Genomic DNA, 102,980 nt, shown 5'->3' with positions numbered 1-102,980 from the left:
CAGGTGGAGCAGTTATTTCTTCTTCACTAAAGGAATTAAAGTAGCACAGCGAAGGACTTCAGTTCTTTCCCGAGGGGAACCACAAGGGCAGGATTTGCAAGATCAAGCTGTGAAGGGGTTGGGCATGAGTCACAGCAGTGTCATGTCACTGAAGCTGCCCACTAGGCAACACTGGAAAACACGGAAAACTCAACAGCCTCTGATCTGACCAGAACAAGGTATTTTGGGAGGTCCAGAGATAAGCCTGAAGGAACCAAAATCTTCCTCCTAAGCCGTGGCTAGAAAAGTCACCCCCTTCCTTCTCTTCAAAGGAGGCTTCACTTGCATCAAAGGAAGCCATGACAATCAGCTGCTGTGAGGGTGGCCCAAATCAGCATGTCCTGGTCACACTTCTGTCTCAAGGGAGATGCACGTTGTACTTGCGTTACGTACTGCATCACACCGGTCATGAGCCTTTTGCTTCTCTCCACTCCTCACTTCTCAGTCAGTCAAGACCGGTTTCAGGGCGGGGAGGAGTTTTATTGGCAAGTTCATCACATGAGTCAGGCTGGTAATAAAGTATGTTCCCTTTGAGTCACTCTCTAGTCTTGTCTGCAAAACAAGAACAACGCAAGAGCCACTACTGAAGTTTTCAAGGATCTCTTCGATGCCTCATACCCTTTTATAACAGTCTCTTCGTTTATCCTTGGAGATACCAAGTTACAACAGTGCTCAGACTTCCAGCAGATGCAAGCGCCAAGGCCAGCACACTAACATTGGCTTAAGCATATATGTCAGATGCCAAAAATCCCTCGTTACCACTACTCATTGCAGTGTTGAAGACTGAACAGAGCACGCAAGCCAGTAAGAGCTATCTTTTTGTAGCTGTCTGTAAAAGCAGAAGTTAGTATTGAAGGAAGTTCATTCTAGCACAGTAACACCACGTCATGTTGGCTTCCTCTATTTATTTCAGTGCAGTCAGTACACATCTTCCAGGTTAAAACTTCAGTCCAACGAGAAGCCCCCAGCTGTAATGGCAGTGCTTTCTACTGAGGGATTTGTGTTACATTTGCTCAGTTTAAAATAGAGGTTAGTGGAAGAACACGTGTACTACACTAAGGTCATCACTGCAAGAAGAAGCCCAGTCAGGTATTTCTTAAAAATGTAAGAACATGAGGTACTCGTATATATACACACTTTGTATTTGCATAGCAGTAACTGGCATGCTCCTTGTGCACAAATATATCAGTTCAGGTAAGAGAACGCATAGGGAACAAGATGCGAGAGGAGGCTGCTGTTAACAGGCCAGATGTTCAAAGAAAGAGGTTAAGAGACTTTCACATGAAAAAGGGAAGAGAGAATGGGGTTTAGCTTGAAGGTACTTAAGGACACAGCTCTCTGCTGAGTATCTAAAAAAATCAATGCCTACTTGACACACCGCAAGGAAAAGATACTATCTGACCTTGAAATGCTTGTTCTAATTTCTACTGTTGCAAAGCAAGTGCTTGTTAAACACCAGGAAGAATCCCACAGGAAAGAATAATATGAATCAAACCTTGTCCCATCTGCTGATTAAGCACAGCTGATGTGCAGAATACTGGAGCCAAAGGGTGCAATAGCACCCTCACAACACTGCCTGAATACGAAACAGTGCTTTGGGGCAGGTAACAGGTTGCGTCTCCCCCTCAGAGGTGCCCTCACGCCACAAACAGGGCAGAGGTGTAGCTGCTTTCATAGGCACCTGTTACACAAATCTTATCCCAGCTCTTGTAGAAAGAACTCATGAGGTAAGAAAGGTCAAGACAGAAAAGCTTAGAGATGAACAGTTTTACAACTTGAAGTAGACAGGAAATACATGAAATTATACAAAAATAAAAGTATTTCAGGTTGGAGTCAGAATATGCAGTCACTGGATACAGCAGGAATAACCAGCAAACACCACTACTACTATACAGCAATATTTACAGTGCACCGTGACTGCACCATAACACAGTTACAAAATATTTTAACAAGTTCCACTATAAAATACTACAGGTATCACACAAAACACAGTTCATGGGTTGCAGATTATTCTAAACATCCTCTGTTTTTTTCCCTTATGCAACTTACACATTTCGAATTTCAAGTCACTCATTTTTCCCCAGGGGAAGGAAGAGGAGAAAATACAATAAGGTCACTGAACGTTTCAGCTGCTGCAAGCTTCTGGGCTTTGTTCTTGACCGGAGTGAAGGGCAGCTCACCATCCAGCATCGGCTGCGAGAGAAATCAGTGTGAAGTAAGCATTCAAGCCACAGTTATCTGCTTTACAAACCAGCACCGCAAGAACACATAAGATAAGCTAACAGCGAACTCCTCTCCCTAATGGCATCTGTGAAAACAGCAGACCAACAGTAACTACTGACAGGCAACTGCTTACTTCTGTCAGGTGCCTGCCTGCTTGGAAGGCCACACAACCATCAAAGTACAAAAACGAGCAGAAATTGCTTTTGATAAGACAGGAGAAGCACACAGTTCTCTTGCATCTCAGTCAATACTGCGGACACATCACAGGTTCAGAACACGCGAAGCACAGATCTGCCAGGAAGATCTGAAACCCTTCCTGAAAACTACAGCAACTCAGGAGATGTAAAAATACTGAAACGTGCTTGCTTTTAGGTGGTATTTTGAACTGCGGCTCTTGCTTTGAAAAAGTAATTTACCGCTGTGAGTACCAGTGTAAGAAGTAAGGAATTCTGCAAATTTATTTCCAGACATAACATAAATGAATAGGTGGTCCACATTTTGAAGACACTCATTACTTAAAGCAGTAAGCTATGTTTTAGAGAGGATTTTTTCCATGCAAAACCAAGGAAGCTGTACAGCCAAGTTCTTTTAAAAATTTGGAAGGTTTTGTACAAATGCTTTTCCCCCGTGAATATTACTTCTGGCTGTGTAAGATAAAGCTGTAGAAAAGGGATGGAATAAGTCTTGAAAGCAAGGAATTGGAAGGAAAAGGCCAGGCAGTTCATTTTATGTTAGTAAATATTTACATTTAAATATTTACAAGGAAATCCACAAGAAATGTAATTTAAACCATCGATCTAATGAGATCAGGCATTCTTTCTATGACAAGTATCTCAATTCATCCTACACTCAACATGTGTACTCAACAGCCAGTACAGGGATTCAGGAATTGTGGCCTGAATTTATCAGAATAAGTTGCGTGAACTGACTTGATAACATCATTTTCCAGGGTTTAATTTATTTCATGTAGTAACTGATTCAGCAGCAAAGGTTAACAGTACTGTAAGCAGCAGATTGTTGTAGTCAAACTTAAGGGTCAACTTACTGTATCAAAAGGATTTCTGTCAACGGACGTCAAATCACTACACAAAATATCTGAAAAAAATATTCTTAAGGTTAGTCTGATACTGCTGAAGCTGAAAAAAGTTTTGTTTTCTGTGTTTACCGAAGGAAAATCTAAATGGTCTGCACTTGCTTTTACTGCAAGCCTTTTATATCAGCTTTCTGCTTCACATACCACAGGGAAACTACGAAGAAAAACCAGGGGAACTGTTTGCTCACATGCAAAGCATGAATAAATCATACTAGCTAATGTAGGTTTTGCTACAAGCATGCCTAGATTAACCAAGCTACAACGACAGCGCTTTCCAAGCATAATATTTAGACCATCAAAACTTTAGATTAAACGTAACCACATTGACTACACTAAGCAGCATAAGGATACGCACCTGTTTGTTGTATTTTTGGTTCTCCATACTCAGATAAATTAGTCTCTGTGCAGGTGCGTTCCTTCTCTGGGCTGCCCATGACAATATCTTGTCCCTCTTGTTCTGGAGCCGATAGTTCCATCTCTTCCGTGCCATCCATTACTTTTAACTCACTGTTAGAATTTTCCAGCACCTGAAAAACATGAATTAACTGTTCCTAATCCTCCCTGAGACTAAGATGTCAGCTATATTTGCTTCCCAGAGAGCAGAAAAGAAAGCCTTAGTGAAATTAGTAGGACATAAGGCAGTTCCAATGACACAAGGAGGCCTTATTTTCTGTTTTGTCTGCTGTAAAAGACAGTTGGTCAGCTTTTGATGCAGAAAGCACAAAGGTAAAGAGGTAGCCAGGACATTCGAGGGATGTGAGCTTACAGAAACCCGCACATCTGTGTCATGTTAAGCCAAATCCATACATCTAATCTACAGATATTATAGACAAATCAGAAGAGAGTGGATTTGAACTCCAGTCTCTGTACAAAAGAGGCAGAACAATGCTGGTAGCTTAACACTGATTTATTTCACATGGACTATTTCCCAAACACCCTCGTAATCTCGGTATCGTCTTGAAGAGGGTATGAAGGGTATGAAGTTCTTCCACATGAGAAAAAAATTTGGAAGTTCAAGTGCCAAAAGCATTCTGAGGATGTTCCCTAACAAGACTTTACCTGAAGGAAAACCCTATCAGAAATACTGATTGTTAACGTTTCAGTTTCCCTACATGGTGGCATCACTAACAAGCAATTTCTCATGTGACATGGAAAGGATGAAGTAAAAGGAATAGGAGCAAATTTGTAACCAAGATTTTTAAAAAATGCAGATATGTATGCACATGCATGTGTGCATGCATATGTATGAATAAAGCCTGCTGTAGCCATGCACAGATCCAAGCAGTCAAATAAAAATTAAGATCCTACATTTCCAATGAGTGGTACTGAAGGATGACTAACTCCAAAGAACTGGCCTTCACTGAGTAGCGCAGTACTGCCTAAATTATGGAGGCCCCATTCCAGTTTAAGGATTTTTTATTTATTTATTTTTTTACTCAAAAAAGGAGTCTGCAGGCATCTCAGGTCATCCATTTCTGCACTGATACTTGTATTGCTAACAATGCTCTTGCTATACCTTTAAACAGTGGGACAGCCTAATGGTCTGTTATGGCAACATGAAGACCCAAAGCGCTAGATAATACTGTTACTTTTAGTCTGGGAACCCAAAGGCAAAAGCAGCAGCAGACCCTACTGATGCCTACACTGAGAAGGAAAAAGTAACAGCCTGAAGAATACAGAAGACTTCCTGATGAATATTGGATCTGACATCCAAGTGTCTAGAGCTAATAAAAAAAACTATTAAACCATCAAACCAGGTTGGGGCACCCTTATCCTGAGAGGAAGGATATTTCCTGACAGGAGTTCAGCTCAGGACAACAGAGCAACTAATGGACAAGCTTTGAACACAGAAAGCCAAGTGTCCTCAGAGAGGCTCCAGGGGGGTTTCCTCTCGGTAGGTCTTCTCAGGTAACTCAAGCTGGCACAACAGACAGACTTGAAGCATCATGTTATGCCTCCGCTGCTGACAGGAGGCAGTAATTTGCAGTACTGATTGCAACACGCAGCTCCTCACACACATGGATCATTAATAACTAATCCTACAACGTGAACAACTTTACACAGGAGTATTATTATTTTTTTGGCTAATAGTAGAAAACTATTTAAAGCACATACGTGAACGATGCATGACTTACCTTAGATCCCTCTACTGTGCCAGCAACAGGAATGGGTTCCTCTGCATCTAGGGAAACGCTGAAAGAAAAACAAAAATATTTTCATTTTTCCCAATCATTTTCAAAGATTTTTACTTACCCAAGTGATCTTAAAATTAGTTCTGCAATTATGCTTGCAGGTTTGGCACTAGCCAGCTCTATAAAATTTTCTAGGCAAAAAATAAAACTTGTACCCCAGCAATGAAATTACATTTGGACAAAAGCTCTTCACATTTGCTTGAGGGAAGGAAAAGACACAAGGACTTCACAACACCTTCAACCCTGCCAAATTGGAAGGTAACACTTAATGGGCATTAGTATTAATTTTTCCAATTAAAACTGGAAAATTACTTATACAAAGTTAAGTTAAAGCTGCCTTAACATGTCTACCTGTGTTCAAGACAACCACTAGGGAGAGTTTTTCCAGTGGTAAATTGGTGCATATTCAAATTTTGTGCTGGCTGGAAGCCTTTGAGTGCTGGTGTTGTTTGTTTTGCAGTTGTATCCTCAAGGGTTACAAAGAAGAGAAGAATTTCTCTGCAAAGTTCTGCTGGATGATCTTGGAGTCGCCAGATCTTCAGAAGTCTGCTGGGAAGATCGATGAGATTTCTTTGAAAGCAAGTCTGAAAAAGAGCATTTCGCGTTTCATTACACTACAGCACTTTCCAGAAGATGAAATTAACTGTTAGGATTCTAGCTAGGAGCACACTAGTTTTTACGCTTAATTGTTTTTATAAAATGTTATATTATGATCTTATATACGCTGCAAGTAGAAATTGAAAACAGTGACAAAAGCAGCTCTGTAAGTTAAAGCTACCTTCACTCCAACTAAGCCATTTGGTAATTACCATCCCTTCACAAAGCCTGGAATAACAAGATTTGCTGTTCTTATTAAGAAGTACATATGGTGAAAGGCTTTGTCATTAATTTCAATATTCCACATTAGGTAATTCTGAAAGAATTAAAGAGACAGATTCATAATTGTTTTTTATAGAATTCTGTAATTGTTCAGAGTTACTCAAAGCTTTTCAGGTCTCCTCTACTAACAGGAAGCATACTAAAAGATTACTGGTCTTGTGAAGAGAATCTACCTAAATTGGGAAATTCAGTCATCTTCTGAACTATAAATATGGGAGAAGCAGAACAGCTCTGAAAGAATCAAGGATTACTGAAGATACTAGCTTCACAGATTTAAGTAAGATAGATGCTGAAAATAAGGCTGTATTTGGATTGTCTGCTCAAGAAAAGCGTTAGACTGCTTTTATGGCAGACGGGAATACATTACAACTTTGTTGAACATGAATACTGATCACAGATATATTGTATTTCATCTCTGAAGACAGTAGTGAAAGATTTACTACACAAAAATTCCAATTCACATCTTACAAATAAAGGACATCAGCCTGCATTGACTTTGATGAATGGGTTGTCAGCTAAGTCTGAAGCTCAGATTAAAACTCCATTGCTAAACACATTCTAAAGAAAAAAACCGATCCACCTGCTTTTACCTCTGAGTCTAAGCAGGGATTCCATGTTGCCATAATTGCTTAAAACAGTACGATCATATAGAACAATTTACTTTGGTTTCCTGATGTAACTAACCATTAGTTGAAACATGAATTGTGCCCAGTGCAGGAACTGTATCCAATATAAATTGCATAATTCCTTCCCAGTGAGCTTGGTTCAAACCTTTTCATTTTTTTCAGGTCACAGAAATCATGATTAAGCTCCACTTACCTGGAAAGTTTTTCACAGGGCTTTCAATTCTGAAAAATCCTGCTTCAAAAACCACTTTTTCTACCTCTGGTAGCGTATTCTGATGTGTACAATCAGCAGCTCCATCATTCTTCATTTTGTCCCTCATAGCTGCTTTTACAGCAGCAAGTCTGTTTCGGGCAGCAGTTCTTCCAGCTGCTCCCAGCATTGGTTTGGACACCCCATTTGGAACAGTCTTTTTCTGAAATTGAAAGTCAAGGTCTCATTTGGAAGGTTCAGACAGAGGTAACTGCATATGAACATCTACACACACAGCTGCTGGCCACACAGACAGCAGCAGGCAAAAGCATTGCAGGAGACAAAATCTCTGTTCATCTCCAGAATACCACTGAGTGCTATTCAGTGGTTAAGGTCAGATTTTGATGACAATTTTAAGTATTTCTCATGCCAAGTCTGCAGTTCATTAATACTTGTAGCTTTCTTAAAACTTTTTTTTTTTTTTAGCATTTCTAGTTAATGCTTTTGAGAACAGTGGGATACAGGGACTCCTAGTGGCAGGGAAATAAAGTAACTGCAAGGCAGACACACTTAACCAGAGAAGTCTCTCCTGGCATTTAATTTTTCAAGTTCTGTGTCTTGCATCATCTGTATAGTTCTGACATTTATGGTCAGTTCACACAGACCACATTTCCTCCGGTTTCATGCATCTGCAGTTTCTTATCGACCACCATATCTTTTTTTATGATTAGTTGAGCAGTCTCAAGGAGCTGTACAGAGTTTAGGCAATGTGAATATGATTTTTGATCTTCGATCATTAGAAACAGTTACAGATTTTGAACCGAAGCCAATAAAATAGCTTACATTAAAGCTTATTTTGCAATAATCAATAACTTGTTTTGGATAGCATCAGATCCATTTATGCTTAGAGAATTAGTAGTTTAACACTACCCATGATCTTGTTTTAATGACACACAGATAAAATTCAGCACTCAGTGCTTAAAACTGTCAGGCACTGCCGAATTCCTCTGTAGCAGCTTTATCAGTTAAGTCAGTGCCAACACCAGTGGCTCAGAGGAAGTTTTACACCTGAAGGGTAATTTCTGTTCCAGATTCTTCCTAGTAAGACTAACTAGCAAAGACTCCAATGACTTCAAGAGTCCTTAATTCTTAGTTTTAATCTTACCATACAGAAGAGGCAAGTAATATCACAAACACCAACTGTAAGTGCACATGGGAGACACAAGGAAAAAGGGTGCACCTTGAGATTAATTTCACTGAATAGATGTTGATGATAATGTTCAAATAAAGATGACAGATGAATAAGGCTTTAGAAGTAACTTGCATTTAAGAAGAGTACTCATTACTGCAATAGCTTACAAATGATTTTAAATATGTCAACATGCTTGCATCTTGATGCTTTAGGAGACGCACTTCAGGCTTTATTCATACCTTGACAATGTCTTTGCTTGGGACATCAAGTGGTTGCCACTCATTGTCTTGAAGCATCTTCAGATTATCAAATTTTTTATTCACATCTTCAATCTATTGGAAATCCCAGAGAAGTCCAAGTTTAATTCACCAAACTTACCAGATTTACAGAAAAATGTTTTATGAAGTTAGATAACAATTTAAGCATTGTACATTCAGGTACTTTTGATTTAAATACAGAAGCAAACTAAACCTCCAACCAATAATAAGTATGGAATGTTCTCATGCAGTTGACAGAGTGGTTATGCTAACATACATGAGATACAGGTCTCATTTCTTTAGTTTAAAGTCAGTAGCAGAAGTATCGAATGATTCAGCAAGATCTAATACATATAGTGGGAATCCTGGGGTGTATATAATGGTATTGTGGGGCTGCATTAGGCAAGGCATCGCCAGCAGGCTGGGGGAGGCAATCCTTCCCCTCTACCGTGTGCTGGTGAGGCTGCACCTTGAGTACTGCATCTATCTTAGGGCTCCCCAGTACAAGAGACATGGACATACTGGAGAGAGTCCAGGTAAGGGCCACAAAGATGTGGAGTGTCTCCTATGAGGAGAGAAGAGAGCTGGGACTGTCCAGCCTGGAGAAGAGGAGGCTCGGGGAAATCTGTCTTTAAATACTTGACAAGGAGGGTGCAAAGAGGATGAAGCCAGGCTCTTTTCAGTGGTGCCCAGTGCCAGGACAAGAGGCAGTGGGCACAGTGTGGAACAAACAAGGTTCCCTCTGGACATCAGGAAAAACTTTTTTCACTGGGAGGGTGACCAAGCACTGGCACAGGTTACCCAGAACAGTTCTGGAGTTTCCCTCCTTGGAGATCTTCAAAAGCTGTCTGGACATGGGATCCAGGGCAGCCTGCTCTGGGTGTCCCTACTTAAGCAGGGAGGGTGGACCAGAGCGCCTCCAGAGGTCCCTCCCAACCTCAACCGTTCTGTGATTCTGGGGGATAATGAAAGAGCTGCTTTACAACCTGCGACAGTGCTCACATTTAAGGAATGCACAAGAGTACATTGCACAGGTAGTTACACTAAACCAGCTTGAGTCTTCCGTTGTTTAGGAGATGCCTCATGCAAGCTTGTTTGCCCTTTTAAGCTGCTGGCTTGAACAGCTTCCTGATGCAGTCTGCACTTGTGACATCCAGTGGCTACAAACTAGTTCTGCAGCATTACCTTCTCCCTTACTGGTGCTCAACGTAACAGCCTTGTTTTCCTTCAACTTTGCAATGGAGACACCTGCCTGATTTGCTAGGAAGGCCAACACAAGGCTTGTCTATAGCAGGTCTGTCACTGAAGGAACAAGTCCTTTACATCATCCCCAAAAATGCAAAAGACAAAAATTGAATGCAAGGTAGGGCAGAGTTAGCAGCTCTGTCACTCCATGTTTATCTATGGGAAAAGGCGGGGATGCACAGGAGAAAAACTGCCCCCAGAGACACAGTAAGCACAGGAAAACCCTCTTTTTCATATTACTGGTTCTAAAAATGTTCTCCTCAGTATCTTGGATGTTCAAGAAGCAAGTCAAACCCATATGCTTCCTTGAGGGAATTCAAGATCTATGACTAGGACCCTAGCATTAAATTAAATGCAAAGATGGATTTATTAGAAGTTCCTTTGGTGAATGCTGCTATACAAAAAAATGCTGAGACCTTTTGAACATTTAGAATATTATACTTCCTTCTGAAACCAGCAGAAAGAGAGATGGTTTTCTACCACCCAGCTCTCTAAAATGTTATTGTAGTTTCTGCATAATTGGCATACTGAAGAACAGAACCACTACTTTCAGGTGAGTTCCAGGAATAGCTCCCAGCTTGTGGTCCTGGCGGACACTGTGACCAACTCCTCACTCCAAACCAGAATGAGATCTGGCTACATGCCTTCATTCCAGAAAAAACAGGTCCACAGCCACAAGATGACAACAGGCAAACCAGTCCATGAATTATAAACCATAGTATAACATCAGATATTATTCACTATTAAAGAGTGTTAAACAAGGACCTGCCTTTTTTTTTTTTTATAAATATACTGGAAAAAAACAGATTTTGGATTTTCAAATGAATAGTTTCAATCCATTGCTTGTTAATTACCCCCATCTTATTTATTTATTCTAGTAGATTAACATGAAAGTACATACCTGAAAATAAATCATATCCCAAAATCCATCCAAGTCTGTGCATGTTGTTTCTTTTTCACCCCGTTTAAATTCACAGTTATCCACCAATCCTTCAAACTGTTTAAACCTTTCTGCTATCAGCAGTCTTGTCTGACCAACTGTTGTGCGAATGAGATCTTTAGCTGATGGTAACAGAAAACAAAAGAAAGTATAAGTTGGAGTAACCCATCATTTCACAATGGAGGTAAATAAATACTTGAAGAGTTTAGGATCTATTGCTTCAACTATTTTGAAGTGTTCACACCTGCAATACAATCAGTCTGGAGCATACCTATCCACTGAACTTCTCTAGGCTTGCTTCTTTCAAAGAAACTTTACCAACCCAAAGCCTTTAAGGCAAAAAAACTGACAAGTTAACCAGTTTCTTAAACTAAGTTTTAAAGTTCATGCATTTAAATATACTTACAGAAAAACTATTGTGATAGGCACTTCAGTATCAACTACTACCATGTCACATACTGAAGTTTTAATATTAGGAGGTGAAGCATGCCTTTTTGTCTTGAGACAGATACAACTCGGATGCAGCTTTCACTATGGGCTGCAGGCTACTTTGCAAATATACTCAGGTACATAAACTTTCTTCTGTTACCTTCGGCTACCGTAACACCCCTTTCAGTGCCTATTACAGTTCAGTCTTACCATCCTCTGGAATGTCCAGCTCAAGTTTTCCATCCCACTGAAGGCACTGAGACATCAGCCTCTCTGTCTCAGACTGAAGAATGTTTCTAAAAATAAATAGTGAAAAATATTTTTTGGAGAATATTTGGAGAATAACCGTTGATTATTGCTGTCCTTTCACTTTCAGTGAAGCTAGGCAGTCTTTGAGCAGAACCCATTAGATTGTTTTAATTTGCTGACTAGCTGAGATTCAATTTATGTTTTACTGCTTTCAAGTTTGTATTCCCTAGGACAAGGCATTAGCCTCCAGAATTTTATATTCTTTACTTACACTAACAATACAAGAGGGAAGACAGGAATAAGTATCTACTGAGGTTGCTGGTGACAGACACCAACCACTGTGAACTGTTTACAAGATGTATTACTCATGTTAAGGACCTCAGAAATGACAACAGTGAAGCAAAACAAAAAGACACAAACCTGAAGTAGGGCACGTCATGCTCTTGCTCTCTTATATCATCTGACTTTGTTTCAAGTGCTCTCTCATCTGTAGAAACAGGAATTGTTTCATTTGATCTCTGCATGGAAGTAGTCTCATCTGAGTCTCTTGCTGAAAAATGTTAAAGGCACTTATTCAGAATTTGGTGAAAACTAAAAAACATTCAAGTGATAAACTAAACGTGAACTTTGTACCTCGTTCTCCTTTCAGACTTGTAGTGATCTGCTGCTCTTGAAGGTCTTTAAAAAAAGGTGAAATTTGACTGTTTGAATCAGGCTCTTGTTCCCAGAAAAATCTAGTTTTACTGGATTTTTCAGCTATATTACTGGAAACAAACAAACAGAAAAAGAGGTATGCTTAGAGTTAAGAGACATTGAGAAATTGACCTCTAACATGGCCAAACACATAAAACTGAAAAATTTGGAAGACTACCTTCCATTCAACGATAGACAACACGAGCTGTTAGTATTAAAATAGACACATCTGTGCATAGATATCTACGGCACAGTCCCTCATATATGGAGCTGCTCTACTTCTAAAGCACAGGCAGGATTATGCATTATATAGCTCGCTTTGCTGGTATACTATGTCCACTTTTGATTAAGCAACAGTAGCGACCACGATCAGGTGTTTCAACATCAGAACAATTTGTTACATGTGGCATCTCCCTACAGAAAGATCATGTTTTCTGTAGCATCACGAAGTTTCACTTACATTTATAAGGCCACTTATATTTTAGGACATTTTAAGTAAGAATCTTACACTGGAGATTTTGAAAAATCCCAGAAGGCAGTAGGTGTCAAAAAGGCATTTGCTCTAGAAGGAGTCATGGGTTTAACTTTGTAGGTTGTTAATCCATCTAATGGCTGAAACACAAAGTTTTGAGGTGCAAAGGAGCGCGTTCTGGGTCTCCCTGGAGCAGAATTGTTCTTCTTTTCTTCAGACGTCTGTTCCTCTCTAAGTTCTGATGCTGAACACGTCACTGGATCCAGCTGAGCATTTTCGTTCACTTTATGTTCAAAAGGAATTACCTGCACAAATAGATAAAGCGAACACTCTATTATCAAATCAACGAGCGTGAGTATAGGAACGGGCTGAATTATAACATGACTGTTTGAAAGCCATCAGGAAGGGAACGATTTCAGGTAATTTGCTTTCTACAACAGCATGCATGTACAGAAGTCTTGATTTACCACAGGCCCAACTGGCTTTTGAAAACTGCAAATCATTTTTGCAGCAGGGGTAGTACTTGACCACGAGGAATGTAACAATCCACTGAAGGGGACAGAGTAGCAGAACACCTGGCCTACCAGAGCAGTAATTAAAATTAGCAAATGCTTGCTCCCACTGCTAAAAAAAAATGCTTTAGTGTGATAAGCTCCTCAAGAGCTGAGTTACTGGCTCCAACTGAGACTAGGTCTGTTGAATAATCACAGTTTATTCACATATCCAAAGACTGAAGAACAAGCTAAAAAAAGCTGATAGCTGAGGAATGCAGTCCAAGACGACGAGAATACAAGTGCAGTTAGGACTACAGAACGTTGTTCAAAGAGGAGAAAAAGTTAATCAATAAGTTGAGTCCACATTCCTATGAGATGAGTGACTAGACAATCATACAGAACACATTTCTGAGATACCTACACTGAGATATTGTTAGCTCAAACCAGCCAAAAGACTTCAGACTGTTTTTCAAGAAAATATGCATCTCCAATCTGTTGGAAATCTTGTTATACTTTAGATACCCTTGCTTGGAATGTAAGCTTTGAATTAAAATTTTAACAGATTTGTGACAAGATGACTGAGGTTACAGCAAGGGTTTGCAAACTGGCAGCACAAAGTAACTCCTGCTTGCAAAGAAGTACTTACTTGAACCAGGATGTAAGTGCCTTTTACCTCCTGTCAGTATTTGTACGTGATTGCACCAGCTTTAAGACAATCCTAGAGCACAGCTGCAGTTGCTGAAATAGGACTGGGGATAGGAGATGTGGGGGGGACATGAGTGAGAGGGGAATTACAGTGTAAGGAAGGACAAAACACGGATGATTCTTGCACAGGATTGTGAGGGCATGAATGCATAAGCAAATTGTTTAGCAACCTGGGTTGGAGGACTATGACGAATTCAGATACTGTGTTCTCTACACTGAGGCAAAAAAAAGTTCAGTTCCCTTTGCCAGGGCTATAACAAAAGCAACTACCTTTAATTATAATAAATCTTTTAAGGAAAAATATTCTCAGGTATGTTCTTGGTGGTTTAAAGCCTGAAAATGCATTTAATTCTCAGCTTCTAAAGTCTTGTATTATTACTTGAGCATCAAAAGGATACATTCAGAGTATGTTACAAAAAGGAATGAATTGCACAAAATTATGCACACTAGATAATATCAGCAAATGAGCAGGCCTTTTTTTCTTTAAGTAGTTGAAATATCACATCTCAGATGTTATGTAAGACCTCTAATTTAAATTAATTGTCCAAAACTTGAGGATTAGTAAACAAGGCATCCAAACAAGCAAATCAAATTTGGTCTTAAGTTTTAAAAATAAGACAACATAAATACTTACAGCTTCTTCCCAAAATGTAGTTTATTAGTGAACTTCCAATTACCTACATGCCTGAGTACAACCATATTTAAGCAACAGTTTCACTACCATTTGTTACTCTTAAATCAGTTTTACTGCTTTTCCATTTCAAATATTAAATGACCTACCTCCATGACACCAGGTTTGACCGCTTTCTTCTCCTTTGCTACATTTGCTGTCTTTCTCTGTGACTGGTTACCTAGAGAGAGACAAAATCTAGAAGGTCAAAAGGCATCTGATTAAGGCAACTGCTCACTGATCTTTCCAGAAGATTGACATAAAAGTCTGGTGGTTAAAGACAGGGAGAGATTGTTTTGCTTCTCAAGTAAGTGGCTAGAGGGCAGATGCCTAATTGCAAGAGTTCATTCAAAAGAAAACCTGAACTAGGATTGAACAGCCTATTAAGAGATGTATCACCAGGAGAGGAAAAGGAATTCATTAAGCCATTAGTCTTTAGATGTTTTCATATACTGAAAGAGTTCACTTCATTTCCCTAAAGGCTGAAGAAATACTGTTAAGTCAGTTTGAGTTCAGATTTGGAATTTAAGTTTGGTATACAACTTCCACAGGAAGATTGAAACCAACACTATTGCAGCTGTACTTTCAGCCTTCTGTCATATATAATACAAGGGACACTGCAAAACGTTTTGGAGAATATCCTGAGGACAAGACAATATTGCTAAAAGTTTCCCCTAGTTTAGTAAACAAACATGGATGAGGGAAAATTCCTGACTTGAAGAACACAGGATCTCATCTCTTCCAGAGGCATCTGTTCCTGATCTTATTAGTCACATGTCCTTAAACAGTGATACACCAAATTGGCAAACCTTTCCCAGTTCTGTTTTTGTTCTTTCAGTCTGTAATTACCATATGCATATTGATGCTCCACACTGATGGATTTTACAGGAAACTGTCCAATGTTAGCTTCAACATCTTGATTTCAATATTGCAATAAAGTTCCAGATGAGATTTGAAGTGATAGAGTATTTAATCCTTCTCTTACATGACAATTTGGCATGATTTACATACGGTCTGTCTTTTCCAAGGAGACAGCTACACACCAGGATAGTGAGCTAAGACAGTTCAGAGTATCTCTACAGCACAGAATACCATAGATAAGCAAGATCCTAAAGACAAAACTGTCTCTAGCATATCATTTGACAATACGTTTAGCAGCAGCACATACACATAAGCGTTGCTTCCAGCGTTCACTTACACAGCACTGGGCAGGACATCTCTTTACAGCACACACTGCCAGATACTTACATATCAGCTACACAAGACGACTGTATTTACTGCCTCACTTACCAGCAGTAGCAGTAGTTTTCAGCATCTGCCTAGCTGCAGAGGAGGCTGCTCTGGTGATTCTTACATTTGGGGCTGTCTGGACCACAGTCTGCAACACTAAGAAACATTAATTCCAGAGATAAGCTTTCTAAGGAGCTGCATTCAAGCAATATAAGTGAAAGCTTCAGTTTTGTAAAAATCGAAGTTGTACCAGCAATTATCAGTTGCATTAGTTTGCCAGAATTGTCAGGAGGGGTGTTTTTTTGGTCAGTTCCATGCAAGCAGAGCTAAACATGGACAGCCCAGCTTAGCCTTGGCATCAAGGATATTGACAGAAGATGGTTTTGTTGCACAATAGTACTGCCAGGATCCTGCTAAAAACAATGTACCAGTGTGCTAAATGCTACATACAAAGCTTAAGAATCCCTTCTCAGTGTTCACTGCTATCATAGACAAATTCAACGTTTCCATTACGATGCTCATTACATGAAAGTTTTCTAAGGTGTGAATTTAATAAAGTATTCCTTAATTTGAGTCATCCCCAAATTATTTTTATTAAATAGGACTCGGATTCATATACTATATTACACATCTTCGTAATTGTCATCTGTGTTTTAGCACTGTTTCTAACTTCCTTATTTCCTTCAAAAATGATATTCTCTTGCACAAAAACATTAACAAGCTCTTTATTTCATTCTCTGCCTTTCTATATCTGCCTGAAATCGAGTAGCCCCACTTGGTTGCTGTTAATGGTATTTCTTTTATTTTTATTTTTTAAATGTCATTCTACTTGCCACATAATTACTGCTTGACAAGTTGGGAAGAAATTACTAGATAAATAACTATAACATCTGATTTATCCAAATGTTCACTTCCCTAACATTTTCATACTAATGTTTAAATACATATAATGCATATTCTTGCTTCAACAAAAAGCATTATCGAGTCTGGTGGATAATTTTTGAAAAAAATAAATGTTTCAATTGTTATACCAAACACTGATAATGGATTTTCTCAATATTCTCTGAAGGTATGAATGAAATTTATTTAAGTAGACATCTGCTGCTTGCTGATTTAATTACTTTAGTGATATGAAATTCAGTTCACCCTGAATTATGGAATATCATGTGTTAACATAAGTATTCTACATGACTTAGCATTATCAACTTAAGGCACGGACATCACTGTGCAACCAGAAAGAATTTATAGTCAAAGGTATTCTATTTGCTTAAACAAACGTGGCATGTTTTTTCTCTTTTACACTGTTTTCTCCATAAAAGTATGAAATCATCACATAGAAAGTCCAACAACTAGACAGATACAGAAGAGGCTGTCGTAAAATATGAAAACATAAGATCGTACTTATCATTTACTGAAGCAGACAATCACACAGTCAGTTACATTAGTGTGTATCAAAAGTTTGGGCTCTTATCTCCTACATTATATGCTAATACGCTCTACCAGCAGGATATTCTTCTCCAGATTTTTTCCAACGTTAAATGAAACTTGCATGACTTAGAGAACAGAACCAATGGCATATCTGCTGTATAGATCCACACTTCACTCAAAATATTTACAGCTTATATAATCAACTATTTTTCAGGCTAGCCACAATAACGAAATAAAATCATATTTTAATTGTATCAACTATCCTTCACCTTTCCAGGTGAAGCCATTTGATCTTCTCTAACAGCAGCTACATGTGGTATTTTTCTTAGAGACAAACAGGAAGCTCTGCACAAGTCCAGCTGTGGAGGCAGCGAGCAGTCATACAATTCTACTTACTGATCTTTTTCTTGTCCCTTCGCTAGGCTGAATAATCAGTAACCAGAACTGCATTAAGTATCCCGCATTCCATTTCCCCTGGCCAACAGAGGCAACAAGTACATGCAATACCTAGAGCCACACGCACAACAGTTTATCAGCAGCTGTTCTTGTTGTAGCTGGTAGGAATGGTCATCCTAAAAACTGTCTTATTCCCTAAACCCAAAAATGAACTGTGGATCTCTCCCAAAGATGTTCTTCGCCTCACTCCCATAACATGACAACTGACTCAGAAGAATAAAACAGCAGCGCCCTTGCAGATTCAGATGTAAGGAGCATTCTACTTCCATACCTTTCCCTTTTTCAGCCATTTTGTCTGTACTCTTCTGTTTACATCCTGCTTGCGTAGGGCGCACACTATGCCCGTTGGCACAGACCTGCAAAAGAAGATTGCATTTTATGAAGCATCGGATTTCCAGAAATGAAATAGCCCAACTTCTATCCTCAGCTTTCTATCCTAGCCTCCAGTAAAACAAATGGCCAAGTAATTTGGCACAAAGAGCTTTAAAGAGTAAAGAGAAGTTAAAGATAACTAAAATAGCTCATTTTAGACATGTGTTAACATGTTATCCGTCTAATTAGGAATTTGCAAAAAGAATTAAGAAAATTGAAGAAACTGTTTAGTTTACTTTGAAAATAGGTGCTAATTACTGCCCCAAGTTAGTTTGTATTATGTGATTTATGTGATTTAAAAGCTGCTTTTCTGAAAGATTCAGCATTAACTCAGTTCTCCCTTCATACAGTTATGACTGGAAATCTTCCAAACACATTCAAGTTGCATAAGACAAGATTGCTAGATTCAAATTATAGCTTTTTACAGATTACTGCAGGTGAAATTCCTCAAACTACTTTTTTTGTGCAAGTAATATCAAAAGAGACTGCCAAGATTCACAGTAAAGAGTGCCAACACTGAAGTGCTTCCAAGTTTGAGCAGTAAAGATTAATCATGAGTAATGCCTACAGTAATTGCATCTCAACAATACGCACATATATATAAGGATTTTAGGCCTTAAAATTAAATGGAAATTTGCACAACTGCTATACGTTGTCTTTGAATGTTAGCCACTGGTTTTACTCATTTGTATTACTGACCATAGTATGGAAAACATAAAACAAAAACCATCTTACACATAAAATTATTCCCCTTAATAAAACAAACAGCTCCGTGTCCAGCTTGTTGAAAATAATGTATGCAAGACCACTATTGCTGAATTTGCTAATGTGAGATGAAATATTCTACAGATTTAAAAACTTGAATATCATTTCGTCTTTATGAAATTAAGATGCCAAATTAACAAAAATAAATAGGATTTAACAGTTTTGTGCACCAGATCTGTCACTGTAGTCCCCATGAAGTCAGACTAATAGGTCTGATCAGTAACTCGATCTCTCATCTTTAACAAGTAGATAAATAAGGTGACATTATAGGCAAGAATGTTTTTAGGTTGAATTTTAAAAACAAGTGTTCTTTCCTACTGGGCGGATAAAACACACAAAACTTGTAAAACGTTTTAACAATGTAGTCAATTTGCTGGGTTACCTTCAAGTTTTTGAAGCTAGAATGTGATGTAGGAAGAGAAATGACTTTTTATAATCTGCATTCATCACACATTTTCTGTATTCATGAGAGAGTCACTGGCTCTCCAAGCCAAAAAGTATTTAACTCATTACTGTCTCCATTCTTATTTGCATTCCTTGCTGACTATTTAAGTGCCTGTGCACTCAAGAGTCAAAATGGATCAAGTTTGTGATTTGAATAACAGTCAGGTGGACTAAACACCGATCAATATTTCATATGGAAAAAGGGATCCGGAAGATCAGTACACTTCCCTTTGGTTTGTACCGACCTAATCAAACTCTCTGTAGTTCAGTTCAACACAATGCTCAAACCAGCACAAAAAAAAAAGTCTACCAGCTCACTGAAACTTTTCTGACCTAATTTGTCATTCTCACTGGGAAAACCTGCTTGGAGACAGCACTCCATGTCAGAATACAATTCTGAGTTACGGCCTAAAGGATAATTACATCGTTTTCTCCAAGATTCGCTTAAGTTTATATAAGAGACAAACCGTAGAAGGCTTAGATGTTGTTGGTATCACAGCTTTTTCTGCTTGGTTCTTGGCCTTTGATCGAGTAATCCTCCCAGAGAAAGCAGGAGCTGCCTGGAAACATTCCCAAGGAAACAAAGAGTTAACTACTCCTTCCTCTCTCTGCCATCACTGCTAGAATGAGCAAGAAGCAACACGCCTGTACACTTAAAGAGTCAAAATGGATCAAGTCTGTGATTTGAAAAAACTTAGTCAGATGGACCAAATACCAGTTACCAGTTCTAAAATAACTTGGTTATTTCATTTGCAGATGAACTGCTGTAATTTCTGACCTGAGAACATAGACCAAACCAAAAAATCAACACATCATTTATATTACTTCCTGCTTAGTTTACAAAAAGAAGGCAATTACTCCCTTATTCTTCCTTATTATAAAATATTTATAAAGTATTTATATTATAAAAGGTTTAATTCACATAACTTGCATGGCTTTGTATATAAACAGAAATTGTAATATAGTACATCAACTTAATTTAGATATTTAATATTACTCTTATTACCTTCTCCCTTGGCTTCACTGTCACAGGATCTTCAGGTACAAGTGAAAGAAATCCAGGTGCAGTAGGTCTATACAACCCAACTTTAAACACACCCTTTTTTGCTTTCTCTCTTTGCTCTCTTAGTTTTCGAAGTTCCTTTTCTTCTTTATAGCGTTGAAGCATTTCCTTGCGATCATTAATCCTCTTGGTGGCTGCATCTGTAGGCTGTTCTGAAGCAAAGATGAAGGCACAGATATTACACAACATCATAGAAAGTTTTCAGCCAAGAAAAGTGAGAAAATATGTTGGAAAACTGCAAATTTCTTTTTTCCAAGTTACAAGAGGAACATACTAGGCCAGCAAGTAGAAGATTCTGAAGTACATGCCTACAATTTTCAGTTGAAGACTTATAAATACATGTGATCTATCACCTTGCTAAAAACAAATTACCTGCATTGTTTTAGCCATTCCCACAAAGAAACTAGCAACTTTAAAAATAAAATTATAATATGCATTATCCATTGCTAAGCATACTTTAAGCACATGACAGATACCAGTAATATGTAGATGAGATTATAGGTCAGGTTTATTCGCTTCTTGAACAAAGCAATCCTTAAGAGACTTCTCATTGAATATTAATAGTCAAATGCATTTCTTCTTTGTCCACTGCAGACAAATCACAGTAAAGGCTAATTCATACCACTGGAGCCATAATGGAAGGCAAAGCTGTATTAAGACCATTTGCTTGATTGTTAGAAGAACCGACAGTCATTTCTTTTTAAATCTTAAACCATTCCCTCAAATTAAGGTGTGGACCTCAGTTTGGTTCCTGGGATAACATTACTAAATTCACTTAAATACATTTTTTTTAACAATTTTTGAAAAGCTTAACAACTAGGCTTTACTTACTCTGTTTCACACTGCTGTTCTCTTGAGAGCACATCTCACTTGTCTCATTTCGTTGAGAGACTCCTCTGTCTTTCGATAACTGAACGTTGACATCTGCCAATCCAAACTGTCTGCCCTTCTCAAACAACTTGTGTCTGTTCTCCTTCTGAAGCACCGATTTTCTGCGAGCAACTTTTGTTCTGATGGTTTCTGTACTCAAATCCTTTTTGTATCGACTGGCGAACTGGGATGTAGCAGCCATCTTGGTTATCCTGGACAAAAAAAAATCATAATGATTAGGAAAAAAAGCTGTAATGGTTTGTTTGCCCTTTTTATTAGGGTTTACATGTTATGAACAAAGAAAGCCCTGGGTTCTTCATTTCTGTATGTGTACCAGAGAAAACACAAATAATGATTTCAGCATGACTCCTCATTATTTGCTTTATGTATTTGAGGCGCTAGTTTGTTTATCAAGCTGTCAACAAATCCGACAAAATTAGTAGGGAAGGCTTTGTCACTGCCAGGGACTGGCCGGCTAGCCTGTTTCCAGCACAGATGTTTTTCATGTTAAGGAGACAAGCAAGTAAATGACAAGGTTGCAGGACAATACTTGGAAGCAACATTGCCACTGAGCGTTTAGATTATACCCTATCTGATGGCAAGGCAGTTTTGTCATGCATCAGAGCACTTGGCTCTGGTTCCCAACCGAGTTTCCAGGATGCAACTGGAACACAATGGCGTTTATTTCAAGCAGGATTTCTCCCTACTTTTTTAACCTGAGGAAGACCTGATGAAAACATCAGTTGCTCTGTACATGCTGTGCTAATAGGGACACAACAAGCTCCATCGCCTGCCTCCCAACCGAAGCCTGTCTGGCTAAGGGTTGTCATGCTTCCTGGAGGGGTCAGGCTCAGTTCCTGCAATTGGTCTTACTCTGCCGGCCCCTTCAACCAGGGCGCTTTAGAAACCTCATCTTCCATTTGTTAAAGAAAATAGTTTTAGGGTAAGAAGGGTGATGCAGCTAAGCTAAATAACCAACAAAGGTCAGCACAGAGGCTGTCAATTTCATGACAGTGAGCTTTGTTCAAAAAAAAGGGATAGTTAGTGAACTGGACAGAAAAGATCAGCCTTGACCATGGCTATACAGGATTTCTTAGTCAAAAAATACTATTTGCTCACAGTATCTCAAGCCAAAAATGAACACCAGAGACCTAACTGAAAACCTAGTTGTCAGAAAAAACAGAATACCAAAATAAGCAGAAACAAAAACGATGTACTCTTAAATTAAATATACCTCTTGAAAAAGCATGGAGAGAATCTGAACTACCCTAAGAAGGAAAACAAAGGCTGTATTCTGGAGCTGGCAGCGGCAGCCCCTTGTGCCCAACTTCATGGCAGTATTCACGTACCGAGTAACTTGCACAGCACCAACAGCACTTCCACTGCCATCTGTAAGGGCTTGGAATAGATACTGGAGACTATGTATGAGTCAGAAATCTAAATGGGTATATTTTAGTTTTTTCTCCCAATAAGCTTGGCGGTGCAGGAGAGCAAAATGGTGAGGAAGAATAAATGATCAAGTGGGGAAAAAAAGCAAAACTCAGTTTAAAGTACTCAGATCAGAAGCTGAATCTCTTCCACACAATCTTGGAAGAGCTGGTGCATTTCAATGCCGCCTGATTTGTTAATATCACGCATCTTACATCTCATCTTTCATTCTGTGTTCCAACTTTCAGAGATTCATTAAAGATGTCAGATAATTAACAATGACTGCAAATGATCAGACTAACTCTGTAGCTCACGGGTCACATTTATCCCGCTTTACAGGTAAGTGGTTAAGGAAGGTTAAATGCTGAGCTTCTCCAATAATCATCTTTGGACTGATCTTGTTAGCCGTTCCCAGGGTGTTATGGAAAACCATTAAGAAATTTAGAGGCAGTATATTGCTATCTACTTCCTAGAAGAAGCAGATCTCTTATGCCTACTGAAAGGAAATCGTTCCTAAAAGTAGCAGCTAACATCAAGCCTCTACACTCATCCTCTGTGGTGTTAAAATTAAGAAGTTGAGAGATCTGGCTAAAAAGTTTATTCTAACTGAAAGAGCATTTCTTCCAAGTGAAAGTCCGCAATTGTTTCCAACTCCCCACTTCTGAGCTAAGACAATATTAGGTGTGTCACTCCTATAAGCTCCAAGAGCCATCTCTCCACCGTCACACTATTTACTGTTAGATTCCTTCTCAGAATTGTGACAACTAGCAAGCTTCTTAAGTTCATCTCTCCCAGGGATGGGCTTTGTTAAAATCAAAATGATTGTTTTTCCTCACCTCTTCCTTTAGTTTTTCTGAAGCAGTTTACAGGTCGGGTCTCTCCAATGACTAGGCAAAGAAAGGGGAGCAGAGGGGGGGATGTTGTCCAAATGTTCCACGATCAGCTGACAAAGCTTCTGCCTGACCTGTTCTAAATCCTGGAGTCCCCAGATCTCCAACAACTTGTGGGACAAGTTCCCTGTGCCTGGGGCTCCTTTACATGCTCTATACACAGCAACAGACCTAGATCGCGTGCACAAAGTTTAATTCAGTGCCTTGGTAAAAGTTAATATGCCTATAACCACAGAGCAGGTGGTGTTATGCATCAGGCAAGCTTACAGCAAGCTGCATTTGACTTATACTTCAATAAGCATGTTAACACTTTACCTTGTATTTTAAAGAGTATTTTTCTAGCTGTTGTAATACATTTCCACTTAATTCTTTCTGCCACGAATAAGCACCAAGAGCAAGTAATCTACTTTCGAGTAAGTAGCCCTACAGAAGAATTCATCAGAAAAGTGAGGCATAATGTAAGCAGATAGAGAAAAAAGCGCTTCCCCTTATTTGTAATGCAACGGTATCACGAATTCACAGGAGACAGAGACGGAAACCTCCTGGGAGAGGGGCCCCGGGCCTCACGGCAAGCCCCTCACAGCCCCCCCAGTGCCCCTCACAGCCCCCCCAGTGCCCCTCACAGCCCCCCCAGTGCCCCTCACAGCCCCCCCAGTGCCCCTCACAGCCCCCCCAGTGCCCCTCACAGCCCCCCGGCCACACAACCCCGTTGCCGGCCGCGGCCCCCCTCCCGCCCGTACCTGCCCGGCCTCAACGCCCCGCTCCCCGCCGCCTCCCCGCTCACTTTCAAATCTCACCTCCCGACGCTCATTGGCCAGCCCCGGCGCATCCGCGGGATCTCATTGGTCAGCCCCCAACGGTCAGTCGATGGGCGGAACCTAACTCGCGGAGCGAGATGTTTATTGGTGGCCGCCTGTGCTGTGCTTGATGCTCATTGGCCGGCAGGCGGCGCTGGGAGGGGAGGCGGTGAGGGGTTGCCGCGCTCCGCTCTAAGATGGCGGCGGCCTGAGGGGGCTGAGGGGGCGGTGGGTCCCGTCAGCGGGTCCCGCGCTGCCGGCACACGCCTTACTGCGGGAGGGGAGGGCCGCTGGGTGTCAGCGGGATGCGGCCGCCGTAAAAAATGAGGCCAAATCGTGGGTTGTGCTGAGTTTTGTCAGGGCAAGAATAAAGAACTGTGTGAGACTCCCAAGCACTGTAGGAATTTTCAGATGTTTCAAGGTTCACCTGACTAAGACACTTTATAAAAATGCATCCCTAGTCCATTACACATCCTCCACATTTATTGTAACCTAGTGCACACCAGCCCTCATCTCCCGTTTCCTCCTGTACTTCATGCCACAGCGACCCCAGGTTTGCTGGGGTGGCTTCTGTTCGAGGTCCTTCTCAGGTGCCAGGCAGCTTGCGAGGCGCTTGTTTATAAAAATCTGCAAAAATTAAGACGTAAAAGTGTTAATGAGGAAAGCAGCCGCTTGGTGGCGCTGCCAAAATGTAGGTTGGCAGTTGAGGAACGATGAGTGCCAGACAGGAAACTGCTGAGCGCTCGGTATGGTCAATGGTGGATGACAGCCATACCTTGCAAACAGCGTAAAAATGCGGCGTCTCCGGGCAGTGTTACAGTAAACAATGGGTATACTTTTATTTAAACACGACTACAATGAAAGAAGACAGCGATAAGTGGATTAAAGACCATTCAGTCAGAAGGCAGAGCTGCTTCCCGCAGCAGCACTCGGTCTTGCATCGCTCCAGGCTGGCTCTGCGCGTCACGAAACGCAGCTGTCAAAGAAACGCCACCACACATCTCCCTGTATGAACTGCCAAGGGATGGAGCAGAGGTTCAGAAACTTTGAAAATCCCGAAGAACCCTAAAATTACTGATTTACTATAAAATAATCACAGAATCACAGGCTGGTTTGGGTTGGCAGGGATCTCACAGCCCATCTAACTCCAGCCCCTGCCATGGGCAGGGCCCCCTGCCCCAGCCCCGGCTGCCCCCAGCCCCATCCAGCCTGGCCTTGGGCACTGCCAGGGATGGGGCAGCCACAGCTCCTCGGGGCAGCCTGGGCCTGGGCCTCACCGCCCTCTGAGGGAAGAATTTCTTATATCTAACCTAAATCTACCCTCTTTTAGTTGAAAGCCATTACCCCTTTCTGTAGGAGGTAATGGATTTACTTTATTATTTTTCCTATAGGCCCCTGTTAGGTATTGGATAAAAGATCAGTCTGGAGTTTATTGACTGCTGCCAGATTCCCCAATGGTATAAAAAAGATCTTATAAAACAACAGAGCAACAGGAGTTTGTATCTGTAGACTGCCAAAGAGTTCAGTCCAATGCAGTCCTGAGTGTTTGGTGCATTTTGTTACTCCCCTTTTTTTCCTGAATCATTGGAACTTGAGGGCATTCCACAGTTCTGCCTTATGGTATCATGACTGTAGCCATGTTGAACCACAGGTTTTAGGGAAAAAATTGGTTTGGGAGTGTCACCCTTCCAACTAAAAATCATTCTTTTGTACTGCGTACCAGAACCTGAAGAATATATGTTGAAACAATGGAACATCTAGACTGGCGCATTTGCAGAGTTAATTTCTACTCATGTGGGTGTTGATACTGAATTTAGGAAGTCTGACCGCACCACAGCCTGGACTTTAATCTCACTAGCTCAGATAACAACATCAATGATAACGTGGCAGTGCACACTTCAGTGCAGACTGGTAACCCAAGTACCTAACTCAGGTCCTTGGCAAGCTCAGACTCTGCCGTGCACCTTTGCTGGTTGTTACCTGAGCCGGCTAGGTTACAGCCAGAATGGGTTTCCTTCACATGCTGCAGTTACACCTTCCACTAACAATATCTAGGTCACTTTAATTGTCTATTTATATGAATAATGCCATGATTTTAAAGTATCGCAGTTGCACTTTAAGGTAAAACATGGTAATACTTTTTTTTCTCTTTTTTTTTTCCAGACAAATTCCTGATTGCTACTGATTTTATTGTGTTAAGGGAATAAACACATTACCATTTAATAGAGATAAACAAGCAATATGAATATATAAACTCATTATCCTGTACAGATATTATACATGCCTGAAAGAGTAAACGTGTCATTCTCACAGAGTCCTGATGATTTTGTGATAATATGCCTACATTTTATCCATTGAAGCTTTAAGAACCAATTTGGATTTCTCTGTTTCTTGACAATATAACTATCATTATCAGATACATTTTGTACCAAGATCATTACGTGGAAATCTGCTAACTTGTTCTTTCTACTCTTCTTGTCATTCTTTCATATGGGATATGGTGCTGTGTGAGGGTAATTCTTTCTACCCTTGCATAAATGCCCCTTATTGAAGAACTGTGTGGAGCATGTAGGAAAACCTATCCCCAAATTTAGACCAGAAATACTTAAAATTTCTGAATATATTTTTCGCGAAAGGTCAGGCAAATGCAGGTGTAAATCTCTAGTCCAAAACATCACATGCTTGCCATTCACCTGGTATCAAAGAGAAAAAGGTCACAGCAGGTGAACTCCTTTGCATGGACCATGGCACGTTGCTTCAGAGGGCACAGAGTAGTCCTCCAGCCAAATTATTTGTTAGTCTCTTGGTCAAGAGCTGTGCAGCAAAGCCATCACAGTGCACTGGCTGTTGTTCTCATTTCTGGAACATGTAAAGCGTTCGCTAGTTTAAAAACTGGAACAAATTCTAGCAGCAGAAAATAGAAGATTAATTCCGCCTTCTAACAACTAGGAAAGAGTTACGTCTTCCACTGCATTTTCTTGCTCTGTTCTTTGAGTTTCATTTTATGCAGTAGAACATTTTTAACAGGAGTGTGAAACAGTGATCCGCCAACGCCTTAATGTCTGGGGAGTGAATAAGCTATCCTACCTGCCTGGACCAGGAAGAAGATACGTGTTTGGATTCTCACCAGGATAAGGAGAGCTTGGAGAGCACCTTCCCTTCCCTTCCCTGGGTATTTGCTCTACCATCTAGATTAGTACATGCAACAAACCACATCAGATGCAACCCCTACAGCCCACAGTGTTAAAAACAAAATGGTAACCTTGCTCTGTTCTTTCAAAGAGGGCTTATAGACTTCTAAACCCCAGCTGTGTGCACCCTCCACCCCAATCGGGCAGGAACATGCTGGCTATGCAGAGCAAGCCTAATACGTCCCTCTTTTTGATGTCTTCTGCAAGCAGGTCTCAGGAGGTGGGAGTTTCCACTCGCCCTTAAGAGGTGTCTGACGCTCCCCAGGCTATAAATAGAGAGGCGAGGTACCCGACTCGAGGTATTTTGTTGCACTCTGGCAGCCCTATAGCCTAACAGTCAGATGTCGTGGCACATTTCTAAGCTCCAATCTTCCACTGGATCAAGTCTAAAATGCAAACTAGCAATCTTATAATGTGAAGTATGGTTGGAAACAAAGTCTGGGTAGTCTTTATCTCTGCATATCTTCACATCTTCTGTTATTTACATTGTGTTTACACAGAATGTTCCCTGCTGTTACAGATTTCAGTCAAAAACCTTACCCACTCTAGCACTACAGGTGAAAGCATCCCACAGCTGGTTTCAAGCTCCAAGGCCCAAAGCCACATTCTTAAGGAAATCACATTTGTTTCCAAACAGGCTCAGACCTTGGTTTTCCTCCATGAAAGAGGGAAGCGGGATTTAACCTAGGAACAAATGCAGGATCAACCTTAAGCCACTGCTGAGTTGAAACCAAACTTTGTGTTGTTTCCAGGGACATGTGTGGAGTGGGTTACCGTGGGTGAATTATACGTTTATCCCCTTTAGCAAAAGCAGATGAAGAAACCGCTTAGTGCAGTGGTAGATGATGTTTCAGCAGCATTAAGTACGTTTCTAATTGAGTTAGGCCATTGTGTTTTAATTTGAAAAGAGCATCCCTTTCCCAAGCTTAGACAAGACTCCAGTAATTTTTTAGCTTGGGTTAAAACCCATATGTGTTTTTTTCTCAGCATGTGTCTCCATCACCCAGAAGCATCTCATATGGAAGCTGGAAGTGACTGCTAGAGTTAAGTGTCTCACGGCTAAAACAAACACAAAGGAGATAAGGAAGAGCCTGATTTAGAGTGTACGACAATGAAAAGCTTTGTGGAATATGACCGCTAATTAAGATGGAAACTCTAGAAGAGCTGTAGAGACTTGGTTAATCCTATGTACTCTGACAGAGTTAAACTTCTCCAGGTCTCCGATAAGATAGGACTAGTTTTCTTTATCTATTGTTTTTTCGATGTTCAAGGCTACTGAAATGCAAAAGTGCCAGATGGCCATGTAAGCTAAACAATTTGCAAAATCTTTCTTATATTATCACTAAATGCCCAGGGGGGAGGCGGGTAGAGGGTGGGGGCAAGGTTATTTAACCATTAGAAGTCACTTAGCAGCAAATGGCATTCATCTGTCTTTATCAACTTACAACAAAAGATTGGGTCTGTACAGTCATGGGGCCTTTTTCTAATATGACAGGGCACATATTTCGTTCCCATTTAAGTCATCTGGAGATGTCTTGTCCTTGTATGTGTCTCTGAACTGTGGTGCTGTGCTAGTAAAAAGGCTCTTTTCCACATGTGCAAAAAAATCACCGTGGTCCTATACCAAAACACATAATTTTCCCCTGGAACACGTGAAGCTACTGTGTCACCAGCAGCTAAATCCCATTATTCTGGGGTTTTGTTATGGTCCAGAGGAAAAAGTACTGGAGAGATGAGGAACTGCAGGTTCTGTTTTCAGTCCTCTCACTGATCTGGTATTTGACTCTGAGTGAATCATTTTACCTGTATCTCCCCTCCTGTGATCTCTTCATCTGTGTGTATAGCGGCTGTGGTCAACAGGGACCTCAGAGATTTTGGGACCTCAGCCATCCGAGGTGCCGTGTTAATGTGATACTGTGTCTTGGCTCTGCCCCTCAGCAGGACTATTGGAGCAAAGTGTTGTGCTGACAGAGTTACACTGCTTTTTCGCTTGAGGCTGGTCTCGAGGATCTTCTTGTAGTATTGCGTTACACGGGATAAGCCGTTTCTCCATCGTTGCCCTCCTGCAGGTTGCAAGAGCCAGGCCTTTGTGGTTTGCTGGGAGCCTTGGTCCTGCTCTCACCCTGGATCATCTGTGGTCCCCCCGCAGGGACCTGCGTTGCTCCCTGTTTCTCTCTAAGCAGACATGAACTGCTGAAATCTTCTTTTGAGGAGGGGGGAGGCTTCTTATAGGAAACCCTTAGGCTCAGGCTACCATCTGGTGATACAACTTAATTCCCCTTTTCCCAATGCCTTCCCTTTGCATTTCACTGTTCTCATTGCCCTTGGTTCTGAGGATTTCTCCGGTTCCCGTCTCTTTCTCCCTGCAGGCTGAGGGTTTCGCTGGGCAGGACGGCACAGCAGAGACAGCTGGGATGACGGCTGCATGACGAACCACTGTCCAGGGTCCGTGCCACAGTGCCTCCTGGATACAGCCACACCAGGAAAAAGAGCTTGTTTTTCTCTGCCAAGGGCAGCAACCACACAAACGATGACGAAGTATATTTAGTTAGTGTGCTGGGGAGGAAACACCAGTGGAACAAGCCAGCTGACAAAGCTGGTGCTGTGCTGGGGAGGCGGGTGTTCCAGTATCGGTCCCAGAACACCTCCTGAAGGATGAACCCCTTAGAAATGCTTCCAGTAAACCCAGTAACATCCCAGCAACTCCTTTTGCCCGTCAGCTGGGACTTAAGTAGATTGTAAAGCCAGAAGGTCTACCAAACAAGATCCTTCGGTCGCCAGTGGAGGCCTGTGTATTTTTTAGTCGGTTATCACTGCAGTAGAGCTATGAATCTGTCAGTGCTACGAAGCAGCTGCTTTCAGTGCCATGTTGGCGGACATCTCACAGCACCCACCACAGCGGCGTTAAACCCCAAACCTCAGCACCCCAGGGCGAACGAGGGGGCCACCTTGAAACACCCCGGGCCTCAAACCTCGGGGCACGGCGCTGGGGAGAAGCCAGCCAGGACCCCTGGCCCTTGCTCTGAGGCGAAGCTCCGAGGCTCTGAGGAGGGCTCGGAGGCTCTGAGGAGGGCTCGGGGGCCCCGGGGAGGGTCCCCGGCGCCCTCCCGGCGCTGCCTGGCGCGGCGGGGCGGCCGGTGCCTGGCACGGCGCGGGGGGCGGGCGGCGCTTCCCCGTCCCTCCCCGGCGAACCGAGGCCCGTCCCCGCTCCCGGTCCCCGTCCCTCCCCGCTCCGCCCCGGGCAGGGATTGGAGCTGGGCCGGCCCGGCTCCTCCCGTCGCGGCTGCTCGGTGCAAGGAGGTTGGGGAGGCGGAGGAGGAGGAGGAGGAGGAGGAGAGGGGGGGGGGGATCCGGCCGCGCCGAGCCCGGGCTGGCGGCTCCGCGCAGCTCGCCGCCGGGACGCCCCCTCCTCGTCCCCGCCGGAGCTCGGCAGCCCCGCTCCGGGTAGGCTTCTCGGGCCGGGTGGGTGGGTTGGAGGCCGGCAGGGAGGCCCCGCACGCACCGCCCAGCTCTCCCGGCCGGCCATGGCGGCTGCGGGGGCCGCCGAGGGGCCGCTGGCTGCCCGCCGGGCCGGGGCTGCGCGGCGGAGGGCGCCTCCAGGGCCGGTTCCCTCCGGGTCGAGGCGCCCTCTCGGTTTCCTCGGGGTTATTTTCTCCCTCGGGAGCCTCGCTCCGCGGCCGGGGAGGGGGGTGCTGGGTGCGCTGCCCCCTTCCCCTGGCAGCGCTCCCCGTGGCCTTCCCGCCCGTCGGCTTTGACAGGGCGGCAGCCCCGGGGTAGGGCCGCCCGTGGGCTCCGCGGGGTCGCTGCCGTTCCCCGGCCGTTTCACGGGGCTGCCCCGGCCTGGGTGGCTGCTCCACGGGTGGCCGAGACCGGCTCCTGGCTCCTCAGCCCGTGGGCAGAGCGCTGCCGCCACCCCCGGTGCTCTCCTGCGCCCGCTGGCCCTGCGGAGAACGGGTCGTGTCGGTCTCTCCAAATGCAGAAGTGGCCCAAAAATACGGCTTTAAGCAGCGCTAGGTGCTGCGGGTGGTGCCTCCAACAACGCCTGCACGTGGGAGTGGTGCAAGGAGCGAAGGAAAGGTTAAAAGTACAGTCGCCGTGGAAGTGATTTCTTCTCAAAATTACTTCCTCCAAGGCCTCGCTTGAAGCAGCGAGCGTAGCTTTTGATTCCTTCGCTAAACCGAGGTGGCTGACCTGCTTCCAGTTGGAATAAAAAAAAATAAAAATCACCTTGCATCAGCACAAAATGCGGGGATAGCGCCTTGTCCTGCGAGGTGCACCAGCGTCCGTAGGCATCGCCGCTCGGGAATAACCGGCGTGGATGCGGCTGGCAGCACGGCCACGGGAGCTCCGGGTTCGGCGCGGGCTGTAAAACCCGCCCGTGAAGCTGCGTAAATACCCGAGTGGTTAACCCTGCCGTGCTGCATGCTATCGGGGTTAGGCTACTCTCGGTATCCAGTTTTGGTGGCTCTGGAGATAGGCGAGCCGGCTTTGAACTGGCGAGCTCGCGGGGGTAGGCTCGAGGAGTTGCGAGCCCTTAATGAGGGTTTGCGTAGGGCTTCGTGTTTGCTCGGATGAAAGGTTTTACATAATCGGCCTTTATGATTGTCTGTCACCCCTTAGAGAAGAGCCAAAAAAAAAACAGAAGTGGAGGTAGGCAGCTGTTTTGGAGGTCCAAAGTCGGAATCGTAAATGCCTGTAGGTTGTTAATGTTGTTAGTGCCTAATGCGGTGGCAGCAAAATGACTCACTTGGAAAAAAAAAAAATTAAATAAATCTATTTCTGTGCTCCTTTTGAGCGATGTGAACAGCACAGTCGGACAAATGACATCCTGCATACGTTTGAGCAACTTGTTCTTTGGTGAGCAGTAGAATTCCTCATGCGACTCCAGCTGCACCAGAGTTGCTTTTTGCACTTGAAATCTTAACTGGAAGCCTTTTTTTTTTTTTTTTTTTTACAGTGTTTTGATTCCTTTTTAATAAATGGCTAATCCCTTGCTGCAGGGGATGGGAGTGTTTTGAATGCAGCGTTTTTGGTCCTGAGGGGAGGGGAAAGGGAGTGCCCTGTATTGCTTTCCAGCAGCCGCCCGCCTTCCCTGCGCCTGAGTGAAAGAGCCTTATTGACTGGTTTTGAAGGTAATATGCCCAAATTCTCCTCTTACATGGTAAAACCATAAATTTGCTGTAGCACAGCGCCTTTGAGGGGAAGAGATGGAATGTCAGGGAGTCTGTGCTTCATCAAGAGCAGGCTGGTAACAAAGGCAGTGTCTGTTAATTGCATCGCGCTGATCAAAATCTCCCCTTTAAATGACAAGGTCCCGTTTTAATAGGTGTGAAAAGTTGTGGGATTTGATTTAATACCAGTGTCTTAAAATCATCTTGCACGCTCTGTGTGACTAAGTTGTCTCTTTCATATTTAATTGGAGAACAAGCAGAGGCTGAAGAGGAAGCTTTATATGTTTCCCTTGCTCTAAATGCTCTTCAAAATCGTCACTCCATTTAGATAAGGATCGTGAACGTGCGTGAGTGACTTGTCGAGCGCTGAGCTGCCACTAATTTTCTTACAGGCGCATAAAACACCTTTGCATGCCCCTTAAAGCTGGAAGCTCGTCCCACAGCGTGCTGCAGGTGCGTACCACGGTGCTGGACTGTGAGCTCTCCGGCCCGCTCGAGTACCAGCTCACAGCCAGAGCCTGCGTGCGCAGGGACTTGCCTGTAGCTCCCGTGCCAGGAAGGTTTTGGGCTACGGAGGTGCCTGGTTGACTTCTGGTGCTGTGAAGCTCGACACGGTGTAGTAGGCCCAGGATACTACCTGCCTGCTGACCGTCTCGTGAGGTTCCAGGAATCCACGTCTTCAGCGTAATGTGTTATTTTAGTTTCTTGACACCCTGTAGCTTAACAAAACAAGCGATTCAGTGTAATCCTCAAGCATCAGTTGCTTTACTACCCTCAGATATTGTGTGTTTCAGCATTTCTGTGGTGTCTTTTCGGCTCTTCCTTTTGCCCATCAGGGCAGTGCAGGTTTGATACCTGCTTGTAGTGAAAGGGGCAGTTTTTCTTTCACTCCTTATAGCTGAACCTAGAAGGAAAACACAGGACTGGTACTAAGGCTGTCGTTAAAGATGACGTAGCGTTGGAAGAACACATATCTCTTGACCCAATCTCTTGCTTTTTTGTCCCTTATGGATTGTTTGGATCTAATACTAGATGTACATTTAAGCTTTGAAGGAGGTTTTAGTCCAGCGAAAGTGGCTGGTTAGAGATCTGCTGCCTGGTTTTGTAAGCTCAGGGAAGGAGGCGCAGGAATGTTGCTTTGGTATATGTGGCTGCTGCGTTTTTATTTGTACCACGTTTTACTGGTCTTGTTTCCTAAGCTATATTGGCTCTATTAACTTAGTAAAGTTAGAATCTATTCAAGTCTGTGTGACAGACTTGAAAATTTGTGTTTAATGGGTGAATATTGTTCTCTTTAAAAATGTCTTTCCCCCCCCAAGTGAATTCCCACCTCCCACCCAAGTGAATCAGGATAACTGCCCATCGTGTAGATTCTGGATATAGTCGAGGAATTAGGATGTGTTTATTCCCCAAATAATGATCATGATGATATATTTTTTTCTCCCTTCTTGTAGAAAATCTGCTGTATCACTTGCTAATCCTGCTGTTGCAGTCTTACGCCTGTAGCGTAACTGGAGATGCACCACGTAGGAGTGGTGGTTGGTTTTTATCTCGCCGCTTTGGGCATCAAAAGCAGTGAAAGCACAGCAGGATTGGCGTTGTTGTAGGGTGGTCTCGTGCAGCTCGCATCTGTGGTAGTTAGTTAGCCAGTACACGGTGAAACCTGGGTTTCTGCAGTGTCAGTGCAATGGGTGTCGGAGGCAGATGGACTAAATATAGCTCAAGGATGCCGAGACTCGTTGCAATTGCACCTCCTGTTGCAGTACAGAGGCAAGGTGAGTGTTTACGTGGATCGCCTTCCTACACACCCGAGGTTCAACTACCTCTTTCATAAAGGGTTGCTGCTGGGCAGCTGCGTGACTGCCTAATAATGTTCCTGGGGTAAAAATAGACTACAGAGGGACATGTAAATGGCTGTTAAGAAAATTTAATTTTTTTTAATTATTCAGCAATGGCTGACTCTTACCTTGGGGTGCAGAAAATAGTGTTCTTTTCCATACGGTTAAAAAAAAACCTGCTTCAGAAGCTGCGACGTCTGCAGTTCACAGCAGAGCACTGGCATTTCGGTAGCAGGGAGGCTGAATTTCTGCCAGTTGAAATCTTGGTGTCCTAATGTGCCATTCTTTACAGTGCTTGGGAGCTAATATACAACGTTCTTCTGCCTCGCAGCAAAAACAACTAGTGATTAAAAATTCAGCAGATGTTGTGGTTCACTTAGCTACTTGTTCTTGCATCATTCAGGTCATATCACACAATTAATGTTGCTAATGTTCAATCTAGCTTTTTCAGTTTTAAGAATGGAAATTATCTGAACTACCATGGGATTTATGGAACTGTTTTGGCAGGAACTGGGCTATGCAAAGTAAATTATTCAGAAGTGTTTTTATCCTTTCCCCTAAAGTGGAGAATCTCCTCTTTATTTCTCAAATATTATTTGTTTGTGCCAGGTGCGGCTTTCACTTCTGCAGCTTTTCTCACTTTTAAAGTCGAAGTGTTTTCTTTTGATTGCTTTGAGATAAATGAGACTCCCTAGTTGAGAAGGGAGGGGGACACCCCAAAACCCACGGTAGGTGTGAGTGCTTGCTTTCTTACTTGCATGCAGTGTTGCATTTGGCCACCGAAGTGTGTTTGTGGGAGAATTCTCGCTTTGTTTCAGGCGGGGTCGCCTACTGCTTTCAGAACATAGACGTTGAACGTTGCACAATTATGGTTAATAGTATGTGTATCCAGTGTGTCGCACGTTTGCCTTGTAAATGACTTGGATTTAGGCTTTCCTTTCTCCCCTCTGTGTCCCTTTCAACATGTGGAGCTTTGGGGTTCTTCTGGCAGCACGCAAAGGTTCTGGAAACCTATTCTGGAGCTGCAAAGCAGCGTGAATGTATCGGGACTCGCGGCGTCCTTTAGCACCGTCCTTTCCGTTCGGAAGCTGGTGCCTCTGATGCAAAACAAGAGGCTTCCCCATCACTTCTTAGAACTGCGTTTAGGGTTGACCTCGAGATGTGTCCGCTCGTCCTGGGTGCTCCTGGGCGGGCGGCCCCCGCGCATCGCAGGGACTGCCCCCTATAAGCGCCAGGGCTCGTTCGGCCCAGCGCTGGGAAAAGTTGCTGGGTCTTTCGGTGTCTTTGAGAGGACTTGCTGTACTGGGGCAGCTGCGGGCTCGTGCGCTGGGAGAAATTAAATTGGGAATGTAGAACGCAGGTTGAGTATCTTGGTCAAGGGCACGCGCGGTTCAGCGTCCTTCGGCGCGCTGCTGCAGGGAGCTTGCGAATTGCCTGCTTAGGAGAAGGTTGTATTTAAGCTTGAAGGGACAAATCAGGAAGAACGGAAGGTCTGGATTTGTGCATTACTCTGTGTGATATGCACTGTATGACAGATATGCCTCAGAACCAGGTTTTGGAGAACTAATGGGCAAAAACTAGAGACTTTTCTGTTCAAGCACGTTCTTTGAGCTTGCAGTTCGGATACCTCTTCGTTTGGGCTCTGTCGATTAGCATATCAAGAGGATGCATTTTTAGTCAGAGCAGACATTTTTCTTCGGAGAAACCTGTTTGGACTGTTACCAGTGATGTATTTTGCCGAGACAGCTTGTTTCAGCTAAATTGTTGGTAGATAAACAGCTGGCTTGAAAAATGACGTCTTAAATCTGCGCTCCCCCGGCCTCTTTAGTTCCATGTCCAGAACGATGGAAAAGAAATACTCGGGTTGGTTTTTGCAGATTTCTGACACCAAGGTTTCCGATCCCATTATCGGGTGCTGTACTTGCAGCATTGATATGCAGGATAATATGTTTAATCTCCAATTGCAAAAATAACTTCACACGCAGCTAATTCCATCTGCTGGAGAGATAGGAGCGAGGCTGACTTCATCGCTTAGCTGGGACCTGCTTATTGCTGTGCTAATTACTATGTATGAACTTTGGAAATTTGCATATTTTTTTGGCAAACCGAAGTGGCAGCCATTTAACTTAGGATCTTATTAACTTTAAACATCCCTAGCAACTCCAAGCTACTTCGAGCTCATCTTGTGGTGGTTTTTTTTTTTGGTGTTTTACAAGCTTTGATTTAGTGAGCTCCAATATCTGTTTTTTTTTTTCCTCTTTGCGATGACTTACACATGTAACAGCAGCTTACTGCCATTCCCAGTAACTTTCAACCTGGGATCTAACGCAGAATTCCTGCTCTTGTTCGAGTAAAAAAAAAAAAAAAGCTGAAGTTGAATTGTCTTAAAACGAATGCTATAACAATAAAATTAAAAGGGAGGCTTCAGTCGCTGTTCTGCAGCGTGTGAAGAGCACTTGATGTGTTGTAGGTGTTGATAGGTTTTCAAAAAGTAACCTTGGGGGAATGAGGGCATCTCAGTTCTGGTCCTAAAAGCTGGTTTCCTGGTATGAATTTTGAAGCTACAAAGAGTTTGGATATAAAGCCATCGTTACAGATGGTTACTAAATGTCCTCTGTTACTAAAAGGCTGTTTTGGGCAAATCTTTCTTCTTCGCAAGGTGTTTGGCACCTTTTCTACTTGATTTGCTTTTGTTCCTGTGACTTCCTCTTTTGGTTGGTTTTGCTAGAAGCTAATCGGGGCTGCCTATAATCTGCAAAATATTAAAGTGATTGGATTTTACACTAGGAAATACTGTCAGCTTTAGTGGTCTGCTGTTACGGACTGGCTCATGTCCTCCTGGACGCACTGGACTGAATTCACTTTAAAATTCGAGTTATTCCCCCTGCACTATGGCGTTAGCCTGCTTTCTGTCCCAGGACCTCAGGAAGCTTCCCATTTCGCTACGTGAAGTTTCAGTGCCGGGTCTTTGTCCCTCTTTCCTCCTCCCTCCTGTTCTGTCGATCACTGAAGAATGCGGTTTCTTCCCTGGGATGAGCAGAGTTATATCGCTGGGCTCTTTAATTCCTCTCGAACTGGCAGAAAGCCAGAGTAAAATCTTGTTCATAAGTCGCTCTGGAGATTTCTTTGTACATGCTATTATTTTCTCTGCATGCTAACATCACTGAGAAGGTTTTTTCTTTTTCTTTTTTTTCAAGTTTAGACCCAGCATAATTTCGTTTGTGTGCGTTGTAGGCTGGGGTGTTGCTGCTGTCCAGCCCAGCAAGCGATTTGGAGGCCTTCTTGGGCGGCTTACCACTTCCAAAAGTTCTTGTAGCATCAAAGGCAAAGGAGGCAGCTATCCCTCTGCATCTGGGTAGGTGAAACAATTTTCTGTTGTAGCTAAACTTCAAAGAATAGCTTGTGGTTTGGCTTTCTGCAACGTGTCCTACTCGAGGCTATATTTTAAAAAGGGTCTGGATACTGGGTTGAACCAGGACTTGGTACGGATCGAGCGACGGTTGCTGGTGTTGAACCAGGGTTTGAGCTCCCCAGCTCGGTTGCTGCTGCTGTGTGGCCTTCTAGAGGCAACCCAGCTCCCTTTTGACTTATAAAGCTCTTAGTTCAGGCCTTTGTTCTGAGCTTTGCCTTAACTAAGTCCTTATTGCAAAGGGTAAAGATCCTTTCCATCGTGACGCTGGAAAACTCTTGCTGTGACTGCGGTCCTCGGGTGTTTACGTCTTCAAACAGGCACCTCTTGTGCTTCCTCCCCTCCTGGCTCTGAGGCTGAGAGAAGCTCCCTGGAAACACATGTACAAAGCTGCTCTTGCCCTCTTTAGCTGGCCTGTCCAGCTTTTGGTCTGCTCTCCTTCCGGTAGCTGGGATTTTCTCCTGCATTTGTCTTTGACCGCCAGCACGTGCCCCCTGCCTGGGGAAGCGCCCTGAGCTGCAGGTCCAGGCAATCCTCTGCTGACCACTGCATGTGAGCTAGTGGTAGCTCAAGGGAGACGTTAGGGAGTCAGTAAGTGAACCCTAAAAATCCTTTAAGGCAAGTCTCTACCTTGCAAGTGGATTTCTAGACCTCTCTTCAACCATCGGGGCATTGGAGCTTACTGTGAAACGTGGGACAGACCGTTGTTTTCTCATTTTTCCTTTTTTAAATTTAACTTCCTTCCTAAAGGAGGGTGGCACGCTCCTGTCATTTTTTTTAAAATGAGGTAGCTCCATCTTAGTATAACACGTGAATGAAGTAAAGCAAAGAGTGCTTGCTTATGCACCAGAGATCTAAGTAAATCTGCCGCCCCTTTGGAAATTCTGGCTTTTGGAGGATCACTGATAGCGCTCAATCCATCTTTGGCATTAAGGAAAAAACCAAACACGCGTGAGCATATTTCTCTTAGAGCGCTTACGCGTTTTTTTTAGCAGCAGTCGGGCTGCAGATGTAGTCATATTAAAACGTAGAATAACTCGCTTTAAATCGGTGTCTCAGCAGAAGAAGCTGGGGACGTGGCTTTGATGTCGGTTACGGGGAGTTCTCTTTTAACACACCACTGCAGGCCTGTGAATGGGAGCCCGGAGTGGTTCGAGCGATGAGACACGCTCCCTCGCTGATGATGCACGAGATGTCCCTGGCAGGAGACTCAACCAGTTCTCCTAATGACGGGTTTGCTGTGCCCGAACAGCTTACGCCATTGTTCAAGCGGTGTCCGGTGATACGTCAGCTGTAGGCTTCAGGGTGAGTTGTAAGATAAATAGGACTAGTTTACATACCTCTGTAACTCTGCTGAATTTTGCATGCTGTTCTTACCCTAAAAGTTTGTTTCCCCTACCTTTTTCTCTTTCGAATCAGTATGTGGCCGTAGAGGAAAGGTTTGGGTATTCATGTCGTGGAGTTAACTTAAATACAGCTTCATCCCCAGGCTGAATGCATCTGAAGAAGTGAAGGCACCGAACAGTGTCCTGTTGGGATGGTGCTTTCGTCTTCGGGGAACGTATTTCTAAGAAATTTGGAAGAACTTGTTATAAAAAAAAACGTCTAGGAACTTAATCTGGCTGCGAAATCGTTGCATCTGTAGAGGAGCCAGACAGAGAAAGTTCACAGATGTTGCTGCTTATGCTAATATTGGTTATAAGTTTGGTTTTCTAATTATCATTATTTTAATTTTTAGGGGCGGGGGAATTCCCCATCTCTTGAGCCTTTCCTTGTGTTACTGAGGTCTGAGCACACCAGAAAGGAGTTGCTTTGTAAAAAAAAAAAAAAAAACAAACAATAGGGTAGAAGTTGGTGGTCACAGATAGGAGAACTTTGCTGGGGAGTCAAAGCCAGCTGGGGGAGGTCAGATATTTAATTCGGCCAGCTGGTATCACTGGGGTGGGGGGGAGGAGGGATGAGCTTTAGAGCATGAATAAACTTTATCAGAATCGCGGAGTGGAAGCAGAGGGTTACTGGGAGTTGCAGTTTGGCTTTGGGATGTCTGGGGCCTCTGACGTTTCCCATACATAAGCCTCAGCTGTGGAAGGAACCGCCTGCAAAGGGCAGCTCTCTAAGGTAAGACAGGGTGCAAATCGTTTGGGTAAAACGAGCCAGCACTTTCAGGCTGGGCTCAGTAAAGCTTCAGCAGGTTTAGCTCACCCAGGAGGGTTGGTGAGGACGCTCCAGGTTAAAGGCCGGTAGGAACAGCAGTCCTTTTTCCTTTTACCGGTGCCTTTACTGGAGCAGCAGGCACGTTAACCTTAATAAGTGTGTGGGTGCTTGAGAACACATCCCGGGAAGCAGTGCTTACTTCTGGGGAGATGCTGAGTGTGCCTTCCTTGGTCTGCTGGGGCTAAGCCTGGCTTGTGACAGCTCTCCTTTGTAGGTATTTTAAGTGGCGAGGGTAGCAGAGCTGGAGGGAGATGCGATAACGTCTGCTTGCTTGCTTTCTAGGGGGAGGGAGGAGGAGGAGATGGACCTAATTGCATACCTTCCAACTGCAGTTACCTCATTACCGAATTACCATCGGAGCAGCCCTGCAGTCTGCTCTGATAGCAGATAAGTGGTGTGGCTCGCAGCACTCTAATCTAAACAAAACTTAAGTGCTCTTTCCTTTTTCCCTGGAGTGAAACTGTAATTTCGTTACGCGAATGTTAGCCAGGGCAAAGTTTTTTTTGCAGCTGTCGCGATGCTTCTCTGGGCTTTGCGCGTTTCAGAGGCGTCCCTGCAGCGTTTTGTAGCACAAATACCCTAAAACGCTGCTCTCCTTTACCTGGCAGCTTCAACTGAGCATTCTCCCAGAGCTTTGCCAGGTGAAGGTGTTTAGCACTGATGCTGGATGTCCCAAAGGGCTTAGATAGAGAACATTTGGTTTATATTTGCTTTCCAGAGAGATGCCTGTTAATTAGTTTCTCCCTCTGCATTAGGTCCTGAATATCCTAGGTCCTGAAGCAACAGTCTGCTGCTCCAGGGCCGGAGCCTGAGTGGGCAGCTTGTGCCTGCATCGCCTTGGGCCAGCTCCGGGAGCAGGAGTGCCCTGAGACGCAACCCAAGTGATGCAAAAAAATTACCGGGCAAAGCTTCAGAGGGGGGCTTCTTGTCTTTGAAGCAGGATAAAAGTGTGTGTGTGCGCATCAGCTTGAGTCCTGATAAAACACCTTGCCGGAACTGACGTTTCTGGAAGACGGTGATTTTGGAGAAGTTGCTTAAGGCCACGGGAGCACCGCAGACGAGCGCCTGGGTTTTGCACGGCGCAGGAGTGGGCAGTGCTTAAACTCTTGTCTGGGTAACGTTTTATTTTTGGGCTGCCGCGGAGCTGTTAAATCTGATCTGTTCCTAAAGAGACAGCTGACTGTGTGCAGCCTGAGCCGGGCGCAATTCTTGGTCTCTGATTTTTGACTCGACTGTCACTGCCCCAAAGGGGGGTCTGTGCTTGCACGCCGTGCCTGGACTCGAGGCGGAGCGCTCTTGGCTGCTCCTTGCTGTAAGCATGGGAACTCAGGGCAGGGTGATGGGAGGATGCTAACGCGCTAGGACGGATACCCGATGATGTTTGAAATGTCTCGGGAAAGGGAAATGTAATGTGCTTTTTCACGTTGATAGTTTTTGTAAGTTTGGGCTGCGTTGTGCTGGTTGTAGCTCGGCTGCTGGGCTGATCTTGTAGAACAGCTCCGCACGGATCCGGGTGCAGCTCCAAGCTCAGGAATAGCAGGAGGTGAAGCGGTGGGGGGTTTCAAAGGATTACAGTCCGAGGCCTGTCAGTCAAGCCTTGTGTTTATTGAGTGGCTTTCAGGGAGAAAGACCCCCACGTGCTTTGCGAACTGGCGTGTACGCAGCGGGCTGGAGTGGATCCGTGCTTTGCTAAGAACAATACGGGTCTCTTAGTGAGACCAACAGCATCACCTTTTTTAAGGAGGCATTTGTTTCTGTGGGGGTGAAAAAAAGAACGTATTCCTTTGGAAATCTGTAGCTGATCGCTTGTCTGCATTCACTTCGAGCCACTGGTCTTGCGGGGACACGAGTCTGGCAGGTAGCATTGGCTAAGCCAAAATGAGTTTCAGGCCTGGGGTGCTCTCTGGAAGCAGCCCGTTGGGGACGTTAGCCCAAGTTGTTCTTGGCTGTGGTTTCTTCAGGAGAAGGTTGTGGGCCACGCGAACCTTGTGTGAGAGCACGAGTGTGGCTGCCTTCTCGGAGGTGTCTATGGCCTTTCCTTTGTAGGGAAAAGAAGCTTGAGGATGGACTGCAATGACATTTCCTCATGTTGGCCACGCTGCCCTGAGGGTAACGTAGGTAGAAAGTTGCCTTCCCCGTGCTCCGCTTCTCAAATTTTGTTAACCACGCTTCCAGTGGCAGCTGTCGAAGCTTGGATCTCTGCCCCTTATTTCCCTCTTTGTGGTTGAAAGGTGCCCTCAGCCTTTCCTTCCTCTCTAGTGTCCGCCTTCGGGGTGCGATCGCCCCTCCGCTGGGCAGCAGTGTAGGGTGGCTCCCACCGGCGTGCAGCTGATCTTTGTGCAGGGGGAAGGGAGAAGCTGGCCGACTTTAATCTGAATTTACTAGGTAGTTAATAAGAAGGACTTCTGCCCCGAGAAGCTCGCGGAGCCGATGTTATGTTGCAGGAGCTCCATGGAGATGAAGCCTGCTGGCTTTATTTTCCTCCGAAATCCGCTTGGCTTCAGGTTGCCTCAGGAAACTCCTGCGGCCCTACAGCCTTGGAGCCGGGGCGCAAGGGCTGAGGCTGGGGTAAGCCTGGCTGCTTTGGTGGCCGAGAGATGGCACCGGCACGCGGACCTTTCCGTTCGCAGGTCCTCGCGCCGACAGCTGCGTGCCTCTCGTCTGCTTTTTTTCCCCCTTTATAATTCGCAATTCCTTTGTTTTTTAAAAGCAAAGGAGGGATTTACGCGCTGCTTTTTCCGCAGTTGTGGTCCGCAGCAGCAATCGGCTGTCGTGGTGCTCGGCTCCGGAGCTGCCCGCGGTGGCTGGTTGCATAAGTCGGTATTGCTCAAGCGAGCAGGGACCGAGTGAAGGTGTTTGCACCAGCCCTTCGGAAACTGCTCAAGCTCGGCTCTGAATCAAGCTCGGCTCTGAATCAAGCTCGGGCTCGCGCTCCGACAGGTTGTGGAATTTATTTATACAACACCACCGGGGTGTGTGGCATGGCGGAGACAAATAAACAATGGTTCCCGGCCCCGAGGCTCGTGTTTGGTGTTAGATAACACGGCATGGGGTAATTATAACCAGGGAGCTGGGCGGAGGGGTTAGGAGCGAGGCTTACGTCCGCGCCGAGAACACGCAGCAGCGTTCCCTGCGGTGCCTGCAGCTCGCTAATGGCCCTGTTAAGAAATCGTGGGTGCGTCTGGGGTTATAGGAAGGATGGAGGTCAGCTTTGCAGGAGGAAGTGTTGGGTGAGTTACCGAAGACCTGCGGATAAATAAGAGAAAGCGGAAGGAGGCGAACTGAAACCGGTCGGGTGCACGGGGAGTGGCCGCGTTTACACGCAGCCCGAGCACGCAGGAGCGAGCGGGGTGCGGGGCCTTGGGGATTGGGTGTCGGGGAAGGCTCTGGAAACCAGCACCCAGCCCCCTACACGAGGGTGCTCGATGCGAAAGGAGGAACAGGTAAAGGCAGGGGACTGGCGTGGCTGCTGCCTGCTCCTCCTTGCTATCCCTGCAGCCTGGGTCGCATGACGCCAAAGCAGCATTTTCCCAGCCTGGCGGTGGGACCTGTCCTTGCGGCAGGGTGGCCGCCTTCGACAGTCATCACTGGGCTCTTTTGGGGTGTACTGGCTCAGTCGACACCGAAGATTCCCGTGAATTGGAGGTGTTCTGGGTGTCAGCAGTGTACTGATTGTTCCCGGGTGCCCTTTGCGTGGGGTAAAGGAGCGGTGTTCCTTGGCTGGCGTTTGTTATGCATCAGGCTGGTGGATCGTTTTGGTTTCAAGGGCTGGTTAGTCGTTGTAACACCATTAACTTGTAACTAATTTCCTTTTTCCTTCCCTTTTGCTCTTCAGAAATGCCTTTCTCGTGAGTGTGCAAGGAACCTACACCACTGTAATGTCTAACACTACATGGAATAACAACTGTGTGAAGGTACCACCCTTTTTTAACTAATACACGACTTTGTTATAGGTTGGGTTAATGATGAACCGGTCTTTGCTTCGCAGCCAAAGCTCAAAACTGAAGAAGCGTGTCTTATGTAATGCCTTCTTTTCCAGAAGGGTGACAGCGCTGTGACACCGTGCTGTCGTTTCCAGAAAGACCATGCGCAACCTAGCACTTGATCAGGGTGCCAAGGGGGCCACCCCTGTTTCTCTGGCTGATCTCTCCGGGCAGCTCTGGTGTTGCCTTAGGAGCAGATGGCAGTTTCTATTCTGAGAGCTGAACTTTCCTCATACTTCGTTGCCATCCTTGGAAACACATTGCCCTTCTTTACTGAGGCATCAGGGCTTGCCTCTTCGTCATGACGTTAATGACAGCCTGGGTCATCTTTCTCGACAAGAGGCTTCTAGGCCTATTTATGAATGTTAAGATAAAGCGCAGGTAGACATTAATGTTCAGGTCGTGATGTCGTAGCTGTTTGTGCCGCATTAACCAGCTCCCAGGCGTTGGCTTGATCTGCTGCCTGATCCCGCAGTGATGCCATAATACTGAATTTTGGACTGCCCTGTACATTTCCATGGCAACAGACTGATGTCACAGACTCAAGGACATGACTTCAGTGTACGATCGTGCAGAGGCACGATCAGATTTGTGAAGGAGAAAGCTGACTAATGCACATCTCAAAAGCAAACAAGGGGAACGCAGGTTACGGCTGACCAAGCGAGGTGTTTCACTATGAAAATTCCCCTCTCAGGCAGAGGAGGATCTGATCCTGTCTTTAAGACAGGAACATTCGTCGTGGTGAGCTTCTGTTTACAGTGGATAAGCAGACATCTTGCAGGTATCCTGTATCTTTTAAGCAGGTGGTGTTCTGGGGCTGGGGAACTTGCTCGTTGGTTTCAGACCTTTGAAAGGGCGACTTGTTTTGTTTTTATTTTGAAGAACTTCTCAGTAGCAGAGCCTCTTGTTAGCATACCGAGACCACTTCTTCTTGCTTAATGTTGTTCAAATAGTTTAATTGGTTTTCCAAAGCTTTTATTTTATCCATAACATTGGAAGGTGAAAGGGGAACTCTGCATCTGCATTATGGTCACATTTTCCTATATCCTATTAGCAGATTCCAAGATTGTTTAATGTGATCTCCACCCATTTCATTTGGCTGCAACCTTTGCTCCCATGAAAACAAGGCTGATTGTTCTGAATTGCTGTGTGTATGTGCTTTGGCACGGCATGAAGGTACCTATAATAACACAACCATTGTCTGGAAAAAAAAAAAAAAAGGCAGTTTGCAGCAATAACTACAAATAAAAGGGTGCAGTACTGGGGCAAGGACGGAGAATGGTAGCTTTCCCACCCGCTCCGTACAGCAGCTTCTCAACGTGGTCACCCCTCTGCATGGCAGTGCTGCGGGCTTCACTGCAGGATGGGAATACTGGGAATAAGGGACTGAAATATTTGCACGTCGTTCCAAGTTTCTCTTTCCTGGACACGGTTCCATTGCTCATATCTACGGACGGACGGGGAGACTGAATGACTTTTGCACAATGCGGTATTTTATTTGCATGCTGTGAGCAGTTTAACAAGTGTATGTGCTAAATGAAGCATTCCCACTTTCAGCTAGCAGCTGACGCACCCTTAAAAAAATAAAAAGGGGGGGGGGGAAAGCTGCCTTTGGGTCGAACAGTAGGGTTTTGAGGGGTGACATTGTGCTGTGTGTTGGAGCGGATGGGTGGTTGTGCCAAGCCTGAATGCTAACTCGAAACGCTGTGGGATTCAGCAAACGACCAGCTAAAACTCCTTCGGGCTGAAGTAATTTTCACTCATCTCTGCGCTTTCTGGAACAGAGGCTGTTACAGGGCAAGATTTGGAAGTAACCTAATTGTTTTGAATATTTGGTGTCACGGGAATGGAGGATATTTAACAGAACCTGGCATTTCTTACAGCAGTTTGGTTGCCTCCCAGGACAGGAAGCTGAAGAGTGTTTAAAAAAAAAAAAAAAGAGGCAGGGAAGGAATTTAGCAACCATCTCTCTAAATCAGGATGCTTGGATTTGGTGCCTGGCCTTGAGCTGAAAGGGCTGGAAGCTCTGCAAGATTTAGTGGTTCACGCTGCTCTGCAGCGAACAACAAGATAATGGTGATGGACTATCAAGAAGGCAGCCCGGCTAAAAAGAGAGGCTTTGTGATACGGTAAAAGGGGAAGGAAGTCTGGAGAACTTAGAAAAGTAACAGATGTTTGTGGAGGTGGGGGAGAACTGCGCTATCCACCGAGCTTGCTCTTGCAGTGGAGCCAGCAGAACGAACTCGATACCAAACAAAAGTAGGCACACCCAGTATTTAGCACAGCGATCCTGGAAAGCTGCAGTGGTGCTTTGCTGTCGGACAGATGTTGTGTGGTGACATCTAACAGAGGCAGAAGTGAATAACACGAGCACCTGGGAGTTTGCGCAAGGGGACGTCTTAAAGTTTTGGAGGTGTTTGATACCTCTTGTCAACACAACACCGACAACAGTCCTAACGGGTGTATGAAACGAGACTCCAAGCAGGAAGCCAAGAGGGATGTCAGTCCCTGAGAGGGAAACAATGACAGAAGATGCATTAAAAAAGAGGGAGAGGTCCCTTGTAGGGTGTGTTTATGGACGGCGATGACTGGAAGCGTGATAAAACAGCTTGCTAATCCTGTGTATCAAAGTACGAGTGGCAATGGTTTTTTCAGGTTGTTGAAACTTGCATGTGAAAATTTTTTTTATTTTTTTTTGCTCTTACTAATAGGTTAATCCACTGTAATTGGCTGTGAAATAAACCCAGGGGGATTTTCCTGTCTCTATGTGATGCACAGGCTCTTTGCCGTCTACTTGGCAACTGTGCCTCCAGGTAATTAAAATCTGGTTTTTAAATCCACTGTTCTCTGAACTGTTATTTTTTGCATCTTGCTGCTTCTCCGAGAGCAGTTGGTCACTCTCCTGGCTAATCTGTAAAAACCAAGATAATGGAGTATCAGGAAATGAAAACTGCAGACAAATCTTTGTACTTTGAAAAACAACCCAAGTGCTACGAGACTAGGTGAGCGTGTGAGGCACACGCCTTACTGCTGTGCTCCTAAGGATAATTTATATTTCCCAGTCCTGTATGGAAAATGTGAAGTTCGCTTTGGTTTTCTAAGCTCTCGTGTCACTTGCTCCTCTAAAATCAATAATCAAACTTCCATGGCTGCCTTCTCTGAGGAAGCACTTGTAATTACCCTGAAATTACAGGAGTTGTTCAGCACAGGGATCCTCTGGTTTCAGCACATAGTTTCATTACTCTGTAGTGTTTTGAGAGGCTGAAGGGTGGGATGCAGCTACAATGAGTTTCCAGATTCCTAACAGTGTGAGGGACTGTTTTTAATACTGATGATAAAAACAGTTATTCCCAGTTGGAGGTTAGTCAGTGGTACAATTATCAGAGCTATGAAATAGTGCAGGGATGGCTCAGAATGGAAAAAAACTAAGGCTTGTAACTTATTTTCTTGAGGGAGCTGTTTGAAACTATTTCCTGCAAGCTCACAGAAAATTAGTACGAGATGTTAAATGAAGAGAGATCAAGCTGATACAGCTTGATTATTACTTCAGTAATTCAGTTTTCAGGCTAGCAAGCTTCAGCTGGCTTTCAGGGAAGGGATTTGGTAGCAATTTGTTGACGAAAGCCAGCGCGATGAGTAGGAACTCTGGAGCTGGCATGTTTAATTTGTAAGGTTATGTTCTTCTGTTGTACGATGTGCTCACACCGGCTGCTCCGTTGGGAAGCCTAAAAATGTGCTGAGTATTTTCACAGCAAAGTAACAAACCCCAGCTCAAAATCTGGTTCACTTAAACCACCCTTTTTAAAAAACAGTTTGGGGTACTCTATTTTCTGCTTGGTTTCCTGTTGATTTGTTTCCTTATTTTCGTTTGTATTTCTAGTGTTTTATCCAAGAGGTGGAAACCCTGTGAAGACTATATTGTTTGTACTGGGGAGGGAGTACTGAGCTATAGAGTAATGCATATTTTCCCCATTTGCCTTGTTTATAAGGATGTTTTTGCACCAAAAAGTCTTAAAGTTGTGTGAAACAGAAACAGACATGATGTTTTCAGATGAGCCTGTAGGAAGTTCATACTTCAAAACCCAAAAAGAATTGCATCAAGAATTTTTGGTGTCCTGCTGTAGGTACGTGTTTCTGAATTTTGAAGATAAGGATGAAAAGTGAAAGATACGCAGTGCCCGTTCTCACAGTTAACAGAGTACTTGAACATGCGGAAGTTTAGTTGCTAAATTTTTGGCTGTCTTTTTTCTCTGAAAACTGAATTATGGCAGAATTTGTGCTATGCTTGGAATTTCTGAAAATTTAATGGTGTTAGTTGCTAGGCATAGCAAGTACAAGTCTTTGAAAAAATGCAAAACTATTTTTTGCATCAAGTAACTCTGAGTTATTAATGGCAGAAGTCTTCAAAATGTAGCCAAAAAAAGATCTAAAGATCCACAGAATTGGTAGGTTTCAAAATTAGCTTAGATTTTTCAACGGCCTTTTGAAACAATCATACAGAAAATACTGTTTTACATGCTGGTCTCTACTGTCATTTACCTGCCAAAAAAACAAGCTTATCTGTAACTGAGTTAATTCAGCAGAAGACGTTCTGTGTATGTTCTTTCTTAAAGAATTTGTATAAAAACAAGCAGATACTTTGGCTGGGGAAAGATTTTTAGCACATGCTGTTGCCTGCCTTCTGTCTTCATCTCCAGCGCTTCAGCCTGAATGTGTCGCAGGTCGCACGCCGGTGCTTTGGAGTTTTAGATAGCCTTTCTGGTCTCTTCGGCCAGGTTCAGTGTTTTGCCGGCTGCAGAGCATTTTAGAGGTGAGGCACATCCTTGGCATCCAGATGGCGTTCCCTGGATCCTTCACTGCGTTTGTGTGGCCTTGGCTCCGCTCTCTGATGCTCTGCTCTCTCCCTGTGTGCCCTCCTGGGCAGGCTCTGCTCTGAGCAGTGCCGTGATCTGCATTGCTGTCTTATTCCTTCTATTTGTGGTTTGGATTACACCGTTATTTTGCCGGCTCTGACACCCCGCTGTCCCCTTTCAGTGCCACGCGCGTGCGTGACTTCACGTTGCAGGCCTGGGGCTGTTGGAGAGACACTAGCACAACGCACGGTGCTAGGTGGAAAATCGGCTGCTGGATTGAAATGAGGGGGGCCTGATCCCGCCTGTGGGGAGCCAGGGTCTCTGGCACCACAACAGATTAATCTTCTAATGAAGAGGGAAGATTGGCAATATCCAACATGGCGCAGCCCCGGCCTCCTCCTGCAGAGGCCTACCCCCAGCCTGCTCCTGCAGAGGCCACCCCTGATGTCTCCAACCACTAAAACCCCACCACCAGCACAGAGACAAGTAGTTAAGGAAATGATGATAATAGTGTGGAGTTGCTTTCTCTACAGACTGGTGGTTTCTCAGGTTGCTGGTCACTGGGGACAGGAGTTTTGAGGCGGTTCGAGTTCCTCGGTGAAGCACAGAGTGAAGGCCATTTGGGGAGCAGTGGGGGGGGATTAACTGGTAAATAAAGGGCTAAACCTCTGCGTCCAAAACTTAGTCTGTCTTCCCTTTCGGAGCTGCTGCTTGGATGTGGACGTATGAATCATTTTAGAGTTGGATGTGGTATTCCAGGTTGCAGCTCAAATTAGATAGCTGGGAAATATGTAAGACCAGGCTTCTTTGGTAGAGTCGGTGATGGGTTTTGGTGCAAATTTTCTGAGTTTTACTGTATACGTTTTGTAGCATATGGCTGACTATACATCTGAAACAAATTTATACATCAGAACAGTATTTTCTTTTCATTAATTCATCCATAGACCACATCAGAGCCTGATGCTAATGAGTAATACTTATGGTTTTTTTTTTTTTGTCTGAGATTGTAGCCTGTTCTTTGTGGGCATTTTTTTTATTAAGTAAGGTACCAGTGGAAAGGACAGTGAATCCAACACTTGTTGGGAGGGTATGGGTGGTGGTCTGCTTTTTGTGGATGGATTGTTTTAAAATGCTTCTAATAAATCTGTTCCGTTACAAGTTTTCTGTCCTTAACAGAAAATGTCCTGAGCTATAAAATGTTACGAGCAATATAGTTTGAGCTTCCTATTGTGTGTAATCTGTCCTGAAGTTGGGTATACTTAACTTAACAGTTTTCCTAAATTCATAAATCACAAAGATATTGTAAACGGCTCGCATAGAAATTTCAGAGTTCAGCATCTTTACGTTGTCCTGGCAAGATGAAAGATAGTTTTCTACGAAAAAAAATGAAGTTTGGGCATCAGCAGTCTCCCAGTTTAAGCAGAAATTTGAAAGGATTTTAAGATTTCATGACAAATCGTGAGACACATTGGTGTAAAAATTGTGGAAGATGCTAGTATGTGAAAACAGGGTGGATGCAGGAGTATATTACAGAGAATTGGGCATTTTGAAGTACAGAAATAGCACAGTTACTTATAAAACACTTTTGTAAAAGTACCATTATCTTTAATGTAGTGTTTCTGGTGCTGTAGCAAGGCTTCCAGTTGCTGAATACGGTTTTGGAGACCCCTAGGAAAAATCTGGATGCTTTTGAGATGCGTAGTGAATATCGTAACTTCTCAGTTCTGCAGTGGGCTGGCTGAATGAATCCACCTTTTGTCCTTTTTTTATGACTGGGATTTGTTGGGAAAGAGTCTGCAGCGGCATAGGACAGAGAAATCCACAACGTAGCTGTTTGGTTAAAGGGAAAGATTCTGCAGAAATAAACAGAAATGAGGTACAGCTTACGCTGCTGGACCTGTGCTCGGTGTATGGGACATTCTGCACGCGAAAGCAGAACTGACATCCCAAAGGCTGGTCCGAACAAGTTGGGGCTGTATTCAGCAAATTAAACATCAAAGCTGATAAATTTGGTGTTAAATACCAGCTGACCTGCTGTGGGGTTTTCCTTATTAACAAAGTGCTAAAGAAGGAACTGGATTTGTGTGTGTAGTGGCTATCTAGAGGTGAGCTGTGGGTTTTGTCTTTTACTTCAGAAGCCGTTTCATATCCCAGCAAAAGATGTGCAGAAACTATTACTACTATGCGTCACATGCCATGGTGCAGGGGGACTTCTTACCTTATAGTGTCAAGTATGAGATTTTTAGTTTCCTGCTGACGTTTGCCAGTATATACCAGTAAAACAGCCAGTCCTGCACTGGAGTACGGAGATTCAGAGGTGAGTTTGTAGTCAGAGGAGTATTGCACACCGGTTTTATTCTCACTGGGTTGTAAATGCTGTTGTTAAAGGAGACTTTAATTCCAAGAGTGGGTTGTGTTGTCGTGCTGGATCGCTAACGAACTATTACTGGCTAACCAGTGAGTAATTACTGTCAGGCAGGCCGTGTGATGGTCTGTTTGGTAGTTATTGCAGCAAGACCGAATCTAGCCGGGTGTGTGCCAAAATGAGTCAAGTGAACCTCCCCGGCCAGGGTCCCTGGCATCCAAAAGCAAAACAGGGTGATGAAATTGCTGTTGACAATCCTAATCTGCAACGTCATTGTTCTAGTAATCGGGATCTTCTTGAGCAAACTAACGCTGTGTTCTTGAGAAGGATGGGAGTCTGCTTTCTGGTTTTATCCGTCTCTGGAGTGGGACAGGTTGCTCTCTGCTGGTATCCCAGTTGATCTAGTCTGTTTGGATTTCTCTGTCTGGTGTTTGTCCTAAAACTCCCCATTTAACGTCATTTCTGCATCTTTCAGTCATTTCGAGCGTTCCCTGCACGTACATGAGCAATCCAGGGAGACTTGAGCCTTATAAAACCAGGGCACAACGTCTCCGGAGCGCTGGGAGTGCTCGCCTACTATTTTTGGAACCAGCTCTATTGCTTCTATAATAGGAAGGCTTCTGGAAGCTTTCTCCTTCCCCTCGCCCCAAGAAAGTAGCCTTTCAGCCGAGCTTCCATTAATTCACAATCTGCATAGCAAAACAAATCTGGTTTTACATGCTAAATAATTCAGACGGGGCTCAGGCATCACGCGGCCCCGAATGCAGGGCATGGCAGCCTTTCCCCGGACCCTGCAACCCAGGGGTCCGGCAGCTGCAGCCCTGCTGGGGGACGTTCGGCCACCCCCTGCTTACCATTCGGGGCACGCCACACGCTCTGCGGTGACGGCAAGTGCCAAAGGAGGTGGCAGCTATCGAGAACGCGGAGTAACGTGGGATCTCTGGGTGTTTTGTCACCAGCACCACAGCAGCGCTGGCACGCAACGGGTTCCCTGGTTTTGTTTTCCTCTTGGATCAAGCAGAACGAATCTAATGAGCCAGTTCTCAGCTTCTCCCCCCTCCCCGGTTGAGCAACAGATGATGTCCTTAACCGAATTCGGCAGGACAGCTGAAGCCTTTCAGGAATAGTTGAGCAAGGGAAACATTTTGTTGTCGTCTCCAGTACTGAAGTACAGGGTCAGCAAGGGGCAGCAGAGCTTAGCTTTTCCTTTTCTTCCCTTTTGAGATTTTCCTTTCGAGGGGAAAGGGGGCGACGTTATCGTTCCAATGCTCACCACACCTAAAGGGGAGAAAACGCGAGAGCTACAAATTGGAAACCTTTCGTTCTTTATTGACCTGGTCTTGGAGGGGAAGACAGGCTCTCCCTGCAGTGCTACGTTAGGACAAGCACTTCGTATGCTTATTGCTCCGGTAGGTAGTGATGTCTGGTGGTGGCGAGCAGTCAAATGTTGCTTTGGAGCCCAGGCACTTGTTCCCCTCTCCCAAAACGCTCTATTTTACTTTAGAAACTTTATTTCCATTGACTGGAAAGAATATAGAAACCCCTTTGTGGCGAACGCTTCTCCCAGCATGATTCAAGGTGTGGATTTGATATGGTTGAACCCGGCCTCAGCTGCTGAGAACCTCATCCTGCTGCGCTGTGCTGGTGCCTGCTGGGCTCAGGGAGCCTGCCTCTCGGGGTTAATTTTCTCCTCGTTTAGCCCCTTGAGCTGCTTCAGATGGAAATGGGACAGTCCTGACACGAGGGAGGGCATGAAAGCGTTGGGAGGAAGAGGAGGGCTAGACCCCGGTGCGGCAGGAGTTAGGGTGAGCGAAATGGCTGTGAGGCCGTGCTGTATTCCCCAGCGCCCTGCCCAAGTTCAAATACGGGTGGGAATCTCCACATTTTGGTTAAATAACCGCTCGTTCTGGTGTAATCCGGGGAAAGGAATATGGGCAGGAGCTTGGAGGAGGGCTGGGCTGAATTTGGTGGGGAATAGACCCGAGGGCAGAGGTACTGAGAGCCTGCCGCTTGGGCTGCTCTGGCTTTTAGTAAGGGGAAGCAGCGGCAGCAGCAGGTTTTAGCGCGCAAATAGACGCAGGAGGCTGCGCCTGTTGAGCCCCCGTGGCAGCTTTGTGGCGCTGAGATCAGATAACCTCGGGTCCGTGCGGAGCCGCGGCTTTTGGCCATCGAGCAGGAAGCTGAGCACGAGGCTTCGGGAGGCAGACGCGGCGGTGGCGGCTCCTGCAGCTCTCTGCTGACGGCGAAAGGCCGGTCTGCGGAGTCCGACAGGACGCAGAGAATCTCATCTGGCTGCAGGTGTTAATTAACCTGTCTCGTGACGGTTCTGAGGTGGATGCGGTGCCTTTAGGAAATACCCGGTTTCATTTGAGGGTCGGTTTCCAGCTGCAGGTGGATGGAAACGCAAATGTGAGTTCACTCTGAAGCTCTTAAGGCAGTTTTAGCTAAAACGTGCTTGTTTTCTCTTTGCTTGAAACCGTTCCGTTAGCTAAATAAAATCCAGCTGATGAACTTGGTGTTAAAAAGTCGTTCTGTAAGGCGCTTACACTAGGTCGGTATTACCGTGCCTTTCTCTTTAGCTGTTTTTTAATGTGGTTTTCTCCAAGCCCCCTTGTTCTTTTCAGACTTCTGCTGTGGGGTTGGGTTTCGGTGGTGTGTTTTTTTACCCCTTCCACTTTTTGCTCCGTTTTTAGCTTGCAGTGAACCAGTCTGGGAAACAAACTGGTTGAATAAGCTGCAAGAGTGGTTCTTCCTGCCCCTGCTGGAACAGCAACACTTTGGTTTGAAGTAAAATAAAACACAGCATTGAATCCACCCTGCGAAATCCTAAATCCTTGCTGTATTTGACTAGAAAGCGAAAAGGTTTGGATGCAGGGGCTGCCACGGGCTGTTTGGTAATGGCCAAACATAGCTGTGTGTTACAAGGCCTCAGCACTGGTTCAGTCCCTTCCAGTGACTGTATTTCAGTATTAATTCATCTGAGTTTCCCTCTGAAATACCTGCCTTTGCTTTCTTCTGCATCCTGGCTGGGGTGGAGGGCTCAGCCCTCGGTCCCACACCACTGGAGGGCATCCCAAAGCTGCTCCCTGTCTGGGGGCATCCCAAAGCTGGTCCCTGTCCGCTCAGGCGGGCAGAGGCTGTTCCGCTTCTACCAGCAGCGGGATTTCTGCTCCTCAACCACTGCCTGCTTCCTAGACAGCAAATATTCTGAAAGGATGAGCCCATCCTTTGAGGCCGTTCCGTGAATCGCTGTCCGTCGCCGCGCGAGCGTGATGCTGCCCGCTGCCAAAATCCCAGTCCTTCCCACATCTTAGGCAGAAAGGCATATGTCTGGGGGTGGCTTCAGGAACGGAGAGCAACAAGATTAGGCTCTTATTTTCCTCTTCTGCTCTGCTCCTCTGTGCATCTGCATTTCGATTTTTCAGGCTGCGCCCAACTCTGCAAAACTAAGGAGACGACTGAAGCGCCTCCTGCTAAGGATCAGCCTCGGTTCAGAAACGCTGTGGTAGTTAAAAGGCAGTAAGTATCTCTGCGCTAGCTTGGATGCTGTTGCTTTTTTTTATTTTTTATTTTTTTTAATTTTTATTCACAGGCACAGCTTTTTGCTGCTCACACAGTAGGAATTTGTCAGAAGATGGCTGGCATTAATAGCCCATTTCAGCTCTTGCCTGCAGACCAGCAGCTAGAGGAGGGGGGGGAAAAAGCATGCTTTGTGTGGAGCTGTGCTTGTGCTGCAGTGCCCGGGTGAATCTTCCTGTGTCTGTTTTGTCAGCTTCTGCTTGCCTGTAGTAGGTGCTGGTCCTTCCTTAAACGCGTGACGTCCTGCAGCGTGATGCCTGTGCTCGGACTGAGCTCGTGGCTGCCCAAACCCGAACGAGTTTGGTGGTTTTGCTTCTCAAACTCTGCTGCAAATGAGATCTTTGTTTGCTTTTTTTTTCTTTTTCTCTGGCTTTTTATCGCTTATTTTTCAGTTTTTCATTTTTTTTTTTTTTCATTCTGATCTGCAAACGGATAGGACTGAGACAAAACATCTGATGGTCTTAGCCAGGAATACGTTGGGAGCTTTTAGCTAGTTTGAAAGTGCCTGGCATTCCCGGAGTGGTATGGCTGCATTTATTTGGGTGTGGATGTAATAATGTTTCTGTGATACAGTTCCTGCTGAGTCTGAAATGCTAGTGTCAGTAAAGCCAGAAGGAGAAGCCAGACAAAAGCTTGGATAAAAGTCAGGATTTCGGTGCCTCTTCCTGGTGGTGCATGGGAAAGTAATGATTTTGTGTTTAACTTTGGGTTTTTCATAAAGTTCTGTTAGTAAACATATATTTTACAGCCTACAAAACATCCCAAATGCCTGATTTTTGTGCCTAGGTTTCATTCTTGCAGGTCGGTTCCTGTTTTAGGCTCTGGGCAGCCTAACAAAGGTGGTGTTTAACTGCAAAGCTTTGAGTTTTGATGTCAGCCTGACATCTTGTCCTCCTGAATTCGTGGAGCAGGGGGCGCGCTCTCGTCCTCCAGCTCTGCCAGGGCAACACCTCGGTCTGCTCGGCTCCTTTGCGTTGCGTAGAGCTCAGCAGAGACTCCTTCACAAAGACTGGAATGTGTTTATACAATATTTTATGTATTATTTTAGGCTCCTGCTTGCTCAAACATAGGCAAATGATTAACCTCTCGTTCCCCATCGCTAGAGGAATTGTGAAACTGCGTTAGCAGGCAGAAGGTCGGCTGGATATAAACCAATTCCTGTGCTCCTGCTGGGAAAGTCATCCGTAATCACTTTCTCAGCACGTGTGGCTAACAAGTTGGAGAAGGTTTCCCAGGCCAGGAGTGCTTAGTGGCAGCGCTGAGCTGTAAACCACAAGGGCCAGGCAGTAACCGAGCCGTGCACAGGTAGGTGCTCTCCTGCAGGGCAGATTTTTCTCGGGCAGATGTTGCTAAAAGGGGAGACGTGAGAGGCTCCGTCTCTGTCTCTCTGCCAGGCCGTGTTGTGGAGATGCTGCTGCAGGAGTGGGCAGCAGTAAAAGCACTGGGCAAAGCTGCTGAAAAGGAGAACCACCTGCTGCCCTAAATCCCAAATACTGTGGGGTCAGAGCTCTGCAGTTAGCATCTTCAAGTGGCGTTCCTTTATTTTGGCATCGTTGCGCATGGCCCTCCGGAGGGAAGGAAGCAAGCAATCTTTAGAACAATTTACTGGCGACTCAGGCTTGAACATTTGAGTTTTTCCAGGGCTCTTGTGCTGTGTCACTTGTTCCTTTTGTGTTCCAACGTGTTGCTTGTTGTTCTTTCACCGTCAAAGGACGTTACAGTGCCGGTAATACTGGCGGTGCCAAGGACAAGGCGTAGAAGGCGGCAACCTCGTGCGAACGAGAGATACTGCAGCACAGTGGTGTTCTGGTGAAATCGGCCGTCTTATCTGCGTGTGATGCAAAGACAGGGCAGCCTCCACGAGCTTTGGAGGCTGCATGGCGGCATGTTTTTTTGTCCCCTGTGAAATCCGCCACGCTGTTGTGATGAGGACGCTAACGTAACTCCCGGCAAGCGGCAAATCGTACCGCCGGCAGCAGTTGCCCTTCCAAAGCCTGGTGCTGTGCTAACAAGCAGGAAGATCTTGACGTCTCCTGTTTGCATAGAACTGGGAAGGCAGCATGTCCCGTGGGAGGCGCCCAGGTGGGGCTGCAGTCGCATATAAGGGGAAGGAAGCACTCTGTGTGCAGGCAGGTGGTGTTGGGGGCGTTCAACCCCAGCTGCAATAACGGCGTGATGTTAAGTATAAGATGTTAAGTTCTTTTAGATTTATATATGTGGATGTGTGTGTATTTATATGTCTATAAATGTGTGTGCACATATATATATGTGTAGTATACATATATATATTTATATTTTATATCTCCCCCACACCTCCTTGGGAAAGGGTCCTTGTCCTGGACATCTGCGCCTCAAATCGCCGCTGTCCTCAAACCCAGTCTTCTTATTTCTCTCTCATTTCTTCAGTTCCTAGGTGGGAGAGACACGGTGAGGCTCTGTGCGGGGCAAGGAGCGCCGATGAGGGGGCCTTGCATGTGAACCAGGATGGACTGGCTGTGACGGCGTGCCTTAGCTGGAGAGGTAGTTACGATGAAGAGTTCCTGCAGAGCTGGCCTCCACAGGGAACCGCTGAATTCCTCTTCTTCCACCTTCCATCAAGTCAAACGGTACGAAGAGACCAGCTGGTCCGCCTATAATTAAATATTTAGTACCAATTTGGCCTTCTGCTTACTTTCTTGCTGTCTTGCGTGTCACTTAGTTGGTCTCAGTTCTTACTTTCGGATACTCTTTAAGTGAGATGTTGTAATGGCCTAAGGGCAGAAGTGTTTTTTTGACACTTTTATTTGATAATGACAACTACAGACTAACTACAGCTGGTACTGTGCTTGGTTTGTACTTGATATTTTCTAGCAACAGCTGTAAGTTAATTTGGGAATATGGCTTTGAAGTAAAACTCAATTGGAGGATGGCCTGTCCTGGTAGGCTTTAACACATGCAGTCAGCTTAAAGCAAGTGGAAACACTGGCGATCGTTGCTGTGGTTTGTCTTACTAAGGAGTAAGTAACTGGATTAGTTTAAGCTTAAATTTTGTATCGCTCGCTCTCCTGTGTCTCTTATTCAGAAGAAGTGCACGATTGATTTCAAACACTTGTGCTTATGTGACAATTAAGTGAACGCCTCTCACTGTGTCTCGTTATAGGAACACCGTACAGAACAACTTGTGCTTGCTTATGCAAATGCAAGAACGTGCGAGTTTGTTTGAGTTCAGGCTACTTGGAGGAAAAAAAAAAAAGCATTTTTTTGAAACCAAGACTCTTCAACTTCCTCAATCTGGAGGAAGAGAGCCAAATTTCTCATTTCCAGAATTTGTGTGGTTTTAAAGTAAACTTTAACCTTTGTTCCTTGTGGTTATGTAGACAACATATACTTGCTATGTTAGTCTCACAGTAATTTAGTGCTGGAAAAGACTGCCTGGGTAGCCCAGCTCCTCGCTTTCCCAAGCAGTCTCATAATCCCTTTTGTAAACTTAGAAGTCCAGCCTAAAAACAATTACACCTCTTCTTCTCTCCTCCCATAGATTAGGCTGTTACCGAAGATGACAGATCTAACTGTGCAGTTGGGATCCTTCTTTTGATTCCCAGGCTGAACATTCATGCCAGCTTACAGATTTGTTTGACCTTGCGTTGTCACTTTTTTTTTTTTTTGCATAAGGACCACTTATTTTCAGTGATTTATCTCTTTTGCTGTATTCAGGGAAATGCAGCAGTATTCCCTCACATGTGGTTTTGCAGCACAAAATGACCCCAATGGTTTCAAGGAGCTTACTGAATAGTGACTGCTGCTGTTCTCAGCCTGGGTGAGTCTCCTCTGAGTCACGGCAAAAGCTGTGTGCTGAACTCCAGAGGAGACCTTGTAGGAGGGCTTTGAAGCGATGCCTTGAATGTATCACAGATCTGCCTCGGTGCCGTAGCTGTGTCTATGGTAGCTAATGCATCGCTCTCGGTAACTCCAACACATCTTGGTGTTCTGCAGCTTTCTGCTGCATCGCCGTCTGTACCTCCGGATTCTGCCTCGCTGCTATTTCTGGGAGCTCTGTGCCTCCTCGGTGTTGGTAATGCCTTTCATTTCTGCCAGAGCACCTGTAGTGTTCTTGCTGAGGTCACTTGTAACAAACCCAAATCGTTCCCCAGGCTGATTCCTGAGGCATGGCTTTGGTTTCCAGGCTGGTATTTTATTATTCAGCGTCACCTGGGACTGTCTGCTGTTAAACCAGCTTCTTTGTCTGTTTTACCTTTTCTTGTCAATCTGTTTTAACCAGTAAATCTCCTCGTGCCCCCGCAAGTCTGTATCAGTAAACCACAGTACGTGGCATTTTTAAAGATAGATCTTTTTTGGAGAACCTTCAGGTTAGTCTTGCACATTGAACTCTTCCTCCCCCCCCCCCCTGTTTATCTGTGGCTTTGTAATCCTCTTTTCTTGCAGAGCACCTTTTTGTATCGAAGTCAGCCTAGCAGGCCTGGAGGTGCTGAGATCTCTCTCCCTTCTCTTTCTCCCCTGCAGCACCACCTGCGATGTGCCGCATGTTTTATTAACGCTGAACGTTGCCTTTCAAGAGGTTTATAAATCTTCTTGCCCTGCAGTTTATGGATCTGTTTTGGAATCTCAAATTGAAAGGAGCCATTCCTTGCAATCTATGTGATGCTTTTTAATCTTCCCACCCTGCCACCTCCCAGTGTTCTTGTTCAAATTAACCCCGTGCCTTGTGGCCTGGTGATCATTGTTAGCACCCCCTTGAAAAAAAAAGCAAACTCAAATTTAGTGCTTTGTGCTGTACCTGGAGTACTCTTAATCTCTGCCCTGGCCTTGCTTGCAGCCCTACTTCTCTCCCTAGCCTCTCTCACAAACTGGAGAACCTTTTACTATTTCTTTTTCTGTATGTGTGCAGGGACTAACCCTGCACCAGTTCTTAAGCTTATTCCTAGACTTTTTAGATTTCTTAAGTTTTAACTTTCCAGGTGATACTGACCTGATGATTTGTGGTTGTTTCTTGTATCCTTCTGGGAGAAGGAATGTATTCAAGTGGAGTTTCTTCAGTTCTTACTTGGGATGTGTTCTTTATAATGAAAACACCTTTTGGCTCCTGGAGAATGCCTCCTGGGCTGCTCTGTCTGCAGTGAAATCCTCTATACCGCGGTGCGGCCCCCTTCTTCAACCAGTTCCTTTAGGTCTTGAGTTTCAAAAGAACAAACCGGTGACTTGCCTTCAGATCTACTTTTGCTTATTTTGTCTTCTGAGCTCTGAGTTTCTCACTGATGGCGCAGTCCAAGGTTAGTTCCTACAACCTTTCACGCGTTCTCGTTATGTGTGCACAGAAGTGAAGACTCAGTAGCATCCCTTTGTGTTTGTTTGAAGAAATTTGTTGTGCCATCATATCCAGAAAGATCTTGGTCCTGCAGCAGCAGTAAATAAGAGAACAAGTCTTACATCAAGAAAGATAACGTTTCCAGGAGGAAACATGATTATTTCTGGAGAGTTGGGGAATGTCTGTCTGTGCTGCTCTGATCTGCCTTCAGCAGAAGCCCGATAAAACCAGCACTTCTTTCCTTACTGTCCTTTTTCCAAATGACTCCACGTGTGTGGTTCTTTCTTGTCCTTGTCTGTTGCACCGCAGGCATGCTTTCTATCCCATCATCTTTGAGCTAAATGTTTTCGGCCCAGCTTTGAGTGACTTTGAACACCAGATCTTTCAGTTGACTTTGTTTCCCTCTGCTTGGTCGTCCCTGTGTCATCTGTAGCGTGGTTGGGCAGTAGGGGACGCGGACTTGAGCTTCTTGAGGCTCAACAGAGAATCGGTCCTACATCGCTCACGTGATGGTAAGTGCTTTTAGCCGAAGACTGGCGAAGAAATGCCACTTTTTCTTGTCTATAATGTAGAAAGCAGTGGAGTACACCGTGGTTTATGTGAATGTGCTTACTGTGAAGCGTGTTCAAACCTTATCAATGGGTGGGAGCCCTCAAACTTGAGTTGCCTGCGCATCAGGCCGGGCCGTGCAATCTGTCACCCGAAACTTCTTGCTGAAGATGACATTTTTTTGCATGACTCTTATCTCGTGCACGTAGCTATATTTGAGTGTCGTCACCCCACAAGTTATTTGAACGCCTGAAGTGGTTGAACATGCTTTGGGGGACCCAAGGTTAAGAATTGGGCATTTACTTGGCATTTAGCTCCTCTGTTGTCTAGGGCCAACCTTGACCCGTGTGTGCATGCCTTGCTCCTGCTCCTCCTTGCTTCAGCACTCACATGCCTTCTGTCTATCTGCAAAGCCTGCAGCAATCCTTGCTTCCTCTGGCTGACGCAGGATGCAGTTAGACAGGCACGAGGGGATGCTGAGCAGTTGCTTTAGCATGAAGTTAGTGCCGCAAAGGAGTGGGCTTTCTAGAAATGAAATGCTTCCACAGCTGCTGAGGTTGAACCAGCCCCGCTCTGGAGCGTTGAGCTTCCCAACCCGCCTTTCCCCGAGCTTGGACGTTCGCCACGCGCCAGAACAAGCTCCAGTGAGTAGCGGAGCATCGTCCATCCTGGCTGCTACGCTGGGACTTTCCCGCCCCGGCAGAATCCGTGGAATGCCTTTGAAGCAGCTCTCCGTCTGCTCTGCCTGCCCCAGCAGCGCGAAGGGGATGGAAACGGTACTGGAGAGTGAGCCCAGAGGACCCACGGAGCCCTTCCAGAAACAACAAGTGGTTGACCATGGTTGAACTTGCACGCGGTGCTCAGTCCTCCCTAATTGTCGGTTCTGTGCTGAGGAGCTCAGCTTTATGTCAGAAAAATGGGATGCCAGGGAGGAGACGTGCCCTGCCAGAGGTTATGCTTGGGTTTTCATTGTTGTTGGCTTTTTCTTTCTCTTATTTTTTTGGCCGATGCCTCGTGTTAGTATGTCCTGAGGGTTTTTTCAGAGTTGTAGTTGGCACGGCGCGCGCAGTTAGCAATACTAGGAACTCTTGCCTACTGCAGTTAGTGTTTACAGAAAGAAATTCACAGGAAACTTTGGGGTTTTGATGGAAATTTTCGCCTTAATAAAACCTTCCGGTGCTTTGCCCAGAAAACTCAGTGTGAACGTGCTGTTGGAGTGTATCATACTGTGGGTTTTGTTGTTCTTCTTCTTGCTGGCCAGAGGAAACCTTCTGGCTTCATGGGGCACTGTGGGAGCCCAGCCCGAGGAGCAGGATGGGACATGTAGGCTCTCTGTGATCCCAGGAAGCTGGCAAAATGGAGCCTTTTCTACCAGTTTTTCCTCCATCATTGGAGCTTCTACTAAAGGTGGTATTTTATTTTTAGGCTGCTGTGAAATTACAAGATATAGAAAGGCAAAAGGATGCAGAAAGATTCTGGTCAACTTGGCGCAGCAGCTTATGGATCTTCCCTTTGGTAGGGAGAGGAGAGGTGTGTGTGCATGTGTAAAGGTGTATATATATAATATATATATATATATATTTTTTATATATATATATATTTATGGATCAGTCCAGTGTGGGAACCAGCAAGCTGTAGTGAAAATGAGCTGGAGTTACAAGTTGTAAAAACAGCGGTGTCATTCCAGAGCTGTAAGTATCCTGTTTTTCTGCGTGCCTAAGGCGCTGCTGATTAGAAATTAAAACAAAAAAGCCGTGTCCCTTTTATTCCGCTGGCTTAAGGATGGGATAACAGCGCAGAAGGCAGCACTGCCAGTTGTTTCAGCGCTGATCATTCCTGGCAGAATTATCTCTTATCAGCGATTCAAAACGGCACGTTTGGGACTGAAAAAACCTTTTATGCTTGCTCCGTGAAGTTCTGAAGCGTCGTTGTCTCTAAAGATAAAATTAGCAAGCTTGATAACTTAAAGGGTGGAGGAAAGCAAACAGAATCGTGCTGAAGTATCAGAGGGAATTGTCAGCGGCTTCACCTTTTAACAACTATTTTTGGTGTTTTAAAATATTTAAAAACTTCACCTGCAGCTGCCACAATTATCTGCTTGCCAGCACTGAAGTGTTGCAGAAACAAGGTAGGCTGGGAGGGGGGGGACTGAGCTCTGCTTCACGTTCAAAGCAATTTCTGCTGGGGATCCTTGCTCTAATTCTTGGAGCTAGAAAGGAAACGTGCTGCTGACACGCGGGGACGAAGTTCTGCTTGTTTAGAAGCTCCAACTTTTTAATGTTTGCAGCAAGGAGTGTGAGTGTTGGAGGGGGTGAGGGTTCTTTTTTTTTTTTTCCGAGCAACGCTTTCCGGTAAGGTTTGTATACCAAAATCTCTTTTCAGGCAGCAGGGAAGAGAATTCCCATTGTAAAACTTGGAGGCAAGCGGCAGTGCCACTCAGCTGGTCAGGTGGAGGCAGCAGCCCTCCTCCTGCAGCTGTCTGAAGCTGTTAAATGTAGGTTTTCTTTAAATCTGGAGCCATTAAAATGCTGCAACGAACGCGGAATTCAAATGAGGCAATTACCCTGGCAATAAAATTTCTGACTAAGGCAGAATTTTGTTATGTAAATCGTAACTTCTAAACCTTAAATGGTGTTGTTGGCCTAGCCAGAGACTAACTGAAACGCAGGAGGAAATAGAACCTGAAACGAGCGATCCGTAGTAGGTGAGGCATAGCTCTACCCTTTGTCTTTCTCCATAGACCAGAAATAGCTTTGAGCAGCTGAACCAACTTTGCAGGCTAAACATGTCCTCTGAGCATGTTGGGGTAACCAGTTTAGTCCTGTTCCCGTTCATGTAACACCTTGATCTCACCTTCATCTGCAGCTCCTCTTAATGAAGGGTGCTGAGCTGATTTGTAATGCCAGATTCCTGAGAATGGCTCCAAGTAAAGCCTTTTTAACCCAGATTTGGGCTCATCTTTCAAACGCCCTGGCACGAGAACTCAGGAATGAAATCCGATCTTCCCTTCCTAGCTCCTGGGGTCTCGACGCGGAGGGCTGCGCGTTTAACCGTGCTCACCTCCTTTTCCCAGGGAGCTGCGGTGAGCTGCCACCGGAGCTTTTTTCCGTCTGGGAGTTTTTCCACCTGGGAAGCACCTCTCTGAGGACGGCGAAGGGAGGGCTGCAGGCCCGGCTCTGCAGCAGCTGCTTGCAGGGATTCAGCTGCCGCTCTCGGGGCTGGGCTCTGACCCAGGCACATCGGTGGCCTGACCCCGATCAGCCCTGAAGTGCAGCAGAGATGACGCAGACCCTACGGAAAACCAGGCTCCAGCAAACTCATGGCGGCCTCGAGTTCCCATTCTCTCTTACCCATCCGGTTCAGCACCCTGAAGCTCCAGTTCTAGGGCGTCATTTCAGTTTTTAGCATCCAACTGAGAAGGAAAATAGCTCCGTTGCGTTTTGCAGAGGAGCCTAAATTGGGAAGTGCCCCAAATCCATCAGGAGGCACGGGCAGGGAACGAAGGCAGGGACCGGGTAGGTGCACCCACGGTGACGGGAGCTCTTTTGTCCCTGTAGCTGAAGTGAAGGTGGCTTTGGTGCTCTCTGCTTGCAGGGAAGAGGTGATCTGCCTGTAAAATCAGGAGGGAGACCAACCAGCACTTACCGAGTGCCTGCACTGGCTGATACACGGGGCAGCTCTGCGTGGAAGCCTTTAATTAAGTTGGTTTTAGATGAGAAACGACCAAAAAAACCACGTTTTGGTGGTGGCTGCGAGGGGAAATGTGTTCAGAGCCTGGCTATGTCCGTACCAGCTCCCGGTGAACGCGGCGTTGAACTCGATGTCGTTAACCTACCTGTCACGGATCAGCCCCGTTTCCAAAAGGGCTCCTTTTAATGTAACAGTTCCCAGATTGCTATGGAAACCTAACCTATAGTTAGTTCTGTAATACGCTTACACGGTGGCTCTGGGGGAAGAGCCTGAAGCCTCCTGACGATTGGATTCTACGCGGCGGTGCCCTGGGCTTCTGCGGTTTTTTTGAGCTTTGCGTTGGAGATGAACGCGGAGGTGTGGCAGAAGGGAGGAACGGAGAGCCGGGGACTGTCACACGAGTGGTACTGCCCTAATGCCAGCAGCCTCCGGGCGTCTCCTGCACAGCTCGTAGGTTCCTGACCGTAAAGGTGCTCGCTTGAAAGGGGTTCTCTCCAGCCGTGCCTGAGGCTCCTGTCACTTTTCTGGAGCAGGCGTCTTACGAGTAGCGCAGGAACCCTGATGGGAGAGCACACCGCGTCTGCCCTTCCCGATGGACTAAAGGAACTGGTATTAGGTGGTGGTAGGAATGTGCATATCTGCCAGGCTCTGTTGGTCAATATAATTGCGCTTGCTAATTTCCCTTTCCAGCTTTAACTGCGCTTTATCTTCTGAGAAGCCTGTGCAGTGGCAGCTAAGGTCAGGACAAGCCCTTCGACCCGCAGGTGCCTTATAACTGGACCCAGAGATGAATGGACAGGAGGATTGCTCTAACTCTGTACTGAACCCCTAGCTATGTTTGCGCACCCGCCATAAGTTAAGCATTAGGATTTCTCCTTGGAGCTCCCCAGAAACAAATTTCTCAAGTGGGAAGATCTCTGCTACCCTTAAGATTGTAATCCCGTTGCGAGACGTGAGTAGAAGTTCTCCGAGGGTGAACATGGCAGCCCGGCCGCTGCCGTTCCTTTTTCATGTGGTTTCTTTTGAGGTGTGGGCTGCTTGATGTAGAGCAGGAGACATGCTGGTGCCTACTCCGGGCCTTCTTCTCTAATTCCAGGCAGGCGTATTTTGCAACTATAATTTCTTCCCTTTCTGTTTTTCTAGGGTTTCTGGTATGCACTTAAAGCCATATCTCAAGTTACAGAAGAAAGAGCGATCTCCAGAAATAAGCCAGGATTCCCTGAGAGGCCCACCTGCGAGCCATCAGAGAGCAGCACAAGAAGAAAAACACAGCAACAACTGCACCAAACGGAGCGTTTTCCCCAAACCCTCCCTCGTGGCTCCATCTCGAAAGCTTCTGGGAATTTTTTATCCAAATAATATGTGCAATATGAGTGGGAAATGCCCAGCGGATGGTCCGAGTGCCAGGGAGAAGAAGAACGCCCTGTCTGCGACCATCCACCAGGGGGAAGAAGGGGAAGGGCCTCTGGATGTCTGGGCTGTGGTGAAGCCTGGCAACACGAAGGAGAAGATCGCCTTCTTCGCAGCCCAGCAGTGCAGCGGCAACAACCGCCTGGGCTCCATGAAAATCAAGAGCACGTGGGATATCGACGGGAGGACGGCCAAGCGAAGGAAAAAATCGGTGGATCTTAAAAAAGCCAAGATCCAGCTGGAACGCGTGAGGGAGGCGAACGCCCGGTGCGCTCAGCCGGAGCCGTTCGCCTGTGGCATCGAGCACTGCTCCGTGCACTACGCCAACGACAACGGCGAGGGCGTCTTCCCGGGCCGCTCGCTGTCCGTGATAGAGATGGTCGCCTTCCTGGAGCAACGCGCGAGCGCTCTGCTGGTGGACTGCGCGAAAACTTGCGCCCCGGCTCCCGCCGCGAGGCCGAGCGCTCAGCCCAAGGGAGCGCTCCCCAGCTCGGACCCTTTCCCCGCCGCCGGGGCGTGCGAGGTACACGAGAGGGGAACTTGTGGCGAGCAGCAGGGCGAGCCGGTGCGCGTGCTGGACATGGTGGCCAGGCTGGAGTCGGAGTGCCTGCGGCGCCAGAGCGAGCGGGAGGCCGGCGGCCTGTCCCGCAACAACAGCTTCCGCAGGAACGTGGGGCGGGTGCTCCTGGCCAGCGGCACGCAGCCCGGCGGCGAGGCGGGCAGAGCCTCCTCCTCGGCTGCCCTGGGCCAGGGCGAGGGGCTGGGGGGCGCGGGGGCGGCCGAGGCTGGGTGCGGAGGTCGGTGCGAGGCCGCGGAGCCGTGGGATGGCGCCGCCTGCGCTCGGCAGCCGTTCCCTGCCGCGCTGGAGGCTCGCGTGGGGAGCGCGGGCTCGGGACTCGCTCAGGCGGTGTTGGCGATGACGGCGGGCAGGAGCGACGCCGACAGGCGGGGGGAGCCTCCCCGGCCTCTGCCGGCCGCCGCCAGGGCGCCTGCGGATGCCTTGCAGAGCAAGAGCGCGAGTGCCGAATGTACGTCGAAGGAGGCTGTGATTCTTCCAAAGCAGAGCCCGCATCCCGCCAGGAAGGAGTCCCTGTGCATCAGCATATCGGTCACCAAGACCGAGAAGGGGTGCAGGAAGGAGAAGCTCTCTCGCCCAGGCTCCGGTGAAGATCCGCTCCCGGGGAGGTTGTTTTTCCTCCAGGCCGCCCAGCCTGCCGCTCACGAGCAACAGCCGCTGCGGGAAGGCACCCAAGAAAAGCCAGTAGCAGCCCAAAACGAGGGCGAGGATGCTTCAGGGTCTGACAGATCGTGCGTCAGGAACGGCGCCTCTCCAGAGCCGCCTGCCCTCTCTGGTCCCCCCCCAGAAGGTGCTTTGCAAGCACTCGACGCCTCCTGCCTGAAGAGGCAGGTCTCGCATGACTTTTTGGAGACCAGGTTTAAGATCCAGCAGCTTCTGGAGCCCCAGCAGTACATGGCCTTCCTGCCGCACCACATCATAGTGAAGATCTTTGGGTTGCTCCCCACCCGGAGCCTGGTCGCCCTCAAATGTACTTGCTACTACTTCAAATTCATCATCGAGTACTACAACATTCGGCCGGCGGACTCGCGCTGGGTCCGCGACCCCCGCTACAGAGAAGACCCTTGCAAGCAGTGCAAGAAGAAATACGTCAAAGGGGACGTGTCCTTGTGCCGCTGGCACCCCAAACCATACTGTCAAGCTTTACCTTACGGGCCCGGGTACTGGATGTGCTGCCACAGGTCTCAGAAGGGCATCCCGGGCTGTAAGCTGGGTCTTCACGACAATCATTGGGTTCCTGCCTGCCACAGCTTTAACCGGGCTCTCCACAAGAAGACCAGAGGCGCCGGAGCCGAAGGGGAAGAGGAATATTAGTGCACATACACTTTCCTGTGAGATTGTTTGGGGTAGGAGGAGATTCTCATGCCTTGTGCTGTTTACAGTGTATATAATTGTCGTGTTTTTCACAGGGCTATGAAACTGCACATCCTTAAACACAAGAGCCTTTACCTTTTAGATGAAAGATAGCTTTTAGTCCATCTATGTAAATAACACTATAAAAACTAATTGTACATACAGAGTCTACAGCTGGCTGAACAACGTACTCACTACAATGCAGCTACGATAGTGTTGCGGCTATAGTTGTGTGTGTTTTTAAGTGTCTCGTTTCGAAATCTGTATATCCTGTATAATATATGAATGTTTCTGAGAGGAAACTCTAAATAGGTAAAGGCCACCTTGTTTAAAGAACCTTCAAACAATTTAACTGGACAACCTGAAAAATTAGCCTAGAGCAGATCCATTATAGTAGCCTTGGCAGTGAATAAAAAGAGAGGAATATTATTGTATAGTCAGAATATAAAAAGTTCTTGATACCTTACCATGTTGTCTGTTTTTTTTTTTTTGGTTTTCTTTTTTTTTTTGATTTTTTTTTTTTTACTTAAATAAAACGTGCATTCTAGATCTGCCTTACCTGACTTTGTCTTGTGAAACTTCTACCCCCAAAATAAAAATCCTGTAAAACACGAGGCAGACGCCTGGTGCTGTGATGTAGTTCAGGCCTGCAGTGTGCTTCCCGGAGAAAAATAACCCTCTGTAAAACCAGCCACCTACATTACCTGAAGAACTCCTTGCTCTAACGTTCAGCTTCCACGTTTTTCCTCTCTCTGCTGTTAGCTTCTCCCTTTGGAGTCCCATTTCTCCGCCCTGGCATGCACCTGCCTGAAGTGGCGGCATCCTCAGCGTGAGGATGGAGCCTGGGGCCGGGGGGCCGAAGGTGAATTACTGGGGCTTGCTGGAAGTTTGCTGCCCTCCGACTTTTTCCTTTGCGCAAGGAATCCTCGCAGCGTTTGGCCCAGCTCGGCTGCAGCCTCTGGCTTCTTGCTTCTGGCGCCGCAGTCAGCGCTTTCAGCAGACCGGGGAAGCTTTGGGGCAGAAGCGCCGGTGAGTGGTAATGCCGTGAGCTCCTGATGGGAGCTGAGCGCGCTGTCTCGGCGTATTTCCACGAACACCTTCCTCCCGCAGCACCGTGTGCCAGCAGCAGCCGCCTCGTGCCCAGCTCACTGCGGTTTTGCAGAGGTGAGCGAAGAGGCGCGTGCCTTTGCGGCGAGTCCCTCCTCTGCCTGCACGCGGGGCCGTGGCCGTTTCTCTGCCCTGTCTGAGCAAGGACGGGCTCCTGGAAGCGCTCACCACGACTGCAGCAACTCCTGCCGCAGCCCGGTGTTCCCTGACCTCGTGTGCGAGACCACAAGGTGCGACGGGTGAGGAGCGCTGGTGCTGGAGGCTGGGAGAAGTGCCCGTGTCCCCGCTTCACCTGTGCTTGCAGAGTGAATCAGCTTGTTTCAAGGGACCAGAGTTTTGTTTTTCAAGGAGTGTGCTTTTATTCTTGCCATTAGCAGTGCGTGGGGAAGAAAACTGAGCCCTTGCTGCCTGCAATGTGGTTTGGGTGAGCGCAGCGCGTTCAGGGCAGGTTACGAGGGATGCTGCTTCGCCTCCCCTCCCTGCTGTACCCACCGCCTGGCTCCCCTCCCCGGCGCCGCTCTCTGCAATGCAGCAGACGTTCTGACAACCGGCAGGAATGAAATCAGAAAGCTGGAAGGAGGGCGCGGCTGCCTCGCAAGCAGCCGGGAGAGGAAAAGCAGGATCCCCTGCTCGCTTGGGCCTTCGCTCCCTAACGGGGCGCAGGCTGCACCGGGACGAGCAGCAAAGCAACCTCCTGGAGGGAGCCGGATTGCCCAAAGCAGCAGGACCAAAGCCCTTCAGCTTCGTTTCGATTAAGGAAGGGGGAGGAGAGGCAGCTTTCCTGCCCCCCACCCGAGACTCTGGAAAACTTGCGATAACCCGCACGGCGCTGACAGCCGCAAGGAAAGTCCCCGCGAGGCTGAAATAGAAGCAGCAGAGGAAAATATTTTGTAACTAGATAAGGGGCGAGTGAGGTCATTTTTTTTGGAACGGGGGTGTGAGATTCTGGTCACCTTCGCTGACCAAGGCTGCCAGAGGGGAAAACGGAGCATGAAATAGTGGCACTGGGAGCTTTTTGTCCCTCGCGGTTCAAGGCGGAGGACAATTTGCTGTCCTCCCCGCCCTGCCCCCAGGCTGGTTGAGTAACGTGGGCTGTTTTATACATCATTGGGTATGTTATTTGCTGAACGATCCCTGCTGCACAGCATTATGAGTAAAAAATTGCTCCGCAGAACAAACTTTAGCATCTAGCAGTGGTCTGTACTGAAGGTGCCTTTGCTTTTTAAAGAAGTTCTTAAAAGCAGCAACATCAGGGGTAGGTTTCTGGTTCTTCAGAGGCCGTTCAGGGAGCAGCTGATGTGAGATGAGCACCTCCTCCCCCCCAGAAGAGGTGATATTAAAAAATGTTCAGCGTTGGCTTTAGAGGACTCAGTAGATGTCGACTTCCCTGCCCGCAGCGCTTGGAGCCGGGGCTGGCTTTGGCTTTCCAGCTCTGCCTGTGAAGAAACATCCGTAACGCCTCCGTCGTTCCCAAGTGGTCGTCAAACTCCGGGGGACTCCGAGCACCAGCAAACTGCCCCCGGCTGAGGGCTGCGGCTGAGCTCTCGCTCATCCTGCCTCTTTCTGCACCTTTTCCCCTTTCCTTGCCGCGTCTCTGCTCCCCGGAGCAGGGCTCTTCGGTGCCCACCAGCTCCCCGTCACCGCTCAGCTGAGCGATTTGTGGGCTCACAGGTATCCGTCCTCCCCGGAGGGTTGCTGGCCCCAAAACGGAGCAGGGCAGCTGCTTCGCCTCCCTCCTTCACCGTCAGGACAGGCGCCTGCCTTCGCACGCACACTCCCGGCCTTTCACAATGACCCCGTAGCCAGGAGCGCGCTCCCTTGTGTGCACCAATAACCTGATAACTAAAATAACAAGGAACTAAAATAACAACCAACCAAAATAACAAATAATTGAAATAACAAATTAACCCCCCACCCGCATTTGGCAACGTACAAAAAATTGGCACCCAACCCTGGAGTAGTCCAAAGCCCGGCCTACAGGCAATTTATCAGTCTACAAGTACAGAGGTGTACGTGTGCGCTTCGCAGGACTTCTCTGCCTGCCCCCCTGGAGATGCAGTTATTTTATGTAAGAGTATTTTTTTTTTATACTCACATTGCATATTTTACTGCTTTATGATGGCCCTGTAACAGGTCCAGTGCCCGGGAGGCGGTGAAGGCTGGAAATTGTTGTGTACTTCCCCAGCATGTTTTAAAGACAAACCACAGAGGAGTAACAATTATAAATATACAACTTTAAAAAAAATTACTGTTAAAGATTTATTGCAATAATACAATAAAATTTAGAAAAAAAAATTGTGTTTAGTTACATCTAGTTTGGAAGTTGCAGAGAGAGGCCCCGAGTTTCTGCAGGTGACGACCCAGCCCCGCACGTCCCGTCCGAGACCCGCAGAAGGCACCCGATTTCAGCCGAGGGCTGGGCTCCGAAATCAGGCTCTTCCTTGGCAGCTCGCGTGGGCCACGCCGGATCACTGCTCACGGACAAAAGTCACGGCCTGCACTGAAATTCCTGCACTCGTGCTACGCAAAGTGTTTTGTAAACTCTCAGCTGGCTGTCTCCAACTATCTCTAATTACAGACACTGCCTCCCTCCCTCGCCCCCCAAACAACCTGGAAAACTAATCCTGTCGATTGCACTCAAGGTTTGGACACACACACTTAATTCTTCCTTAGCTACACATGTGCAAAACACTTTAAAAAAAAACAACAAAACCCACAATCTATTCTGTTACAAAAACATCTCTCGAAAGGAGCTATCTCGATGCATTTTTACACCCTCACAGTGCCGTTGTGCACTTCCAGAGTATGACATGGTTGGAAATAAATTATTTGGAAAACACGATGGGTACGAAGTATATGGCTTAAAAGGTTCTCGTGGTGCTGTTTTTATTTTCCCCTAAATAAGTCAAGGACAGCATACAAAGCTGAATCATGGCCTGGCCTCTAGGGTTCCACGTAGCACAAAGGTAGCAATGAAACAGCGACTGAAATGTGTATTAAAAAAAAAAAAAAAAAAAGAAAAAAAGGAGGGAAGATCTCTCTATGGTGGGGTCCAGTGCAAAATAAATGAGGATCCAAAACGGGTTGTGCAATGCTAAGAGCCCAACACGCAGTACTGCTACGTGCTGGCTGCTCAGAGCTGCGACGGGTCCGGTCGCTGCGACTGTTTAATAAAGTGCTGTCAGCTGGGCAGTGACTGAAGCCTCCTCCCCCTGCCCCTGTCCTGGGCACGGTCCCAGTTCAGACCGCAGTAGCCAACGGGGTCTCGGCTGATTTCTTACCTGTTTCCCGACGCGACCCTACCTTGGGCTCAGACCAACCAAATGGCAGCACCGAGGGGGCCCTCGCCTACCGACATGCATGCTGTCGGTGCGGAGCTCAGGGTCTTTGGTTTAAAAAACCCAACAAACAGCTACCACCAGCAAAAAAAACACCACCAACGGATCCCCACTGCCAAAGAGAAAGCTGCTGGACGAGGGACAGGGCGGGGAGGCACAGTACTGAGGTGGTGTCCCTGCTGCGGAGCTCGCCGGGGCACAGGGGCGTTAGCACTGGTGCTGCTCTTCCACCCGCTCCTCCGTGGAGCCAGGTGGCAGTGCTGGCTGGCCTGGGGAGGACCCACGGCGTCCCAAAACTGTCCCAAAACGCCCCAAAAAACTCCACATGCTCGACAGAGAATGGGATGGCCGGGTGAGGCGGCCTGCAGCTGGGGTTTCCACCGCGCATGAGGACGCTGCCTCGGATGTGCCAGCACGCCAGGCATGTGGCTTGTGCATCAGCCACGCCAGCAGCTGCATCGCCACGGGGGAGCGGCAGGGAAGACCGGCTGAAATCTTCCATCTCGGAGGGGTGGGAGGATGCTTCTACACGAGTTTGCCCCGCGGAGAAGTAAAACGTCCCAGCTCTATAAAATGTAAACCGTAAATCGGAAGCCTCGCCGAGCAGAGCCATCTTTAAGTCATACATACCGCAAGGCAGAGGAAGCGGGGAGCACTTGTTAGCGAACGCATCTGTCAGTATCACGCCTCCTGTGGTTTTACAAGCAGGCCAGCTGCGCTGTGAGCGTTTCTGCAGTGAAATGGAATCAACTTCTTGGCATTCAGTAAACAGGGAAGGAGCAAACCCCAGCAGAAACATAAAATACAACAGGGTTCACAACGCACGTAGTGTGGAGAACGCGTGACTTCATCAAACGAGCTTGAAATGAGGTTTTTCTACTATTAAAAAGTGGCAACATGGTGTAACTGATGGATATTATTGCAAACCTGTATCGGCGTCAACGTGGGTCTAGCTTAGAGAATGTCCAGTGTTTCTTTGGTGTATGATACTAGGAGTAAAGAGCCTGTGTGCTTTGGGCAGCACAACGCGAAACTTTCAGACTGCCTACCAGTGGAAACAGCATGAAACGAGCCAGTTTTCTATGGCGAAACTGGACAAAGATCCACAACCAAACCTAAAGTAAGAGCAATTTGTTGTGTGAATTCCTGCCCATGCTGATTCTTTGTATTAAAAATATGGCAACGGAGATTAGAAAACATGTTAAAAATGCATAATTTTCATGTCCTGAATGAAAAAAAATTTAGAAATACGCATTTCTGCATTATGCAAGACAGATTTAAAACACGCAAACATAAACCCTGTAAGGAGTTAAGAAAACGTGAACTGCATTTGCACCACTGTCCTGACTGAACACTGAGCAGCCTTCCCTCTGTGCTCATTCGGATCCAAACACTCCAAAATCCGTTTCTTCTTTAGCAAGTAGAGCTGGAGCCTGCTGGGTCCTCCTTCCTTGACACTCAACAATGCAGACGGAACCGAGACACAAAGTGCCCTCACAGAACCCGTCGGAAGGATGGGGCGAGCCAATTTACAAAAGGGTACCATCACAGTCATCGTGGGTAAATAAAAAGGTTCTGCGGGTTTACAAAATGTAAAGTCTGACCTTTTCTTTGTTCCAGGCACTACTTAACTGAATATGTAAGGTTTACTACAGCATTGTTGGGGAGGGATTCCTTCCTCACACCCTACGATCCTTTTCCCGTGCTCGTTAGCGATGTCCAGTGTACGCCTTAAACCACGAGGTCACTGAGGCAGCAGCAGAAGAGATCATGCCGCCAGCGCTGCTGCTGGCGATGGGCTGAGACGCCTGCGTGCTCTGGCTCTGCAGCATCTCCACCTGCTGGGAGGGGATGTCGCAGAACCTGGGGCTCGGCAGATTCTCCCAGTCTGTCCCCAGGTCCGTCTCTTCATCGCTGACGTGCTCGTCTCCGCTCTCATCCGTCTCGCCGGCGGCGCTGGGGTCCACAAACTCCATGGAGTCTTCGAGATCAGCGCTGATTTCGAAAGGCCCAGACCTGTGAACACGGACACAACGCTGTCAGCCCTGTGGGTACCGTGCAGGAGGGGGACTGTCACTGCACCGGTGCGAGTCCCAGGCGTGCCAAAGCAGCCTGCTCTGTCATGGGTACGGTACGGAATTCAAACACCTCTGTCTTTATCAGAGACAAAGAGAAAAAACTGGCAAAAAGAGAAAAAACTGGCAAACTGGCAAAGAGAAACTCGGTGGCTACAGAGAGAACTGCGCTACGACCATGGTGAAAGGACGGCGGTCAGCCAAGGGAGCGATCGCTGGGTTCCAGTCCACGGAGCAGGGACGGCGGAAGAGCTCTTTCACCTTGGCAGTGGACGGTGAAGCACACACCCAAAAGAAAAAGCTATCGATAACAACTCACAGCTCCGCTGGTGGGAATCTCGGCTTGACGTGGAGCAGCTTTTATTTTTAGCGCTAGCTCCGGCCGGGCCAGCTCTGCCAGCCAGGGGCAGGGTGTAGGTCACAGCCCGCAGCACACAGCTGGCACAGCTCGCTAACACGCTTCCCGCAGCAGCGCTTCGCCCCCAGCAAGATCTCGAGATCTTTTTTTTACAGGGAGAGCAGTCAAACGCTGGCACCAGCTGCCCAGAGGGGTTGTGGAGTCTCCGTCGTCAGAGATATTCAGAACCCCGCTGGACACGGTCCTGAGCAACTTGCTCCGCCTGACCCTGCCTCGAGTGGGGCTTTGCATAAGATCTCCAGAGGTCCTGGCCAAACTCATCTCTTCTGTCTCTGACTCCGAGTTCCCTGCTGCCACTGCCTGGCTGGAGAGGCAACTGCATCCTGCCCAGGCCCTCAGCCTTGCGCCAGAGAACAGGGAGATCAAATCCAAAAGATCTTTACTAAGCATCCGCTGACAGTTTCAGAGGCCTGTGAGCAGCCCCCAGAGAAAGCAAGGGGTTCACGGAGGCAGTGAAAAGCCGAGTCCCCACGGCAAGCAGGTCCCTGTCAAACAAGTTTCAGTCCAGAGCACAAAGCTTACAGATTCTCAGCGTAACACGAGCTAGAAGTTAACGTGGGTAATGGGGTTTCTCCACTGTGGTTCTCCAAGCTTATGGGGAAGCCTGAGGCAGCAATTTAGCATGGAAAATTTGAATCCAACCAATCAAAGCTTGATAAAATTGTATGTATTATATGTATATGTATTATATGAATGGTAGTTCATAGAGGCTATCAGGCAACTCTAGGCCTAGAAGTCTGAAGGAAAATAAAACCAGCTGATTGCTGCAAACTTTGCAGACAGCTGAGAAACGAAAGGTAAACACTTGCTCCTCTTTCATCACACAGAAAGGAAGGAAAGCGCTGCCCTCTGGCACAGCGTTTTGGTTAATAAGGCAACATAGGAAGACAGTCATCAGGTTTAGGGCCAGAAGGGTGCATTAGATCATCTTGTGTGACCCCCTCTCTAGGAAAGGTCAAGGCATTCCACCATTCCCCGTCCTGAGCCACAGCCTTCTCTCAATCTCCTCTCTAGAGAGATGAGAGCGTTTTATACGGACTAAGCTGTTCCCCTCAGTGCTGGCTAGCTTCTGCACTGATGTTCCCACTTTCCTGTAACCTCTCCTTTTACCATGCGGACCCAACTGATGCGAAGTGAGACCCATCTCTCTGCTCAGGCCTTTTACTTCCCATCGTAAGGAACCATCAGGTTCAGTTTTCTGTCCGCTGTGGCACTTATCCTTTACAGCAGCTGCTTTCCAGGACACAGTGCTTCACTCTCTGGGTGTTTCCTGCCCTCTCCTTGCTTTCAGACAAGCAGCAGCAAGCACATCATTTTTTCCAAACTGAGCTAAGTTGGCTCCCCGCAGCTTTAGGCTGACTAAGTAGGGATGTACTTGAACATAAGGTTAAGTTTGTAGAGGCATGAATTCAGCTCCATATTGCAGGTTTTTAAATAAAACTAGTCCTGTACACTAGAACAAAGTGGAAAAGTAGATGTCAGAACATTCGTGTGTTTGAGGGGGAATAAAGCAGTAGAATAAACAAATATTTGCAGACTGTCTCGGGCACAAGCGACTGGATTATCCCAAGAGGAAATCAATGTTGACTTTCTTACACTTAAGTTGTAAAAAGAAAGGAAGAATATTGAGCCTGGCGTGTGCAGCCTACAGGAACTGATGTTCTTTTCATCACATGCTAAGTTAACAGGAAAGTTGTCTTTAATCTTAACGTACATAGAAATTATTACTATTTGAGTGTGGACTTTGGCCTAGGGTGTTCATTGAAAGTATTTCGGGAAAGCCTGGGATGTGTGCTGCTGTCCTCCGGAGGGAAGGAATTCCTGCTTTTGAGCCCAGGAGAAACAAGCCCACACAGTCAATCATAACACCACCAGCTGAGCCTGCTCCATGCAGAACCACAGCATACAGATGTCTCTGAAATCTGATTTCCTTCTCAGAACCCCCTTTTTCTGCCTTTTCCTGCCTCCTCCTTATAACCAGCCTGATGTGCTGAGGACTCATCCATAGATACAGCAGAATAGAAGCAGAAAAAAAATATATTTCCCTCATGAATAACAATGCAAACGCGTAACTCCAAAAGGGATTCACTTACAGGTGTGTTCACAAACTGCTTTTCTTACCTGCCCAAGTTCTCAGTGTCTGGGCTCACCAGGTACATAAGGTTCCTGAGCGTATGCAGTGGGTGCAACAGATCTAAATTTACATGCTACCATGGAGAAGGTAAGAAAAAAAAAAAGACATGATCAGCTACTGGAGGAAACCTGCAGGCACAGTTAACATTTTAAAAGCTATTTAAAGAATCCATACGTTCATTCCCCCTACCTGAGAGAAGCAAAGGTGAAGGATGTTGGCATTCAGCTTCTTCACTGCTCGCGTGAACCTGTGTTTGCTGAGATTCTCGCCGCAGAACTCGCTGTTGAAAGACCACACACACACGTATGCACAAAGCTACAGGCTGTGACAGGGCACCTCCTGGAGACATCAGCATTCTGTACCCCGGCTTCCTAACAGATCCTGGAGTAAGCATCTTTGCAGCGAGCACTTGTTTAAGCTGTACAACTAGCTACAGAGTGCTCAGGAGATCGCTTTTTCACCTCGTGAGACCTTTGGAATTTTATCAACGAGCACAGCTTGCCCTAATCTCACTGGTTTCAGCAGGACAGGTGATGTGAACCATACACAAACTCAAAGATCCACTGTGGCCAAGCCATTGTGGTTCTCCTTTCAAATCTTGCCTCATTTCCTGTTCCCAACCTTTTCTTCCTGCAATGACTGAGCAACCAAATAATAGCATAAAAAACTGCAGAGGCCCTACACAACGTTTGCGCCCTCACTTTGGCCATTGCTATTTTAAAAATTTATAAGAATCTCAGCAGCATAGCTGAGACCCCTGGAAGCTGAACCAAGCCCACAGCTTCCTCAGAATAACTTCTGTATGGATCCCACCTGCTCTGCGTAGACCTTAAGAACCTAACAGTGCTGTTCATCACAACTGGGGCTTATAGAAGCGCATGCTCCCAAACGTCTGACAGCCAGCTACGTTCCCCATCAGCGTTTTAGCTCAAAGAGAATTACACTGCTCTCATGCCATATTATAAGGCCTCGTTCTACATCTCTTAATGCAGTGGAGCTATTCCGGATGACTAAGAGCTGCTGAATTGGGCTGGGAGTTTGTAAAGCACAGTAGGGTCTCATAAAATGAAAAGTGCTATTCATGCACTGTCATATTTCACTCCAGTATGAGGACGCTAAATAAATTGATTGGTAAGTTGTCATTCTGAACTGCAATGGTTGGTCTGTGCTCTCAGGACACAGAAAGAGAGGATAGGAGGGAGGATTAACTGTGGTCTAAATTCTAGACCTCCCTGTGAAATTAAATTGCACCAAAAAAAAAAAAGGGAGCCATCAGCTATTACCATAAAAGCTGTTCCAAATAATGACTTTGTTCAGAAAACCAAACTGAACTAAGATCGTTCAGAAGTGGTCACTGATCCGCCTTCTTAGAGGCTTGCATTTACTTGCCTGTTGCAGAGCTTCTTGGGAAGATTTACATCAAGTATGAGAGACAAAGTGTTAACAAGCTGGGTTGCATAGCACAATGCAGCACTGATGGTGTAAGCAGGGTTATTATGTTCCATATCTAAAAGAAATAAAAACATCGTGAAAGTCTCATTATAAACGAAGCCTCAGTGGGTGTGTTAATGTGTTACTGAAGTCTACTCTGGAAAATGTCATTTGTCAGTACTGAGAACTGCTCGAATCCGGCAATCATTTACAGTGAAATCTGTCAGAAGCCGGTAGAAAATAGTAATTCTTGGAATTCCTGTTAAATCGACAGCATGTGAACCATGTCAAAACTGTGAATAATTAACTTTATCTCTCTTTTACTCTGCACTGGGTCCCAACGAGCATTTCCTGCAGAAGAGGCTCTCAGTGGACTAATCCCTGTACTGGTGTTTCTTTAATTCTGCCCTGGCTCCTTACCTGGTCCTTGTGTAGTCTTCTTCTCTTCCACCCAGTTGTAATACGCTGAGTAATCTCCGTTATTCGGAAGGGTTATCCAAGGCCCTGTGATACTGATGCTGGTGTCCCCGTTGTGGTCATCACACACCCATCTCCCAGAGAGATACGTGGTTCTCCTGGCTTCTGCAAGCTTGCTCACAGTGCTAGAGGTCATAGCATTGTCGCTCTCAGAAGACACATCTGCAGGATCTCTGGAGCACGCAGAGAAGAACAGGGTGTTTTTAAAAGAAGTTCAAAAATACAATCGCCAACGTACTTGGCAGGCATTTAATCAGATTTCACTGAGAGCAAAACGCTTGTAGAAACACTCCTGCAGAACTCCTTATTCCCCAAACTGCTTTGTTCTGGGATTTTTAATGATCTTTTTTTAAGGTTAACAGTGGACACATACCTCAGATCTCTCAGTGGGGAGATGCTAACACCTCCACATTCTTCTACTCTGGACTTCTACCTTTAGGTCAGATGCTTCGCCTCTGGAAACCACCTCCTTCTCCCCACAGATGCCAAGGGAGCCAGAGTGTCTAGCTTAGACTTACATGACTCACCTCTGAGTGTTCAAAGCTAGGAAAAACGAGCCCAAAAGGACAAGCCTCCCGTACCTCATGCTTGTCTTCACTTCTTCGATGGGAAATATGACTGACGTTAGCTCCAGGATATGCGTCCGCCGAAGGTTTGCCAGATGTTCGTGCTGGGTTTTCAAGTCGTAGGTTTTTTTCTCGACCAAGTCTCCCAGTCTGCGGTTGTGCCTCTGGATCTTCTCCTTCTTCTCCTGATGCCGCTGAGCCCTGCGATAATGCTTCTGGTTCTCCTCTTTAATTCTCAGAAGCCCCTCTGCATCTGTGAAGACAGCAGCAGATGTTAGCCTTGGAAAATGAGCTGTGAGGTACTTGTAGTAAGCCCGAGAAAAGCTTGATTAATATTTATAGAAAACAAGATCTACAGCAGCTTAAAACAGAAAACCCTGCCTCACTATTAACGTTTTCCAGCTGCTAAGTGGTACAACTTCTTAATCTTTTCTGAATATCGCAAAAGAGACTGAAATCGCAGTTAATCTTTCCCTATCTTTCACCCAGCTATTTTTGGATTTGGAGCAGAAAAGCCAAGATTTCACAGTTTAATTAAACTTCTGGGGTAATCACCCTGACAGAAATAGCTTGACTGTACATGCCTGCACGACGCTGGCCAAAAAGGCACGCATTGCTTGCAGCCAAAATCAAGTGCAGATAGCATCTCCATTCACAGTTTCTGGCACCACTGCTTCTATTAGCTTATGTTATCCGGGCTTTTGCTAACGTACGTCCTCTTAAAGCACTTGGATCCCAGTGGCCCAGGCTTCTCCTTACCACAAGGGAAAACTCCCTTTCCAGTCACAAAATGGCAAATGTGGTTACGCTTACGAAATGCTGCAACCGCCTAAATTTCCTCCATGCATCAGGCACGCTAGGAGTTGGAAGAAAAATTCTTCAAGAGCATCTGCTGATTCTCCTATAAAATAATTCACTGCAGTAACGCTTCTGCAAACATATGGTGCTGCAGAGGGCGAGTTAACTGCCTCGGTCTTTCAAAAGCACAGGAAAATGTCTCCAAATGCACATTTAAAAACTGTAATGTACCCTAGTTTGAATAAGAGCCCCCATATACTAGTCGCTCCATTTCAGTTTTTATGGCTGAAGAGAAACAGCATTAGTCATGCTCTCTTAGAGCACAGCAGACTACTCGCTTTCCTGTAATCAAGAAATGGGCTAACTGCCCCTTGCACAGAAGGCAGGCAGTAAGCCTGACATCATTTTTCTGATGTATTTTGATTGCGAGGCACAGATGAGACCAGAGCTACAATATCAATGCTCTGTGGCATCTGCTACTCCAAGAAGCCACGTTACAGACTATTAAAACATCAGCTTTCCCAGAAGGGAAGCACAAAACCTGAAGTTACATACGAAAAATGGGACCCAAGACTGGTTCCCATCCCCTGGTATGTGCCCAGCCATGCTCAGTCAGCACGGGACATCCCTGCTCCTCCTGGTTTTCACCTGCAGAGTTGGAACTGCACAGAGCTCCAGCTGGTCCCTGGTCTGGAAACAGGGAGCCCAGGACTGCTGAAATAGCTATTATATATTATATATTGAAATTATATATTAAAATAGCCATTATATTACTATAACAGCTTATTATAACTAATAAGTTATTTCTAATAACTTAGTAGAAGTTACTTCTACTCATCTATCTGATCAGTGTTTGGTAGGAAAGATGATCTCATACATGGGAGATGTAAAGACCCAAATCAAAGCTGGTGAGAGTGGTTTCCCCAGGCAGGTAGGAACTAATAATCCTCAGGTCCATAAAATAAGGGACCCCCTGTTGGAGGAACTGCAGGAGAATTTTTCTCTCAACAGTACCAAGAATTTCTAAGTACCAGCTTGCAATTCAGTTTCTTTTAAGCACTCCTGTAATATCAACAGAAAATCAATTAATGCCTGCATTCGCATTCCCAAGCTCTCCCTCTGCACAGAGAATATGAAACAAAGAAGGAATAAAACGTCTGTTTGTTCCATTTTCATTCACGTTCTACTTGCAAGGCTACTTTTTGCAGCGAGCGAGCTCCCTTATCTGCAGGGCCAACAGCAATTATCTGAGAGGCAGGGAGAACACTGCGAACACGTTTCCTCTTTAGCAGCCCCACTGCAGAAACAACTGTCCTTTTTTCAGCGCAGCAATTCCGCTTTATGACCCAGTTTACGAGGCAATTAAAAATTTGTCCCCAGAAGTATTTCAGGACACCATCACGCCCCACGCATTCCCATTGCCTGCTAAACGCACGCACAGGCACGCTGGTCTCTGCCCAACAGAGAGTCATGCCAGGCGTTCGCAAGATCACCTCCTTGAATTGTTCTCTGCAGGCAGAAGGTAAAAACACACACGTTTAAAACCTTATTTTAAGAAGCACCAATTCTCCAAGTACCCAGGAGAGCCAGCTGAAAGAGCAGGAGCCCAATGATCTAGAAATGTTTCCTATTTCAGTAAACCCATCTACACCACATCCGAGAGAAGAGAAAGGACCTGTTCACATTTTGTAACGTGGTCTCTTCCCTAAGAGTGAACCAGGTTGAGCTCCTGATGTACTGGCTACGTAGTAAAGCTGCAGATTAGAACTATTTAAGTATTAATACATTTCATAGAATAACGGAAGAGTGGATGAGCTCCACTCCCCAGCTGGTTCTAACATTCTGCCACCTTCAGAGCTGCATTTTGAGAAAAGGTGGTTAAATTCCTCACATTGACTTCCTCTTCTCCTTTTTTCACAGCCTAAAGAGAACAATTAGTTATTATTCCCTTCATAATAATCTTCTATCTACTGAAAAAACGCTCTTCTTCACCTTCCTTTTTTTTTTTTTTTTTAAAGTAAGCCAAACAGCAATTTTCTTGGCCACTGCTTGTGTTTTATTCCTAACGTTCCCTTCTGGACTTTCTCCAGTTGATTTGTATCTTACTTAAATCGCTCAAACTGGGCTCCAGACTCCCACTGGGGCAACGCCACTGCTGAGCACAGCAGGATAAGCGCTTGCTTCTTAAATACAATGCCCGTGTTAGTACAACCCTGACAGAGGTCTGAACCCTTCTGGAGCAGCACTAGATTGTTATTTGGTATTTAGTTTGCAATTCCCCAGGTCCCTTCCTGTCAAATCTTGCCAGCATTCCCCACCACAGGTTTACGTGGTTCTCCTTCCTAAACAACGTGCACTTACCTTTGTTCCTTTCAGGTGATGCAGTCAATTTACCTGCACGATTTTGAATTTGATCCTGTTCTCCGCTGAGCTCGTATCGTCATCCACCTTAGGTTCCTCCATTCCACTTTCTATTCTACCATACAAGGCATTATGGAAAATAGTAAACAGGACTGGGCCAGGAACTGCTTCCTGCCGAGCTCCACCTGCCTCACCTCCTCTGCTGGAGGAGCATCACCATGCTCTGAATGTAGCCCTACTAGCCGTCTGTGTCAGCCTGGCAGCGATTACATCCAGCACTGATTTATTTGCTTGCTCATGAGACATCTTGGGGTAGACAGAGCCCAAAAGCAAGGTATCTTGCACCTTCTGCTTCTTCCTCCACTACACCACTTGACCCACAGAGAAGGGGTTGATCTGACATGACCTATTCTTAACAAAAAGTGTTGACTGTTTTTAATTATCTTCTAGGTACCTTAGGTACCTACAAGGTGGTCAGAGGCTTGTAAGAGGACGGCAGTGTCATCGGTGTAAGGCTCCTGCAAACAGATGCTGTTTCCACTCTGTTCCCTGGGACATCCTCTCTCCCTGATGTGTTCTCAAGTGCTCCGCTGCTGGTTCCTTAAGTTCCCTGAGGTGAATCTGATAAGGCCCTACAGACACAATCAAAATAATATTTAACTGGCTGCTTTCTTTCCTTGGCCTGAAGTCCTCTCTCAATCTCAAATTTAATCTGGCTAAACACCTGATCGCATTTCCTTTGTTAGAAGATGAAGCAAAGAAAGCACTGAATATTTCAGCCTTCTCTGCAGTTACTCACTCTCTTTCCTCTTAACTAACTGGCCTGCTTGCCTACTCCTTCATCTTTTTATTATACATTTAAAACTGTGCTATCCACCCTCCCTACTAAATGAAAATCATTTTGCACCTCAGCATTTTTGATGTTATCACTACAAGCCTGCGCTATTCCTTTATAACTACTCTCAGTTACACGCCTGTGCTTTTTGTATGGCTTTTTGTATACTTTTTGTATGGCTCCTCTTGAATCTCAAGTCATTAAAACGTTCCGGATTCAGTCAATACGCTTCTGCACATGCTTCCTATCTCTCCTTTACACGTAGGTTGTAAGGACTGCTGCATATTCTTTTCTGAAAAATGACTCTACAAGTCTCCTGCGTGTAAAATATTCAATGAGTTTCAAAACTGAAGCTGCTGAATGTTAGCACCGCAGCAGCCTATGCCATATTTTGGTGACGGTCTTGCTCAAACAGGACTTTTAGGATTTCTAGACAGGTGTGGGTTAAAATTCAACGCTTAGATGAAATCCGTAACAGCTGCAGAGCTGTTTGCTCCTTTTTATCAAGAGGAAGCGATCAGAAACGCTACACTGAATAAAGCCATCTCTAGGGACAAAGCCAAATTCATAGGCTGCTAAGCATTTACTTTTTAAGCTGTTGCAGAATTATCTCCATCCAGCTGAATAATGTCTACTGTTTTCTAATTAAAACACAAGCATAAAAAGGGTAAAGTCCACTCAGTGATTTGCCTCGGAAATTCCCTATTTTTAAAAACTAACATCTACTGCGATTGACTTTTCCCTCTTTAAGGCACAGTTTGACATGTTACAAAGGCACCGGCATTACTCACGTCTTGTCATTTCATCATTTTCTTTGCAAATGGTCTGTTTCAGCTGCTCGATCCTCATCTTGCAAGACATTATTTTCCATCTCTGCAAAAGAACATTCGGCAACCGTAGGGCACAAGCCATTTCCAACACACTGACTAATGATTAACAACAAAGCCAGCAGCTTTAGTGCAAAAGGAGCAGGATGTTCTGAACTGAATCAGACCAATAAATAAATATTTCATATACCGTTTTGTGCACAGAAGAATGCCACAAAGAAACAGAATACTTAGTATAAAGTCAACTGGTACAGTAAGTTATTGAACAAATATCTAGTAAATTAAAAATATTGACGGTTTGGAGCACTCTGCTTGCAGAGCCCGTTTTGCTTTTGCTTACAACAGGCTTTTTAGGAAAGCAACACAATGCCCTCAAGGTAAAATGTAACTTTAAACAATACAATCTAGCAATTCAGAGAGCTCAGAAATGATAGGATGCTTTGAATAACTCACCAGCTGATCAGTTATCTCTTTGCCTTCCATGGCCTTCAAAACACTAGAGGAAAAACATGAATGAAAGTTATTTGACTTATCTCGACTACATCTGTCTCCAGCAACAGTGTGTCAGAGACATTTTTTTTTTAAAAAAAGAATTCTTAGAATTAATTTTCATTCAATGACTACAACTTACTGTTTTTGGAATTCTCTCTGTTTGGTTTTAAGATGCATCAACCGTTCTTTCTTGTCTGAGAACCTGGAAGAGATTAAACGCTTTTATTGCTATTTTGCACAAAGGTATTTTAAGCCGTCTGAAACAATAAAAAGGCTGAAGCTTGTGGGAGTCTCTAAACCTCAACTATCTGTCTTAATTTTTGTAAGCAATAGCTCAATATACGAAACTCTTGCTGAATTCTAGAGCACCTGTCTGCCAGGAATAGCAACAGAACCTCTAAGCTGAGGAAACACCCGCATGTTGTATTACCAAACTTGTAAGCATTACCCTTAACTACCTTCTATTTCTCTAAGATTTGTAGCTTAGAAACATCAATATTTTGTGTACAAAGAAAAACATACACTGCTTGAAAAGCCTTTAATCACCGGAGAAATTAACAGTAACACAGTGAGCCTAAGATGGCATTAGATGGTATTAGTGGTACTACCCACTCTGGTACAGGGACGTGCAGGTTTTTACATGCTGTGCTTTGTATTTTCTCACTTCCCACCTGGAAGGGTCTCAGACTTTACTCAGTGATGGTTCCAGACAGGACAGTACTCTCTCAAGACTTTTACATGACAATCAAATCCTTCTTATATTATTATTAGCAGCCATAAGCTGCATCTTCTTCTACTTGTTTCTACCGGGCACATGTATAGGTATCACAAGTGCCCGACCCAAATGCCTGCTTGAGGTCTGCCCCAGTGGATGTGTGAGGTGTGGGGTCTGCCAAAAAGCGATCAGAAGGGAGTTTTTTAGGGTTCATCATCCTGCATTTCCATCCTCTGAATATGAACAGCCACGTCCTGCCCACCTCCATGTTCCACAGCACATTGAGAAACATTTTGAAAGCAAACAGTGTATGAACAACGCATATTGAGAGATTACAGCGAAGCATGAAGTGACAAAGGTAACAGCAAGAGAGACAGCCAAGGGATGTAGACAACCTAAAAACAGCAAGTGTGTGCTGTGTTCTGCCATGCATGGCCTCCCAACTTTCCTTTGTGCTTGCCATGCCACAGCACCATCCTGATCCACCCCTCAAATGGGTGTCTTGGGGTTAAATCCATGCAAGGAAAAAGAATTCAGTATATTTTTCTCTAGAACACGTAGAATTCACTATTTCATCCTAACAGTTTCACGTACAACCCATCAAGTCCTTTATTTCAGGGCTATCTAAGCTTTATTTAGAGAGAATCATAGAGTAAGCCAGCCTTGACAGGATGGCATCTGGGGCCTCTCTCTGCTCAACCCCGTGGATTTGATTCCCCACAAAACCAAAACGCTTCATTTCTTCCCTTGAAGAGCTGGAACCTGAAAGCTCGGAGACTGGCTTCAGTTTTACAAAGTGTGTAATCGCCCTGCCAGATGACAGCAGCGTTAAAACAACAAAAAACTTCCGCCTGCTGCCTTCGCAGATGACCAAAACTCTGTTTTCCTTCCAAAACAGCTCAATCCCAAACGCAGGTGCTGCTCTAAAAGCCAGAGGCCACGCGTGCGCCTGAGGAATGCGGTGCAACCGGAGCCCGGCTGCTCAGCATCCGTCCGTCCCGCGTGTCATCCGTCTGTCCTGCGTGTCCTCACCCACCAGTCATCGTGGAAATTGCACAAGCACGCTGCACCGACTCGTGTTTACGACGCCGTAACGCACACCTCCTGCACCTCCGACCTCGGGCGCAACCAGAACTAACTCGGCCACACCGCGCAGCTGCACTCGGAAATTCGGCGATTCTTCTTTTCAAAGCTGGGTTAATTAACGGGCACGGAGGCTGATTTCCCAAATCGTGTCCGGCACACTAGTGGAAAGTTGGTCTGTCAAAAGTCTGGGACTAAATTAAGTTCTCGCTGGTGAGGGAAGACAGAAATGTTTGTGAAAGCCTGCAAGAATTACAGCTCACCACGCACTTCAGCAACTGTGTCAAACAGCTCCTACCAACTCCTTTAGCAGGTCTCCCCTAAGCAGACGTTTACATTTCCTTACATAGCCCCTTTTTTATTTGCATTGCATCACGTAACTCATTGTTCTCTGTATATCCACAGCCCTTCAGTCTGGCAAAGAAACAAAGCTCTGAACGGACTCTTACTGAAATTCCCATGAAATGTAAACTGAGAGAAGGGGAGAAACCTGCATCTAAAATTATCCATCAGATGCTTCTTTTTCCTCCAGGCTGGATTAACCTGAGATTTCCTGCGGTTACCTGGCTTATTTCCACATGTACAGAGTCAGAGGGGAAAAGAAAAGAGAATGAAGGACTCCCTAATCTATAGGAATTGATTAATGCTGCAGGAGCTGAGGACAGCAACAGGTACATCCACTGCTGGGCCTATTCGCTAGGAGAAAACTCCGCTGTCTCAAAAAGCCACTTCTCCTAATCACAAACCACAACTCGGAGAAAGCACACGGGCTGAGATGGCACAACTGTATCGTCTTCGGCTTTTGTTACCTGCAAACACACAAAGCGAAGCAATTCAGTGCTTTGGGAACGCACTGGGAAAATGTGATCTGAGGCTTTATGTCTGTGACAGGCTGGAGTAAACTCCTGGGAGGAAGAAGAGTGTCCTGAAATGAACAAGACGCTTTGAACAACAGGTTACTAATGAAAAGAAGAAGTCGGTGATCATTTTACCGCAGGACTTCCGCACTACTCATCTTTAATTGTAGCTGTATTTCGCTAATTAATCCTAACAGCTCCTCAGTCTGCCCCCGTCACAGGTGCAGGGTGTGATTTTTGTTAGATGTGGACGGTCCTCCTGTAGCTTTTATAGCGACTAGCACATAGTTCCATGAAAAGAAATCTGAAACAATTCTTGCTGTTAAAACTTCAAAATATTTATTGTCTTATGAAGAAAAACCCCGAGAAAAGAGTAGAACATCACTGGATACAACGGGTAACCCCCTTTGACCTCTCACAGGAGAGGTACCAACGTTTTCCTCCAGCCTGTAACACTTCCAAAAGACAACTGGGAGGCGGGGGTGTCCCCACGCACCCCACGGCTCAATTTCTCACACCGCTCCCTCAGCAAAGCCCTTGTCGTGACCCTGCCGGCCTCCTCCAGGCCCGACCGTAACGCTGATCTAAAATTAACCCAGGTACTACTAGAAGGCGCAAAGTAACCGACTAAACACCGCCGCCAGTAAACACAACCTGAACTCCAGCCAGCTCTGCACCTGTCCCTGCACGACCGCGCCACGGCGCACGGCCGCGGTTTAAAAGGTTGCTCCCTCCCTCGCCGTGCTCACACCGCAAGAAATTCACGGAAACCCCTCGCTGCTCACGGAGAGGGAAACAACGAAAACTGCCCTCTGAGGTGCCGGGCTATTTCTTTCTCACTTTGCTATTAGTCACTTGAAGGATTAATCATACAATGCAGATAAAACACTTCAAGCACGCTTTCAAACTATCAGTGATTCTGTTATCTTTGGAAAAAAACAAGAAATGCAAGCTTTCCGAAGCTCTGTCCCTACGCTGAACTTTTCCTGCTGCAATCGATCACGCTGATGCTGTTCTCGTGTTGTTAGTCCATGACTTCAGGAACACGAAGTTGCTGTAGGAGGGTTTCGAGCAGCAGGAGATGGAAAGCTCAGGGAAACGCAGCGTCCGGGGGGGCTGCCCCAACGGAGGCTGGAGAACAGAAGAGAGGATTACCCAGACAGCAAGCCCAAGGTCCCGACCAAGGGGAAAAAAGGGAGGAGAAAAACAAAAGGGACTTTTCCCACAATCAAGAAACGCAGCTTAATCATTCAGAACGTTTTCTATCCAGAGATGATCGGGACAGTTAATGCATCTCGGGAGGATGCAGTGACAGCAGTCACTGATATGAGGAAGATATGAGGAACGTAAGAGATTTTTTTTTAAACAAGCTGTTGCCTCCGGCGCTTTGGCTAGGACTGCTTCTTTATGGTTTCACTTTTCTAGCGCGTAGAGAAACTTCTTGAGCCTTGGTTAATACAGGATGACAGGGGCTCCGCTACAACGGATGCTGCGGTTGGATTTCTGTAATGAAGCCTGACGGTTAGCCAGAATCTTCAGGCTGCAGAAAGGGCAGGAAAAAATACTTGGCTTATGTTCCTAATTCCAAACCCAATTTTTTCATGGAAACTGCAGATAACCCTGAGCAGTCTCACACACACACACAGGTTTTTCATCTATTTTAGGGCTAAAATACAGTTTGTGGTTCCACGACCCGGCCTCTCAGGCAAAAGAAGAAAACCCATCAAAGTGGCAGACTCAGGCCTCAATTTTGCAGGCTGATTCATGTTGCCTGCCACCTTGTGCCCACTCCCATCTACTTTTATGAAACTTGGCACGGGTTAAGGGTCCACTCCTCCAGATACAGATCCAGACGTGAGCTGGCTTTCCATACCTGGGTTATGCTTGAGAAGGTCAATTTGCTTAAATGTAAGACAAGCACATCATTGTCCAGTCATGCATTCTGTTGTGCAAACACCGACAGGAAGAGTTTATGGCAGGAAAACACCGTCCTGCCATAAAAAACTGCCTGGATTTGTTGCAAAGAACCAAGGTAGGATGAAAGACACCACTGTTTCCCTGGTTATTCTTTTATTTAGCAGACAGACGCGAAGAGTGTTTGGTGCGAGGACCCTTCCACGCAACACACCGCTCGCTGCCTTCCCAAAATGGTTCAAGAAATCACTCTCAGCAGCTGTTAATGAAGCTACAAACCAAGGACCACAAACACAGCCAAAAACTAGGGCTATTCTTGAGACGGCGCTAGGCAGACTTTTTAAGAATCTGGGATGGACGTGCTGGAAATGACAGCTTGTCTCGCAGCCGAAAAGGAGCTACAGAGGGGAAATGTTCACCTGAACCGCATAGTGAGGCTGTCTTGTTGACCACCACCCCTTCAGCAGCCCTCCTGCCAAGCCAACTCCTTGCAAAAAGGGGCAGGAAGGGGTGTGATTAACTTAAGTGGAATATTTCTGGATTCTATAAAGGGCCCACGATTAGGACCATTTGTATGAACAGGAACGAAAAGAAGAGGTGCTGCTTTCTTGCATGCTTTCCTGATTTTGGTTAACAATTCAGGAAACTACTGTTTTAACCGCTGTTTTGATATACTTCTGAGAACAGAGACATATTTCCAGTGCCCCATTGTTTTTGCCCTTAACTGTCCGGAGCTGTCTCCGGTTTGCCGGTTACACCTGTACAGACATAACCAAGGGAAAGTCGGGGTACTGCACCACCCAAACTCTTTATAACCCTTATTACTTGACACACTTTATCCCTCACCAGGCGAGCACCGCTCACGAAGCCGGCGCAGCCCCCCAGGCTGCCCCCGGCCCCCTCACCCCCCTCCCGGCTCAGGGGGACAAGGACCCCCCCGAGCAAACCCCGGGACCCCGTTACCGGAGGGGCCACTCCCGGCACCCCCCGGGACCCCCGGGCGAGCCCCCACCGCCCCGAGGGGGGCGTGTGAGGAGCAGCCCCGCGGCCTCCCCCGTCAGGGCCGGCGGCGGGGCAGGCCCGAGGCCCCCTCCGGGCCCCCCGGTACCTCTCCGAGTCGCGGCCGTCGAAGAAGACGAAGTCGCCGCCCCGGACGCACTTGGCGCAGGTGAGGCGGCGGCGCGTGGTGTTGCAGAGCGGGCACCGCTCCACCGCCACGTACAGGCCCTCGGCGTCTTCCTCGGGACCCCGCAGCGCCGCCGGAGCGGCCCCAGGTCCTGGCCCGGCCCCGGCGCCCCCCTGCCCGCCGGGCTGCGGCCGGCAGCCGCTGGGAGCCGCCATGATGGGCGCCCCGGTCACGTGGGGCCGTGTTGTGGCGCCGGGCATTGTGGGAAGAGGGCGCCGAGGGCCCGGCCCTCAGGGGTGGGGGGGGGGTTCCCCTCAGCAGGGCGCCCACTGTTAAACTCTAACTAAATAAAATATAAGGCTGTTACGTGGGTGCTTCTCTCGGTCCAGGGGTGGTGGGGGGTATACAGCCAGGCCCGCTGCAGAGGGCTGGGGAAGGAAGCGGGGCAAGTGGTCTGAAAAAGGGGGAGTAAAGGGTGTAGATCAGCGTCCACCGCAGATCTGTCACGGCACTTCCCATCTGTGCCTGGGTTCTGCTCTCTGGGGTGAAGGGGGTGCACATGTACCTCACACCCTCACTGGTCTGTACCTCAGCAGAAGCTACGGCTAACAAATATGTGATAGTATTTGGGTAATACTTATTATTTGGGTAATATTTCAGTATCAAGAACCAACCTTCGCTTAAAAGAGGTCACAACTATTAATACACATCCTTAAACGTGACAGGCTAGCAGATTTCCTTGCACCAGCCCCTGTGTGGAGCCACAAGTCGAGATTAGTCAAGATTAACAGGGGTATTATCAGCCAGAATCAGACAGTGCTCTGTGGGAGGCTAGTGAGAAAACTGGGCATTCAAAGTAAAGCAACCCCACATCAGGTCTTGAAGCACTACTGTCACTACAAAAAACTAAATGCCCCAGTTCAAAAGTAAAAACCCCAGCCCTTATTTTTTTCCTTCCTTGTGTATTTAAGTGCTACAAAATACTAGCATGGGCAGCACTGCATGGAAAGAACCAAGATACTTGTTTTTAAGACAAGTTACCATAGCAAACAAAGTTATCAGTAGCTCTGAAAAAGCACAGAGACCATTTCTTATCTTTAAAGCTTTATCCACACTTTTAAAGAGCATTGACTTCTCTGGTGAAATTATTCAGCTAGCTCTTAATGAAAAAGCAGATTTATTCCTTGAAGGAGGCTCACCTTAGATAAGCTTTCTCCCACCACCCCAATAAGAACAGGTTGTTGCTTTTCACTTGCAGGGATTCTGGTAATTCAAGCTTATCAGCTTTTACAGCTACAGTGCAAATAAAAGTTCAGCCCATAGCTGTGGAAAGTCTGCAGGGTTTGAAAACAAACAAAGAAGTAAGCCTCTGTTTAGAATAGATTTGAGTTTGGAAATACACAGTCTGATTGTGACAAAGAAGCTGATAATGTAGTCAAGACCAGTTTATCACAAGGAAGCGCATGAAGTTTTTCAAGCTTTCTTTCCAGAGGAGCAAAGGGACGGTTATGAAAGCACATGAGAGACATTACAGACAAGTTGAGGTCACGTCCGCACCAAGTCAGAAGTGAACTGGTGACAGCAAAACTAAGCCCGGTAAGACCGTGACGCCCTGCCCTGTATTCTGTATTACGCCGTCGCCCATAGTGTGGGTATCTATCGAGGCTGGCAGAGAGCCTTCAGCATGGGTTACGCTTAAGTCATCAAATAGCAACCTCTAGTGGCTCACGGAGCTTCCTGACAGATCTGTCCCACCTTTGGTAGAAAACAAGGGGAGGATACAAACACAAACACCAGCAGCCCTGTTCTGGAATAAAAACTTGGCTTCTCGGGAATCGTAGGAGGTTACCAGAACAGTCAAGGGATCATCTTTACACTGTTCCTTGTCACGTTACCCACCTGAGCGTGACAGCTTCAGCAAAGGAAGCCTTGAATTCCCTTGGAGATGAGAGACAAAAGGAAATTACCAAATGCTTTCATGTAGTGCCATTGCCTGAGCTCAGATTAAATAACCTAGGTAATTAAGCCTTGAACATCCAAGACTTTGTTTTCTTCAAGTCCATTTTAAAAGTAGTTCCTAATTAACAAGTTTGCTTTTCAGGCCAAGCAAGCCTGAAGAGCATCTGAGAGGATTTCAGTAATGCAATTGGGTACCACTTTGTTAACCCATGTCAGACAAATTGCAGAATTGGCTTCATTCTCCCCCACCCCAGTTCCCCTTTACAGGTATGTTCTAACACTGTCAGGGTCCTTGAATGTGTTCTCTGAAAAGAGTATCAGCACCATTACATAAGTTTATCCAACCTGTGGGATTAGAGGGAGTCAGATGTCCTCTACGTTCACTGTCTTCAAAACATTGGAATCAAGTCATACTGGATTTTTAAGCTGTGTTGTAGACAAAAATATATTTTGAGTTTGAACATGAAAGTACTTCATTACAGGAGCTAACCTTCAGTACTTAAAGCTGAGAATTTTGATGTAGCTAGTTTGAAGTACATTGTTGATTCATCTGTTTAACAGGGATGAGGCACAAGGCTTCCATTACAAAATATAAGTGCAACCTTATTATGCTTTCTATTAAAAGCACATTTGTTTGGCAAATTTCTCAGCTTGACAGAAGTTGTCAGAACTCAAGTGGATTACAGACAGAAAATCTGCAAGCAAAAAAACTTTTCACAAACTATAGCAAGGCATCCGCATTTATAGCGTTCAAAAAGTGTCATTTGCTTAATAGTCCACACCTGTACAATTGGGTCCAGGAATACCCTTGGCTTCTATTCCGTGCCTTGTATTACAAGCCTGTATATTACTGCTAGTTTCTTTATGGGCCGTGTTATGACGCTTTCTTGAAACCTTTTAGAATGGGATAGATGTTCTCAAATGCCTCATAGATTTCAGAACGCTCTTTTGCCCCTGTAAAGACATTCAGAAAAATAAAACCAACACATTAAAAATTAGAGCATTGAGAATAACTGAATGCACCTCAAATCTAATGATGAGATTAGAAACCATGAAGAAATGCAGCAGTTTAAATAAAAAATTCAAGAACTTTTGTCAAATACTAGTTTAAGGCAGAATTTTTATCATCTTACTTCTGCCACCTCAAAGAACAATTTATAGCTTGCTTTGCTTTAAGATTAGTTTTATGTTGTAGCACCAAAACAGCAGTCAGTTCCTCCTGACAGGTGCCAAACATTGGCTTTAAATAAAACCAGTCATAAGAATCAGTTTTATCTGCTTAACAATAACAGCTCTGCCTCTCGAGGAGTGGAAAGATGGAAACAAGAAATGAAGGGCGTTTATCCCATTCATACACAGTTTGACAATTCCTCTCTCCCAGTTCCAAGCAGCTTTAAGGTTTGTTAGGTCACCTGTGATTTCCAAGCCATCCTTATCCACATTACCACAAGCAAATCTTTAATACCAGTGTTGCATGCCAACTGTACTGCAGCAGGGAGGAACAGTCCTTGCCAGTGATACTTGTCTACCACAAGAGTGTAATAGGCATTAACTACAAGCAAACTGCATTTAAATGAACTAACAATTGGACTAAGCTGTACCCAGGACAGATGTGTAAACTCTTCCACTTCCACGAGCACAGGACATGGTTAGACGTGACTAATTCGTCTGAGTTACCACAAGAACCTTTTGGGATTAGGGAAGAAATTCAGCTTAACAGATTCCATTTTGTCATTACAATTGGGCCCAGTGTTCACAGGCAAGGACTAGCTTTAGTCCTTCTGGGCATGCTTTGCACTCTAGGGTGTTAGTATATCCCCAGACATGTTCCGTTTGGGGGGTAGCCAGTATGTTTTCAGTGGGCCCAGAAGGAAGGTGGTGGGGCTTTAGAGGGGGAAGCATTTAAACTTCATCCTGACTGCTCTGCAGTTCAATTAGCTCCTGATCTATGATTGTGAGAAACTGTAAGGCTTCTTTTGCTGTTCACATACCCCAAAGCTCTGTCATAAATATACATGCAATGTTAGGTTCCTCTGGGAACCACAAGTACCCATTTACCTTTCTGTACAGCTGTGTAAAGGTATTTTCATAAGCTTTACAACAGAATGTGCTGGAAACATGCACTCACAGTTTAGCTTTTTTTTTGCCGTGGGATCCAAGGTACAGATATTTGCTGAGCACACTTACTCATAAGGCTTTTGCTCATGAGTTTGCCAAACTGTCTGGAACAGACTCTGACGTCTCCACCCTTTCCTCTAATAATCCTTAGTACATGTTGTCAGTGAAATGTTTTAAGACGTTTGCTTCCTGTCCAATTTTAAATTGCTTATTGTGATATTCATATTTAAGCAACTGTGAGTGGTTACTGGCATGTCAGTCAGCCTCCTGTTGGGATTCAGTACGCTGACACAAAGCATTATGCTTTGAATAAAATAAAGATACTCAAGTTTAATGACACGGAAAGCTGAGACACTATATGAAGCAATATAAGGTTCTAGTGCAACAATACCGATATTATTATCCGCAGAAAACACAGATAAGCAGCAGTAGGCATGACAAAGATTGCTAAGTGGCTTACTGCAGCAAGATATCAGTTTAGTAATGCTCAATTTAAACACTTCCTTGGAAGATGTGGTAGCACTTGGTTACAGATAATACAGCAAGAGACCACTTACCAGTCAGTACAACTTTTCCAGACACAAAGATAAGCAACACTATCCTTGGTTTGACCATCCTATAAATAAGGCCAGGAAATAGTTCAGGTTCATAGCTGTTTCAAAACAAGCAGGTAAGATTAGTAAAATGCAAATACTGATTCAGTGTTGTATGCATGAAGTACTCTTTAACCATGCTGACAGCTGAGTAATTAAACCTACAGATTTTAGCTAGCTAGCCAGAGAAAGGCAGGTCAGGGTCTAAATGTCTTGGAGAAAAACCTAGTAAACCCAACTAGAGCTGGTAGTTCTCTGTGCCTACTTTTAAATGCATATGAGCCACTTCTGAATCTGATTTTCCATAGATCCAAGTAGCTTAAAAGCTGCTTCAATTAAATCTGAATTAATCTTTTTTTTCCTATTCACAGTCTGCAGTGAATAAGTATGCTACCTATGCTTTGACATTGCACTTGGCAATAATAGGAGACTTGTAGAACTCTGATCACCAGTACAGCTCAGATTAAACAAAAGTTCCTGGTGTACATTTCTCTGTATGTAGCTGATATGCTGCAACACAGGATTGTCAAACAATATTCATGGACAAAGAAAGCTTTCACAAAATAGATTCTCTTTGTTAACCGAAGCAGCAATTAGCTTCTTGCTATTTGTGAACCCTTCATCTTAACCAGCTCTAGTGTACCTCCCATTTACCCCGAAGTGCTCAAACGCAGGGGGTATGCTCTCTATTACGAGGTTTCCAAAGCTGCTAACAGCATCCCTGCAAGGAGGAAGCAGTGAGCACCACAAGGAGGGAAGTTCTGCAGAGCCCATCCCTGTTGCATTGCACCAGTTTCAGGCACTGGAAGCTTGGCTGCCAGCTGCAGTACGTCACCGTAGCAATTAAGCAGAGGGTCATTTTGGCCTGTGCCCCACTCAGAACAGGAGTTACTGCAAAAAAAATAAGCCCTACTGTCCGTATTCTAACATATTACCTACAGCCACTTCTTTTGTCCACTGAACCAGTTTTGGTGAGCAAAATATGTGCTTGATATTCAGTACCCAGTTAATTACTGCATTATTTTGCCAGGCTTGTATGACTTCAGAAATTGAGTTTCTTTACAGCTTACAAAGACAATGCTCCAAGCTACGTGGTGCCATACCTCTCCCTCCCACGTACCTGCTGAACTGCTGGTGAGTGAGAACCAACCCCTCCAGCCGGATGGGGAACCTCACATCACAGCTCCCAACCATGTTCTGGATCTTGAAGTCCAGGAACTTGGCAGGGAAGCCCAGCTTCTGCACCACGCGCGCATACTTCCTTGCTGCGAGCCGTGACTGCTCTTCACTGAGGGAAGAGCAGAAGGGGGAAGCAGCTGTGTTGAGTGCTTTCTTCTGCTCTGAAGCTGGAATTCAGGTTAGAGCCACCACCATGTTAATCTGTACTCCAGAAAAAGGTATGCTAATGCTCCAAATAGTAAGATTCTACCCCCAAAACCACTTCAGTGAGCTAAAAGGAATGACACACTTTGGTGTTCATTTTCCCGTGGTTTAACTGAGCACACTGGAGCATGTTACATCGCCCAGAGGTTTCCCCTGTCCAAGGATTACAGGGCAGTGTCTCATCCCTCAGACTGAAGCTGATCCAGGAGGGAGACTGCAGATACCAGTGCAGTCATCTAACTAGGTAGAGATCAGAGAATAGGCCTTCTAAGCTGTAAGTTAAGACCCTAAACTGTCAATGAGATGATGCATTGAAAAAAATATATCAAGGCAGATGCTGAACTTGAGAACAAAACCTTCAGAGTACAGAAATTTTTGCTTTTCCCCAGCTCCCATTTTCTCTAGAGGCAGATGTGTTGACTAGTGAAGCCAGACACCAAAAGAGAGACTTGACAGACACAAGTTATGTCCCAACTCACTTTAAAGTCAGTGAGAAATGCAAATAAACCCTTAACAACTCCTGGGCATTTTAGCAGCTTTTTTGCTAATGTCTGCTCAGCTCAATCTATATTCAGGGGCAGAAGCATGCGGTTCAGTAATTACTGAACTCCTGTCATGAAGAAAAATAGACATTTTCAAGACTAGTGCTTCATTTTTCTTGTAGTTAATAGCAAGCTTTTTGCTAGATAATTTAAACAAGGCTTTTGGTCAGCTGTATGACCTTAGAGGAGAGAAAAGCAAAAAAAAACAACCCACCTTTTTGCTCCTGTACAGACCATTTTTCCTGAACTGAAGATAAGGGCTGTTGTTCGTGGTTCCCTGATTCTCATGATCACCGCAGCAAATCTCTACAAATCCAAAGGAAAAGCTCGCAGTCAAGCCGAGATATTTAGCTGGTACCACATGTCTATTCGTTCTCTCAAGAATTAACACTTCCACAAAGCTCAGCACATGCCTTTACTTTGCAAAAGTGTTGTTTTATGTATATTTCAGGGTGGTAAATACTTCCCTACAACCTGTGGGTTTAAGACTGCCATCATGGGACCACTGTTTGTTCCCTTACATTTTTGTTGAGCAGTCTGAAGTCACTTACAGAAATTCCCACCTATTCCCAGTGAATTTCTGCAACACAGGTCAGAAATTAACAAATTTAGAAATTAATAAAGAAATTAATATATATTAATAAATAAGGGAATAAAGCTTAGCCCTCAAGATTTACCTTTGGGTTATACTCCGCATTTCTGGCATGCAGAGCTATGTTCTTCAGATCTAGTTTGCAAGCCAAGTTTACAGTCGACACTATATTCCTAAGGAATGAGAAAGGGATTTTCTTATTGCAAAAGCAAGGCATTACAGAGCAAAACCCCAACATTATTAGCTAACGCAAAGCCACAGCCCAATTAATAGTTGCCATCAACTAATTTCCTGCCTTCCTCTTCCCCACTCTAGTACTAAGCTACTTTTGGCAGAATTTAAGTAATTCAATATCAAGATTAGTTTTTCACAGGAGGAAATATAACAAGGCACAAAATTGTTAGTCCCTGAATACTAAGTTTGTGCATCTTCCAATAACTACATCACTTTTTTTTTTTACTGCTTTGTAATACTCCATAATGGTGCAATTCAGAGTTATTACTGCACTGGTAAGGTAGGTAAGGGTACGTTAGTCTCTAGAGGTTTAAGTTCTCTATATTTGCTCTAGCCCAGACAGGATCAGATCTTTTTAAAGGCGGCCAGGGTCCCTCTCACTTCTTTTCATGTCCCTTTCCTTTGCTCAGTTCAGACTCTTCTTTCTCTCAGGAGAGCAGACAGATCTTTAAACCCTTGGAGTCTATTGTCATCCTCAGCATTCTCCTTGCTGGAAGGAAACCTTTTCAAGTGTTTTCTGTCTTGTCCTGCAGACAGAAGTAACTAGCAATGCATACTGTACAGTAAATCATTCTACCAAATGCTTCTCCTATGGAGAGACTTCCTCTCCTGCCTCCCAGGAGAAAGTCTTCCCCCTTAAGAAGCCAGAGGCATTTCAGATGCTTACTCAACCAGCATGTTTATCAAGTCCACTCTCCTCTGTTTTGCTAAGCTGTATTGTTCCATGCCATTTCTATTTTGCATTCTTCAGCACAGTATCTAGTTGCCTTCCAATATTGTCTGTTCATTTGCTCCACCTCTCAAAGAAAAATAAACAGTGCCCACCCTTTTTCCCTTCCCTAGTTTCATGGGTGGGCTTATTTAAGACCAAACCACACTTGCTACATCCCCTAGTAAGCGAGAAGTCAGCAATACCTTGCACTTCAAGCAAAACACAGCTAATTTTCAACGAGACTGATCTTCAATGAAGATGGTGCTGTTCCTGTAACTTATATATGCTGCATAAACTTACTGTAACTGAGGAACTATGCCAGAGCTTTCTGAAGCAGGTGTCACTGGGGTCACAGGAGTCATTGGTGTCAGAGGGGGACACACACTGGACTCTTCAGGGGATGGCTGAGTTGCATCTGGGCATGATAAGCTGCTTTCATTCATGAAGATACCACTGTCCTCATTTCTTGATGCTGACCCATCAAGCTTCTCTTGCATTTCATGACCATCCTCAGATAGGTTTTGCTCTTTGTTATCTTGAGTAATATCTGGAAGAAAGCTGAGGTCCACAGAGGAGAAGTCTGCAGGAAGCTCCTTGAGCTGATTAAATTGAGAACCAAACGATCCATCTTCAGTTTGAATCGGAAGGTCCACATCATAAGGGCTCATGGAAGTAAACAGCTGAGGACTAGCTGAGAGGTCATCCTTGAATTGAGAAAAAGTGTGTCACTAAGGATCTTATATTAAAACATTTACTTCAACTGGGAGACTACATTAAGGTACGTTTTCTATTCAATCGAGAAGTTCCAATTATTTTTCCCCATAAGTATTATAGAGAGAACAGTCTTAAGATTTGAAAGGGTATCATTTGCTTGTCTGTCAGCACATAAAAACAGATAGCTTTTCCCCCAAATGATTTTTAGAGTGGATATGCACATTTTCCCACCGCATTTCAAAGGCGGTCTAGAATACGTCAGTAATGCCACAAATTGAGAAACCATGCGTATACCTCCGGCAGTAATTGGAGGAACAATGCTGGCGCTTTGCCCTTCGCAGCCTTCGTCGTGCCTCAGTTACATACATAACCAACATAACCGTTCGCGAGTTTTTCCAAGGAAGACAGCTGGCATTTTCTGGCCGGCTTTCACTCTCGTTCAGTATATTGCTGTTTCCCCTCGCTGCTACCAGGGGACAGTGTGTCAGCGTTGTGTTAGATTTGTGCAATAGAGGGCAGCAGTTCACAGACGCACGAGCGAATTAAGCATTCAGCTGCAGGAGGTTACCAGAGTAATTCAAGCGAGAAGCAGTCAGCAAAGCCAGAATCCTTCCCAGATCAAGCGATTAAGGCATTCAACATATCTGCAAGCAAGTTCTTGCATACTAATGCCCTCCTTTATCAGCATCACTTAAAAAAGAATTAAAAGCGTTTTAGAGGCATTGTGGCATTGAGAAGGCAAGAGTTCAGGAATTTATTCCCTTATTCATGTGGGCACAAGCCTCTAGTCAGTGGAAAGCTTCTTCCAAGAAGGAGATTGCTGCTGCTACCCACAGCAGGTGACAGCTTGGAGTAGATGATCCGTACAAGAGGTTTTGTGTGCATTTAAGCAATTTTAGCACCGAGGACTTAAACTGAAGCACAAATCAGAACACAAAACTGCACACAAGACAGAGGCCCTCAAGTTGGCAGCGACTGCCTGAGCTCCGGAGGGAGCAGGGTTTCCAGATCAATGCTTCGCAGCCCGGAGCTAGCGCTGCTCTATGCTCTGCGCTGATCAGCTCAGCCAACAGCACAGCCGCACGTGCTCTGCACACGAGGAGGTCTCTGCACCTAGTTCCTCTGCAGTACGTCTGCCTGGAGAAAGCACTTGCAGCTTGGAGGACTCTTGTGACAAATCTTTGCTGAGAACCCTTAGTGTAAATATGGATACAAGCAGGTCTAGCTCTGAAGTGTGAATACCTGGGGGGTTCAAAACTGTTTGTAAAGCTGGCTTCTAGATGCAGAGCCCCATATGAGATCTGGGGCAGAGCACTACTGAATGAAACCTCAGCCCCTCAGCTCTTTGGAAAACAGGACCCAAGAATTGGCAAGTCCGATCCACATCTTAAGCCACCCAAGTCAGATACAAGTTACTTTAAAACAGTAGATGGTTACTTACAAATAGCAATACATTATGGAATAAGTATTTTAAATTTTAGCTTTTTTTTTGTTAGGAGAAGGAAAGCACAGTCTCTTTAAGACCTCCAATAGACCAAGACTTATCTATATAAGACTCAGCTAGGAAAGTTTTCTGTCAACCACAATGTGCAGAAGATGGTACAAAAAAAAAGCCTTGTCACTGCAAGCCTGCAAGACTACTCACACATCAGACATCTTGAGAAATAATGGTCAAAAAAACAATTGCAAAGCAGTTTGTGGTATCGCTTAAAGAAAGAAGCTAGTAGATGAATGGTACAAGAGACAAGAAGCTTTAGACCACTGAAAAAAATAAAAAAACAGGTAAACTGCTTAAAGTAGATAGAAATAGAAAGCAAATCTTCCTTTCTCAGAACAATTGCATGGAAAGTTGGAGAGAAAAAGCCCTTATAGGGTTAAGCACTGGGGAAGATTGCCCTCTTGTTAGACAGATGCTCAGGGACTTCGAAAGGGGGCACAAGACCATGTTTATCTTGGGCTGGCTGCCAAGGGTTATTACTATAGACTCCACGTTAATTAACTTCACTGAAGGCCCCATCAGCTGCATAGCTTCAGACACTTCCCAGCAGCTCCAGAAAGGAGATTTTACACACAGATCCTGCCTGAGATCACCAGGTTTGAGGGGAAACAGCCATTTTGGTTCCACTGCAGTAGTCCGTGTGACCCAGGTATACATAAATCAAATCCAGCTTTTTTAGCAACAGATGTTGCTTTTTTTAATGGCACCCCATTCATCTTCTTCTATCAAATACCCCAACAAATCTGAAATAGCAAATTTAGCTGCATTTGTAAAACCCTGGTTATACTTCACCATGTTACGCAGCTTATGGGGCAAGTTCAGAGGGCTTTGCTGACTGCCACCAGTAGATCTCTGGATTTAAGCAGCTTGGATTCTACTTTCTGGGGTGTAAAATAGTTTAAGATAGGAGGTAGCAAGTCAGTGAAAAGGAACACATGCAGATGAAGAAGTTGTGTCCCTTGGGTGAACACAAGGCTCAGCTGAGGAGCCCAGCCCTCTCCCAGTCTCAGCCTGTTATCTCTACAACCACCTGCAGCAGTCCCTTCCACCAGGAGGGACGTTTTTAATAGATAAAAAAGATTTTTCCAACAGTTTGCCAGCCAACACCAAGAGATCAGAGCCTCCTGCCCTCTCAGGGCCTACACCTCCTGGTCCTTGTGAGCAGCGCTCCCTCAGCCTGTCCCCACAACAGAGGGGCTTCAGCCTCTGAGCATCCTCTGGATGTGCTCCAACAGCCCCACGTCCGTATAAATAAATCACTTGGGGGGTTAAAGGCATGAAAAATCCTCAGAGAAAGGAGAAAAGTCAGCCTAATACCACAGGAAAACAGGGGAGGGCCTAATGGTGACGCTATACTTGGGAGGTGGGCGGGAAAAACTTCCTCAGCGCGGCGTTGGTGGTATAGTGGTAAGCATAGCTGCCTTCCAAGCAGTTGACCCGGGTTCGATTCCCGGCCAACGCAGTTATTTTTTTTTTTTCTAAATCACTTTATTTTTTTAACTTTTTTCCCCCCCCCCCCAGCCCGGTACCTGCCCGGTGCAGTGCTCCAGGTACCTCTCCAGCGGCGAGGCGCCATCCATGGGCGCGGACCCCCACCTGCCCCTCCCGGCCCCAGCTTTAAGGCAGGGGCCGGCAGCAGGGGCCAGGTGCAGCTCGTTGGAAGCGGGGCCCGGCCCGAAACGTGTGGGTCGTGCTCCCTCCCCCCGAAGGGACACAAGCAGCCTTTTGGGGTGTGCTTCACCCTGGGGAGGTGCTGGAGATATCGGGGTTCTGCTTTGTGCTCGCCATCAGCCTACAAGCAGAGCTGGTGCCTGCGCTCTCCTCCTGTAGGGCTGCAGAAAAAGCAGGGGGCTGGTGCTTTAACGGTGCAAAGATAAAGCTTGGCCTGAGCAACGGGCCCTTAATTTCTCCCACCTGCCTCATCAAGTGCAATAAACCACAGCTGGTCCTGCGATAAGAGCTGGCTCCCCTCTGACTGTGAGAGCAGCCCCAAATTACAAACTTCAGACCGGAGGCATTGCAGTGAATTTGCCCATCCCCAGCTGGGCCGGGGCTGCCAACACTTGCCAAAAACTACGGAAGGGCCTAGGCGCGATGTGGCTGCTAACACAGCTTCTCCTGGGCGCTTCTCGACGCGATGTTGGCTGCCAGGCTTGTTCCTCCTGTCCCGTCCCGTCGCTGCGTGCTGATGGATGGATGGGTTTCTGCAGAGGCGCAGCGGGGGACGTGTCCTTTTCCCTGTCTGGGCTGGTGTACGCAGTGATGG

The 102,980-nt window shown here is 45.8% G+C and overlaps 4 protein-coding genes and 1 non-coding gene across 28 annotated transcripts; 2 read left to right on the top strand and 3 right to left on the bottom strand.

Annotated features, from left to right (window-relative positions):
* Positions 1 to 924: 924 nt before the first annotated feature.
* DLGAP5 (DLG associated protein 5) lies at positions 925 to 24,465 on the bottom strand. The gene is given in 20 exon segments (XM_066998593.1): positions 925 to 2,232; positions 3,308 to 3,357; positions 3,711 to 3,882; positions 5,491 to 5,548; positions 5,899 to 6,017; positions 6,019 to 6,131; positions 7,246 to 7,465; positions 8,674 to 8,766; positions 10,838 to 10,998; positions 11,516 to 11,601; positions 11,975 to 12,104; positions 12,188 to 12,318; positions 12,756 to 13,024; positions 14,699 to 14,769; positions 15,879 to 15,974; positions 17,974 to 18,058; positions 19,751 to 19,843; positions 20,290 to 20,498; positions 21,178 to 21,428; positions 24,332 to 24,465. Coding segments are annotated over 20 exon segments (2,562 nt in total). The 5' UTR covers positions 24,364 to 24,465; the 3' UTR covers positions 925 to 2,109.
* Positions 24,466 to 30,721: 6,256 nt separating this feature from the next.
* On the top strand, positions 30,722 to 68,378 carry FBXO34 (F-box protein 34). Of its 23 annotated transcripts, XM_048066207.2 has the most exons (7): positions 30,807 to 30,966; positions 43,990 to 44,068; positions 44,194 to 44,918; positions 46,849 to 46,950; positions 54,781 to 54,874; positions 57,341 to 57,540; positions 65,619 to 68,378. In XM_048066207.2, the coding sequence occupies exons 6-7, from the start codon at positions 57,464 to 57,466 to the stop codon at positions 67,774 to 67,776; spliced, it is 2,235 nt and encodes a 744-aa protein (XP_047922164.2). In that variant the 5' UTR covers positions 30,807 to 30,966; positions 43,990 to 44,068; positions 44,194 to 44,918; positions 46,849 to 46,950; positions 54,781 to 54,874; positions 57,341 to 57,463; the 3' UTR covers positions 67,777 to 68,378. The 23 variants fall into 23 exon arrangements, 22 of the variants coding, with proteins under 22 accessions (XP_047922164.2, XP_047922167.2, XP_047922161.2 ...); XR_007164121.2 differs by lacking the exons at positions 46,849 to 46,950; positions 65,619 to 68,378 and adding an exon at positions 61,334 to 62,348 and having other exon boundaries at positions 30,722 to 30,966; XM_048066210.2 differs by lacking the exon at positions 46,849 to 46,950 and having other exon boundaries at positions 44,194 to 44,878.
* A 2,789-nt stretch (positions 68,379 to 71,167) lies between these two features.
* On the bottom strand, positions 71,168 to 90,644 carry ATG14 (autophagy related 14). The gene is made up of 10 exons (XM_048066223.2): positions 90,352 to 90,644; positions 84,814 to 84,876; positions 84,636 to 84,678; positions 84,147 to 84,228; positions 79,377 to 79,614; positions 78,739 to 78,968; positions 78,277 to 78,394; positions 77,077 to 77,167; positions 76,875 to 76,960; positions 71,168 to 74,276 (listed from the first exon to the last, which is right to left on the bottom strand). The coding sequence occupies exons 1-10, from the start codon at positions 90,627 to 90,629 to the stop codon at positions 73,970 to 73,972; spliced, it is 1,536 nt and encodes a 511-aa protein (XP_047922180.1). The 5' UTR covers positions 90,630 to 90,644; the 3' UTR covers positions 71,168 to 73,969.
* A 1,283-nt stretch (positions 90,645 to 91,927) lies between these two features.
* On the bottom strand, positions 91,928 to 102,558 carry TBPL2 (TATA-box binding protein like 2). Of its 2 annotated transcripts, none has more exons than XM_048066225.2 (7): positions 102,244 to 102,558; positions 98,803 to 99,206; positions 97,642 to 97,729; positions 97,179 to 97,270; positions 96,160 to 96,327; positions 95,004 to 95,062; positions 91,928 to 93,282 (listed from the first exon to the last, which is right to left on the bottom strand). In XM_048066225.2, exons 1-7 carry the CDS (start codon positions 102,292 to 102,294, stop codon positions 93,203 to 93,205), a joined length of 942 nt encoding a protein of 313 aa, XP_047922182.1. In that variant the 5' UTR covers positions 102,295 to 102,558; the 3' UTR covers positions 91,928 to 93,202. The 2 variants fall into 2 exon arrangements, with proteins under 2 accessions (XP_047922182.1, XP_047922181.1); XM_048066224.2 differs by having other exon boundaries at positions 91,929 to 93,282; positions 95,004 to 95,098; positions 102,244 to 102,548.
* On the top strand, positions 102,105 to 102,176 carry TRNAG-UCC (transfer RNA glycine (anticodon UCC)). Its single transcript has one exon. It is a non-coding gene; the product is annotated as a tRNA-Gly (tRNA).
* Positions 102,559 to 102,980: the final 422 nt, after the last annotated feature.

This window comes from Anser cygnoides, chromosome 5, assembly GCF_040182565.1.
Source record: "Anser cygnoides isolate HZ-2024a breed goose chromosome 5, Taihu_goose_T2T_genome, whole genome shotgun sequence".
In the NCBI taxonomy this organism is placed as follows: domain Eukaryota; kingdom Metazoa; phylum Chordata; class Aves; order Anseriformes; family Anatidae; genus Anser; species Anser cygnoides.
Note: the sequence above shows the minus strand (reverse complement) of the source record. Positions and strands in the feature narration are given on the sequence as shown.

Bases quoted from the DNA above. Each gene is read 5' to 3' on its own strand.
- FBXO34 (XM_048066217.2), top strand. From the start codon at position 57,464: ATGAAGAGTTCCTGCAGAGCTGGCCTCCACAGGGAACCGCTGAATTCC. The intron at 57,541-65,618 runs GTACGAAGAGAC...CTGTTTTTCTAG, and splicing joins ACCTTCCATCAAGTCAAACG to GGTTTCTGGTATGCACTTAA.
- ATG14 (XM_048066223.2), bottom strand. From the start codon at position 90,629: ATGCCCGGCGCCACAACACGGCCCCACGTGACCGGGGCGCCCATCATG. The intron at 84,877-90,351 runs GTACCGGGGGGC...AATCTCTTCCAG, and splicing joins GACGGCCGCGACTCGGAGAG to GTTCTCAGACAAGAAAGAAC. The intron at 77,168-78,276 runs GCAAGTAAATGC...GTCTTTCAACAG, and splicing joins CCCAAGAAGCTCTGCAACAG to CGAGTTCTGCGGCGAGAATC.
- TBPL2 (XM_048066224.2), bottom strand. From the start codon at position 102,294: ATGGATGGCGCCTCGCCGCTGGAGAGGTACCTGGAGCACTGCACCGGG. The intron at 97,271-97,641 runs GTAAATCTTGAG...TTGGATTTGTAG, and splicing joins ATGCGGAGTATAACCCAAAG to AGATTTGCTGCGGTGATCAT. The intron at 93,283-95,003 runs GTAAGTGGTCTC...ATGTCTTTACAG, and splicing joins TGGAAAAGTTGTACTGACTG to GGGCAAAAGAGCGTTCTGAA.